At 33.5% G+C, this 144,179-nt stretch overlaps 13 protein-coding genes, 1 long non-coding RNA gene and 2 pseudogenes across 17 annotated transcripts; 10 read left to right on the plus strand and 6 right to left on the minus strand.

Moving 5' to 3' along the window:
- Window positions 1–147: 147 nt before the first annotated feature.
- LOC116133809 (40S ribosomal protein S24-1) lies at window positions 148–2,396 on the minus strand. Its single transcript, XM_031419490.1, has 5 exons — window positions 2,224–2,396; window positions 1,941–1,982; window positions 1,442–1,612; window positions 494–580; window positions 148–385 (listed from the first exon to the last, which is right to left on the minus strand). Exons 1-5 carry the CDS (start codon window positions 2,293–2,295, stop codon window positions 353–355), a joined length of 405 nt encoding a protein of 134 aa, XP_031275350.1. The 5' UTR covers window positions 2,296–2,396; the 3' UTR covers window positions 148–352.
- Window positions 2,397–8,116: 5,720 nt separating this feature from the next.
- On the plus strand, window positions 8,117–11,937 carry LOC116133872. The gene is made up of 6 exons (XM_031419547.1): window positions 8,117–8,804; window positions 9,703–9,805; window positions 10,349–10,404; window positions 10,797–10,961; window positions 11,364–11,477; window positions 11,556–11,937. Exons 1-6 carry the CDS (start codon window positions 8,157–8,159, stop codon window positions 11,646–11,648), a joined length of 1,179 nt encoding a protein of 392 aa, XP_031275407.1. The 5' UTR covers window positions 8,117–8,156; the 3' UTR covers window positions 11,649–11,937.
- A 3,223-nt stretch (window positions 11,938–15,160) lies between these two features.
- Window positions 15,161–18,853, minus strand: LOC116133871 (probable serine/threonine-protein kinase WNK9). Its single transcript, XM_031419546.1, is given in 7 exon segments — window positions 15,161–16,466; window positions 16,574–17,015; window positions 17,119–17,276; window positions 17,440–17,660; window positions 17,790–18,229; window positions 18,334–18,508; window positions 18,618–18,853. Coding segments are annotated over 6 exon segments (2,391 nt in total). The 5' UTR covers window positions 18,409–18,508; window positions 18,618–18,853; the 3' UTR covers window positions 15,161–15,411.
- Window positions 18,854–31,363: 12,510 nt separating this feature from the next.
- LOC116133843 lies at window positions 31,364–31,759 on the plus strand. The gene is made up of 2 exons (XM_031419524.1): window positions 31,364–31,509; window positions 31,624–31,759. The coding sequence occupies exons 1-2, from the start codon at window positions 31,364–31,366 to the stop codon at window positions 31,757–31,759; spliced, it is 282 nt and encodes a 93-aa protein (XP_031275384.1).
- Window positions 31,760–36,799: 5,040 nt separating this feature from the next.
- On the plus strand, window positions 36,800–37,825 carry LOC116133844. Its single transcript, XM_031419525.1, has one exon. It carries the CDS (start codon window positions 36,800–36,802, stop codon window positions 37,823–37,825), a length of 1,026 nt encoding a protein of 341 aa, XP_031275385.1.
- Window positions 37,826–39,654: 1,829 nt separating this feature from the next.
- LOC116133828 lies at window positions 39,655–45,003 on the minus strand. Of its 2 annotated transcripts, XM_031419514.1 has the most exons (8): window positions 44,838–45,003; window positions 44,616–44,755; window positions 43,743–43,849; window positions 43,473–43,538; window positions 42,459–42,541; window positions 41,190–41,236; window positions 40,355–40,433; window positions 39,655–40,248 (listed from the first exon to the last, which is right to left on the minus strand). In XM_031419514.1, the coding sequence occupies exons 1-8, from the start codon at window positions 44,886–44,888 to the stop codon at window positions 40,168–40,170; spliced, it is 654 nt and encodes a 217-aa protein (XP_031275374.1). In that variant the 5' UTR covers window positions 44,889–45,003; the 3' UTR covers window positions 39,655–40,167. The 2 variants fall into 2 exon arrangements, with proteins under 2 accessions (XP_031275374.1, XP_031275373.1); XM_031419513.1 differs by lacking the exons at window positions 40,355–40,433; window positions 41,190–41,236 and having other exon boundaries at window positions 39,660–40,248; window positions 44,838–44,988.
- Window positions 45,004–47,558: 2,555 nt separating this feature from the next.
- On the plus strand, window positions 47,559–48,707 carry LOC116133827 (DNA damage-repair/toleration protein DRT102-like). The gene has a single exon (XM_031419512.1). It carries the CDS (start codon window positions 47,652–47,654, stop codon window positions 48,561–48,563), a length of 912 nt encoding a protein of 303 aa, XP_031275372.1. The 5' UTR covers window positions 47,559–47,651; the 3' UTR covers window positions 48,564–48,707.
- A 6,474-nt stretch (window positions 48,708–55,181) lies between these two features.
- LOC116133814 (DNA damage-repair/toleration protein DRT102-like) lies at window positions 55,182–56,328 on the plus strand. Its single transcript, XM_031419496.1, has one exon. The coding sequence runs from the start codon at window positions 55,273–55,275 to the stop codon at window positions 56,182–56,184; it is 912 nt and encodes a 303-aa protein (XP_031275356.1). The 5' UTR covers window positions 55,182–55,272; the 3' UTR covers window positions 56,185–56,328.
- A 7,501-nt stretch (window positions 56,329–63,829) lies between these two features.
- Window positions 63,830–71,358, minus strand: LOC116133864 (zeta-carotene desaturase, chloroplastic/chromoplastic). The gene is made up of 14 exons (XM_031419539.1): window positions 70,842–71,358; window positions 70,172–70,296; window positions 69,746–69,880; window positions 69,470–69,542; window positions 69,281–69,354; window positions 68,175–68,279; window positions 67,718–67,962; window positions 67,519–67,606; window positions 67,264–67,306; window positions 67,006–67,162; window positions 66,728–66,856; window positions 66,509–66,581; window positions 64,271–64,435; window positions 63,830–64,176 (listed from the first exon to the last, which is right to left on the minus strand). The coding sequence occupies exons 1-14, from the start codon at window positions 70,969–70,971 to the stop codon at window positions 64,021–64,023; spliced, it is 1,698 nt and encodes a 565-aa protein (XP_031275399.1). The 5' UTR covers window positions 70,972–71,358; the 3' UTR covers window positions 63,830–64,020.
- Window positions 71,359–75,425: 4,067 nt separating this feature from the next.
- LOC116133800 lies at window positions 75,426–76,226 on the minus strand. Its single transcript, XR_004128610.1, has 2 exons — window positions 76,032–76,226; window positions 75,426–75,802 (listed from the first exon to the last, which is right to left on the minus strand). It is a non-coding gene; the product is annotated as an uncharacterized LOC116133800 (long non-coding RNA).
- A 1,011-nt stretch (window positions 76,227–77,237) lies between these two features.
- On the minus strand, window positions 77,238–78,889 carry LOC116133845 (syntaxin-52-like). The gene is made up of 6 exons (XM_031419526.1): window positions 78,661–78,889; window positions 78,293–78,394; window positions 77,955–78,019; window positions 77,581–77,636; window positions 77,462–77,491; window positions 77,238–77,363 (listed from the first exon to the last, which is right to left on the minus strand). Exons 1-6 carry the CDS (start codon window positions 78,879–78,881, stop codon window positions 77,238–77,240), a joined length of 600 nt encoding a protein of 199 aa, XP_031275386.1. The 5' UTR covers window positions 78,882–78,889.
- Window positions 78,890–87,600: 8,711 nt separating this feature from the next.
- LOC116133825 lies at window positions 87,601–89,290 on the plus strand. The gene is made up of 2 exons (XM_031419510.1): window positions 87,601–87,872; window positions 87,967–89,290. The coding sequence occupies exon 2, from the start codon at window positions 88,033–88,035 to the stop codon at window positions 88,939–88,941; it is 909 nt and encodes a 302-aa protein (XP_031275370.1). The 5' UTR covers window positions 87,601–87,872; window positions 87,967–88,032; the 3' UTR covers window positions 88,942–89,290.
- Window positions 89,291–94,528: 5,238 nt separating this feature from the next.
- On the plus strand, window positions 94,529–95,586 carry LOC116133846 (annotated as a pseudogene).
- A 4,384-nt stretch (window positions 95,587–99,970) lies between these two features.
- LOC116133798 lies at window positions 99,971–101,136 on the plus strand (annotated as a pseudogene).
- An 8,348-nt stretch (window positions 101,137–109,484) lies between these two features.
- Window positions 109,485–111,371, plus strand: LOC116133824 (protein phosphatase 1 regulatory subunit INH3-like). Of its 3 annotated transcripts, XM_031419508.1 has the most exons (3): window positions 109,494–109,597; window positions 109,708–109,772; window positions 110,743–111,371. In XM_031419508.1, the coding sequence occupies exon 3, from the start codon at window positions 110,762–110,764 to the stop codon at window positions 111,086–111,088; it is 327 nt and encodes a 108-aa protein (XP_031275368.1). In that variant the 5' UTR covers window positions 109,494–109,597; window positions 109,708–109,772; window positions 110,743–110,761; the 3' UTR covers window positions 111,089–111,371. The 3 variants fall into 3 exon arrangements, with proteins under 3 accessions (XP_031275367.1, XP_031275368.1, XP_031275369.1); XM_031419507.1 differs by lacking the exon at window positions 109,708–109,772 and having other exon boundaries at window positions 109,485–109,597; XM_031419509.1 differs by lacking the exon at window positions 109,708–109,772 and having other exon boundaries at window positions 109,507–109,597; window positions 110,724–111,371.
- Window positions 111,372–115,671: 4,300 nt separating this feature from the next.
- LOC116133847 (protein NDL1-like) lies at window positions 115,672–119,733 on the plus strand. The gene is made up of 11 exons (XM_031419527.1): window positions 115,672–115,690; window positions 115,880–115,973; window positions 116,219–116,315; window positions 116,425–116,508; window positions 117,581–117,638; window positions 117,719–117,801; window positions 118,070–118,117; window positions 118,233–118,280; window positions 118,442–118,497; window positions 118,642–118,777; window positions 119,167–119,733. Exons 1-11 carry the CDS (start codon window positions 115,672–115,674, stop codon window positions 119,404–119,406), a joined length of 963 nt encoding a protein of 320 aa, XP_031275387.1. The 3' UTR covers window positions 119,407–119,733.
- The last annotated feature ends 24,446 nt before the right edge of the window (window positions 119,734–144,179 follow it).

A 144,179-nucleotide genomic window follows, 5' to 3' on the forward strand; every position in this document is an offset into this window, starting at 1 on the left:
ATTATCCTCCATCATTCTACTCAATTAGTTTAAAGTTTAGCACAAAAAAGGAGGAATTTTTCATATCCCAGAACAAAATTTTATGGGACAGGAGAATAATATTATGCCCAAGTCAAGCCATGCAAACTTCAAATCACAAGTTAATAATAATTTTAAACAGGAATGTATTACTACTCAATTCTTCAAAAATGTCTTCAGAAGAGTTTTCAAAATCTGACAATATAAGTGAACATTAGAGGCACCAAAATCCACAACACCAATAGATTTCATTTCAAAAACTAAACAAAACTACTATTAAAGAAACTCCATTAATGAATACTGGCTTCATGACTAGCAAATATTCCCCAATAACTCACTTCTTCTTGCCACCTTCTGAGGCCTTGGTCTGCACAAAAAGCAATGGGATAAGAAACAAAGTCATCAAAAAGTTAACATTTATATTGCACGCCATCATCAATAAACAAACCATTGTCCATTGACACTAGGCTTTTACCTTCTTTACACCACGGATTTTCTTGGCCCTGTTCTTCCTTTCCTTCAATTGCTTCCTCGACTTCTCTACCTTGGTGTCAAGACCATTCTACATGGCAAAGGATTATAGGAACATATTAAAGCATTGCTCAAAATGACATAAGTGCAAAATATAGAAATTATCCAAAAAGGGAGGAAACTACATCCTGAACTTAATAGAATGAAAGATAATATTAGCCAGCTAAAAAAGGTGAAATCAAAAAGGGGAGAAGACAGAAGAGGTTAGGAACCATAGATGAAATAAATGCTGTCCAATTTGTGCATGTTAATGAGGCAATAAAATATGATATCCAAAATGTCTTAATGCTATTATGATGTAAGGACATTTTTATTTGTAAAAAAAAAAAAAAAAAATTTTTTTTTTTTTTTTAGAGTGATTGGGTTAAGAATAATCACCGACAAATCAGAAATTAACACAACTTAGCCGTGTCATCATATGTTAAAAGGCACTTGAAGGTGATTGCAAACCTAATACACATAAAATTCCAAGCAAATTATAAAATTTCTAAAATTCCGTGTAAATAGCCTTTCATTTGGGCCCTATGGATTTATCTTCAATTGATCAAAACGATATGACCATTTATCCTTCAAAAGGCCAGTCCTTTTATAGATCACTTTATAGAGTAATGATCTTTTTTCAAAGACAAAAAAGTAAAAGACGGTAAAACCCAAAACATCAGTCAAAAATGGAAGATTTTCAGCTTTAAAAAAATTTATATAAGCTAGCTATTAGAATTTTAACAATGTTGAAATATACAATAATGCAACACAAACATAATGAAACACCTTTGACTTCAATTAAACTAATGTAGGTCAGTTATCAGAATTTTAACTATGTTGAAGTATACAATTATACACACATAAATACAGTAATATATCAGCCAAAGTTTAAAAAAAAAAAAAAAATTACCCTGATAAGCCTGTACTTAGGCTCATACTTCTTCGCATTTTCAACAGAGTCGTAAATCAAACCGAATCCGGTAGATTTGCCACCTCCAAAATGAGTCCGGAACTTGAAGACAAAGATTGAGTTGGGGTCCTTAACATCGTACATTCTGGCCAACTTCTCCTTAAGCTCGGCCTAGTAAAAAGACCGAGATGCAAGGTAAACAACAAACATAGACCAATCAATCAATCAACATATCCATACACAAAACAGAATACTTCTCACTCAAAAATTAGAATCTATAGAATGAAAATCACAAATCTAATCAGTTGTGAAAAGAAAAGTATAACAGTTTAAACACCACACAGCTTCACAATTCTAACTAAAGCGGTTTGAATCTCAACAACACATTAAACTCGATTCTAGTTCTTAAATAATCATCCAGTCGACACAAAGAGCATACTAAAATAATGGAGAATCCTTGAAATCAGATGTCCAGAACTGTGATGAAATAAAGATTTACCTTTGAAACATTAGCCCTTCCTGGATGAAGAACATCAATGACCTGCATTTAACAAGGCAAACAACAAGAAACCTCAATTTTTCCACATTCATATATCACAAAAACACGATACGCCACCATTCACTATTAAAGGAACATACTTAAAAACAAACAAAAAGCTGGTAACTTAACACGAGTCAACACAAGATCTCTTCAACCCAGAAACAGCACACCTAAAGAAGCTGAACCATGTCTGATTTAAAAAAAAAAAAAAAAAAAAAAAAAGGTCAGGGGTAGAGCTTACAAATTGCTTCCTGGAAAGGAGGCGGTTTGTCATGAACTTCCTGGTACGAATGGTAACTGCCTTATCCGCCATGGCTGGTTCAAAATAATCTGCTAGATCCTAGCGAAAGATGGTGCAATAGAAGCGGTACCAGGCGCTGAAACGTAAGGAGCAGCTCTAGAAAGAGTGAAGCGAACAAAACCCTAGTTTTTATAGTAGTAGTGTTAGGGTTTCGTAATTTTGGTGCCCTAAAAAACATTTGGGTTGGGCTTTGCTAATTTTTTTGGTCTTTGGGCCTTAATGGGCCTGAAGTTCTAGGTATGGCAAGAGGAAAATTTCAGGCAAGTTTCCGAAGTTTGTGAGAATACCCAAATTAGGATATAATTGAGTTTATTTTTCAAATTTTATTAAATATAAATAAGATTTTGAACAATTAAGAAAATAATTAGTTGATTTATTAATTTATTTGTACACACACACACACACACACACACACACACACATATATATATATATATATATATATTTTTTTTTTTTTTTTTGGTAACCGAGGTGTCCAGACCAACTTACGCACACCTCAACTAATCCTTAAGGTCCATTAAATATTCTACAAATCCAATTAAATGAGTAAGACACAATTATACATTGAGGTACATGACCCCAAGGTTTCAACCCAAAAAGTCAAGGAAGGGAGTACACCTCCTTGACCACCACCAGGCACAATTTAAGAGTTATGTATTTTGAATTTATAGAAGATACATGTATTAACAAAGTCATAAGTTTACAACTTTATTTTCTATTAATTTATAACAGTCTTTCATTTTTATTTTTATTTTACTTTGTCATTTTTTTCACTATATATTTATAAATTATATTGAAATAGAAATTTATCAAACACTTCTTTTAAAATTTCGGAATATATCTAAAATTTATTTATAACATATTATACAAGACGTAATAGTTAATTTTACTTGTGTGGATACGAGCATTAGGATGTTCGAATCCAAATTTAAGAAATTGATGAATTTTCTAATTTATCAGCTAGCTTTGAGAATGATATTAAGAAAATGGATATATATATTTGTCAATTTAACACTATATTTTGGTTGTTATAATAAAAAATGTTTAAATTGTGGATTATAGTATAAAAATATTATTATTTTTTATTTATTTAAGAATTAGGTTAGGGCACATCTCTAGCTAAGTGTAGCTCAAATGTGTGTGTGTGTGATTTTTTTTTTTTTTTTTTTTGGGTGATTGGTGGTGTTTGGGCAGTTTGCGTGTACTCCAACTAATCTCTTGAAGCCTTGAAGTTAGAGGTGGGCAAGGGACTGGTCCCTTGCGGGCCCAGGCCTGGGCCCAGTCACTCATGGGCCTGGGACCGGTCCCAGGCCCATGAGAAAAACCAGGACCCGGACCAGGCCTTAGGCCTGGTCGAGACTGGGCCCATAGGACCGGTCCCATGGGCCTTGGATAATTTTATTTTCCTCCCTCAAATTTTTTATATTTTAGGGGTAAAATAAAATTTTATAGGGGGTTTTTAGTATTTTTTAGGGGTAAAATTTATAAATTTTATAAATTTTTTAGACCTGGAGGATTTTTTTTTTATAAATTTTATAAAATTTCATTTTAGCCCTCGTAATTTATATTTATTATAAAATTAATAGGGGTTTTATGTAATTTGGCAGGGACTACATTGAAAAAATACAAAAAAATTTGGGCCCGGGGACTTGGAGGAGGGCCCAGTGGAGGGCCCAGGCCCTCCTCCTTAGCGGGACCAGGCCTCCTAGGTTTGGTCCTCTTAAGGACCGGTCCTAGGACCGGGTTTTAGAGCTGGGCTTTTGGGACCGGCCCCAAATGCCCAGCTCTACTTGAAGTTAACAATTTGGGTGAATTCACTCAATGATCATCCCTATTAGCAACTCAGATAGATCAAATTTAAGATCTTTTGAGTAATATACTCAAAAGCACTAATTGACTATCGAACCACCTAGTGGTGGTTCGTGTAGCCCAAATTTATCTATAACAAATTAATAAATTTCCAATGTCTTAAAGGAATTTTATGATAAATACATTTTTTATTATCTAAAATGTATTTAATAATTCTAAAAGGTATTTAATAGTTNTTTTACTTTGTCATTTTTTTCACTATATATTTATAAATTATATTGAAATAGAAATTTATCAAACACTTCTTTTAAAATTTCGGAATATATCTAAAATTTATTTATAACATATTATACAAGACGTAATAGTTAATTTTACTTGTGTGGATACGAGCATTAGGATGTTCGAATCCAAATTTAAGAAATTGATGAATTTTCTAATTTATCAGCTAGCTTTGAGAATGATATTAAGAAAATGGATATATATATTTGTCAATTTAACACTATATTTTGGTTGTTATAATAAAAAATGTTTAAATTGTGGATTATAGTATAAAAATATTATTATTTTTTATTTATTTAAGAATTAGGTTAGGGCACATCTCTAGCTAAGTGTAGCTCAAATGTGTGTGTGTGTGATTTTTTTTTTTTTTTTTTTTGGGTGATTGGTGGTGTTTGGGCAGTTTGCGTGTACTCCAACTAATCTCTTGAAGCCTTGAAGTTAGAGGTGGGCAAGGGACTGGTCCCTTGCGGGCCCAGGCCTGGGCCCAGTCACTCATGGGCCTGGGACCGGTCCCAGGCCCATGAGAAAAACCAGGACCCGGACCAGGCCTTAGGCCTGGTCGAGACTGGGCCCATAGGACCGGTCCCATGGGCCTTGGATAATTTTATTTTCCTCCCTCAAATTTTTTATATTTTAGGGGTAAAATAAAATTTTATAGGGGGTTTTTAGTATTTTTTAGGGGTAAAATTTATAAATTTTATAAATTTTTTAGACCTGGAGGATTTTTTTTTTATAAATTTTATAAAATTTCATTTTAGCCCTCGTAATTTATATTTATTATAAAATTAATAGGGGTTTTATGTAATTTGGCAGGGACTACATTGAAAAAATACAAAAAAATTTGGGCCCGGGGACTTGGAGGAGGGCCCAGTGGAGGGCCCAGGCCCTCCTCCTTAGCGGGACCAGGCCTCCTAGGTTTGGTCCTCTTAAGGACCGGTCCTAGGACCGGGTTTTAGAGCTGGGCTTTTGGGACCGGCCCCAAATGCCCAGCTCTACTTGAAGTTAACAATTTGGGTGAATTCACTCAATGATCATCCCTATTAGCAACTCAGATAGATCAAATTTAAGATCTTTTGAGTAATATACTCAAAAGCACTAATTGACTATCGAACCACCTAGTGGTGGTTCGTGTAGCCCAAATTTATCTATAACAAATTAATAAATTTCCAATGTCTTAAAGGAATTTTATGATAAATACATTTTTTATTATCTAAAATGTATTTAATAATTCTAAAAGGTATTTAATAGTTTATGATAAATACATTTTAGATAATCACAATTATTTTTAACAATTATAAGAGATATTTAATAATGTAATGAAATGCTTTATATTTACCAATATCTCCAGCAGCCCAAAAATAAAAGTTACAAGAAAATATTTTACAAAATAGGCTGAATGACATTGTAAACCCCAATCTATCGTGAAAGGACAATTTTCCTTGTCTAGTTTTGGAAACACCCAGTATTATTCCCAAAGTTATCTCCCTCCATCTCATTTTCTATGTATCTAGCTTTGACCACTAAAATTTCAGTTTTACCCTCGTTTTCGTTATTAGAAGAATAAATAATTTCAAAATTAATTAATGAAAAAAATGGAAAATAGCAATTCATAACAAATCAATAAATCATCAAATATATAAAAAAAAAAAATCAATCCTAGAATATATCATCCAAAATCATAAATTTAATGATTTGATTGTGGGATTTGTGATTCTTAATGCTCTTGAGTTATAACGGTATGTATTTAGGAAATTAATTTGAAAAAGTTTTACTATTTATTGGTGTTTAGCTGAAAGATTTTAATTTATAAATTAAAATTTAGTGTGTTATATATGTGAGCTGAATTAACAAGACTATCCTTTGTCGTTTAAGTTTAACATTTGAATTTAAAAAAAAAAAAAAAAGGGCAACATGGTGCTTGAGAACAGAGGGGGGAAATGGTCTTTCACAATAGGGGTCAAAATTGATTCAACCTTACAAAATATGAGTTAAATAATTTTGGTCCTTAAGGTTTAAGCTAGGAAACCACACATGGGTGGTCGGGTAGGGCGATAGAGACTCTTGAGTGTATTGCTCAAGAAGTCTTGAGTTCGATTCCCTTCGGTTGCTAATAGAAGTGGCCATTAGTAGGGGTGTTCGATTCCAGATACCCTATATTTTTTGAAGAAATCGGAACCGATGATTCCTAAAATTTGGAACCGGAATCGGAACCGAGGATTCCTATTCCGGTTTCAGGTACCTGAGAAAATTGAAGTAAATAAAAAATCCAAATACAAACTGAAGTAAACAAAACATTCAAATACAAACTGAAGTAAACAAAAGAAATTCATAATTTGTTCCAGCATCCTTAATACACTAGTACTAACAAAAAATCCAAGACAATGCTCATAAAAAACTAGAAAAATGTTGTAAAAGAAGAGGCCCACTGATGACGCATAAACCCAAATGCCAAGCACAAATCTCAAACTTTACATGTAAGTACCGAGCACTCAATTTTTGAGAATTCATTCACAAATCCAATAAATACAAACAATTTTAACCCTCATCAAACGCTAAGAATATATTAAAGAACCAATTAATATAAACAGGTTTTTCTTCCTTTCACAAAAAATGGAACGAGGAAGTGCTATGTCCAATGATTTCATTTATTCCTTGAAATCTTTAATTTTTATTCTTTTACATGATAAAAAATGGAAAGTGAGAAACACAAAGTGGCATACCTTTCAAACCCAACGAAAAGAATGTCTGAGAAGAGTGTGGGATCCGGGATGGATTGGGACTAAAATGGTTTCTCCTAAAATCTTGAAGTTTTTATATATGCCAGCAAAATTACAAAACCCTCCACTTTTTAATGTTATTTCATATTAGTCTCAATTCTCGATTTCGGTTCCTGACTACAAGAATCGAAATCGGAACTGCACAGTGACGGCTCTAAATTTTTTGAACCAGAACCTACCCGTTGACAATCGGTTTCGGGACCGGTTCCGATTTCGATCGGTTCTTTTGAACACCTTTAACCATTGGAGGGTTTACTCGGTTGTTAACTTTAGGACTCTGAGGGATTAATCGAGATGCACGCAACTTGTCTAAATACCCCAAGTCAACCAAAAAAAAAAAACAAAAAGGTTTAAGCTAGGAACTTTAGGTCCAATAACTTTGATAATAATACTTAGATCCTTGTGAGGTAAGAGATATTAAAAATATTTTGTAAAGTCTAGAGTATCCCTTCTTTGTTAAATTGTTTATAATTATATATATATATATATATATATAATTAACATAATTGTTCTAAATTTTTAACAAAATTGTCAATTATAGCCCTCTATTTTTATTATTTTTTTTTATAATTTTGGTAATTTTTAATCTCATTCACATAAAACAAGATTGAGAACATTTTAGACTAATAAAAAATCTGATAAAATTGCTATCTGATAAGTACCTAAATGTTACTATCTGGTTATACTGGACTTTTTTGATATAGATAAAACATAAGGGACCGAATAAAACTCAATAAAAATATATTAATGGCGATTCCGGATAGCCATTCCGAATTCATCACGTGTCACGAAGTGAGTCATAAATGTATCGAGTACAATTCTATTTCAATTTGTGGTCAAAATTCCCTCCATTTCAATGTCATCCGGATTTCCCTCATCTCTTCATTCTTCAACATTCATAATATCTTTTTATGATTATTCCACAATTCAATTCAATTCCATTCAGTTCAATAAACCTTAACCTTTACCCCACCCTAACCCACAATTCTGTTCCTTCATTCTGCAACCATGGCGGCAACCACTTCTTTATTAGAGTTAAACCAATTAAAATGGACCCAATTACACCCCCATCCTCGGTTATTCCCTCAAAGAAACGCCAAATTTGGTCCCGCTTTCAACAATTTTCATACCCTTCAACGTTCCGCCAAGTCCGGCGCCGTTAAATGCTTCTTTACTCCCCCAAGGAAGCATCTTCCGGCCAATTCAAGCTTAAATTCAAAAGGGGTTTTTGACCCACTTGAGGTTATGAGCAAAACGGTTGTGAAAACTTTTAACGCGTTGAAGAAGCCCGCAATGGTTGCAGTTTTGGTTGGCCTTTTAATGGCGTTTGATCCTAATTCTTCATTGGCCGCGTCTGGTGGGAGAGTCGGGGGCTCGGCGTTCTCGTCGCGGTCTTCGTCATCGTCATCGAGGAGTTATTCGGCGGAGCCGAGAGTACCGTACTCGGCTCCTTATTATGCTCCGTCGCCGTTTGGTGGTGGTGGGGTTTATGTTGGGCCTGCGGTTGGCGTTGGAGTTGGAGTGGGCGGTGGGTCGAGTTTGTTCTATCTATTTATGGGTTTTGCAGCGTTTGTTTTGGTTTCGGGCTTTTTGTCTGATCGGTCTGAAGGGGATGTGTTGACTGCCACTGAGAAAACTAGTGTTATTAAGCTTCAGGTATGGGGATTGGATGATTTTTCTTATGTTTTCAATTTTAGATTGTTTTGGTTTCGGCCTAGAGGTGTTAGAAATTAATATTTTGAAACTTATGGGAAGGTTTTGGTGATTTTGAGGGAGGTATATGACAACTTTTTAAAATATTAGGGAGTTTGATTATGAAAAAAACCAATATGGACCATATCGTCTTCGGCATTTCAACCAAATGGGGAGCATTCGTTGAAATTTTCTGCTGTAGAAATTTTATAAGCGATTAATGTTAGTTACATGTTGAAATGTTGAGATTAGGTGCTTTGATGGTTAAGGTGGTATTTAGATTGGAATGGATGAGAATTCTCTATTTGGTAATAATAATATATTAGTTTGTTTAAAAATCAATGATTTGGTGGTATAATAACTTATTGTTGCGTTTGGCTGTTTTTCATATGGAATATTAGGTTGTTCCTGGAAAAAATTATTTTTTAGTTTTGTTGGTTTGGTAGATGATAAAATCCAGAGTATGTGTTGAAAGTGGAAAACTTTGTTTCTTATTGTGTTTCAAGGGATTTGTGTAGTGGTAATAGTGAATATGTGTAATTTAGGTCATGCTAGCATCTGATTAATGAGGAACATCAACTGCAGGTTATGACTCTGTAAGCAAGAATGTTAGAGATTGAGAGTTGGGTTAAATGAGAACTTTGAGAGGGCTTGAGAAGATGATAATTAAAATTAAAATTTTGTCTATAAGAGACTCTGAAATTTTATTGAATTTGTTGATTTTACAGTATCATTGTACTGAATTACTATCTTATTGCAATAAATACTATTCATTCAAAATGTTATTGGCTGAGCTGGGTCTTCCAGGCAATTTATATTTGTTGGTTTTAGAAGATCATTATCTTTTTTTTTTTTTTTTCAGGTTGGGTTGTTGGGCATGGGGCGGTCTCTTCAAAAGGATCTTAATCGAATTGCTAATACGGCAGATACATCAACCCCTGAAGGCCTGAGCTATGTATTGACAGGTAAGCCTCTACTCACTGTTTGGTTGTTAGCTTCAATTTTTTTTTCATGTTTTCTTTTGAAGAAGATACTGTTTCTCTTTACATAGACTAGTTAGCAACTGCCTAAGCTGTTGTCATACATTGAGTGAGATATTTCAGAGGGATTTTTAACGGTCATGTAAATCATTCTGGGATATCTTCCTATGGGCTTAGATTTGTCCTTGTTATGAAGTGAGATGCCGCAAGCTTTAGATTTACTACATGGTAAAGCTTAAAATAGTAAAGCCTCTGTTAATATGTTTTTTGTTTTCAGAAGGAATCTGACATGCTCTGAATGATTATAGGTAAGTTATTAGCATTACATTTGAATGTATTTTCTCACCAGTCATCATATCCAATGAGGCATACTTTTCTTGTCATGGAGATATGTATGGGATGCTGTACTTCATTATCGATGCATATTTCTCCTAATTTAATTTTATGGAAAATTTTCTTTATGCTGAGTATTATCTACTATAGTTTGGTTTAAATTTTTTTTTTTAAATATGTTCCTTTTTGTTGCAGAGACATCTCTATCTTTGCTTCGGCATCCTGATTATTGCATCTCTGGTTATTCATCTGTAAGTTTACTGCTATTTCTCTTAGTGACTCAATCAAAGCTAACAGTGAAGTCTGGTCTTTTGGTATTGCAAGGGTTGTGGTTAGTGTTTATTCACATATATGTGCGCATGTGTTTGATTGTGTATATATATGTTCATTGAGCACAAACACAAAGCTCTTGAATTATTATTATTTTCAGCTTATTTTATATTTCACTAGTCAAGCCAAATATCCAACATTATGTAAGTGTAACATGTGCATGCCCAAAACTTGTGATATATATGGTAACATTTGCATACCCAAAACTTGTAATATATCGGATATATATGTATGTATGGCTTGTGGTGAAACAGAGATGGCATATTTGTTCCTATCAAACTATACCCATTCAAATCTGTTTGTGTCTTTTCAGGTGGACGTGAAGCGAAGTGTAGAGGATGGGGAGAAACGCTTCAATCAACTTTCAATTGAAGAACGAGGGAAATTTGATGAAGAGACTCTTGTTAATGTTAATAACATCCGAAAGCAAAGTACAAGCAGCCAAAGAGCTGGTGGATTTAGCAATGAGTACATAGTGGTAAGGTTTCTTCTCTGGAATTACAATTAGTTCAGATGTGATGTTGAATATAGTCTTGCAAAAGTTCATCTGGAATTTAGGTTGATTTATTGAGATTGTACACATTTTGGCTGATTGGTGGTTTTACTTTCATATCATTGCACTAAGATCCTTTCAGCATCAAAAGTGGGTAACTTTCATTCAATAGGAAAATTCAACATAGCAACTTGTGTATAAATAATAATATCTGTTCTACTAAACCCAGAAGACTGTAATTTTTATTTTCTCACAAGTTTTTGACCTGATTAAGGTTTAGGGTCAAAAGACTATAAATTCAAAATTATTTTTGATAGAGTGGCTACTCAAGATAAACAGTAGCATAAGGACTAGAAATTTAACTCAACTCTTAATGTCCCGGATCAGATCACAATCCTGGTGGCTGCTGAAGGTGTGCATAAGCTGCCCAGCATCAATGGCAGTGGGGACTTAAAAGAAGCTTTGCAAAAGCTTGGTTCCCTTCCCCAGAGCAAAATAATGGTAAGAAATGCAGTTTGCGAATTATGCCATATAGATTTTGTTAATTTCATTCCTAAAATCTCTTTGATCATGGTGCAGGCAGTCGAAGTGTTATGGACCCCTCAGAATGAAAATGACACGCTGACGGAAAGGCAACTACTGGAGGATTACCCACTTTTGAGGCCTCTATAAGATATATACTGAATCCCTCAACCTCCCCTCAATAGGAGTGAATTGAACTGATTTTTGGATCCTGGTTCTTGTGTACAGAAAGTGTTTATAAATACATAAAGATGTAACTTGTTATATAATCGGTTAGGGATTGTTCGGCTGTGCTGAATCTGTAAAGTCATATAACAGAGACGGTATACAGTTACTTCAAAGCATCAAGTTTCTTTCGCTGTCTCTGTAACGACAATCCATAATTTCTGAGTTCTCTGAAGAATAAAACCGGCTGAAACTTTGAAGGTTATATTTTGTACATTTTTGGCATTGGTTCAAATGGAAGTATATTGAATTGCTGCTTCATTTTGTATGGCCAGTCTTGTGTTATACTATACATACACTCAATCAACTCCATTAGGGCAATGCATAGAGTAATTTCATAATGGGCAGGATTTATCAACTCCATTTTCGTTGTTTTTCATGAACAGGATCCAAATACAGAAATGAATGGGCAAAAAACTATTTTTCTCTGTTCAACCTATTATTTCAATAGTTTTAGTCTCATCAAATATAGCTATTTGTAGAAAAAAATTTGTTTCCAGTCTCCAGAATCAGCTTTTCTGTTCCAAATTTTCAATCTTCTTGTACCCTTGAAACTCAGGCTGCACAACAAATTGAATTGGGCAGTTCCATGAACAGTTTCAAGATAACCCGTTAAGTTTCTTTATTATTATTCAATCTAAGCTAAAGCTTCATCTTCTTATGTGCATATTTTGCTAGAGCTTTTCAAAATTCATATTGTCAATAAAATATTCAATTCAAAGATGCATTTGTATGTTGGTAATAAAGAAAAGTGATTTCTTTAATTAAAAAAAAAAAAAAACTATTGTCTTGAACCGTCTAGCACTGGCAGCTGAGTTGTTCCCTGATATTTTTTAGTGGTGAAGGTAAGAGGGATTCAGCTCTGCTAATGGGTGTGGATCAATTGGTTAAACTGGGTTAGGTTAGGTATGCCAGAGCCCACATATGACAAAAGGTTGACTTAACTTTTCCCTCAGTGTTGTCCATTTTCACTTAGTGGAATGATGCCTAACTTCCATAGAATTAGAAGCTTTTCTTTCATTTTTTTAGGTCTTGAATTCTTGGTTTAAATCTAGTTATTTAAGCCCGTGATTGGTCTTTAATAGGTTTTTTGTCAAGTTAACCCCAAAGAGTTAGCTTGACGAACAAGGAGGTTTGTTTCCTTCTTTGAGTCTTTTGGTTCAAACCTTGAGGCCACCAACCACAATAATATTGTGACTTACCTGATTTATTGAGCTTGTAGGGTGTTCAATGGACCTTGAAAATTAGTTAAGGTGTGCTCAAGCTGGCTCGAACATTCCGGTTACCAAAAATTAAAAAATTAAAAATAAAAGAAGTTTTTTTTTTTTTGTCAAGTCTTGGGAAAACTTTCAACCAAATTGGTGTTTTCAAAGACAAAATTCTAATAGGCTTCTTTAAAAGAGAGGATATTTTGAGGTATAGTCAAATGTCATGGCACTCTTTAAAGCAAAGTAGTTTTAAAGAAGAACAAGTCTCTATTTATGTGGGAAAATCAGAACTACTTTACATAAAGAAATAACTTGAATGGCCAAAATGTTTCCACTTCTCAAATGGTGGTGTGGATGCAATCAAAAACTGATGAAGAAAAGCCAACTTTATATCATTATCATTATCACATTATCAAATTTTTTTGAAAAGCAAAAACATGAAAAGTTGTCAATCATTTAAAAGTGGCCTCCCTCTCTCCCCCACCCCCCAAGTTCCCACAGCCACACAAATACAGAATTTTTTTTTATCTGTTATGCTTCCCCATGCACAAAAAAGCCTACCATTTACAAACAACGATATGAAATGAGCCACCTAACATTCACATAATAACACTTCTATTTTACTTCTTCTTGCTAAATTGACATCACCCACCAAGGTGCAACCATGTACATTTTCAATCTTATTTTCCTTAGTATCCATGTGCTTTGATGGGATAATCATCTATAGTTTCACCATTATTTTTTTATAACCGGAGTGTCTGGACCAGTTTACGCATATCTCAACTAATTTCTAGGGCCTGTTGAACACCCTACAAGCTCAATGTTCTAAGTAAATAGGCCACAAATATAGTAAGTGACCCCAAAGTGGTTTGAACCTAGATAGTTAATGAACGGAGCAAACCTTCTTAACAATCAGATCAATCCCTTGAGTTAGTTTCACCATGTTGGGTCTTGAATTCAAATTTTACGATTCCTATTATGGGACTAAAGGGATTTGAGAAATTAAAAAATCCCCCAACCTTATTTTAGGAATTTGAGTTTGAAACTGAAATCCCCATTAAACCTTACAATCCTTGAAAACTTAAAAACCATTATCATTTTTACCATGTAGGTGTCCATGAGTGTTTAGAAATAAATATTGTATGTTATAAATGTTATAAAAAGTTTTAGTCTAATATGATAAGGAAATCCTTGTTTTTAGTAGGGTAATCACTAGTTTATCTTTGATCTTTTTCTTAAGAAACCAAACAAATCTTTTGGTAAAGGGAGAAAATCAATCCTCTACAATAGTGGTGACATTGACCAATTAATCAGATTTTTATATTCTTGAAGAAAGCAACCAAATCTTTGGCATAGTTAAAATATAAAATCTTGTCCACTTTACTCTGCATAATTTAGCATTGAGTGAAAGAACTAGTCCCTTTTTCTTAATTACAAAATGAGACATGATGTGAGTTCAATTGACCATGAAAACCAAGCGCTGAAAAGAGTACAATATTTGTACAATCCAGTATTTGTAAGAAGGTGGGTGGCATTATTTTAATATTTTTTGGACACATTATTAGGGAAAAAGTCAAGAGTGAATGGAGTTTGGTGGACCATCTTCCATTAAAGGAACCCATCTTGAGCATGTGGAAAAGCCAGGTGGTGATTAGATCAGCTTCGATGGAGATGGAATATGATACTTTTTGGTGCTCTTAGAAATCTTCTCAATAATTTTGACAAAGTGTGGGGCATCCTAATGGTTGAGCCAATTTTTTTAGACAACTTCTCATTGGCCAGCTAGAACTAGCATATAACAAATAATGAAATAATTCAATTCTTCAGCAACTCCAACTCCAGTCTTCTGCAATCATCACTCTCTCTCAATTTCTGGCATAATGGGCATGGCCAGGCCAACAACTTAAAAAAAATGATCCATGGTCCCATATTCAATCAACTAATTCACACATACATGGATGCCCTACAAGCTTCAATGCTAGCATGTGTTTCTACTCATTGAAGTCATAATATGGTTCGAAAGATAAGCCTCAACCAACTCATTTAGTTCATAGTTGGAAGGGTATCTTGCAAAATAGCACACCATATTTGAAACCACCAAAATAGACTACCAAGAGAGACCAACAATCTAAAAAGACTGAAAACATGACCAAGATCATCATACTATGTCTCAAATCACTAAAAACGATGTGATTTAGTACGTTCAACATCATATTAGTAACATTCAATGATAAAGTAATACAAAACAGATGATTGATAAAATATTACCAGGTTAGCATGGGGATGTTATCAGACCCTACATCTCTATCACATTTGCCTTAAAAGTTAGATTGACTATGAATGAATTTTTTGAGAGAGTGTGCTAGGTAGAAACTTGAAGGTGAATATGTTATTACTTGGCCAAAAGGGTGGATTGATAATTACAAAGCCTCTATAAGTGTATTGAATGTTTAAAAGAATCAAAGAGTGCCTTACAGATTTTATAAATCAATAGCATCAACTGGGAGGGATGTTGTCCTGTGAAGAGAGAGTGGAAGCAAAGATCCAGTATGAAAATTGCTGGCATTGACCAATTTCTGCGCTCTAGAGGATTCCTCTATCGCCTCGCAATTTCGGGCCCTTTGGGTGTCCAAATTGGGGTGGCGGCTCTTATTGACAAGATCATGGCAAATTGAACTTAAATGTTGCAAGTGAACTCCATTTTTGGTTGTTTGTAAAGGGTTTGATAAGACATGTGACAAAATGCCATTACTTGTTTTGTTTTCTTTGTTGCTAAAACTTGAAGATTTTGATGCACCTCCCAATTGTTTATCTTTAAGTTCCCTCAATTTCATCTGATACTTTGCCTTAAGCCATCTCAATTCCTGCTGCATTTCCTTCTCATGGTTGTCTGATAGGTCACAATACACCGAAGGAACCACAGAGAAAGAACGAGAACTATCCAAGTGTCTAATTGACTTTCTTGCATTCATTTCAATATTTCTTTCTTCTTTCATGTCTTTCTCGTCCAAGGCTGCAAACAACTGATCGGATTTTTCATATTCTTCATCAGAATGGCTATGTCCAGACTCAACTGAACTAAGTTCTCGGCTTTCATGTTGACCCCAAATTTCCTGATAATGTAGGCAGTCTGATTGGGATGCACCTTCAGTCACATGATGCTCAGATTCTTCAGCTTCAAAGGTAATCTCTTCAAACCGGCCATGCATTGAAGCACATCCATTCCTACAACATTGAAGGAGTTGCAGGTTCTTGGCACCATGATTATTAGAAAGATAATCCATGAGGGAGCCAGTAGATGTCCGGTTGGAAGCACAATTAAGACAGAAATTTTGATCTGCAAATGGAGGTGTTTCTACTATTCCTGGCCCTGGCCTCCATTCAGGTACCAAGGAAGCAATCTCCCCATCAATAATGTCTGCTATTTTAGTCACATCTTGGTCAGTAATATCCAGCTCCGCAACCATTTCAGTTGCCACGCTCAATGCGGTATCTGTTTCAATGTCAAAAGGGAAATATATGTTCCGGATACGATCTGTAAAGAGACATAAATGAAGCACTATCTGTGAATATCCAGCAGAAAGGAAATATTAACAATCACAGAAATGAATTACAAGAGGAAAGGAAAAAAAGTTTCCTAACCTTCTTTATCCGCAATTCTGAGTCTTAAAAAGATACCATCATCATCTCTCCTTTTCCCCTTGATACTAATGTCAAGGTTAGCAGAATGATCGTCATCATCATGATACTCAAAAAGTTCAATTCCATTTGGTTCAACCTCAACTGGATGATGCCCCCACTCATTGTGGGTTTCATAACCATAATCATTCGAGTATCCATTACTGAAGGAATTGTTACCATGGTGGAGTTCAAGATAAGGATGCCTTAAAAGAGGGCCCACGTCGTTGGTTTCTCTCCCATAATGTAGCAAGCTCAAATCAGATTCACAATCATCAATTTGGAGAAAAGGGTCATTCAACAACTCCCTAGCAGAAAGCCTAAGGGACACAGTAGCCAGGCATTTCTCAACAAATTGTCGCACTTCCGGATCCTTCACTTTGTACAAAGCATCTGGTTTTTTACCCTGAAGAAATAAAGCATGTTAATGGAATCTAGTCTTTTCATCTAAAGGCATAAAGCTTATCACACCCAAAAAAGGGGAAAAAAAAAAAAAAGAATGCTCTTACAGAGACAACTTTCTTGTAAATTTGAGCAGGATGAGTGCATTCACTATATGGATATTCAAAGGTGACCATTTCCAAAATGCACATGCCAAATGAATATATGTCAACTAATTCATTATATGCCTCTTCATACACTTCTGGAGCCATGAACTCTGGTGTCCCTGAAGAAAGAAGAGCATCATATAGATTTGAACTTCAATCTATCAGAATGAATTTCCCTCTATTAATATAAGTATGATATTTCCTAAAACTGGATGACTAAAATAAGAGTTCTACAGAGATGATCAAGAAAGAGATTTCAGACTTGAGGTCAGTCAAACTTACCAACACAGTGAGCAGCATGAGACTTTCTAAGGATAGCAGCAAGGCCTAGATCTCCAATCTTCACTTCTCCTTGGTTCCCATTTACAAAAATATTGTCACACTTGAGATCTCTATGAATCACAGGAGGGTCATGGCTATGGAGATAGAAGAGCCCTTTCAAGATCTGCCGACACCAATGCTTCACTGCTCTAATGTTAACTCTCTTGTGCTTTAACCTATACCTGTCAAACCAGAAAGAGGAAGATACCCCAGAAAGAGAAATGAGCAATCTGATGAATGACCCAGGAGAAGAATTGACATTTAAACAAAAAATGAATCATACTATATAATGAGATTTTGTCAAATCTTACTGTCTTAAAGTCCCAGAAGTGAACATTTCAGTAACAAAGTTGATGTTTCTATTTGCAGTATCAACCCAAGAAGCGTAGAACTTCATAATGTTCTTGTGCTTCAATGTCTTGAGGAGATGAATTTCGCAGTAGAGTCTTTCAAGATCTTCAGGACTTTGCAGGAAATCATAAAGCTTGACCTGGTTCCAAGCAACTTCAATCCCTTCATACTCATCAAATGCTCTATAACTGCTTTCATCAAAACATCAACAAACACAAAATCAGTCACCAACCCATTTGTTCAAAGTTCAAATATTGCCCAAAATCAATATAAATCAGCTGAAAAAAAATGTACAAAAAACTTGATAAATCTCAAATGGGTATATAAACAAATCAAGGGAAGATAAAAACTTGGATTCATACACTATCTTAGAAGCTCCTTTGCCTAGAACTTCATTGTACTGCAACAACCAAAAGAGGAAAAAAAAAACATTTAAAAAATGAACCACCCAGAAATCAAACTTTAAAAAGAAAAAAGAGAGAAATAAAAAGTATGTGTATGTACTCTGCCATATCTTCCAGTTGGATCAACTTCAACAAACTCAGAAGAATCAGGCTGAAGATGTGTGAGACCATTCATTCTCTTAAAAAAAGGTGTAATCTATCTTTCCTAAATGTTCCCTCTTCACTACAAATAAGACTTCCTTTATGGGCTATATCTTTTTTCCTCCTCTGCTGGTCTGACACAAAGAGTGTTGAGAGAGAGATGGGGAGGAAGATGAATAATATTTATCAAAAATTAAAAAAAAACAAAAAATAAAAACACTACTTTTCTAACAAAAACAGAACCTTTATACAGCTTGAGAGAGCAATAGAGGAAGAAAGAGAGATGGGAAATTGAAGTAATCAAATTTTATTCAATGGTGATGAGAGAGTTGAACATTTTAACATTTGTGAACAAGAGAATGAAAGAAAGAGAGACATAATAAGGGAAGGGAATAGAGTCACCCAACCAACCAAAGAAGATGACAAACCAAATGGAAATTAGAGAGAGAGAGAGAGAGAGAACCTCCCCGTCTTCTCAATTGTTTTTTGTCATAAAACTGTAAAGTAAAAGCCTGCATAAATTTTGGAGTTAATTATCAGATTCAGAACTTCCTCAGGCTTCACTAATTCACCAGTACATAAATATTTTTTCTCTGCTAACTTCTGTTAAGGTTGTTTCATTACATTCCCACTAACATAAAAAACTGACAGTTTACCCCCACAGTTAGCCACTTTTACCTTCTATAATCATTTTTTGGTGTTAAAGTTAATTGAGGGAAAGGTATAAATAATATAAAAGAATAAAAAGAATTTAGAAAAAAAGATTATTTAAACCTATATATTTAAGAATTTATATTTTTTTAAAAAGAAAAAAAGTGTAAGATGATAGAGATTTTCAGGACTACCATTCTTATAACGTTAGAATCCAAAATCTTTTTCTTTAAAAAAATATTATTAAATTTTCAATCAACAAAAAAAAATATTTAAAATTTTTCCTTCTAGATATTTTAATTTTCAATCTTACGTTTCTCTCGATTATTTAACGCCAAATCCCTGATTGTGAGGATTAAGTGGCTAATCATGGGGTAATTGTCAAATTTTTATGTTGAATGAGGTATAATTAATAACTCTAACAGAACCTTAACGTAAGTTAAAGGAACGCGTTATTTGTGTTGACCTTATAATCTTTTTTATACACTTGTAAAATGTTGAACCCCAAGGGGGGTTTGTGTAATTAACTACAAATTTGAGAAAAATCAATTTGAAACATGGACCCCACTGATGCTCAAATCTGGACAAACTACTTCAAGGCTCTCCCTTTTATTTTCTTCATTTTACTTTAATCGGACCTTGAAATTTAATAATACTATTATGTTTCATTAAATCTCTTGAACAGATGATTTGATTTAAGAATTTATAAATTATTACCTCACATTTATAAAATTATATTATAAGCATAGTATTATCCTTATATATATATTATATATATAATATTATATATATAAAGAATTTGTATAAAATTTTACCTATAAAATAATGTGACATAACATAAATAATTAGATTATAATATAAAAAATTTAGTTAAATAGATACACATACATTAAATGATGTGATAATACAATAACAATGTCCTGTCTCTAAAACTTTATATAAACTTTAGGAGGAGTGTATATAATTACTGCCGGTAATACCATCTTATATTAATTACTTATATATTTGGTTTTTAAATAATATCTAAAATATTTTAAAATTAATAGTAATTATATTGGTTATTATTGGTAGTATCTGAATACCACAATTTTCTTAGGTATTTAAAACTATTTGATAATTTTAATTTTATTACAATTTTATCCTTAGCTTTAAAATTTTTGGACAATATCTCTTGTTTTAAAAACATTTTATAAAAATTCATCGACTATTTATCTTTATATAGAAAATTTTTAGGACATATATAACCCTTGAACTTGAAAACAATTACTCAGACTAGGTCGGATCTTGCCATACTACCGACTATCGTCGACAATGGCCCACGATTGTTCGGATCTGACTGATCATGGCTTTGATATAATATATATATATATAATAATGGTGGATGAGTAGTTTAAAGATATTTTTAAAAGGGAAAAAAGATTAAGAAATCTATCCAACTATTAACTTTTTTTTTTTCTTTTTTTTAATGAATATTTTTTACTATTTAAATTTGTCCTAAAGGTAGTTTTTTTTATGACTTAAAAAGACACTTTTTTTTTTTTTTTTCTATTTCAACTTAGAAATAGATATTTAAAAAAGCAGTCTTTAATACTTTTTTGAGATAGAAAAAGTGGTTGCCTAAGAAACAAGTTTTGAAGACAAAGAGACGTTTCTGTTGAAAATACTAAATTAAATTAAATAAATAAAATGAGTAATACATATTATTAATTATTTGAAGTCCATAATTTATGCAAATTAAAAAACTTGACACCTTTAGTCCTCATCATTTATTATATTGACATCCTAACTATAACTACATTTATTACTTTAGCATCATTCAATAACAAGTTTCTTGGAAATAACTAATTTTTTCTTTATTCTTTTTTTTTTTTTTTTAAACAAAAGTACTGATTTTTCTTAATAAGGTGTGGAATGAAACTCCCTCTAAGTGATCAAGTAGTTCGATAGATATTTTTCGGTGTATTACTCAAATGTCTTGAATTTGAGTCTTCCTTAATTATTAATAGAAGTAGTCAATGAGTTTTTACCTGATCAATGTTTCAAGGTCTCAAAAAATAGTTAAGGTGCATGTAAACTGGTCCAAACCCGGTTTAAAGAAAAGAAAGGTTGGGTATGTAATATTTAATCTTATAAATACATCACATTAAAGCATGCTACTATTTATATTTTTTGATAATTAATCTACTTCTAGAAGTGCTTTTAATATTATAAACCCTTTTCTTTTCTAATTATCAGAAGAAACCCAAACATGTGTATAAATTATGCATATCAAATATATAAGTTTTAGACGATTTATTCAATGTTATTAATGAGTCACCAAAAATAAATAATGTTTCAATATTAATAATAAAATTTGTGTTATAATAGTTTATATAAGAGACAAACATTCTCTAATGTACTCGTTTATTATTATATATTTTTTATCATAATAAAAGTAAAAAAAAAAAAAATCTGTCAATTTTTTTTTTTCTTTGATCTAATACTGTTTGGCAGATAGGGTTATAGGAATCTCGAAAAGCCTTTATTTGACCACTTTCTTACAAACCTATCTACCATTAACTCCTTTAATTGGCCTTAGATTAGGGGAATCATCATAATTATATTTGTTTTATATTATACTTAATAATAATAATATAAATTATTGCTAGTATGTGTTTTGATATAAACTAATTTTGATAGATAATCTAATTTTTTACGGTCTTTTAGCAACGAACATGATGTATCAATACGTTATATGTAAATTTTATAAAACACAATGCATGAAACTTTATGTGTATAACTTTATATCACATAAAATTATAAAGCAGAAGTGTAAAACTTTATGTATATAATTTACATTAATATAAATTTATAATACGTAAAATGTGAAACTTTATGTATATAATTTCACATATTATAGATTTTAAGTGACATGACCTTTATCATCCTAGATAGGCCGAGAGATTACCTAAATTAGATTTTTTTTTTTTAACTTTATATTTACCATATTAAAACCCAATTTTTTAGGGTTTTGTTACCATACACATGATATATCAAATTCAATACATCAAATATAAAAATTTTAAAGTATAATACGTGAAACTTTATGTATATGATTTTACATATTATAGTTTTATATTAATGACATGACCCTTTAATTCATAATAAGTGATCAAAAGGCTAATTTTAATTATTGTTTGATTTCATATATAGAGAATTCAATGTAGCCTAACTTTCGGATTATAGCTAAAATTTATTTTTCAAAACCCTCAACAAATGAATTAAAACCACCATTGTCTTTCTTCATTTTTATTTTATATATACAATCAAAATAATTTTTCAATATACAAAACTATTTACCATCACGCGTATTTATTAAATAAATTATATTTTTTATTTCAGAAATAAAATGGACAATTAATTTAAATCAATCAATGATCATGCGTAACTAAATTTATGAAAAGTGATATCATATCATCAATATATCCATGTATATAATAAATCTAACATATATGTTTTATTTATTTCATTTATTCTATATTTATAATTAAAAAATCTATTATTGGTTAAATTTGTGTATTTAGCAAGATTTCATTGAATACATTAAAATATTAAAAAATTATAATTGTATTTTTCTTTGATTTAATAGTGATAATGAATTAGAATTGACAACCAAAACCTAGAGGTAATTAATTATATCCCAAATCTCGATTAGATTTATGAAATTATGTAAAATAAATAATCTAGGAAACATCAAAAGAAAATTGTTAAAATATTGAGATATAAATAAAAAATTAAAAAAAAAAAAAAGCAAAACAGAATGTGTAATTACATAATTCCCTGCAAATAATGAGATTCTCGATGCAATTGACTAATTTCTAATTACAAAAGTCAAAAGGTAAAAAATAGAAAATTGGAAGATTTTTAAGTGGTAATATTAACATCGTAAATGATATAAATGTCCAAAAGAGCAACAAAATAGGTAGCTGGCCACGTGTCGAGTTGGGCGTTAGGGCACACTCATGGCTTCATGGATCTCTTTGTTCACATGTTCCTCCCATGCACAATAATTCCTCTAACTTTGTTTTGTCCTTTTCAAAACACAGAAGCACTTCTGTCTTGTGTTTGAAAAATGTAAAGTGAACCCGTCAACTTTCTCAAATAGTATGTGATTTTTTTTTTTTTTTTATTACATTTCCAAAGTAAATAAGTAGAAAATTAACTGTTTAAAGATGTTTACATTTTCCAATGAATTAATTTCAAGAAAATGGCATCGAAAAATCATTCTACAGGTGCAGGCATAACTGCATCAGAAACTTGACACACATTAACTATTATTGGATGAAAAAATAAAAGAAGGTTTTATCATCTCTTGAGTTCGAATACTAATGAGATGACCATTAAGCTCTTATCCGATCGATAATTTCAAGATCTTAAAGGATTAATTGAAGTACGGGTAAACTAGCTCGATATCTCGGTGATTAAAAAAATTTGATCACAATTGACATCGAAATCATAATATTGTACTGTCATTACATATTTTCAGTTATAATAATAAAAAAACGATTCAAAATAATAAAGGTTTTCGGATAGGTAAATAAACTAAACCTAACAATTTTAGATATCAATTTTATTTGTAAGGTTTTAACATCTCTAAAAAGTTTTATAATTTTAAATTAAGAAATATTATAAATCAATAATGTTATTGTTTCCTTTGGTGTGACTTATTAAACAGGGAAAAAGCATTTGTTAGACAGCAATGGTGAAGGGTTTGTTTGGTGGGGTATCTATTCTCTCATTTATCAAATTTTTGATAACGATATAAAACCAGCCAATCCTTATCTCTACATGGCTTTTGGGACTTATGATACGAGTTTTGTCTAAGGTCTTTTTTTTTTTTTTTTTTTAATCGAGGGTATCTAGGTTAGCTTATGTACATCTCAACTAATCTATAAGGACCCTGAAACTACTGGTCGGGTAAGAGCTCTAGTGGCCAACCCCCATTAACAACCATGGGGATCCAAACTCGACAAACCATATTAGATCTTCTTGTTACTCTTTTATGGTCAAGGGGACTCGAACTTAAAAGACTATGTTAAATCCTCCTCTCGGTAGACTATGCTAGAATGATGCTCTTTTTACTATCAATGAGACTCAAATTTAAGAGACTATGTTAGATTATTTTTTGCTCTTTTACCATCAGACTATCTAATGGTGTTATATAAAAGTCTTTCTAGAATATTTTGCTTCTAGAAAAAGTCTAGTTGGCTCAAATAGCATTGAAGTCTATTGGCTTCACTTTGGGAAAAATTTGTTTCGCAAAAGTGCTTTTCATTTTTCAATAGTTGAAAATAAACTTTGATTATAATGTTTGGTTGAGATAGAGATAGAGAAAAAAGCATGGCAAATTGGAAGTGCTTTCGAAGATATTCATGTTGATTGCATAGGAATCACTATCAATTACTTTTATAAGAAATGTTTTTAACCAAATCATTCCATTACAATATTCATTTAATTAATTTAGCAAGACAATTAAGACCCACTTTGGATGTCCTTTGAAATTATTACCTTATTATATGGGTCTTTGTAAAAAATAAGTTAAAAGAACATCATAATATATATATATTATTTAGAGTGCTTTTTGCTTTACAAAATCAACCCTTATTTTTCACTTTTATCAGATCACTTCTAAAATAGAAACCACGAGGGTCCAGATTCAATTACATAACAAAAGACGATTATTTTTAGTTTCTTGAAGAATAAATGAGATTTTTAGGGAAAGTTAATTATTTCTATCTTCTCAAACATTGTAAGGTGAAGTTATACAAAGGCCACCCAATCCACAAAAAATATATTTAATTTACACAAAAAAAAAATGTCATTTTCATTTCTAAAGATTCAGTTTTTGTTAACGTTCTCATTCATTGAATTTGACACTCAAGCCCCTAATACAATAAAAAAGTAACCTTTTTTTTTTTAATGTCTGTGAGTGTTTAGACCAGCTTATACGTACCTCAACTACCTCTCGAGGATCCTAGAACTATCAGCTAGATAAGAGCTTCAGTGGTTACCCCAATTAATAACCGAGGAGAGATTCAAACTCAAAACTTTTTGAGTAATATACACAAAAGTTCTTATCAAACTACTCGATCACCCAGAGATAAAAAAAAAAAAAAAAAAGGTAACTTTCTAAATTCATTTTCAAATTAGTTGTTGAATATTACATTTTGACCCCTACAAAAAAAAAACAAAATGTCCTGCCTCCGGCCTTATTCAGCATAGCTGTAGTTTTTAATTACATTAATGAATGAAACATTGAACAGAGTTGGTCAAAGACTTGTTGGGATTGATTAATCAAAAAGATAAATAAAGAGTAATTAAATGAATCAACATGTCGTAATTCCTTGTTTGACTGGTTGTCTTTTGATTCCGTAATCACCGTACAAAACGGTCAAAATAATACAGCAGGCATGATCCCAAAACGCACGCAGTGCCAAACAAGTACTTATAGGATGCTCCAAATTCATTCAATTAATTAATTAATTAATTAATTAACCACAAGTTATTGCTGTAATACTGGAGAATGGAGATCATAAAAAGATAGGCTGACAGTGATGACTAAATTAAATTAATTATATATTTATATTATAAGATGAAGAATAAGTCGAACACGTAAACGGTTATAAACATCGCCTGCTTAATTAATTTGTTTCACATTTTTGTAATATTAAACATTAAAATTTGATTATATTAAGAAGATTCACATGACTAATTAATATCGGAAAGAGTAACATTTTCTCATTTATAGATTTTTAAAATACTATTTTACTATTCAAATTTATATTTCGTTTCCAATTCTGACATCGTTACAACTTCACACCACCATTATTAACTTCATCAATCAACCACTCACCAAAACTCCTCAAACTCTATTCTCGTCGACCTTGTCAATTACCGGCAATCAAGTGATTAAGGTTTGCGTAACCGTCCCTTCCAATACCTCTGATCCTCTGGAAATCCACCTACCATATGACTGAAGGCCATATAACAACAATAACAAACAGTTTATTATAATCGATAAACGAAGTTTATATTTAAATAAAAAACAATGTGAAAGTCGCACCGAATACTTATATGCATATAGAAATGATTTAATAAAAGAGTGAAAGCAACACTCTTTTTTTTTTTGTTTCTCTAAAGTTTCAACATCAAAGAATAAATTTTTAGCGAATGAAATTATAGGCAGTGGACCGAAGTCTTCGATATATACATNCAATATTTATTTATAAACTAATCAATTACGAGTTTTCACGTTAAAATTATGAGAGAAAATTTATAAAATTATATTATAAATATAATATTACCGTTTAATATATATATATATATATATATATAGAATTTGTAAAAAAATTTACCTACAAAATAATGTGACATAACATAATATAATTAGATATAATAATATAAAAAATTTAGTTAAATAGATACACATACATTAAATGATGTGATAATACAATAACAATGTCCTGTCTCTAAAACTTTATATAAACTTTAGGAGGAGTGTATATAAGATTACTGACGGTAATACCATCTTATATTAATTACGTTATAATATTTGGTTTTTAAATAATATCTAATAATATTTTAAAATTAATAGTAATTATTATTGGTTATATTGGTAGTAATCTGAATACCACAATTTTCTTAGGTATTTTAAAACTATTTGATAATTTTAATTTTATTACAATTTTATCCTTAGCTATTAAAATTTTTGGACAATAATACTCTTGTTTTAAAAACAATTTATAAAAATATTCATCGACTATTTTATCTTTATATAGAAAATTTTTAGGACATATATATACCCTTGAACTTGAAAACAATTACTCAAGACTAGTGGTCGGATCTTGCCAATACTACCGACTATCGTCGACAATGGCCCACGATTGGTCGGATCTGACTGATCATGCGTTGATATATATATATATATATATATATAATGGTGGATGAGGTAGTTTAAAGATATTTTTGAAAGGGAAAAAAGGTTAAGGAAATCTATCCAACTATTAACTTTTTTTTTTCTTTTTTTTAATGAATATTTTTTACTATTTAAATTTGTCCTAAAAGGTAGTTTTTTTTATGACTTAAAAAGACACTTTTTTTTTTTTTTTTCTATTTCAACTTAGAAATAGATATTTAAAAAAGCAGTCTTTAATACTTTTTTGAGATAAGAAAAAGTGGTTGCCTAAGAAACAAGTTTTGAAGACAAAGAGACGTTTCTGTTGAAAATACTAAATTAAATTAAAGTAAATTAAAATGAGTAAATACATATTATTAATTATTTGAAGTCCATAATTAATGCAAATTAAAAAACTTGACACCTTTAGTCCTCATCNTAAATTTTTAGCGAATGAAATTATAGGCAGTGGACCGAAGTCTTCGATATATACATGATTAATAATGAAATTATTTAGTTGACTGTTTATTTCATTTTATGTTTACATCAATGGTGGACTTATGCAGTGGACTTTTGAAGCTTGATACCCACATTTTACAAATATTTTCTTCCAATTAAATTGAAATTTTAATTTCACAAGAAAAAATCATCAATTAGTTTGGCCATAACTCTTTCTCGTTCCTATTTACTCTTCTCATCAATCTTATTCTTTTAAAGAAATTTATTTATAATCCTGCTCCGATCGACTGATAGTTATCTAAACAAAATATAAGACCACGACATATAATTAATAACAATAATAATAATAATAATAATAATAAAAAACAGAAAACGAATAATTATAAATTAAACTTTAAACATGCCAAAGCCCGCTGGGGGCATGGTAGGGTATAGTGTTGAAGGGGTGAGAATGGATTAAAAAAACTATAACAAAATAAAGTTTCATAAGCTCTTGAATTCAAATCTCTCTAGACATTAATAGGGGTGACCATTAGGGCTTTTACCCAGTCGACAGTTCTAAGACCATGATAGATTAATTGAAGTACACATAAGCTGTTTCAGACACTCCGATGATAAAAAAAAAAGAGATTAAAAAAAACAAAAAAAGAAGACAAAAAGTCTAAAAATGGAGTTGAAGAATGAAATTGAATTTTTCCAAACTGATACACAGAGAAAGATAGTTTAAGAAGAAATGTTATTTGGAGCATGTGTAATGTTTGGGGGTTGGGATGCATTGATAGATTGGCCACATGGATTACACACTCTACCAATACAAGTAGGGATCCTATGCTCCTCTCTTCACCAAATTTTAGGTTTTTGTATCTCTACAAGTTCATTGAATTCCAAACTAAGATTATTTTAAGACTTCATAGTTATTATCCAAGAAATCGACTTGTTAGGTAAGAGTAGTTTCAATATTAATATTTAAATCTAATAGATCTTATCCAAAATGTATGAAATATGAATTTGATTTTAAAGTTTAATTTAATGAATCTAAAGAGAGATTGACCCAACATTAATATTTAAGTTTGATAGTCTTTATATGAAACATGTGAAATGTAATCAAATTTGATCGTACGACATTAATATTTAAGTCTAATAACCCCTACATAAAACACGTGAAATGTAATTGGATTAAAAGAGAGAATGACTTCAACATTAATATTTAAATCTAACCGTCTTGAATGAAACAAATGAAATATAATAAAATCGAACGAGAGATCAACGCTAATGTTAATATTTAAGTCTATTACTAACATTAATAATCAAGAAATTTATGATACGTAATATACAAGTGACTAACCTGGACTTTTAGTTTTAGCCCATAGTTTAACTACCACTAAACCAAACCCTTTACCGTACTTTTTTTATCTTTTGAAATGCCATGTTGGTCCATGTTACTAGGATCAAAATACACAGAATTAATTGATGATGTCCGCTAATAAACACAAGAAATATTACCAGGTTCGATGTAGGAGAGATTAACCTAACATTAATATTTAAATCTAATAGTTGTCACATGAAATAGAGGAAATGCAATCAGACTGGACGAGAGATCCGCCCCAACATTAATATTTAAATCTAAATAGCCCATGTGAAATTAAGTTTTTATTTTTATTTTTATTTTTTTCTATGATCGAGGTGTCTGGACCAACTTGTGCGCACCTCGACCAATTTTTAAGGTCCATTGAATATCCTACAAACTCAATGTTCCAAGATAAGTCATAAATGTGATAGGTTCGAACCTAGAAGTCAATTGAGTATCCTACAAATTCAATATTCTAAGATAAGTCACAAATATAGTTAATGACCCCAAGATGTTCGAACCCAGAGAATCAATAAAAAGAACAAATCTTTTTTACTGCTAAGCCAATTTATTGGAGTTAAATTATGTTATTTCATGAACCTCAAAAAAGTTGTTATTAACTCTGTATAATATCACAAAGTGACTTAGAGTTAAACCCTGAGCGTAGCCATTATGAGGATGTAGTTGAACATGTGTAAGATACAATAGTTGGTCGATAATTTGTAGGATAAAATTTGACAAACAACTACTACTAGGTGATCTGATAGTAAAAGAGTAAAATGAGATTTCATGAGTTCTTGAGTTTGAATTTTTATAGGCACTAATAAAGATGGTCACTAAAGCTCTTATCTGATAAATAATTATAAAATCTTAATAAATTAATTGAAGTATGTATAAACTAATACCGACATTATATGATTAGAAAAAAAAAAAAAAAATGGAGAAAATGAAAAGATGATGGATGTCCATTAATGAAGACTGGTAAAATCTAAAATGTAGGCATAAAAAGTGGGAGCCATTAGCATTAATAAATAAACAAGTAGTTGAAGTGGGTTATTTATTTGTCCGTGGCTCTCTTTGATCAAGATTGTGTTTTTATCTTTCAAGACAAAGGAAGCAGTAGTTACAAAAGTAGACACAGCAGGTGCTACTAGTGCTGGTACAGAGCAGGCCGAGTTTAAGCTATAGAATAGAAAAAATGGAGCACAGAACCCAATTACTGGCTTATGGATTAGGTGGACACTCTCCCGGTCATGGACGGCACTGTTTATTATTAGCTTCAACACTAAACTCGATTTCCATTGGACCAGTCCAACCCAATGCCGCTTTCTAAGCAAACACCAACAACAATAATAATATATTTAGATAGTACCCGTAAACAATAGACCATCAAATTAAGGGTTTGTTTGTTTTTTTGGTCTGAAGTCTGAATGAATATAATTTAGGTTTATTTGTTTTTAAAAAAAAGCCAAAAATACTTATTTGCACAATAAAACATCTAAATTAGTAACATTTTTATTTTGTCAATTATACCCTAATCAAATTTATATAATTGCATTTATTTTATTTTAATTTATTACATTATCTTTCAGTATTAGAATCATAATATGAAAAGTATTTAAAACTGACTTAAATAATAATCCAAAATTATATACACTTAACAGATATTTTATATTGTCATGGTTTATTTTTAATAATCAGATCCAAATGTCAATTCTTAATTAATTAGCTTCAACACATTTTCCTTATAAACCAAAATTGATAAAATCACAAGCTTTGTATAATATATACAAAATTAATGACAAACCAGAAAATAAGAAAATTCAAACAAGACACACAATTGTTCATCATTCACACATTCTTTGGCTTTAGCTTTTATAGTGTTTATTTATTAATTATTTTTTATATTATTTAACATCTTATTTTCATATTATGATAAATTATTGTTAATTTATATGATAAAGATATGCTGATAAATAAATCTCATAAATTTTCTCTCACAATTCCAACGTGGTAGCTGATTTTTGTTTTTATGATGAATTTTTGTGTCTGTTGACATCCCTTAGGAGTGTGGTGGGAGTGTCACGTTGGGTTTGTGAGATTCGTTTATCAGCGTAGTATTGCTCATTGTTTTTACAATATTCAAAAACAAAATATTGGAACCAAGAGGAGCCAAGACGAACCAAACCAAACAAAAAAACCTACCTCACAACATGCATAGGTTTAGGAACAGTGCTTAGCAAAACAACAGAAAATACAAGGAACTCAAAAAAAGAACCCAAAACAACTCAATCTTCATCCAAGGAACGGCTGACCCGGGAGCGGAAACAAAGGAGAAGGATTTGAAGACAGCCCTAGGGAGGCCCCATGAGTCCGCCAAACCTAATACTAAAGGAGGCCTTGAAGTTTTTAAAGGAATTAGTTGATTGACATGGTCACACCGTTCCAAATTTTAAACAAATTTCCCCACATTCCTTGGCTTTGTTGGGGATACTCCTATTTATAGTGCTAAAACTCATCTATATACACATAAAATCTCAAAAAATAGAACAAAACTTAACACAGAAACAACTCTCAAATCTCTTCATCAAGAAAAAAATGAATATTGTAGCTGTGCTTAATGGCTCCACGGTGACACAATTTGTCGATAATAAAGATGCTTTTGACAATTGTGTGGACGAATATTTCCAAGTGTTAGATGTTGGTCACAATGGCAAGCTTTCGCGCAATGTGTTTCGTCAAAGGTTTGGCAGATTTTTCACCCTGGAATACGAGTAGCCACCGCAAGAAATCGGACATGTTTACGATACCGTTTTCGAGAGATTTGATGAGAATGGCAATGGAAATATTGATCGCAGCCAGTTTGGAGCTCTAATGAGGGAGATTATGCTGGCCATGGCTCGTGGCATTGGTAATTCTCTTGTTCTAATGGCTCTTGAACAAGATAGTCTGCTTAGAAAGGCTGTTGAACATGAATCTGCCTCCAAAAAGTGACATGGGATTTGGCAGAAAATTTGGATAAATGTCTTGAAATCAAATACTAGTACTTTAGATTAGGGTAAAGTTAATTAATAGTTTTTATCTAAATTCATTATTAATGGAAAAAGTAATTAGGATAAGGCATTATGTAGTTTGCTAATTTCTTTCGTTATCTGATAATTATTAACAGTGTTATGAATATTAGATTTTAATTTCTTCTGTTCCTCCATGTCATGTCATGGCGTGAAGTTATTATTATTTTTTTTTTTTGGGTTGTATGCTAATTTATTGGCGTTAAACATACATGTAGTTTGAGGAATTAATTAATATTGTTCAGATCTGGAAAAGGGCAAAGAAAAATATAACCTCTAAGAAGTCGAAACTAATATTTTATATAGGCCGATCCTCCCACCCCGAAGTTTACCATAAAGACAATTTCGTATCCAAAAAGTTTGAAAACAACAATTACCTATCAACCGTTAATTCTGTCCGTTAACTTGGTAAATTTAAGTATAGATAAAAGGTAATTATGACATTTTACCCCTATATATAAACAACAACAAAAAAACCCTAACTCCTCCTATCCTTTTTTTCTTCATTTTAGCGGCACACGTTAGCAAGTAGTGCCACCGGCTTTTTGGCCACTTTTCCAGCCATTGTTCCACCCAAAACCACCTCCATTCACCCTCCTGACCCTTTCTCATTGAAACCCACCTAATCCTGACACCGATGCACCTATTAATCGCCAAAATCCGGCCACACCGTTCTTCCTCGTGACTACCCATATTTGAGGTTGGATTCGGATCGATATTTAATTGGAAATCCACCATTCCTTCTTCGAATCCTCCCCCCCACCCAAAAAAAAAAAAAAAAAAAATTTCCCAACCAACCTAGCAGGCTACCACTCTTTTGTTGATGATCTTGGGCTCTTTTGGAGTCCGATGTTGGAATTCTTGTTGTTGAAGTGTTGTTTGCTTGTGTGGTTGCTGGCGAACGGTGGAAGGAAAGGCTTGGGAACTTTGGGGGTTTTGGTCAGTGGAGGTTGGGGAATGCAGAATCGCACCCGACCGAATTCTTTGTAGATTGATTGGGTTTTTTTGGGGGGCTATTTTCCTTGCTGCTGGCCACCATTTCTTCTGACTACTTTCGGCTGCATGAAAAATTACCATCCTATCCTTCTTTAAACGAATTTTACTAACATATCTTAACAATATGATGAGAAACCGTCTAACAGATCTTAACTGTTGGTAGGTATTGTCATTTTCAAACTTTTTTGGTACGAAATGCCTTTAGGGCAAACTTTGGGTGGGAAATTCATTGAATGGCGTGATACTCTTGTGATATTTTTTATTTTTTTCATAAAGTAAATAAGTATGAGTTTGTAGTCCCTGAAACTTAATGTATAATCACTTATTTCTTAGGTTACCAAAAAAAAAAAAAAAACACAAAGTTGTTCTTAGTAAATGTAGAAACACTTAATTGATTGTTGTTGTGTAGAATTTGAGCAATCAAGCATAGTCTTAGGCAGAGAAACCGGGACTTGCCAGACAATTTAATGACAACTAAAACCCATTAACCCCCAGTGTGCTAAATACCACCCCAATATCTTGTTTGTCATACTCTAGTTTAGGCTTTATTTGTCCACACATGTTACTTGTCATTTCAAAAGAGTATAAATCCAATGAACCCTACATCATACTCTTTTTTTTTTTTTACGCTTCTTTATTCATGATTTTTTATACTAAAAAAATAAAATTTTATGATTGTCACCATTTACAGGATATTGTGAGTTAACTGATTTTTTGCCACTCAAATAATAATTTAATTACACTTTCTCATCCATAGACTTTTAAAATATCACTTTATTATCTAAATTTATATTCTGGTGGTAAACAGAGAGGATATTTGATCCAGACTGTTAGAGTTTTTTAAGAAAGGAGATCGATGAGTCTTTTGGTGGTAGAAAGTTAAATTTTGATGGTTGGGATTGATTGAAATTTTCTTTGAGAGGTGTGGTTATGTAAATCCTAATCGCTCAATTATCTTACGATCGACAAGGTCGACATGAGTAGAGTTTAAAAGATTTTGGTGAGTGAATCATTAACCGCGTAATTAGGTTAGCATTGGAGAAAAAAGAATTATATATATATAAACAAATTACCCAAAAGAATATATATATAAAATCAAAGTGGCTCTTTTTCTGAGGCAGATCATTGATATCCACAAATCTGATATAGATTGAGGCATATTCAGTTTTTAGGTAAAGATGCATTTATTCGGTGCACAAACAACTGTATATAGTATGCTTCAACACATACAACGAATTCGACTCACTCAAATCCATCCTCGCGTATAGTTAAATAAATTTATGAAAAGTATTGCAAACGTCCAAGAATTTTGGGAGGCAACAACTGAGATCGGTCGGTCTGAACTTTGGACTGTCCAACCACTAATTTTTTTTTTTTTTTATCAAGAGTATTCGGATAAGCTTACGCATACCTCAACTAATTCTATGAGACTTTGAAACTACCGATCGGATAAGAGCTCCAGTGGTTATCCCTATTAGCAATAAAGGAGGGACTTGAACTCAAGATCTCTTGAGTAATACACTTAAGAATCCCTATCAAACCACTTGGCTACCTAAAAATGGTTTTCAACCACCAATGTCACTCATATAGAAGATGATAATAATCCCATTAATATGCACTCACAGATTTATCAAGAATATTAAGGCTGAAAATGAAATGTCGTAACTAAACTTTAAACGCCAACTACTTGTAGTATTTAAACAAAAATAATTTGGCTGAACCCAATGATAATATAACTTCGAATTTTGATGCCAATTGTTAGTTTATATATATATATGCACACACAAAAATTATTTTATATAAAATGATGCAACATTACAATATAAAAAGTTCTTAAATAAATGTATAATAAATGAAAATCGAATAAAATTCTCTCTTTTGTTGTTGACTGGTAATCCCTTTAGCCATTGGGATTTGTTGTGGGAGAGACAACTATGAAGTTTACCCAAAAAAAAAATTTATATAAAATTTGTATAAATACTACTACAACATTCAAAATATTGGATCAATATTTTCGTCTTAACGTTATCTGAATAGTTATATCCTAATCCAAAATGTTTGTTTCTTCTTTGGTACATAAGTGAAGAGTAGAAAAAAAGAAAGTCCAACTAAAACATCAAGGAGAAGGAATTGAAAAAAAACACGAGAAATTCCAAAAGGATATCATGTGGTGGTTCCAATCAAGGCTGTGATTTTGGAGAAAATAGAAAAAAAAATAAAAGCAAAAACAAAAGAAGAAAACATGTTTTCAATAAGAGTCTAGTAGAAAAATAATATACGAAGGAGTTAAGTTTGACGGTTGTATTGACTTATTGATATAGCCAATGGTAATCCAACAACCCAAAAAAAGTAAACATATCTTATTAACCAATACATGATGGCTTAAAAAAATGAAGCAAAAACCTTAATTTAAAAATGGTGGGTTAGGTTTCTCACTGCTTTCCCCAAGGCCCCATCTCTCTCTCTCTTTCTCTTTCTCTTTCTCTTTTCAGATGGAAAACAAGAAATAAATAATGGGTTAGTCTTTGTAAAGTATTAAAAAAAAAAAAAAAAAAAGTCATGGGGTATGATCTCGAACTGTGACACACGCAAATTCTCAGGTGCAAAACAGCTCATCTGGTAGAGAGAAGGAAGAAGAAGCAAACTAAATAAAGGTAAAAAAATTAGAGAGAGAGAGAGAGAGAGGGCGCAAATTAAGGGGGGGCAACATGAACTGTAGGCTTAGCGTCTGAGCAATTGCAAACTGGTGGTGCTATCATTATCATTTTCATACCTTTTTCTCCTGTTTCATCATCATCATCATCATTCAAACCACACTGCTGTTATAAATCTTTTTTTTTTTTTTTTTAATGAAAAGGTGGATCAACTAGTTTACGCACATCCGACTAATCTTTCGAGTCTAAAAGTAACGATCGAGTAAACTTCCAGTGCCTACTCCTATTAAGGGTTGAGAGGATAAATTCAAAACCCTTAAATAATACACCTAAGAGTCAAATTGTGACTCGGCTATCGAGTGGTGGTTTCTCTTATAAATCTATATTATACTTAAGCAAAATTTAGGAAAACGTTTTTATGCGAAAGTTCATCACATTATTCACATGTTTTTGTAGTGAAAATCATGTTATATTAGTATTAGCTTTTTTTCCTCCAAAGTTTGTAATGAGAAAAAGGATACTATAGTAACTATACAACTAAGAAAATATGAACCATATTATTTTTCAATGGAGTCGTAGTTATATGAATTTTTTAAATTTTATATATAAAATGACGTGACATAAAATGATGAAAAGAGTAAAAATAAAAATAAAAATGTCAACTTATTAAATAAAAGGATGAATAATATGACAACTAATAAGTAATGTCATATTATGCTATATATTTAACTTTTTAGGCAAATTTTGTATGGCTTTTAATATTAGATGACGTTAATAAATTGTTAATTAATATTATTTAACGAAATATGCAATTTAACAATTACCACCATTAACCACTACTGGATAGTTTGATGATAAAATAGCAAAATGAGATTTTACGAGCTTTTGAGTTCGAGTCCCTTAGACATTAATAGAAGTGACCACTGAGGCTCTTATCTAGCTAACAGTCTCAAGACCCTGGAAGATTAGTGAGAGGTCTATTCAAGTTAGTTTGATTAACCCGAGATCTAACAATTATTGTCCGAATAGAATATATATTTAGAATATAAAATTTTAGTAGTGAGATATATTAAGGATGTGCTACACCATGATGTACACAAGCCTCTCAAAAAGAGAGACTGCCTCAATACAAAAACAAAAGCCTCCAAAATCCTCATTTACTCCCCATATCATCAAACCCTACCCCTCTTCTTTTTCTTTAACTAAATCCTTCAAAAACCAAAAGCCAAAAATGATCATCATCTCAAACCCATCTCTCTCTTAAACCATAATCTTCAGAATTCTCCATTTCTTTCAACAAGATTGAAAACACTATGATTCCAGCATGTTTCAGCCACCCCAACACAATCTCAAGCAACTCTCAAGTGCCTCAAAATCTCATCACATGTATTTACCAAACTCAGTTATGCAATTCTCCAACTTATCTCACTCTTACTTGGTCCAAAAACCTCTTCTCTCACTCCTTAACAATCTATGCCGCCGACTCTTTCTCCATCACCATTTCTCTCTACCCTTCAACCTTTTCCTTCTTCCGAAACCGACCCGGCTCCAAATCCATCTACTTAACCCACCATCATTACCAAAGAATCAAGCTTTACTGGGACTTCACTCACGCTGAATTCTCCCAGAACTCTGCCGAGCCTGACTCCTCCTTCTACATTGCCATTTCCTGCAATGAGAAACTAGAGTTCTTCCTCGGCGATCTCCAAGATGATATTACTAGAAGATCTGGGTTGATCATCACTCCCCAGCTTGCAGAACCGGCTCTTTTGTCTCGAAGAGAGCATGTTTTTGGGCGCAAGAGTTATATTTCTCGAGTTCATTTCTTGGGGACCAAACACGAAATTGGCGTAGAATGTAGCGGCGGAGTTCTCAAAGTTAAAGTTGATGGTCAAACGAGTCTTGTCATCAAAAGGTTAGTGTGGAAGTTCAGAGGGCATGAGAGAATTTATGTTGATGGCATTGAAGTAGACTTTTTTTGGGACGTTTTCAACTGGGTCAGTAGCAACAATGGCTCTGCTAATAGCGGCAACAGTAATGAAAGTAATAATGGAAACGGTGGAAATGGGCATGGTGTGTTTATTTTCCAAGTTGGTGAAGGTGGGGTGTGGCCGGAGATGGTAGGTCCAGAGAAGAGGTTGATGAAGAAGAACTTGTCATCTTTAGGGTCTTCCTCGATGCCCTCGGGTTCGTTGTCGCGGTCGCCATCGTGTTCCAGTGTGTTGCAGTGGGCGGAGGAGAGCAGTGACGGTGGTAGAAGTTCATGTTCTTCGTCAACCAGGTCATGTGGAAGCAATGGTGGGTTCTCATTGTTGTTGTATGCTTGGAGGAAGGACTGAATAAAGTAAACTTGAAAGTTTGGGTTCGAATTGTAATTTGTTTTGTGTTAATTAATTTGATGTGTTTATTCGTGATATATAAATTTGTTTGAATTGGAAAATTATGATTCTTTAATAACTTTTCATACATGATATGTTATATTCAAATGTAAATTACCCACTTCATTTTGTGCTACTATCTTTTTATTCTTCCTCTAAGCTTTTTTATATGTTGTATAATTATGATAAAATAAAAGAGAAAATAAAACTTATATATGACATAATTTTACTAACAATAAAGATTGGTTGACAACCTAATATTATAAATTTTTTCTCATAATCCCGTCATTCGCAATTGGGTAGGCGAGACTCATAACGAACAGGCAAGATCTATTTGTAAACTGACTAATTGCGAGCTACATCGTCAAGATTGTAAGAGAAAATTTGTGAGATTGAATTGTAAATGTAGTATTACCCATTTTCTAAATGAGCATTAAACGATAACACAATATATCGATAAAGAGTCAATATTTCATTAGATAAATTTCCATTCCAAATTGCAGCTTTGAATGATGTCTATAGCTGGAAGGAATTTGAAGTCATGAAAAAGGGGCAGACTGTTTCTGAATTCAAATGGAAAAGATAGCTGTAAAGAGAGGAAAAATCTGAAGCATTGAACAGTAAGAACTTCTGATTTGGAGCTAAAAATTTTGAAACAAAAAGTCAAGGCCTAGACTATCGACTTGAACAAATTTAGAGTTTATATATGTATAAATTTTTTGATCTTGACATTAATATAACCCCACATACATAAGTCTTCCCATTATAAATAAACAAAATTGGGTTGTTACAAAGGTATTATAATTATAATCAGTGAAAGAAAAACTTAACTAACCAATATGGCCAAAAAGTTGAGCTATAGCACATGAATATCAGGTAGAAGTTTAACAAAAAAGTTAAAAAAACGAAATTTCCACAACAAACCCATATAAACAGGTATTTTGTCCTACTAAAAAAGAGTAAACGAAATTTTCACACCCAAGGTTTGCCTTAATGACACTTTCCCACAAAAAAAGTTTCAAAATACCATTTTTCCACCCAACATGTTTATATTCCAACCAATCGCTGGCCAATTCTGGCATCTTTGGGATCCCATGCTACCACCATTCTCTTTTCTGATCATCACTTACCAAAACCTCTCAAGCCTTGCTCCTGCCAACCTCGTCAATTGTCAGCAATCGAGCGATTTGTGTAATGCATAGCCGCCTCTTCTAAGTCAGATTCCGATCAATCCCAACCTCCAAAATCCAACCTGCCACCACCAAAAGCCTCATTGACATCCTCTCTTCAAAAGCCCTAACAGACCGGACTGAGTTTTCTCTCTATTGGACGCCGAATCGGAAAGTGTATTCTAGATAGTAAACGAAATATAAACTTTGGGTGAGAAAGTAGTATTTTGAAACTTTCTGGGTGAAAAAGTCCATGAAAGCAAACCTTGGGTGGCAAAAGGTCATTTACCCTACTAAAAAACGAAGGAAAAGTTTGAAGATGGGAAGTTGAAAAGCCTAGTAGTGATTAGCCCCACAAATGCAAACAATTCTTTAAAAGTAAAAAAAATTCACTATCAAAACCATGCGCGCATGCACTGTTGAACCCACTAACTCACCTAGGATTCTCAAATAAACAATCACTTCAAATGAGTATTTGAAAAATCTAGATGGGTTATTAGTTGCTGCTTTGTAGACACAAAAGTTATGGACTTTCTGCGCCAGAACATGAGGAGCTCTCATTGCTACTTTACAAAGCACAAGTAATATTCTCATTTGTGCTTGATGGCAATGTTCCCTGAATCATCATCACACTTTGTGGCTTCCTGCCCTTTAAAAACATAGCAAGGATTTAGCAGTTAAGTGCTATAAGATTTGTGCTGTTTTGTTGTTTAACATTTAATAAAAAAACGTAAAATGTCAATATACTTTAACTCAACAATCCTAGAAATAGCTACAACCATTCTTTTTGACTGTGCTATAACTAGCCATAAAGTTAGCCAGAAAGCATGACCATACTTCTTCTAGGCATTAAACATAGCAAGAAAAGTCTAAGCCTCCAGAGAGGATTCTAATTGAGTAGATAAGATAAAGACTTGCCGAGTATCTATGAGCATTCTGTCTTTATGGAGCTAGAACGTCTTATCCTAGCTTCCAATGTATAGAAATATGATGTAGTGAGGAGAGCACCAACGCATCAAATTACAAGCAATATTGAGCTTTACATTAATTACCGTAGAAGCTTTATTCTCGTAGTCCTATCACAACAGACTCCGAAATTAGTTGGCATGGTAGTATCAGATCTTTGTGGACTAGTTAATTTCTATCACTAGGAGTGAATATCTGGGCAATTGCTTCTAGTGCAGAAACATTCCAACTCTCAGCATGCCGAATAATCTGACAAATGCACAATGGAAAGAAACTGTAAAGAGAAGCTCTCACAGCATAATATAAGAAGTTCAAATTACTAAACAGCAATAGCGAAAGAGATGGCCTTTCTTACTTTATGCTCATCATTTAATTCATAGACAGTGTTTCCATCAATAGAAATGAGAGGTCTCCAAGGAAGTTTCAGGTAGGTTCTGCAAATCAAGGGATACTTGCAGTTGATTAACTAATTGATCCAAAGGCAACAGCAAAAAGTTTCACATATTCCTTGATCAAAGATAAAGTTTCATTTATGGGATGATAAGTGCAGTAGAAATTAGAATATTCTTAATATTCTTACCCCTTCCCTACCTTCTCTCCTTCCAAAAATCACATACGCAAGAAAGAGAAATAGAGTAGGGACATGGCCTTGTTCCGTAGCAAGGTGTGTAATACATATTTTCTGCATCACCTTGCCACACTACAGGTTCGAATTTAGTCAATGGTGTTCAGGCCAAGTTTAGATAGACCTAATGCGTATCATAATGGAGTACCCAACTACTCATTGATATCCCCTCTATGGTGAACCAAGCCAAAGATATCAAGTGAACCAAGCCAAAGATGTCAAGTAGATACATCTCCTCAATATCTCTTTAAAAGTAAAATTTGAGGGAGACCAATATCCCAAAAAACCAGTTAGATAAGCGTGTGTAGAGAGAGAGAGAGTTGGCTAGTGTTATACAATATATTTTCACTGATTTGACAACCAAAGAATATCAATTGGTTAATATATACAAGGCAATCACACCACATTGGTGTTCCTCACTAATATTTCCCAAACCTCAACAGTGTGCAAGTGGTGGTTATATTACCTTAAGAAACAAGCAGCATCGTCAAATAATTCTAACAACTCTTTCAACACACAGTGGCAAAGAATATGACTTCAGATAAGATGGATTCAAGTTAAGCACCTCAGTTTCCATGTCGCCAGAACAAAATCATTATTAGAGTTGGCACCCTGCATACTTAGTCATATTAGTGGGCATAAGAAATGTTGCTGAATTCAATCAATATAGGTAATAATGCCATCTAATAATGGAATAAAAAAAGGAAGAAGAAGAAGAAAAAAAGAAGCTTTCAGTTGATAACCCATAACCAGGCTAACTCAACTTTAAATGTAAGGGGCTTACAGTTCTAGGTCCAACCTATAGATATTTGGCTCATGGAAGGCTTTATACCAAGGGAAAGCTCACACTGTTATGTTTTGATATCAATTCTATTTTTCAGACGGAATTTTCCACTGATAATTTGGGGCGAAAAAGCAAACAGCATTTACAAGAGGACACAGTTTGCTTCTTAAGCTGTCCTTCTAAAGACAGCTAAATGCGGTTACTCATAGCATAGAGCTTTTATATAGTAGGGATGAGTACGTCAAGGACTTAATTTGGCCCCTGAAGACAATCAAATCTTGGAGAACCTAAACCCTTATGCAGCCAGAGAAAAGACAGCGATTTGCCGCTCAAAAATCAAGCTTGCAAGTAAGCAGTCATAATTTCTCTACATTACATAATAAAAGATGCTGCATAAAGGATGGACCAAGCTTTTAACTATACAATTTTAATGGTTTTAGTGACCTTGGATCATGTTAATATTCTCCACTGTTCAAAAGAAAGCTACAGCTGTACGGCTAGACCATTGACTTAGGTCCTCAAAACGCTTTAAGATGTGTCTCCTAGATATAAAACAAGCACTGCATATGCCTATTACCACTTCCAAAGATGTTGTACATAAGCAGTCACATTAATAGCTTCAATCAAGAGATTTTGATCTCTTTATAATTTGCAGACAAGCTGCAGTGCTTATTATCATTATTTATTCATTTTTTTATTTTTAAAGTCATCTCCTCACAAAAGAGGAAAAGCTATTGAGGAAACCTCCATTGCAATCTATAGCAATTTTATGAATAGTAACCACTAAATATCAAGTATTATAATTTTCAACAGTGTAGAAACGGCATCAGAAACCGAGGTCTGCATTTGGCATATGTGCATACGATTTAATTCTCTGGGCTCTATAGCTAAGTTCCTTAAGCCCAGCTCTTCCATTTCCTTGTAGATGCCTCATAATTATATTATTATTTTATTGAAGAATCACCAAGAAAGTGCCTAGAATAATTCTACCCACAAGCTTAATTAGTTTCTTGTCAATTAAAACCACATTTCATTTGTAGAAACAATTACCTTCTCAATCTTTTGCAATCCAATTGAAGGAAATTCAAAGAAAGGAACAAGTAATTTCAGGTTGCGTGAATACAGCTCCGTACCTGAATAGCCAAAGACCACATCAATTAGCTGACTTTCTCACATTGAATTACATAAATTGGAATCTTTTGGTAAATGTCTGTAGATAAAAAGAAATAAGAAGGGAAGAGAAGGAAAGGACAGAGGTTTAAAATGTTTCCTAAACTTAACTTTGAAAGATGAAGGAGAGGATACATAAGATGAAACTGAGACAAAGACAATAAACTAATTCTATATGTTTTACATCAGCAACTCCTGATTCACACTATCTCTCTGAGAATGCGAGGAGAGCTGCTGAAAGGTTGTCCCTAAACCTAGTGTAGACAGCAAGACACAAGTTTCCTTTTGAGCAAGGCTTACAAAAAGGTATGAGAGACAACTATAAAAGATTGAAGCAGTTAACACGCCTAGATACAGTGATTGCATCAAAAGATCAACAATTCTGCATACATGCTTAACGAATTCAAATATGGAGCATCATGCAATCCTTCAACAGAAAAGAAATCCTAGAATGATACTTGCATGTTTGCCGTAAAATATTTATCAGAATAACTACTCCAGTTTCAAGCTGAAAACCATTAAGCCCGGATAGAACCACACAAAAGGGGCTTAAGTAGAGTAGAAGTAGTCAAAACCAGAAGAGTATTCAAAGATAAATAATGATATAAATATGAATGACCGAATGTAAAAAGGAAAGATGACAGCACAACAATAGCCCAAACATCAACAAAGAACGGAGCACTACTCTACAAAAAATCAGATGGAAAGAAAAATTGAGCTTAGTAACCCTCAGTTGAAGGTAAGAAACATAATACGAACTTAGTCATGTGTTCAAACAAAATGCTTTCAAAAACCTTATTTCATTTTTTTTAACATCCATAATGATAAATAAGGAAGCTCTATAAGACAGAAAAGAAAGGTTGTTACTATATATATATAACCAATAAATCATACCTTGAAATCTAATAGTCGGATCTTCAAATATACAATCTTCATCATATATTTCAGAAGTGAAAATCCCTTTCCATTGAATTAGAGAAATGTATTAGTTAATCTAGGAAAATATATATATACATATTCACACTAAACTTAAAGAACGGTCTTCCACTGACCTTCCTAACATGCATAAAGTTCTTTTATCTTCATCAGTACACTTAACCCAAGAAATAGATAATGAAACGAGTAACAAAAAGATTACTTACAAAATGAAACATTGTATTGTACCTGTAACAAAATAAGCATTCTCATAATCAGTCTTCAGTGTAGTTACTACATCATCAATACACGAAATTGAAATCTCCTCTTTTTGTCCATAATTCACCCTATCTGATCTGCAAAACTTAAAAGAAACAAGAGATGAGCATTATAAACTAATATTGTGTTTGTGCACTTCTTACTCCATTAAAAGCACTTTTAAATAGTTAAGGAAGTTTTAAAAGAATTTTTAGTGTTTAATTGGAATGATTTTCGTTAGAAAAGCATGTAACATTTTTGAGAAAGCATTTAAACAATCTTCTGAGTTGCACTTTTCAGACCAACAAAGCAGTTACGGAAATTTTTACATTATTTTTGGAGTTTAATTGAATGATTTTCATTAGAAAAGCATGAAATGTTTTCAAGAAAGCATTTAAACACTCTTCTGAAATGTACTTTTCAGACCAAAAAAGAACTTAAAGTGTTTTGAAAAATCACTTCATAGATATATTTTCAGAAATCAATTTTACTCAAGTATTAAGAAGTGCTTTTTTATAAAAGCACATGACTCAGCCAAACATATTCATAAAAAGTGCTTTTAACAAACTGAAAGTAAAATCGCTATCTATATAATAGCGTCTACTTAAAACATACATATTGCTGTTACAATTAAAAGAGATCGAACAAGCACTTAGATGCTATTTCTGAAAGTTCATCAAGCTTTCTGAAATTACACTTTTTCAAACACCTCTATCTAATGCTTTGCTACAATACAACACTCCCAACCCAATAGATAATTCATTAATTATACAAAATTATTAGAAAGAGTGCCACAATTTATTAACTTTCTATTGGGTTTCCAGCACTTTCTCGGCAGCCAAACAGAGAAATAACATGTCTTACCTGTCTTTGTCAAACGAGGAGAACAGCCTGAGGAGCTCAGTCACTCCACTTACTGCCAACTTCAAAAACTGCGGGGTTCTTGTTCTGTTATTGGGATCATTATCCGGCGTGGCTGAGCAGCATTTGACGCAATGAACTCTCTGCAAAATAAACGACAGTGATGGATTGAACAAATTAGAATTGAGAATTCAATACCATTGAAATGATAAAACATTTGATTACCTTGAGATGGAGGGTTGGATTGGGTTGAGCAAAGTAACAGATTCCCGCCATTTTCCAACTTCATCTGGGCGTACATTTTTCAGTTTTTCGTCGTCTATTTTTGATCTTATCTAAGAGGTGGAAAAAATGACCGGGTTAGCTACGTCTCAACCTGAAACCGATCCGGCCCTGTTTAAGGGTGGGTTGGGTTCTACCCGGCCCCGGTATCCCCCGTCGGATGGGTTGGGCCTTCATAGGCTAACCCGGCAGGTCATTTTTTTTTTTAAAAACTCGTTCAACCTGTCGTGTTGGTGGTTGTCAACAAGCAGGTCGGCGAAAAAAAATTAATTTTTTTTTCAAAAACCTATTTTACCCTTCAAATATAGTCGTTTTATAATAGTTTGAAAGGGCTTTTTCAATCTTTTTTTTTCTAGTCCCCTAAATTTATTAACATAAATACAATAAAATCAATAATCAAAGTAACGACATAGTAATTAGCAAATAAATGCATGCGAGGGAGAGTAGTTGAAGCCTTAACTAAACTATCACCAAAATAAAAATAAATATTAAATCAAATAATAAAATGACCAAAAGTAGAATCAATCCAACAAATAAAACATTAAAAGGGTGTTTGTCTGAGCTTATGAAAATTAGCTTATAAGCAACAAGTGCTTCTAATTTGAAATTTTAAACAATTACGTGTTTGGTTAAAGTATTTATAAGTGACTGATAAGTAGTTGACGTGTTTGGTAAAATGTGGCTTATAAGTACATTTTATTATAAAATGACTAAAAAGGGTACTACATTAAACAAGGGTATACTATGGAATTTTAAAATTAAACAAGGATAATGTGGTAATATACTTAGTCAAACTAGCTTATAAGTAAAATGTTTATAAGAAAAAAAAAAAAAAAAGTACCTCCCCCCCAACTTATTTTTTTTTTTGCTTATAAGCTCAAAAAAGTTATAAATAAACAGATCAGCTTAATTTTAGAGCTTTAGGCAAACACCCTCTAAATAAAAAAAAAAAGGTTTATGCTTTGATTATCTTTTGTCTCTTGGTGCTATAGTCAACACTTAGGGAGTATTTGTCTGAACTTATGAAAATTAGCTTATAAGCAACAAGTGCTTATAAGCTAATTTTAGTTTATAAACATTTGGTTTGGTTAAAGTACTTATAAATGACTGATAAGTAGTTGACGTGTTTGATAAAATGTGGCTTATAAGTATATTTTATTATAAAATGACTAAAAATGGTACTACTTAAATAAGGGTATACTATGAAATTTTAAAATTAAACAAGGACAATGTGGTAATCTACTTTGTCAAACTAACTTATAAACAAAGTGCTTATTAACAAAAATCCTTGAAAAGCTTGAGATTGACATGCCTTATATATATATACACTTTTATTGGATAAATTTGTAACCTAAAACTTAAACAAAATATATGATAACAAATTTATGTACGTGTTCAAGATTTGTCATTGCGTTCTACTTCGGTGAACGACATTATATAGCTGATTTAAAGTCTTTTAAAAAACACTTAATTATTAGACTTGTTCGGGTTGTTCTACCCTCTAACGACATTAATTAGTTGCTTTTGAAGTCACGAAATCTACGTGTGACTATTATACTCTTGATATTATTATATTAACTAGTTGATTTTAAAGTCTTTTAAAAAACTCGTAATTGTTAAACTTCATCAATTGTTCTATTTTCGACGGATGTTTAATTAGTTACTTGTAAAGTTAGGAAATCGATCCTTGATTGTTCTACTCTTGATGTTATCAATATTAATTCGTTGATATTGAAGTTACATAAAGAAAGATAAAATTAGAAATATTAATCCTAGATGTGAAAAAATTAGCAAAAAAAATATTTTTAATCTATAACGAAATCTTAAATTCTCTAAAAGAGGGAAAATAATTGAAGTGATTGAGAAAAGAATAATTTTTTTTTAAGTAAACCTTGAAATTATAAAGGGAAATGTTTTAATCTAAAACTTAATCAATGTGTGTGTTAAAAAATATCAATTCAATTAAATTAATTAAAAATATTAATTGAATTGAACTGATATTTGAAAAGTTAACTAAAAAAATGACATAAAAGAAAAATTAAAAAGTAATATTTTGCCGGTTCAACCTGCATAAAAACCCGTTGGATTAGGGTTGATGAGCTGAGCTGGGCTGGACTGACCCTTTTGAACAAAGAGGTGGGTTGGGTATTACTGGCAGGCTAGGTTAGGCTCGACCCATAATTTGCACTAACCCAATCGGTTCGGGACACTTTTCCACCTCTAATCTTATCCTTCGCCAACGCTTTCTTGTTTCTGCCACGTAAGTGTAGCCTCCTTCGTTTGGGGGGCATGATGCCATTTATACAAATAAAAGGGGTTATGATAATCTCACATGATATAGGATACCGTAGCAATCCCACATTATTATGAGGGTTTCAAAATAATTTCGCTTGTTATGGACCTTACGAAATATGGTACAACACCTCATAGAAGAAATTATCATATAAATCCCATGGTAGTCGTAAAGTATCACGTAAACCCTTATATATGAAAAATATAAATTTAACCTCCTATATCGGGCTATATAGGTAAATATTCTTAAAGTTCCTCATCAATCATCACTCATCAGCAGTAAAATATCATATCAACCCCCACCTGGCAATTGTATATTTGCAGTGTGACAAAATATCACATAGACTCTTATGTACAGGTGAAATATCAATATGAGTTATTTTTCCGTCTTGATTCATCCACAGTTACACTCAGGCACTGATCTAAATCATCCGCCACCCGACTTTCCTCTCTCTCTAATCCACCATGGCCGAACCCAACACCAACCCTCCCCGCCCTGTCAAGATCATCGCTGGCGCCGATCCATTCGGCACCGACTTAAAGGACGCTCTAGTATCCCACCTCCGCTCCATCAACATTGAAGTCGAAGACCTCGGCACCTCCTCCTACTACTCTATTGGCGCCGAGGTCGGCCGCCGCGTCTCCTCCTCATCCGCCGAAACTCGGGGCCTTGTCTCCTGTGGTACCGGCGTCGGCGTCGGCATGTTCGCTAACAAATACCCCGGAGTCTTCGCTGCCACTTGTCTCACACCTTCCGATGCTCAAAACGCTCGCTCCATCAACAACTCCAACGTTCTCGCCATCTCAGGTAAGTCCACCTCCAAAGACTCCGCCATTGAGATTCTCAATACGTGGCTTAACACCCCTTTTAAGGCGCCATGTCCCGCGTCAGAAAGCAAACCGTGGGACGACGAAGTTTTATGTTTTCTCGATAACTCTGTTGCTGAAATGAGTAAGATAGGAAAAGAAGATGAAGAGAAAGAAAGCTCTGGTTCTTGCAGCATTTGTTGTTTGGTTAAAAACAGGGAGCTGAATCCAATAGAGATGATTCCAGGAGGGTCAATGAAGATTGTGAGGGAGAGTCCAACCTCGGCTATAGTGAGGTTTAAGGCGGGGAGTGTGGAGCCGGCGCATCATCATACGTTTGGGCACGATTTGGTGGTGATGGAAGGGAGAAAAAGCGTGTGGAATATGAGTAAAGGGGAGAGGTTTGATTTGAGTGTTGGTGATTACTTGTTTACACCCGCTGGAGATGTGCATAGAGTCAAGTATTATGAAGATACTGAGTTTTTTATCAAATGGGATGGACATTGGGATATGTTCTTTGATGAGGATCTTGAGACTGCTAAGTCTGCTGTTGAGAAAGAAACTGTTTGATCTCTTTGTTTGCCTACCTGAGGTAATATGTTGTTTGTGAATTATGTGTGGATTGTGTTGGTGAGTATGATTTTGTAAGAGCTGTTATGTAAAAAGTTATCTTTTGAATAAGCATCTTAATTTTATTTGATGTTAGACATGGAATTTTGGCTTGGGTCCTCTTAGCTAGTTTTTTTTTTCAAATAATTTGGCAATGCTACTTATTGTTATGTGGTTGCTTATTGTGTTGTTCTTGCTGCTATTATTATTGACTTTGCAATGTCGTGAATTTGATCTTGTCATATAAAATTGACAAAATATCTTCTCTGTAGTTTTTGCTGCTCTAATACTATGGGCAGTCGTGTTTGTGCTTGCTGCTATTTTTTTGTATAATATGTTGCAGAGTGTTTAATTTGGTTGTTTATGGAACTGGTAGTCTGGTAGGTAGCACTGATTGTTGCAAAAACTGCCTTAAAAAATAGCTAAATTTGTGTATCTGTGCTCTCCAATTGAACATCAAAATCCACTCTTTTGCCCCAGAACTATGCTTTATGTGTATCTCCCTGCTCCTCTTCTGCAATGGCCCCGAGAAGCCTAATAAAATCTAAAATCCTTTTGCAGTCACACACTCACACCAACAAATTTCATCGTGGTTTAGAATGCCAAAAGAAACATACAAGCTTAATATCTTCTTCATTGCATATTTTTTGGTTTTTTGATTGCTCTGAAGCAGAAGTTCAATCAGCAAAAGTTGCCGCTCCCTTGGTTGTGTCCAATTTGTAGAAAACACGCTTTTCCCTCCTAGTTATTAAGCTATAGTTAGTTTTTAGCTTATGGGCAACTTGAGATTTGATATCATGTTTGAGTTCTTATCAACTGTAACACAAAGCAAAGAAATAATTTGAGAACGTTGCTTAGTAAACACTGGAGTCTTTCCAAAATAATATTGCTTGCATTTGTGTAGTAAACGAGAATTTTTTGGGGGATTATTTTCTAACCCTCTGACTGGATTTGTCATCCTATCCCCCTTAATCCCCCTTGCGTATCAAAATAACCTTAAACTCCCTGCACGTTTGTGAGATGTTACTGAAAATTGCTCCTGACCACACAGAGGCCTAAATACCTTATTTACCGAAAATTTAAATAAATATAAAACCACCCACTTTTTATTTATAAATACTTTTTTTATTATCCTAAAAACAACAAAAAAAGAAATAAAATAATTATAAAACAATTAAAACCTTTGACAAGCATCTCCTTCCTGCAAAACAGACACTTAGATCTGGAATGTTGGTGGGAATGGGTGTTAATCCCTGGGAAGAGCCGCTGCAAGGCAGGCCACCGCATGGCTTGCGCAAGGGGCTAAGGCCCTCTTGCACCTTTGCCTGGCACGCTGGCTTGTGCCTGGCAGGTGCTGCTCCTTGGCCTTGCAAGGGGTGGCACTCCTGGCCTGAACGCCTGGTTGCCTTGGCCTCGGCCTAGAGCGACGGTTATGGGTTGATTTTTTCCTTTTTTTTTTTTTTATTTACTTGGAAATGAATTAGTAGATTTTATTGATTTGACTGAAAGTTTGTTTGGTGGGTGATGAATTTGTATTGATTTTGCTTGAAAATGATTGATATATATTTATTGATTACACCTGTGGGGATGTGCGTAGAGTCAAGTATTATGAGAGACTGAGTTTTTTATCAAATGGGATGGACATTGGAATATGTTTTTGATGGGATTTTGAGACCGCTGAGTCTGCATCTGGGAAGGATACTGTTTGATCTCTCTTTGTTTACTATTTTCCTTTTGAGGTAATGTTTTGTGAATTATGTGTGGATTAATGTGTTGGTGAGTATGATTTGTAAGAGCTATTATGTAAAACTAATCTCTTGAATAAGTACGTTAATTTATTTGATGTTAGATATATGGAATTTTGGGTTATGTTTTGTAAGCTACTTTTTTTGTTTTTTTTTCAGATAATTCAGTTATTGATTGTGTTGTTCTTGCTGCTATTATTGGTTGTTTAATTATTGGATACCTTATTTTTGGTGGTGTTTCTTGTTATATTGAATTTTGCAATGTCTAGTATGTCACAGTTTGTGTATTTTTGCTGCTCTGTTATTGTCGGTTGGTGTTTGTGCCTGCTGCTTTATTTTGGTTGTTCATGGAGCTGGTAGGTAGCACGTATTATAATTGTTGCAAAAAGCTGCAGTTCAAGTTTAGCAATTTTTACTTGTATGACACTCAATGTGATCATGTCTATTCTTGCTCCCAATTGATCATCAAAATCCACTCATTTGGCCCAAACAATGCTTTGAAAAGCCTAATAAAATCTCTGGTCTAGAATGCCGAACGAAAACACATTCATGTTTTAATTGCTCTGAACAAAAGTTCAATCAGCAACATTGCTGCTCTCGTAGTTGTTCCCAATCTGTAGAAAACCCAAAGTTGTCTTCATAAAAACTTTTTCTCTCCTACTTATTAAGTTGTTAGTTTTAAACTTATGGGCAACTTAGATTTGATATCATGTTGATTCTTATCAACTATAATTAGGGTGAGCACATGTAGCGGGTAGAATCGAACCTGCGAGTAGAGTCTGGAATCAGAATCGGAACCGAAACTGGAAAAAAGAACCTGCATGGGTACTCGGCTTGGAGCCTGCAGCAGGTACCCGTGTTTAGAATCTGTTTTGGAACCTGCCTAAATTGAAATATCTGTGAAGAATCTATGTTAATTTCACATATAAAAAAAATTAAAATGAAAAGTTTAAGTTTTACATAACCTAGATTAATAAATATTAAATTACATTTATTACATATAAACTACACCATATAAAAAACTTTAATACATTATAATATACAGTAAAACCTCTTTATAGTGATACTCTATATAAGAATAAACTCTATATAGTCATAAAACATTTTATTTTCAATTTGGGATAGTTATAAATAAGAATAAACTCCACATTGTAATAAGTTATAATTTTTTTAATTCCCGTCTTAAGGAAAGTTGCCTCCACATAGTAATAATTACCTGTATATTGAAAAAAAAAAAAAATATGTTACCTTACATTAAAGATTTAAGATGAAATAAAATATTTATCTAAAGTTGTTTGGATGAATGATTTATGTTTTAGAATTGTTACCATATCTCTTAGCTTGCGAGTACATTACCAGCATGAACATTTTCTTGTTGAAACCAAAATATTTTTAGCTTCTCAAGCATGTTTAGAGCTTATTGGCACGAAACTTTTTGTATTTCCCTACTATCATTCTCATGATTATTTCCTTTCTCTTCTTATCTAATTGTAACAATGATTTCTTCTTCAGTTAAAATATACATTATACGTAACTTATTGCTCATTTGGATAATTAAGGAAGACATTAATATTCATTCGATTAGTATAGTAAAGTTGTCAAATCTGATCACTCCATTCTACTATGATTCTTTTGATTCTCCTTATCCACTTTATTTGTAACTTGCAATTAATCGACATCGGATGTCCTAATTTTGTAATGCTTAAAACAATTGACAATTGTTTATGACTTCACATTAATTTGACCATGCAGTAATTGCATTTACAATTCCATCAATGACACTTATCTTTATTGGTTCAAGACACAATCTTGTTTAAAAAATAAGTAATTGAAGTGCTGAATTGAAATCCTAATATTGTTAAAACATTAATTGAAATCCTAACACTGTACTATAAAAACATGAATTATAAAATAAGAAATTTGTGTAACTACACCTCTGTTAAGTTATAACCTCTTTATAGTAATAAAATTAGTTAGTCTCACCATTATGACTATATAGAGGTTTTACTGTATTAATATTAAAGTTTTGATTAATCAAGTGTATAATTAGAGTTAGGACCAATTAAAAGTATTTTAATGTTATTAAAAGAATTATTTTTAAATAAAATAATATATTTGATTGAATAATAATATAATATTTAGTTATTTATTTCAATTATCAAGTTCTAACTTCTAAGTATATCTTTAGTAAATTAATAATTAATTAATTATATATGATATATTGATAAACATTAATACATTACTAGTTAAATGATTACTTAATCAATTATAACATTATATTATAGTTAAATGATTATTTAATTAATTATAAGNTGGAATTACACTTTTTCAAACACCTCTATCTAATGCTTTGCTACAATACAACACTCCCAACCCAATAGATAATTCATTAATTATACAAAATTATTAGAAAGAGTGCCACAAGTTATAAAATTTTTATTAACTTTCTACTGGGTTTCCAGCACTTTCTCGGCAACCAAACAGAGAAATAACATGTCTTACCTGTCTTTGTCAAACGAGGAGAACAGCCTGAGGAGCTCAGTCACTCCACTTACTGCCAACTTCAAAAACTGCGGGGTTCTTGTTCTGTTATTGGGATCATTAGCAGGTGTGGCTGAGCAGCATTTGACGCAATGAACTCTCTGCAAAATAAACGACAGTGATGGATCGAACAAATTAGAATTGAGAATTCAATACCATTGAAATGATAAAGCATTTGATTACCTTGAGATGGAGGGTTGGATTGGGTTGAGCAAAGTAACAGATTCCCGCCATTTTCCAACTTCCTCTGGGCGTACATTTTTCAGTTATTCGTCGTCTGTTTTTTATCTTATCTAGAGGTGGAAAAAAGGTCAGGTGGGTCAACCCTAACCCGCAACGTTTCAACCTGAAACTGATCCAATCGTGTTTAAGGGTGGATTGGGTTCTACCCGACCCGGATATCTCTAATGGGCAGGGTTGGGCTTTCATAGGCCAACCCGGTGACCCAACAGGTCATTTTGAAAAAAAAAAACACTCATCCAACCCATCGAGTTGGCGGTTGTCAACTCGTGGATCAACCCAACATATTGGCAAAAAAAAAAAAATTAATTTTTTTTTTCAAAAACCTACTTTACCCTCCAAATATTGTCGTTTTATAATAGTTAGAGGGTTTTTTTAGTTATTTTCTTTTCTAATATGCCAAATTTACTAATATAAACACAATAGAATCAATAATCAAACGACATAGTAATTAACAAATAAATGCAGGCGAGGGAGAGTAGTTGAAGCCTTAACTAAATTATCACCAAAATAAAAATAAATATTAAATCATATAATAAAATGACCAAAAATATAATCAATCCAACAAATAAAACATTAAATAAAAAAAGTTTCTACCTTGATTCTCTTTTGTCTCTTGGTGCTATTAGTATAGTCAACACTTGATTAGCAAAACTCCTTCAAAAGCTTAAGATTGACATGCTTATACTAAATTAATATATATATATATATATATACTTTTATTGGGTAAATTTTTAACCTAGAACTTAAACAAAATATATGATAACAAATTTATGTACGTGTTCAAGATTTTTCATTACGTTCTACTTCAGTAAACGACGTTATATAGTTGATTTTAAAGTCTTTTAAAAAAACACTTAATTATTAGACTTGTTCGGGTTGTTCTACCCTCTACCGACATTAATTAGTTACTTTTGAAGTCACGAAATCTACGTGTGAGACTATTATACTCTCGATATTATTATATTAATTAGTTGATTTTAAAGTCTTTTAAAAAACATGTAATCATTAAACTTCGTCAGATTATTCTATTTTCGACGGATGTTTAATTAGTTATTTGTAAAGTTAGGAAATCTATCTTTGATTGTTCTACTCTTGATGTTATCAACATTAATTTGTTGATATTAAAGTCATGGAAAGAAAGATAAAATTAGAAATATTAATCTTAGATGTGAAAAAATTAGCAAAAAAAATATTTTTAACCTATAACTAAATCTTAAATTCTCTAAAAGAGGGAAAAGAATTGAAGTGAAATGAGAAAAGAATAATTTTTTTTTTTTTTAGTAAACCTTGAAATTATAAGGGAAATATTTTAATCTAAAACTTAAACAATGTGTGTTGAAAAATATTAATTCAATTAAATTAATTAAAAAAATTAATTGAATTGAATCGATATTTGAAAAGTTAATTAAAAAAAATGACACAAAAGAAAAATAAAAAAATAATCTTTTGCCGTTCCGACCTGCACAAAAACCCGTCGGGTTAGGGTTGACAAGCCAGGTTGGGCCAACCCTTTTGAACAAAGAGGCGGGCCTAACCCGGCCAGTAAGGTTAGGCTCGACCCATAATTTGCACTAACCCAATCGGTTCGGGCCACTTTTCCACCTCTAATCTTATCCTTCGCCAACGCTTTCTTGTTTCTGCCACGTAAGTGTAGCCTCCTTCGTTTGGGGGGCATGATGCCATTTATACAAATAAAAGGGGTTATGATAATCTCACATGATATAGGATACCGTAGCAATCCCACATTATTATGAGGGTTTCAAAATAATTTCGCTTGTTATGGACCTTACGAAATATGGTACAACACCTCATAGAAGAAATTATCATATAAATCCCATGGTAGTCGTAAAGTATCACGTAAACCCTTATATATGAAAAATATAAATTTAACCTCCTATATCGGGCTATATAGGTAAATATTCTTAAAGTTCCTCATCAATCATCACTCATCAGCAGTAAAATATCATATCAACCCCCACCTGGCAATTGTATATTTGCAGTGTGACAAAATATCACATAGACTCTTATGTACAGGTGAAATATCAATATGAGTTATTTTTCCGTCTTGATTCATCCACAGTTACACTCAGGCACTGATCTAAATCATCCGCCACCCGACTTTCCTCTCTCTCTAATCCACCATGGCCGAACCCAACACCAACCCTCCCCGCCCTGTCAAGATCATCGCTGGCGCCGATCCATTCGGCACCGACTTAAAGGACGCTCTAGTATCCCACCTCCGCTCCATCAACATTGAAGTCGAAGACCTCGGCACCTCCTCCTACTACTCTATTGGCGCCGAGGTCGGCCGCCGCGTCTCCTCCTCATCCGCCGAAACTCGGGGCCTTGTCTCCTGTGGTACCGGCGTCGGCGTCGGCATGTTCGCTAACAAATACCCCGGAGTCTTCGCTGCCACTTGTCTCACACCTTCCGATGCTCAAAACGCTCGCTCCATCAACAACTCCAACGTTCTCGCCATCTCAGGTAAGTCCACCTCCAAAGACTCCGCCATTGAGATTCTCAATACGTGGCTTAACACCCCTTTTAAGGCGCCATGTCCCGCGTCAGAAAGCAAACCGTGGGACGACGAAGTTTTATGTTTTCTCGATAACTCTGTAGCTGAAATGAGTAAGATAGGAAAAGAAGATGAAGAGAAAGAAAGCTCTGGTTCTTGCAGCATTTGTTGTTTGGTTAAAAACAGGGAGCTGAATCCAATAGAGATGATTCCAGGAGGGTCAATGAAGATTGTGAGGGAGAGTCCAACCTCGGCTATAGTGAGGTTTAAGGCGGGGAGTGTGGAGCCGGCGCATCATCATACATTTGGGCACGATTTGGTGGTGATGGAAGGTAGAAAAAGCGTGTGGAATATGAGTAAAGGGGAGAGGTTTGATTTGAGTGTTGGTGATTACTTGTTTACACCCGCTGGAGATGTGCATAGAGTCAAGTATTATGAAGATACTGAGTTTTTTATCAAATGGGATGGGCATTGGGATATGTTCTTTGATGAGGATCTTGAGACTGCAAAGTCTGCTATTGAGAAAGAAACTGTTTGATCTCTTTGTTTGCCTATCTGAGGTAATATGTTGTTTGTGAATTATGTGTGGATTGTGTTGGTGAGTATGATTTTGTAAGAGCTGTTATGTAAAAAGTTATCTTTTGAATAAGCATCTTAATTTTATTTGATGTTAGACATGGAATTTTGGCTTGGGTCCTCTTAGCTAGTTTTTTTTTTCAAATAATTTGGCAATGCTACTTATTGTTATGTGGTTGCTTATTGTGTTGTTCTTGCTGCTATTATTATTGACTTTGCAATGTCGTGAATTTGATCTTGTCATATAAAATTGACAAAATATCTTCTCTGTAGTTTTTGCTGCTCTAATACTATGGGCAGTCGTGTTTGTGCTTGCTGCTATTTTTTTGTATAATATGTTGCAGAGTGTTTAATTTGGTTGTTTATGGAACTGGTAGTCTGGTAGGTAGCACTGATTGTTGCAAAAACTGCCTTAAAAAATAGCTAAATTTGTGTATCTGTGCTCTCCAATTGAACATCAAAATCCACTCTTTTGCCCCAGAACTATGCTTTATATGTATCTCCCTGCTCCTCTTCTGCAATGGCCCTGAGAAGCCTAATAAAATCTAAAATCCTTTTGCAGTCACACACTCACACCAACAAATTTCATCGTGGTTTAGAATGCCAAAAGAAACATACAAGCTTAATATCTTCTTCATTGCATATTTTTTGGTTTTTTGATTGCTGTGAAGCAGAAGTTCAATCAGCAAAAGTTGCCGCTCCCTTGGTTGTGTCCAATTCCCTGCTAGTTATTAAGCTATAGTTGGTTTTTAGCTTATGGGCAACTTGAGATTTGATATCATGTTTGAGTTCTTATCAATTATAACACAAAGCAAAGAAATAGTTTGAGAACGTTGCTTAGTAAACACTGGAGTCTTTCCAAAATAATATTGCTTGCATTTGTGTAGTAAACGAGAATTTTTTAGGGGATTATTTCTAACCCCCTGAGGTTTGTCACATATAAGTAAACCCCCTTGCGTATCAAAAATAACCTTAACTCCCTGCCGTTTGTGAGATGTTACTGAAAATTGCTCCTGACACACAGAAGGCCTAAATACCTTATTTACCGAAAATTATAATAAAATAATAAAAACTCACCCACTTTTTATTTATAAATACTTTTTTTATTATCCTAAAAAACAACAAAAAAGAAAATAAAATAAATTAATAAAACAATTAAAACCTTTGACAAGCATCTCCTTCCTGCAAAACAGACACTTAAGATCTGGAATGTTGGTGGGAGAATGGGGTTAATCCCTGGGAAGAGCCGCTGCAAGGCAAGGCCACCGCATGGCTTGCGCAAGGGGCTAAGGCGCTGCATCTTGCACCTTTGGCTGGGTCAGGTGCTGCTCCTTGGCCTTGCCAGGGGTGGCACTCCTGGCCTGAACGCCTGGTTGCCTTGGCCTCAGCCTGACGCAGCGATGGTTATGGGTTGATTTTTCCTTTTTTTTTTTGGGTCATTTACTTGGAAATGAATTAATAGATTTTATTGATTTAACTGCACGTGGTTGTTGGTGGATATGAATTTGTATTGATTTTGCTTGAAATGAATTGATATAATTATTTATTGATTACACCTGGTGGATGTGCGTAGAGTCAAGTATTATGAAGAGATACTGAGTTTTTTATCAATGGGATGGACATTGGAATATGTTCTTTGATGGGATTTTGAGACGCTGAGTCTGCATCTGGAAGGATACTGTTGATCTCTCTTGTTTACTATTTTCCATTTGAGGTAATGTGTTTGTGAATTATGTTTGGATTATTGTTGTTGGTGAGTATGATTTGTAAGAGCTATTATGTAAAAACTAATCTCTTGAATAAGTACGTTATTTATTTGATGTTAGATATTAATTTTGGGTTATGTTTTGTAAGCTACTTTTTTTGTTTTTTTTTAGATAATTCGTTATTGATGTGTTGTTCTTGCTGCTATTATGTTGTTTATTATTGATACCTTAAATTTTTGGTGGTTGTCTTTGTTATATGAATTTTGCAATGTCTATATGTCCGTTTGGTTACGTTTTTGCTGCTCGTTATTGTCGTTGTTGTGGTTTGGCCTGCTGCATTATTTGGTTGTTCATGGAGCTGGTAGGTAGCACGTATTATTGTGTGCAAAACTGCAGTTCAGTTTGCATTTTTACTTGATAGACACTCAATGTGATCATGTCTATTCTGCGTCCACATGGTCATCAAAATCCACTCATTGTGCCCAAAACAATGCTTTGAAAGCAATAAAATCTCTGGGTCTAGAATGCCGAACGAAAAACACTTCATTTTTAATTTGCTCTGAAGCAAAAGTTCAGCAGCAAACATTGCTGCTCTCGTTTGTTCCCAACTGGGAAAAACACCAAAGTTGTCTTCATAAAAAACTTTTTCTCTCCTACTTATTAAGTTGTAGTTTAATTATGGGCAACTTGGATTTGTATCATGTTTGAGTTCTTATCAACTATATTGGGGTGACAACATGTACGGGTAGAATCGGAACCTGCGAGTAGAGTCGAATCAGAATCGGAACCGAAACGTGGAAAAAGAACCTGCAGTGGGTCTCCTGTTGGACTCTGCAGCAGGTACCCCTGGTTTAGAATCGTTTTGGAACCTGGCTAAATGAATATCTGTGAAGAATCGATGTAATTTCACATAAAAAAAAATTAAAATGGAAAGTTTAAGCTTTTACAATAACCTAATTAAATAAATATAATTCATTTATTACAATAACTACACCTATAAAAACTTTAATACATTATATACGTACACCTCTTTATAGTGATACCTATTAAGAAATAACTCTATATAGTCCTAAACATTTTATTTTCAATTTGGGATAGTTATAAATAAGATAAACTCCACATTGTAATAATTATAATTTTTTTTAATTCCCGCTTAGAAAGTTGCCTCCACATAGTAATAATTACCTGTATATTGAAAAAAAAAAAAAATATGTTACCTTACATTAAAGATTTAAGATGAAATAAAATTTATCTAATTTGTTTGGATGAAGTGATTTTGTGTAGAATTGTGCCATATCTCTTAGCTTGCGAGTACATTACCAGCATGAACATTTTCTTGTTGAAACCAAAATATTTTTGCTTCTCAAGCTGTTTAGAGCTATTGGCACAAACTTTTTGTATTTCCCTACTACATTCTCATGATATTTCCTTTCTCTTCTATCTAATGTGCACATGCTGTCTTCTTCAGTTAAAATATCATTTACGTACTTATTGCTCATTTGATAATTAAGGAAACATAATATTTCATTCGATTAGTATAGTAAAGTTGTCAAATCTGAAACCTCCATTCTACTATGATTCTTTTTGATTCTCCTTATCCACTTTATTTGTACTGCAATTAATCGACATCGGATGTTCCTAATTTTGTAATGCTTAAAACATTGACAATTTTATGACTTCACATTATTTGACCATGCAGTAATTGCATTTACAATTCCATCAATGACACTTATCTTTATTGGTTCAAGCCACAATCTTGTTTAAAATGTAATTGAATGCTGAATTGAAATCCTATATTGTTAAAACATTAATTGAAATCCTAACACTGTACATAAAAATGAATATAAAATAAGAAATTTGTGTAACTACACTCTGTTAATGTTATAACCTCTTTTATAATAAAATTAGTTAGTCCTCACCATTAATGACTATATAGAGGTTTTCTTTATTAAATTAAAGTTTGTTAATCAAGTGTATAATTGGATTTAGGACCAATTAAACGTATTTTAATGTGTATTACAAAGAATATTTTAAATAAAATAATATTTGATTGAATATCATATATTTTAGTTATTTATTTCAATTATCAAGTTCTAACTTCTAAGTATATCTTTAGTAAATTAATAATTAATTAATTATATATGATATATTGATAAACATTAATACATTACTAGTTAAATGATTACTTAATCAATTATAACATTATATTATAGTTAAATGATTATTTAATTAATTATAAGTTTATATTTTAGTACATCACTTAATTAAATAAATAAAAATTTTAATTAATTATAACATTACATTATAGATTTATAATATAATTACTTAATTAATTATAACATTACATTATAAACAAATGGTTACTTAATTAAATGATTAGAAATTTAATTAATTATAATATTACATTAAATATTTATAGTATGATTATTTAATTCATTATAACATTACATTATAATATGATCACATAATTAATTATAACATTGCATAATTAAATAATTACTTAATTAATTATGAGATTATGAGATTATATTGTAAATATTAATAATTTACTACATATGTACAATACTTAATTAAATGATTAGAAATTTAATTAATTATAACATTACGTTATAAACAAATGATTACTTAATTAAATGATTATTTAATTAATTATAACATTATATTAGAAACATTAATCCAATACTTAATTAAATGATTAGAAATTTAATTAACTAAAATATTACATTATAGGTAATTACTTAATTAATTATAATATAATATTATATTATAATCACTTAATTAATTATAACATTACATTGTTAAATGATTACTTAATTAATTATAAATTTATAAAATTTCATTATAAACATTAGTAATTTACTATATTAGTACATTATTTAATTAAATAATTAAATAATTAATTAATTAAATATTACAGATTTATAATATGATTACTAAATTAATTATAATATTCTATTATAAACATTAGTACATTACTTAATTAAATGATTAGAAATTTAATTAATTATAATATTAAATTATAGATTTACAGTATGATTGTTCAATTAATTTAATTAATTGTTTGTGTTTTGGTTTTGATTGAGGAATTTCAAGTGAATTGTGATGAATTGATTGAATTCAAGTATTGCCTAGAGATTAGAGGATTTATGATTCACATTGAACACAAATGAATGAGTAATCAAAATTTCTTAGGGGTGTATTTGTAAACTTTTAAGGTATATTTGTCATTTTTTAAACTAATCGGGGGGGTAATTAATTTTTTTATAGGGTAACCGAGAAAGGAACCAGAATCGGCATTTTACATTCCAGTTCCTTGAATTTAAGAACTTGCACTGTGTGGTTTCGATTCTGATTCTCCCGAAAAATACAAAGTACCCGAAGCCGCTCACCCCTAACTATAACCCCCTTGTGGATGGATGACAAACTCTTTAGTCACTGGGGTTAGTTATACCCAGGGGCAATAACTTAGTTATACTCAAGGGGTCTTGTGTTCTTCCATTGGGCTTGTAGGGTTTGAGTTGCAGGAAAGATACCTACCTACCACATTTGTGCAATTGCATTAATTCATTGAGCAAGACGTCTATCACATTTGTGCAATTATCTTTAGTCTATTGGGTTTATAAGATGTTTTGTGTGTGGCCCTGGGGATTAGGCAAGCCCAATGTAGGCTTGGATACCTCATATTCCTAAAAAAAAAAAAAAAAAAAAAAAAAAAATTAACTAGACTGATAAAAGACTAAAAGAACGATATAGAGATTCAAGTCACTGGCAGTTCATATCATGCACCCTTCATTCTTTTTCTTATATGGGTTGAATTTTCTATCAATGCTTTTTACATTTCTTTTTGACATACTATCCACACGCCATCTATTTGGCATGATAGATATCCATACAAAACAAATGTCGTTGTATATACTGGCATAATCCAAAGATGCAGTTCATACATTTTACCTATTATTCTTTTATGTTGATTTTTATTATAACAGTCAACTTTGTATGATATTGGAGGTAATTAAAATAAAAAAATAAAAATAAAACTCCGATGCCAAACTATTATAGGATTTGTTCAATGATGGAGTAAAAAATCGTTAGCCCTTGATTTCATGAGCGAAGCTCCGTATCCAGAATGACTTTCGACTGTGATAGGTGGTGCAAAAGAAAACGGGTAATTATAGAGTTTAGACTTCACTGATGTGAATAAAACGTGTACAAAGTTTTTTCTTCTCTCTCAGGCGGACACAACCATGGGATGTAAACGGCTAATGAATGTTCAACTTAATTTAATAGTTAAATACTTAAATTTTCGTATTTAAAATATTAAATATAAGAAATATGATTGTATCTATAAGGAACTATGATTTGTTCCTGGGATTCAATGTCAGTTAAATAGCTNTTTTATGTTGATTTTTATTATAACAGTCAACTTTGTATGATATTGGAGGTAATTAAAATAAAAAAATAAAAATAAAACTCCGATGCCAAACTATTATAGGATTTGTTCAATGATGGAGTAAAAAATCGTTAGCCCTTGATTTCATGAGCGAAGCTCCGTATCCAGAATGACTTTCGACTGTGATAGGTGGTGCAAAAGAAAACGGGTAATTATAGAGTTTAGACTTCACTGATGTGAATAAAACGTGTACAAAGTTTTTTCTTCTCTCTCAGGCGGACACAACCATGGGATGTAAACGGCTAATGAATGTTCAACTTAATTTAATAGTTAAATACTTAAATTTTCGTATTTAAAATATTAAATATAAGAAATATGACTGTATCTATAAGGAACTATGATTTGTTCCTGGGATTCAATGTCAGTTAAATAGCTTCTTCTGCAAACCTTTCCCGGCGTTGCATATGAAGTGCTGAGGCTTGTTATTTGAACTTTGCAATGCTATGATGTTAGCTATGTCATAGTTTGCTATTTCTGTGCAGTTTTTCCTGCTCTGTTGTCGTCAGATTTGTTTGCGCTTGCTGCTATTGTTTTGAATGATATGCTGCAGACAATTTCATTTTGTTGCTCGTGGAGCTGGTTGGTAATACTAACTTTTGCAAAAAGCTGCACTTAAAATTCTCCAAAATGATATTGATATTAGATTCACTGGCCACCACTTAATTTAGATCAGTTTTAACTTAACTGTATGAGATTTCAGTGTGATCATGTGTATTTTTACTCTCCAGAACTATCATCAAAATCCTCTCATTTGCCCCAGAACTATACATTATTGTATCTCCATCCATGCTCCTCTTCTCCAATTGCATTTACACAGGAATTTTCTTTTTTTGGTTTATTTATTTCTGTTTTTTAGGGTCCAATCCAGCAAAATGTTCGCATTTTGCAGCAAATACAATACTTCCTTTCATGATTCCCACAAAGACAAAATTCCCAGAAGAGTTCTTTTTTCTGCAATTTACGTTTTTATTTGCATACAGCATGCATGATCACAAGAACGTGAGAACTATTCATGGTCATAGCTGCATTCTGGTGGTTGCTTGAATATTATGTATATCTTTTAGCGGTTCAATTATACATGACATAAATTTTGAATGATATCTCTATACATAGATGACACACTTTACTTATTAAATAAACTATATCTATATACATTGAGATTAAAATCAATGCCTATATACTTACTTAAAGATACTGGAGTAAACTAAAATAAAAATGATTTTATGATACTGTTCATTTCTAATTTCAATTCCTGTTTCTTAACCATCTTTACGTAAAATATTCAAATGCTACTTTATTGTTCATTTATGTATTTTCTTATAATATTCAAACATTGAGAAAGAAACTTCTGATCTTTCTTAATCTGTTCCTGAATTATATATTTATGTTTTACGTAATTAATTAAGGTAGTTAGTTTTACTTTTAGATCCAAAAGTATATGTTCTTCATGAATATGTGCATGCTAAATTCATTCTATAAGCATGCTCACTAAATGTGGCTGTAATACATCTGAAACTTTCGTTTATTTTCAGAAAAATGTCATTCATTTTATATTACCTTAATCCAAATTACATACATCAACTAGCTTCCTGTATTTGAGGTGGTTTGCACCATAAACGCTTTCAATAATGAATTTGATGTATCAAACAAGACTTAGCTCATCCGATACGATTTGTTCTTGAGATTCAATGCCAGTCAGCTTCTTCCGCAAAGTCACTAATTCTTCCCCGGCATTGCATATAAAGGCTGACGCTTGTCTGCCTGACAAAGTTGCTCCTTCCATACTATCTATGTAATCCTGTGAAAGTGAAACCATTTGAAACTCTTTATCACTTCCAATTTGATAAATCGTAATAAAACCCAAGGAACATATTTTAGAAAGTATGTATCACCTGTTTAGTATACGAGCCAGCAAGGAAGAAGTTCTTCACAGGTGTCTTTTGATCAGGTCTGAATGGATCTTTACCAGGCCCCTCACGGTATAAAGATTGACCAATTTTGACAACAGATGACCATATAAGTTCTAAACCTTGGGATGATGGAAATAATGTTAAAACCTGATAAAATTATCAATCCATGAATATGTCAGCTGGAGCAGAAAGTTGCATAATTATCTTCAGACTAAAATAGCTCAAAGCAGTGTAACAAGTAAATGAGAATGATTGAAGTACACAAACATAAAGGACTTAAGTACTGATGACTGCAAAATATGCAAAGAAGAATACTCTAATAACTATGACAAGAAATGAAGGTACCCCTTAGAAGCTACCGACCTGCTTTGCTACTCTCTCTATGATTTTATCGTTGGTTAAGGGCATGTAAGGGTCGCCTGGTGTCAAAACACACCTGAAAAGTAAAATAATTTTTGTAACGGAATACAAAATGCAGAAATACATGTAAAATTAGACACTTGACAAAATGATAGAAAATATGGATAACATGCACTCAATATATTTTAGTAATCATGACCATAATCAGAACTTTTTCCTTACTGGAGTATGGATCCTTGTCCCTCAATGTAGTAGTCTTCTGGAGATGTAAGTGCTAAGTCTGCAAAGCAAGAGAAATCTGCATCTGGAGTATAAAGAAGGTTATCTAGCCCTGCAGCTTGCCTCAGCTGCCTAACAGTGTAAAAATAGGATTCATGAGGAAATGGACAACGCTTAAATTCATTAATATCAAGAATTGAAGCCAAATCAAGATTTTCGAAGGCCGAAAAGAAAATATTGTGGTTACATGCTGGTAACCTCAATATAGAATAGAGAATCACCTTGAACGTTCTAAATCCTGCAGCTCAGTAACCCAGCCATTGTATCTAAGTTGCACTGTGACAACAGGCACTCCAACTAATTCATAAATATTATCAAAAAATTTCATTTCCCTCCACGAGGATGGAAGTAATCTTTTAATTCCAGGGACATCACATGCTGCCATCAAATGTAAAGTAGAATAATTAGAAATCATTCACTTACACTGAAAAGGGGAAAAAGATATGAGAGACATAAATGAGGAGGATTTAACCACTAACCTGCAACATATGCATCAGCTTTTACAGTTTTCTTGTTAGTGGCCTGAAATGAAATGAAAAGTTTCAAGACATAAGCCTTGAGGAAGAAACTCGAAATCCATGGACACCTCTCTATAGATTATCTAAGCAATGATTAACAAACTTTGTGCTTGCTTGATAAGCTCAATCTTAGGAAACACTAGATACAAGATGCATAAATCATTGCTCAGCTTTTACCATCAAACTAGCAACTAGAGAACAAGAGAAGCAAATTACTTTAGATATGGAAAGTCCTTTGACATATATTTGTCCATCAGCAGATTTATCATAAAGTACTTCTCTGCATCCCCATCTAAGATGGAACCTGTTCAAGCACAAGAAGATTCCAAGGGAGAAAGGAAAAACAAATCAATTGATCATAGGAGATAACAAATGGTAAACCACCAAATGTGCGAACCTTTACTTACAAACATACCTGCCCCCTTTATCTGTGATATACTTTCTAATGGGACCACTCAAGTAAACATCTGGAGAACCCTTAAGCATGCGCAGTAGGGAAGCTTCAGTCTTAGTGGCAAACAACGAGAATATAGTGAGCATACAGCGAGCACTGATGTTATCACAGTCAATAAATCCAAGGGCATAAGCAACAGGATCCCACATTCTCTGGATACTCGTGCGTGTGCCACCTTTGGACAAAAACCAATCAGAGAAGCTTATCTGTAAGAAGTAAATGAAATTTTTTAAGTAAATGCAATAACAAAAGAGCTTTGCTNTTCACAGGTGTCCTTTGATCAGGTCTGAATGGATCTTTACCAGGCCCCTCACGGTATAAAGATTGACCAATTTTGACAACAGATGACCATATAAGTTCTAAACCTTGGGATGATGGAAATAATGTTAAAACCTGATAAAAATAGCAATCCATGAATATGTCAGCTGGAGCAGAAAGTTGCATAATTATCTTCAGACTAAAATAGCTCAAAGCAGTGTAACAAGTAAATGAGAATGATTGAAGTACACAAACATAAAGGACTTAAGTACTGATGACTGCAAAATATGCAAAGAAGAATACTCTAATAACTATGACAAGAAATGAAGGTACCCCTTAGAAGCTACCGACCTGCTTTGCTACTCTCTCTATGATTTTATCGTTGGTTAAGGGCATGTAAGGGTCGCCTGGTGTCAAAACACACCTGAAAAGTAAAATAATTTTTGTAACGGAATACAAAATGCAGAAATACATGTAAAATTAGACACTTGACAAAATGATAGAAAATATGGATAACATGCACTCAATATATTTTAGTAATCATGACCATAATCAGAACTTTTTCCTTACTGGAGTAAGGATCCTTGTCCCTCAATGTAGTAGTCTTCTGGAGATGTAAGTGCTAAGTCTGCAAAGCAAGAGAAATCTGCATCTGGAGTATAAAGAAGGTTATCTAGCCCTGCAGCTTGCCTCAGCTGCCTAACAGTGTAAAAATAGGATTCATGAGGAAATGGGCAACGCTTAAATTCATTAATATCAAGAATTGAAACCAAATCAAGATTTTCGAAGGCCGAAAAGAAAATATTGTGGTTACAAGCTGGTAACGTCACTATAGAATAGAGAATCACCTTGATCGTTCTAAATCCTGCAGCTCAGTAACCCAGCCATTGTATCTAAGTTGCACTGTGACAACAGGCACTCCAACTAATTCATAAATATTATCAAAAAATTTCATCTCCCTCCACGAGGATGGAAGTAATCTTTTAATTCCAGGGACATCACATGCTGCCATCAAATGTAAAGTAGAATAATTAGAAATCATTCACTTACACTGAAAAGGGGAAAAAGATATGAGAGACATAAATGAGGAGGATTTAACCACTAACCTGCAACATATGCATCAGCTTTTACAGTTTTCTTGTTAGTGGCCTGAAATGAAATGAAAAGTTTCAAGACATAAGCCTTGAGGAAGAAACTCGAAATCCATGGACACCTCTCTATAGATTATCTAAGCAATGATTAACAAACTTTGTGCTTGCTTGATAAGCTCAATCTTAGGAAACACTAGATACAAGATGCATAAATCATTGCTCAGCTTTTACCATCAAACTAGCAACTAGAGAACAAGAGAAGCAAATTACTTTAGATATGGAAAGTCCTTTGACATATATTTGTCCATCAGCAGATTTATCATAAAGTACTTCTCTGCATCCCCATCTAAGATGGAACCTGTTCAAGCACAAGAAGATTCCAAGGGAGAAAGGAAAAACAAATCAATTGATCATAGGAGATAACAAATGGTAAACCACCAAATGTGCGAACCTTTACTTACAAACATACCTGCCCCCTTTATCTGTGATATACTTTCTAATGGGACCACTCAAGTAAACATCTGGAGAACCCTTAAGCATGCGCAGTAGGGAAGCTTCAGTCTTAGTGGCAAACAACGAGAATATAGTGAGCATACAGCGAGCACTGATGTTATCACAGTCAATAAATCCAAGGGCATAAGCAACAGGATCCCACATTCTCTGGATACTCGTGCGTGTGCCACCTTTGGACAAAAACCAATCAGAGAAGCTTATCTGTAAGAAGTAAATGAAATTTTTTAAGTAAATGCAATAACAAAAGAGCTTTTCTCCAAAAACAAAGTTGTATTAAGTACAGGCCAAACAAGACATGAAATCATGTTATTGAAAGGTGGAATTAACAAGAAGAGCTAACAGTTCTCTCAAGAAAAAAAAAAATAAAAAAGCTACTCTTTGAGAAGACAACAGGAATTAAAATACATTCTTACACTATCCAAATCTCGTATGTCCTTCATTGCTCCATCTGGACTTATAAGCGCCTTCACAACTGGACTTAGAGCAAGAGCCAGAGCGTTTCTTGCTTTATCATAAGTCTGCACTTGAACAATGAATGAGAGAAAATACATTATAAGAGAATCCCAATGGAGACTGAAGCTTAGGAATGAAGTCATTCAGCTTATCGAATGAAATCATAAGGGGGAAAGAACTATTGTTCTATTTTCCATTTGCATTTTACATGAAGCAAAAATTATGTCTGTGAGCAGCGTAAAATACAGTGTACGTAAAAAATAAGAAAGCATGTCTTGCAATGACATTAGATGGTGAAGCAGAAATAGAATCAATAACAATGGAAGATGTGCCGACTGAGACAATAGAGGCAGTGAAAGAGTCATACGGAGGATGGCAGACATAATGAAGATAATAGTAACAGCATTCTTAAGGTGATGCTAGAAACAGGAAAGTGGCCATCGTGCTACTAATAGATATATCAGGCAAAAATATTAGAAATATAAAAGTTAAATGCACTATACGCCATATAGGTGTAGTGTTCAGAAATTTATTCCTGACTTTTGCGAAAAACAGAAACTCTTAGGGAGCAATTCAAATTCTAGAAATGAGCGTGGCATGCCTATTATACTTCCATTGCTTATGAGAGAGAGGAAAAAAAAAAAAAAAACCTGCAGTTAGACTCTTTCACTCCATCAGCCTCACCTTGGTGATAGGAAACACATTATATAAATACGAAAAATGTGAAACTTCAAATTATAGAATAAAAGTCTCAGGATCATTTCTCATTAAAGAATGTGCACCTATATTTCCTTATAGAGATAGATTGAATTACATCATCAAATGAAGAACTAAGATGAGAGTAAATAAGGCAAATAGGTCACTGGTGTCAAAGGAAGACAAAGGTGCACACTACACAGCATGATAAACTCAACAAGTATATATAGTGGGCACCAGTACGCAAAATGCAGATGCCCAGTATTTAATTATTGTTGAAGGAATACGGCTTTATTATAGCAGCGGACTACCAGAATGCGAAAGGAAATATATGCACAAATCTGAATGGAACATAAATCACAAACACTACCTTAAGCTGATTTGTGGTCAAAAATGCATTAATCCCGTGTAATGGAGCCCCCACCGGAAACCGAAAATCAAGTTCTGCAGTTGAAAGTCAAACTTCTAAACAATGGACCCAAGGTCGAATTATTAATATAAAAGACACTAGATAAACCAATTTGAGAAGGTGACATCTTAATCAAGCATCAAATCATACCACCAATTTCACCGCCCTTGTTCACAAATGTGTGAGTATGATCCTTCACAAGTAGATTTTTATCTGCACCCACCTATAGAGATACAAGAAAAATTATGTCTTACAAGGAATACATAATTAAATCCAAACAGATATACAGAATACCGATCCCAATTACAGCAAGAATCCAGATCCTCTAATTGGCCTCTGTATTTCTCAATTAGGAGATACTAGTTCGTAAAGATACAAGAACCATAATCATTCAAATGTAATATAACCACAACTATTCGAGCTCACCTTTTTCATCAAACGGAAAAGATTATTGTAGCATCCAAAGAAAACATGCAGTCCCATTTCAATATGGTTTCCACGTTTATCAACAAAAGATCCCACTTTACCGCCAATGAAAGACCTTGATTCATATATATCCACCTGGAGAAAGCCATAAACCATTTCATTTTAACAAAAATCAGCAAAAGACATGAAACCAAAGGAAATGGATTTTGTGAATATAAACAATTATTGCTCTAATAAAAATGACAACAGCATAAAATGCTCCTGCTATGTACTTCAAAATATCAATTTTATAAACCCCCATTACTTTAAAATATGAATTGAGCAAGAATGCAAATGGTTGAATCATAAAGCAAGATGTTCTTTTAAACATTTACTCTAGAGATGAATGTAAACATCAAGAAGATCCAAAAGGAGGATGAGCAAAACCTCGTGGCCTTGATCCAGCAATTCCACAGCTGTAGACATGCCTGCAAGCCCAGCTCCAATTATTGCCACTTTAAGCTTCGGTCCCCGGTAATGTTCAGGTTCAGGTGGAAATAAACCCTTTGGAGCTGCCAAGTATACAACCAATTATGTACAGTGATCAGAAAAGTATAATGTCCCATAATTTAACTATGAAGCGTTTCTGATCTTTAGTAAATACAAAACACCACCTGCAGCCGCCATTATTTCTTCTGGTTTGTGCAGAACTGCAAATGTAATTTACTGAACTAATTGAACAAAATTTTTACACTTCTCACTATTTCTATTAGTTCTAGGACTAGGAAGTTTTTAGATATATAATTCAGTTACGTAGGATAAATCTTCAAGCAAATATTCTCCTCCACTATTTGGATATGCACTAGAAGTGAGGTACGCCCCTAATTAACCCTCCAAAGCCACATTTCTAATTTTTCCTATACAATAACAAAAATCAATAAACAACTCGCCCTCCAATTCAATTTTAACTCAACCAAAAGAACAGCAAATTCGCCACGAATTTGGTCAGAAGTTAAACACTAAAAGTCCCACAAAACAACATAAAACGAATACCCAGCAACCAAAAAAGGCAAAAGATCAAAACTTGATAACAACTAACCAAATAAAAAAAACTCACCATTAACACTCATATCAGAAACATCAGTGTCCAAAGATGAACGGACACAGAGCCTTGAACCCTTCACCTGAGCTGCAGACCATCTAACCCCGGAAACTGAAGTAGTAGGAAAGAGAACTGAAGAACCCATAACTCGAAAGAACAAAATCAAAGATTCCCAATTGAAGTTCCAGAGCAGTATATTCAACAAATACTTATAAAATCTAAAATCTCCAAGAAAAGGGTATCTAAAGAGTTGGAGATGCCAAGGAAGAGAGTTTTGTCAGGTAACAGAAGTAAGAGATTCTCTTAGTGGGAATTAGAAAGTGCGGTTGGCAAGTGCTTTTGTTTTGTTTTTGGTATAGTGTAAGAGACTGTAAGACTATGGCACAGGCACAATAACGATAATGGACCAACTAAAATTTGATAAATTATTAATTAAATGAGAGTTTGAATGAAATGGGTGGATTACTGTTGAATTATTCTGAGGATTTTGGGTTGGCATTGAAGAATGTTTAACTATCCTTATCTACTTCTATTGCGTGCTTAAGGTAGGAGAAGGACCACGATGGTTTTTTTTTTTTTTTTTTTTTTTTTCATTGTTTAAGTCCGACCATCGGTCTTGCTAACTGTGGCTTTTGTTTTTTCCTCTTAAGATTTCAACTACATACCGGAAAATGCTCGGTTGTGATTAATGTTTCCTTCTAATGTCATCAAATTTTGTTTCTAAACAAATGCTTCTCATCGTTGCCACTCCTGGTATATATTGACTAAAAAGGTACTGTTATAAACTTATAATGTGATATCTTATATCACGAATGAGGGGGAGATTTAATTCATAATGATTGTGTGTTTTAGATGAAGAATGTTTACATGAAGACTAAAAGTAATTCTGCAAATTCAGTCAAAGCAATTAAAATCTACTTACTTAGACATAGAATCTATGTTTTAAAACCTGGCCGGTTTAACCGACCCAGGGCCTTAGCCAGGTCAATTCAATATTTCAATAGTTCATAATCTGAATAAGCAAACCCTAGAGAGGAGGGCGGCGATCAACAGCAAAAGATGGCAAGTTTGTTGGTTTTTGGGGAGAAATGTCGACAAGTTGAAAGGTGGCGACGAAGATGATTTCTGTTAGTGAAATGATCGGAAAAGGCAAAAGTCGCACGATCAAAACAAAGGGTTGTTGTCGGCAATTGCGGGCGAATATAGGGGGTGAGATGGTTTTGGTTAGGAGGCTGAGGGGAGTGTTGTCAATGCCGAAAGAATGTCCTATTTGGCCTAGGTTGTCAACGCGGCAGTGGTGTTTTTTTGCTGCTAAATGGCTCAAATGATGAGTAGATTTGCATTTAGTGTGTCGTTGCCACCAACCATTTGACCGTGCGATTTGCATTTATGATATGTTCGCTAGATTTCAAACCTATTGAAACTGATGTGTATTTTTTAGGGGTTTGTTTGCTAGATTTCAACCTCTTAACATGTAACGTCACGGTTTGACCTATTGGTCAAACCATCAACCCGAGACCCACTACTTTGTTAGGTTTTACCCTGAGTCAGTTATTAAACACCTACGTAGAATAGATGACACAATTAGTATCAACAGCTCACCAACTGTGTATCAAAGTGACAACTTTCAGTAATAACGACATGAACAACAAAAAACACGTTTTAGGATGAAAGACACTTACATGAAACGCAAAAAAATCAGTATCAAACACAAACTTATCACCCAATGATCCAAAGGGATGACTTCACTATGGTTAGTGACATGAGCAACTAGGAGTGAAAACAACTTACAAAAATTTGTGAAAGCACTGGACTCTAAAATCCAAACTTAAAATAGGAAATAAATAAATAAAGGCAATCCCTGGTGACCAGCTTTTGTGTTGCTAAGTACTAGTCACCGATGGCTTGCCTTTAATTCACATTTTTCTTCATTTTATTTTTGAAAATTCATTTTTAATTTTGACTTATTCATTCGTGGCATAAGACTAGTCACCGATGGTCTTGCCTTTAATTCACATTTCTTCATTTTATTTTTGAAAATTCATTTTTAATTTTGACTTATTCATTCGTGGCCGAACGACATGCACCTACCCATAGTTTTTCCATAACGATAATTTGATACCCAAAAGGTTTGAAAATGACAATTACCCACTTTCTGTCTATCTCTGTTAATAAAATCTGTTTAAGAGGCAATATAGTAATTTTATACCCATTAACTTTAATAATATATCAATAATCCCTATAGTTTTTTATTTCATTTTTCTCCTCTTTCTCATCTTCTTCTTCATCTCTCCTTCTCTTCTTTCTTTTCCTCCGTCTTTCCCTCCTCCCTCTTCTCTTTTTTTTTACTTTTCTTCTCCATCTTTTCCCTTCTCTTTTCTTCCCTTCTCTCCAGTTCTCCCTCTTTTCCCTCCTCCCCTTCTCTTTTTTTTCCTTTTCTTTCTCCCTCTTTTCCCTTCTCTTCTCTTTCCTTTCTTCTCCATCTTTCCCTCCTCTCGTTCTTTTTTTTCCTTGTCTTCTCTGTCTTTTCCCTCTTCCCCTTCTCTGTTTTAACTTTTCTTCTCCCTCTTTTCCCTTTGGTCGCTAGGCAGAAACCCGTCTTTTCCTCCAGTTTTTAAATTTTTTCAAATTTTATAATTTTTTATAGTTTGGGTTGGAAGTGTCTGAAACTTGGGGGTTGTGGCGGTGGTGATGGTTGTATTTGGTTCTTTTTCTCTTCAGTTTTTAATTTAATTTTTTCAAATTTATAACTTTTTAACAGTGGGCTGGAAGTGTTGAAAGTGGTGGTTGTGGTGGTGGTGGATGGGTGTATTGGTGGTCTGGTGGCGAGTTGGAGCTGGTGGAGGTCCTGACCGAGAAGAAAGGAAGAAAATAGAAGGAGGAGGGAAAAGACGGAGAGAAAGAAAGAAAGAGAAGGGAAAGAGGGGAAGAAAGGAAAAAGAGAAGGGGAGGGAAAGACGAAACTGGAAAGAAAGGAAAGAGAAGAAGGGAAAAGAGGGATAAGAAAAAGTGAAAAAGAGAAGGGGAGGAGGGTGAAAAGAGTCAAAAGACGGAGAAAAAGAAAGAAAGAGAAGGGAGAGAGAAGAAAGATAGAAGAGAAGAGAAAATGAAATAAAAAATATGATAAAAAAAGTTTAGGGATTTATTGATGAATTTAAAATTAATAGATATAAATCACTATATTACCCTTCCTAAACAGATTTTATTAACAGAGTTGGACAGAAAGTGGGTAATTGTCATTTTTAAACCTTTTGGTACCAACTTGTTGTTATCGCAAACTATGGGTAGGTAGATGTCGTTCGGCCTTCATTAGTTGATCTTTAACACTTTTTTTTTTTTTTTTTTTAAATCATCGGGAGTATTCAGATCAACTTACGTAATCTCAACTAATCCTCCAAAATCTACAACGTCTGCCGGATAAGAACCCAGTGGATAGTGATCATCCTTAGTAATGTTAGGAGAGACTCAAATTCAGGAGCTTATAGAACCTTATTTTACTCTTTTACCATCAAATCACCCGGTCATCGTTTACCTTTAAGTTTGATGACTTAAATGGAACTTATTCATTCATTTCTATTGTGGCCAACTTTGTTAATTAAATATTACAATTTGTTCATTCAAAATCAATTTCCTGATCAACCCCCAAGTACAAAAACTGTTAAAATAATAATTTAAACAAAACAGGGCGATTAAAGGAGTATGTTTTAATAATTGAAATGATTATATATAATTAGGAAAAGAGAATATTTAAATAAATAAACATTATTCTATCAAACTAATTTTGTCAAGCTTGTTCCCATAGGTCATGTAAAGCTAAAAACGAGTTGGGCCCAAAAGGCCCACTATGGAAGCCCAAATTGTGTTAGCTCAACTCTAAAAGTTCAACTTCTACTGCTCTCTAAATTTTCATATTATTTTTTCTTTATGGTCATGACCAAAACAACCCAAAAAAAAAAAAAAAAAAAAAATTGTATTCTACATTAAACTTCCATAGACAATTCACTTTTAAAAGATGAATTTTTTTTTTTTTTCGCGTTTTCAAAGGACAAATTTGATATTTTTTATATTATATATGAGTCAAATCAAGATATCTGAATTCATATATTTTGTCTCACATCCCTCTTTTATTAGATTTTTTTGTTTATCATTAAAAGTGTCTGAACTAGCTTGCACGTCCCTCAACTAATCTTCCACAGTCTTGGAACTGTCGGCCGGATAAAAACCTTAGTAGTCACCCCTATTAGTGCTTGAGAGATTCAAATTCAAGAACTCATGAAACCTCATTTTGCTCTTTTACCACTAGACCACCTAGTGGCGGTTCTTTTATTAGATTAATCGCTTGGATTTTGAGTAAAACTTGAAAATTTATTTGGTAAAGCTCTGAATGTTTTGTTGCTTAATCTAGAATTGAAGATTGACCACCATCACTATCAAATTGAAGCCTAAAAAATGTTTTGAAGAAGACACAATCACATTCAAAGGTAAGTTCTCCCATCAATTTTAAATCAACCTAAGAATATTTGTTAGTCAACTACAACCAACTACAAAGAAACAGACAACCCAGCTTACTACAAAATTTAAAGCAAAGGCAATTCTAGAAGAGAGATTCATAATCTTTTAACATTGTAGCTACAATTACAAATTACAAGAGAGAGAGGAACTAGCCAATATTATATATTATGTACATAATTGGCAAATTTCTCATCTCCTAACCACCTATCATTCTCGAAAAGTTTATATTACATCATCACCGGATAACGTTATTAAATTGATACATTAAACAGTATTATTCAACATATATATGTATATGTAATGATCAAACAATTGTTACTGATCCGATAATGTCGTGAATATCTTGCCTTAAGGTTGTAATGACATGGAGGATGTATTGGACTCCACCAGAATGGACCAGAGGACATGCACATCTTCACATTGGCAAGACTTCACATCTTCATACAAAATGTATATCCCTCTATCTGAAAATCACAGAAAAGAAAACCGATTTGCTTAAAAGTGAGAAAGGAAGAAGATGAAAGAAGTTGTGATTGCATTGTATATATTGGTAATAAAATCAGCATTCAAAGTGCTGCAAAAAATGCAGAATTTTTGTATACAAAATGTATGTGATATGTAATGTGTAAACAAGTAGCAAGAAACCAGAAGACAAGAATGCAGGCATTAAAGGATGAAGAGTGAGATTAATACTCTTTCTCTGAGGCGAATGCTTGCGAAACCAGAGCTTCTTCCATGGAGAGAGGAGGGATTGCAGCCACCTCATTTGGAGATATGAGAGTAGTACATGTTGTTAGGTGAATGAATGGAAAAATATAGAGAGGGGGAATTCATAAAGAGAGAGAAAAAATTGTTGGTTTGCTTAGACAATGGTGAATTATAATTTACTATTTCTGGCACCATTCCAATTCTCTTTTCAGGCTAAAGGTCTCATAAACTATTTTTGTTTTTGGTGCCATGTCTTTTCGACAAGAGGGACTTAACACTCCCCATTCAAAAACAAAACCTCTACGTACTGTTATGACTGATATTTTTCACTCTCAATTTCCTCTTTTACGCCTCAAGCCACAGGACCCTGAACAATTGTATAATTGTATCATTGGAGGGTCAGTATCAGTAATTCATTACAGCATTTTATGGCCAAAAGATGAACAACAGCAACATTATATCTTTTAGCTTTGTGGTCCATCTCTTCTGAGTACAATGTCAATTGAAGGGTGTAAGGGTCCCAAGAGTTGAGTTTGGTTTTGTTGGTTTTGAAATGTGAAGTTCCAATCTTACTATATGGCCAAAAGTTAAATTTATACCGATCAGGAAACTAGAAATTTGGTTCATAATTATGTCCTCCAACTTCACTGCTGAGGTGATATTTTCTCCCACTGTAAAAATTAACATTTTACTCAACACTGGTTTGCCTTTTATTCACCATGTGATTTCAGGCTTTCAGTTCACATGCAATGCAAGAGCATATGACAAAAGAAAAAAATTATTGGAAGTTTTTGCTTGTTTTAGGAAGACATCAGTTGAAAACTTTTTGAAGTCATTTCCTGTAGTCAAATTGCTTCTACTTGTGTATTCAGTCTGGGGAAAGATTAACAGTAGAACTTCTTCAAAACATTTAAATTACAATGGTTACAATTATCACTTTTTGCAAAATTGGATGATATTGATAACATGTAGTAAGGGATTTCTAAGAGGCTTCGGAATAATGTATAATGACTTCACGATCGAATCTCAACTCGTAATGATGATACAATGTTTCCTACTTATAATTAATTTCTAATTGAAGTAACTGTTGGAAGATAGATAAAAGAATTCTGGGTCTTTTTCTGATATGCCAAATGCTGAAGAATAGCTCTTCCCAGATCTTGAAATTAAACAATAGGCTGACTATGCTGCTTACAGAACTGCACAGAGGATAACCAAGACAAATAGAAATGCAACTGCTCCAAGAATTGAGCAAATAATCCCGCAGACCTTGCAAAACAAAGGCATTGAATCAATGAAAGAACTGCAATGTGTGATCTGGTCATTCACACAAAACAAAAATGAATGTTATTTAGAATAGTCAAGAAATGGCAGCTGCAGTGATAAAATAGTCCACTTAAAATCAAACTGCATACCTGCATATCGCTCTGGGGTGAATCATCCGACTGCACAAGGCAGATACGTTAGTGAAATGGTCAAATGCCTAATATGCTGAATTCCAAGTTCGATATCATAAGCAGTAATATAAACTTACAACAAGAGGTTTGAGCAGCTCTGGTTCATTTTCGGCGAAAGAGGACTTATTTTGATCTGCGTCACATAACCAAAATTAAAATTCAGCTCCTAATAGCATTCAATGAGGCATTTCCAAGTGACAATATGGGTGTCTATGGATGTTACAAGAAGTTAAAAATTACTAATTGTTTATGATCATGCAACATAACATGAATAGGTGCTCAATCAAGATTTATGTCCTCTTATTAACGCATTTCTAACTCTCTCCATTGTTCTCACGCATTAGTTTGAATAAGCTTTAAGTATTAACCAGAAAGTCTCCAATCCTGAAGCAGGATACCAGTTCTATACTATAAAATTTTGATATGCTATCACAAAAATTTAGAGTTGTACCATGGTCATAACTGCCATCTTTTTTGTTGGTTTCTTTGGTATCTGCAACTGGTAAGCCCTCTGACCTGCATACAAGAATACTAAGTTTTCTAAAAGCAATCAAAGTTCACATACCAGAACAATATTGGGAAAGTAGAATATAGTTGCAAGAAAGGCATTAATCTTGTCTCTTTTCTATTTGAATCATAATATCAAATAATTATTACTAATCATACTGAATCTAAGTAATTGGCATAAATCATGAGTTCCTTGATCACCAAATTTCCACCCCTTGAATCGAATAATACAATTTCTCATTCCAATTACTGTAACAAAAGATGAATGCATTGCACAGAAACCTGTTTGAGGATGGCATTGCATAGAGACAGAGGGCTAGAGACTTTGTCCTCAATTGAATATCTGATAGCATCTTCCATCGATATTCCAAATCTTCATTGGTTCTGCAAAGCACTGCAGCTGTAGATTACACATCCAATAACCAATACAAATACAAAACACTCCAATTTCTGATTCATGTAATACCCTTTTAAACCACTATCTAAATGACAGATTAAAATGCATAAAACAATAACCTTTTGATCACATAAACTAGCACAATCATCAATAGCCAATCAAGGCCAAAGCTAAAGTAACACAATTTTATATGCAGCAATATTCAACAAATCAATTGAAAGCAAGAGCAAGATGGGAGAGATAAGGAACATACAAGATGGGTTTAGAAGGTGGGTTGTGAAGGAGTGATTCGAGGCGGTCAAGCTTCACTCCAACTTCAAAAAGCTTGGATCGAGCAATGTCATCTCTAAGCCTCAGTTGGTTTTCTTCTTGTTTTAAGCTCTTGTTCTTGACTCTTGTTTCTATATCTTCCACCAACTTTACTGCCTCTTGAGCTTCTCTTACCCATGCATCTATGGCCAAATTCTTAGACATCTCTCTCCCTCAAGCTATCACACACTCTCTTTTTCTTGCTTGGAAGTATTCAGAACTCAGCAACAGAAAACGACCGTTTTTTAGAACCGGTTTGGTGCATTAGTCTGCATTAATTTTATATATCATTTGGACAAATATCATGATTACCCCTAAAGTTTTCAAAAATGTAAGGTCAATGATGAGCTTTCAACCTCTCCTCATAGTTTAAAAATTTATCATTAACACCCCTCAACCCTATTGTTATTACATTGAAATTGCTAATAGTCAATAGTAATAGAGGACTAAAAATCTATCCTCATAATTTCAAAACTTAAAATTTAACTTATCTGCTTCATTTAAAAGTATCAAAATTACCCTTGACAAAATTATCAACAAACAATAATATTTTGCTTACAACCGAGTCATACTACTAGACAAAAATTGCACAAAATTTATGTAAAATGATTACTCTGTCCTTTGTTTTTTATTTAGTTGTATAACTCAATTGTAAATATAGTATTATTTATCAACAAAACCCTTGATAAAGGGCATTTAATATTTTCTGAAAATAGTGGATGAGTTTCATACTAATCCCTCTAAACCTGTCATTGATCTCATGAATATTGATAGGACATGACCGAATGCTTATATAAGTAGTTAATTTTTTTCAATAGAACTAAAGGGTATAGGGTAATGTGGTCTTTTCTCTTCCAAAGGTAGAGTAGTAACTAGTAAGGTAGTTTTTGATGAGGTTTTAAAACATTAAAGGTAGTGTTTGATAAAATATACAATAGTGGGTTCTTGTTAGTTTTGCAAACATTAAGGGTAAATATTGATATTTTGCCTATGGCTTCGTTTGGTTCACAATTGGGTGTTTTTGGGAAAAGTTTTCTGAAAAAAGTTAAAAAAAAGTTAAATTAGACGGGTATTACGATGTAGAATTTATAAATTAATAAAATACCCCCTATATTTGTTTATTTACAAAACACCCCCTATAATAAAATCTTAAAAGTTAACAAAAACACCCCCAACCCAATGTCAAATACGGACAACCAGCCACCACCGCCGGAGGGTNATAAATTAATGTGATTTTGTGGCGTGATATTTAATGTTGATGTTCCAGCTAAGTGCTTCCTAAAAGACAAATTGTGGGTCAGATTTTCACACGAGGAAGAGGAACAATTTGACATTGGTAATGTTTTAATTCTAATTAATTAAAGAGATAAGATAATGATAATGATGGATCAAATTATCATACCATTTTACTAATCATACGTACATAAGATCTATGATAAAAGATAGAGTAAATGACTTTTTCCCACCCAAGCTTTGCCTTACTGACACTTTTCTACTCAAAAAGTTTCCAAATACCACTTTCCCACTCAAAAGTTAATATTTTGTTATTGCCTAAAACCAATTCTGGTCGATTTCAACAGCGAAAATTCTCTCCGTCACTACCATTTGAACCTTCAGTCTCCTCTTTACAAAATTTTTCTCACTCCGACACTTGATTTCTCGTCGATTGTCAGTCACTGTAAAACTAGAGTTTTTTGTTCTTAACTAATTTTCGGCTGTTCTAACAACGAATATTCAATCGATCACCACCATTTGATCCACCGGTCTTAACTCTACAAAACCCCTTTTACCTTGACTCTTGGTAACTCGTCAAATGTTGGTTGAGAAAGTGAAGTGTATTTTGAGTATTAACAGAATATAAACTTTGGGTGAAAAAATAGTATTTTGAAACTTTTTGAGTGAGAAAATGTCATTAAGGAAAACCTTGGATGGAATAAGTCATGTACTCTAGAAGATATTGACACTTAGTATACAAATAACATTCAATTGGGCTGGGTTGCTACAAGGCCTTGACTAAGCCCAATTAAGTCCAAAACTTTCATTCCAAAATCCAAACTTGCAATGAAGATCAATTAAAGTAAGAGGTATTGAAAAGTATAAAAATCTTTGTAAATTTCAAAGAAAGAATGTTGTTGAAAGGGATGTAAATTATAAATTAGAGGAAAGATATGGATATTCTTACAATAAGTTTTTTAAACAAAATTGAATTGTTAAATTAATTAAGATTTTTTTTTTTTTTTTTTAAATTTATAAAAGTAAATCCAAGGAGTTTGAAATGATGAAGAATATCAAGAACAAGTAAAAACAAGAAACAAAGTTAAGGATTCAAGAGGAATATCTTGATCTACTCAAAACTCTAAATTACTTTCTCTGTTCTTCATTTGTTTTTATTATTGGCTTTTTTATTTTTTTTTTAAATTTTTTTTTTTTTTTTTTCTCTGATATAAATGTATTTTCTTTTTTTGGCTTTTTTATTTTTTTTTTAAATGATTCAAACTTTCAAATTAATTTTTTTTGCATCATTTAATTGCAAAATATTTACATGGGACAAATCTTACCACGTCACATGGTTGACGTGGTCCGACCATCCAANCAAAAATCAAAGTTTTTGGGTATTTTACTGTTTAACTTTTTTGGGAATGCTAAAAGTAGTATTCTGAAAATTAAAACAAACGAAGCCTATGACACGTGAATTAATGACGCGTGAGAATGTGGATTGATTATAAATTAATGTGATTTTGTGGCGTGATATTTAATGTTGATGTTCCAGCTAAGTGCTTCCTAAAAGACAAATTGTGGGTCAGATTTTCACATGAGGAAGAGGAACAATTTGACATTGGTAATGTTTTAATTCTAATTAATTAAAGAGATAAGATAATGATAATGATAATTATGTATCAAATTATCATACCATTTTACTAATGATATGTATATAAGATCTATGATAGAAGATAGAGTAAACGGTTTTTCCCCACCTAAGGTTTGCCTTACTAACACTTTTCTATTTAAAAAGTTTCCAAATACCACTTTCCCATTCAAAGTTAATATTTCGTTATTATCCAAAACCAATTCTGATCGATTTCAACAACGAAAATTCTCCCCATCACTACCATTTGAACCTCCAGTCTCTTCTTTACAAAATTTTTCTCACTCTGATACTTGATTTCTCGTCGATTGCCAGTCACTACAAAGCTAGAGTTTATTGTTCTTAGCTGATTTTCAGCTGATTCTGACAACGAATATTCAATCGATCACCATCATTTGATCTACCGGTCTTAACTCTACAAAACCCCTCTTACCTTGGCTCCTGGTAACTTGCCAAATGTTGGTTGAGAAAGTGAAGTGTATTTTCAGTATTAACGGAATATAAACTTTGAGTGAAAAAATGGTATTTTAAAACTTTTTGGGTGAGAAAGTGTCATTAAGGAAAACCTTGGATGGAATAAGTCATTTACTCTAGAAGATATTGACAATTAGTATACAAATAACATTCAATTGGGCTGGGTTGCCACAAGGCCTTGACTAAGCCCAATTTAAACCAAAGTCCAAAATTTTCAATCCAAACTTTCAGTGAAGATCAATTAAGAGGTATTGAAAAGTATAAAAATCTTTGTAAATTTCGAAGAAAGAATGTTGTTGAAAGGGATGTAACATATGATTGATTCCACAATTACTACTACTACCTCATGTATAATATTTTATATTTGTAACGCATGCTCCTATAATTTGCATAAAAAAAAATAAAGATTTTTTAAAGAAGAAAAACGATTTACTAACCCGAAGAGGTTGACCTAACTATTAGGGGTGTTCAAAAAAATGTAAAAACCGAACCGAACCGAAAAACCGGTTAATCGAAAAAACGGTTCAATTACGGTTAGAAAAATTCAAAAAACCAGATTTTCGGTTCGGGAAAAAATAAAAAGCGGTTAACCGAAACCGGTTTTTTGAATCAGTTATATATATATATATTAAATAAAAATAAAAATAAAATATTATATATTAAATAAAATAATAATAATAATATAATATAGTATCTATTAAATAAAAAAATAATAATATTTTTAACGTATTGTTAGTAGTGGTAAATGGATATGTATGAATTTTTATTTTTAATTTAGATATTATTGTTTATTTACAATTTAATTTGGAAAAAAAAGTTTTAAAAAAAAAAAAAAAAAAAAAAAAACCGGTTCAAACCAGTTTTTCAGTTAACCGAAAAACTGGTTTTCCTCCAAACCGGTTCGATTGCAGTTATTTTTCCAACCTAAAAACTGTTCGGTTAAAAAAAGCGGTTAACCGCTTTGAACACCCCTATTGACGTTAAGGAGGTTTACTCATTTCCTTAAGTTCTTAGTTCAAACCTTGGGACCACCTATCACGTTGTGACTTATTTGATTTTTGGGCTTGTAGATTAGTTTGGGTACTCGCAAGTTAGCCCGGACACCTCTCTTTTGAGTTGTAAAGTGTTTAATGGATCATAAGATTAGTAAAGTGTGTGTAAACTAACTCAATATCTCGTTTAAAAAAAAAAAAAAAAAAAAAAAAAAAGCTTTACTATTGCTGTTAAAATTTTAGATAGGGATTGACCTCATATTAAAATACTTCAAAATTGTAGTCATTATAAATTAGAAGAAAAAATGGATATTCTTACAAATATTTTTTAAACAAAATTGAATTGTTAATTAATTAAGATTTATTTTATAAAAGTAAATCAAGAGTTTGAAATGATGAAGATATCAAGAACAAGTATAAAAGAAACAAAGTTAATGTCAAAGGAATATCTTGATCTACCAACCTAAATACTTTCTCTTTCTTCATTTGTTTTTATTATGGCTTTTTTTTTTTTTTTAATGATTCAAACTTTCAAATTAAATTTTTGCCATCATTTATTGCAAAATATTTACATGGGACAATCTTACCACGTCACGTGGTTGACGTGGTCCGACCATCTAATGACATAGTGATATGATTGTCATATATGCAAATTTTTTATTTCATTCATTATCACATACTTGATCAATAATTACTCTCTATCATCATGGGTAACTACCACCATATAGGTGATTATGAAAAACTAAACTCTATATTTCATTTTGTTATGGCAGTCTCAGTACTCACGTATTAACGTTATAAGTTTTTCCATTTAATAACCTTTCACTTAAAGTACCATATTTACTATTTACTATTTTTTTTTTTTTTTTAATATAGTAAAGCAAAAAAGATTACAAGTTATAGGTGAAATGGGAACAAAAAGATGATAGACACTCATACAAAATATGGCATGGCATCTTCTTCTTTTTTACTTTCTCTTCATTCATGCCTACACAATTATTTTACCTAAATTCTTACATTTTTGTCTACTTCATTACCAAGTTTTTGGAGTATTTCTCTTCAAGCATTGTAAAGTGTTCAAATAAATATCTTAGAAGGCAATTTGCTATAACATAAATTATTAACCATTTTAAGTATAGTTAGTGTATTTTTACTGGGAATTAGATCATTATCGATCATGACGTATTGTCCTACCAAACTCATTTGTTAGGGCTCAAATTTATTTCCTACCCATCTCATTTAGTGGTGCTTGGAGTGCATCCTCCCGACTCGAACTTTAGATATCATCTACCCACATGAGTCGAGAGCACTCGTTCAACCTTGGATATCAATTTCAAAATCATCAGTTATATATATGTTATGTCTCATTCATATGAACAACTTATTATTATGTTAAAAGTGTTTTTAGTTAATTAACAAAGTCAAATTTTTTTTCCCTTAAAAAGAAAAATTTAAAAACTATGGTTTTACATAATAAGTGTAAGTCCATAATAATAAATTAAGAAACTAATAAGGTTATAATTTTCTTCACTTTTGTTTGATGATTATGATTATGTTGGTCCAATAATGGTTGGTTGCATCTTGTATAAGCCAACTCTTTCCAATTATATAAACAACAATTTCAAATACATAAAATAATCAAAACAAGGTTGAGTAATTATTATGGCCATGGTGCTCATGATAGTTACATTTTTTTTTCTCCGATTTACTTTTTTTTTTTCTTTTTTCTTTTTATGACCAGGGTATCCAAGCTAGCTTGAACGTATCTCGGTTAATCTCTGGAGTCCATTGAACACCCTATAAGTCTAATATTCCCAAATAAGTCATAAATGTGATAAGTGACCCTAAAGTAATTCGAACTTAGGAAGTCAATGAAGGGACTAAATTTCTTAACCGCTAGGCCAAACCCTAGAGTTTGATTTTGTCCAATTTTCTAACCAATCAATGGACTTGATTGCTGAATTGAACTACATGCCCATATATCATCAATGAAATTCAACCCAAAATTTTATATCTTTTTTATTTTTCTTTAGTAAATGTCTTTTGAATATCATTGTTGTTGTATCACATTGTTTTTTTTTTTTTTTAAATTAATTATTAATTAAGAATATTAAATGGTTGTTGTAAAAATATAAAATAAAACCGAGGGAGACACATCAACTAAGGGAATAAAGGTTCAGATCCAGATTAGCAAATCACACAATAAACGTTACATTAAAAATAAAGAGATGAACTATTTTTTTCGTCGATCCTAATATGATAATCCGATTAAGATACAATAAAATGAGATCTTTGAATTAATTATATACTTTCTAAAATTCTATATCTAGATTCTTTAAAGTTTACTTCTATTTTCTTTCACTTTCTCACACTTTTTCTTTTTTAAATTTCTTAGCAACCAAACACCTTGCAAGTCATTTTAGAAGAAAATCAAATAAAGATCAAATTGAATCTAGTGATGTGACTGGTCCAATATTCTGGTATTTACTTTTATTTTGTTATCATCATAGGAATATTTAGATTAGATTTATTTATTTATTTTATTAGATTTTTTTGAATTTTTAATTAAATTAATATCTTAAAATATTAATGGGCTTTAAAGGCCCAAAAGAAGTTGAAGGAAGAGAAAATGAGCCCAATGAAGGGTGTAACGGATGCCAACCGAGAACCGACCAAAGAGGCAAGGACAAATACACGTGAATACCACGTCTTATTCTCCACAAAGTAGCGATTATTTTCTTTCCTCACCTGCCATCCCGCGCGTGTAAACACGATTCAAGAACATTTTCTAATTTCTGTTTTATTTCAAACTAATCGTATGAGATTTACCGACTGGTAAATTTCAAAACTAAGAATAATTTTATATTAGAATTTTTAGATTTTTTTTAATATGTTTAACTCCTTTATTGTGTTTCATACTAAAAAAATGTAATTTTAAAATAATGAATACAATATTTTATCATAATATAACCAACCTAAATAACCTTTAAGTGATAAGGTGTGACGATAAAAATTCTTAAGTGTATTATTAAAGAAATATTAAGTTTGATTTTCTTTGGTTACTAATAGAGATAACCACTAGAGTGTTTATATGATACTTAACTTCAAGGTCTCGAGAGTTTAGTCAAAATACAAACAAATTGGCGGGACGTCTTTATAATAATAACAACAACAAAACAAAAAAAAACCACCCACATCACAAAAGTTTCAAATTACACATTATCATTTTTTTTTTTTTTAGTGATCGGGGTGTCTGGCCAACTTACATGCTCCTCAACTGATCCTTTAGAGTTCTGAAGTTGACGACCTAGTAAATCCTTCAATGGTTATCTTTATTAGGACTGTGCGGATTCAAATTTAAGAGCTCATAAAACCTTATTTTGCTCTTTTATTGTTAAACCATCCAACGGTTCAAATTATCCATTATTTAGATTTATAAGATCCTAGATGATTATTATTATTATTATTATTATTATTATTTAACACCAGAAAAAAAGGGGAAAAATGGAAGCGTGTATTGCACGCAGAAGGGGAGGGGGTGGAAGAAAACAGAAAGCAACAAAAAGTGAAAGGAAAAGAATTTAAGTAATGAAAGAGTTAATTTAGAATCAAAGATTTTATTAGAAAGAGAGATATGATTAGATTAGGCTGTCATTTGTACACTTGTACCCTTCACATTCATCCCATATCTTTACATCTTAAATTATACCTTGTACAATTATTATTTAAATATAATCCAAAACCCTTAAAAAATAATTTTTTTGTAATAATTTTTTATGAAAATTAAAAAAAAAAACAAATGGGTTTGATTTTTCTTTATTTATACAAGAACATTCTCAAATATAAACTATTTCTAGATAAGCGAATGATTCGATGAGGATTTTTAAATGTATTATTTAAGAAGTCTTGAGTTTAAGTTTTCATTGATTGTTAAAAGAGGTAGTTACTAAAGCTTTTACCCGATTGATAATTTTAGAGTCTTAAGAAATTAGTTGAGATGTATATATACTGACCCGAACACCGAACACCTTCAGTGTTGAAAAAAAAAAAAAAAAAAATCTGTAAATAAATATCACCTAAAATTCATTATATTATTAAAAGGGACATCGTGCAAGCCTTTACTTGTTAAGTGGACCCCTCTTAAGAAGAAAAAGAAACCGTTTTTTATTTTTATTTTATTTATTTATTTAAATAATTATGGGTTTTGTTCAATCACTCGCTCTCGCTCCCTCAATACATGTAACATTCTCTTCCTTTAAATACATGCAAAAATCAACCATTAATTCTTCACGAATTTTTCATTTTAATTATCGTCCATTCATATCCATTTCAAGAACTTTCATTAATCCTTCTATTTCCATTTCCAGCTTCTTCAGTTTCACTTCTCATGTGGGTATGTCAGCTAAAGCAAAGAGAGACAATGAAAGATGCTTTTTTTTGTTTTCCTTTTCTTTTCTCAGTGTGGAGTAATCTTCATTAGCCAGCCTTTACAGCAATACCTAGTTGCTGTATTTATCCTTCACTTTTTAATTTAGAGATTTTTTTTTTTTTTTCGGTTGACAGTGAAACAAGTAGTCTGCTTTTTGTCTGCTTCTCTCATGAGTTTTCATTACTTTATCTTACTACATACATTCCCCAGTTTTGTCTTCAGTTTGTTTCTGTTTGTGTCTCTCATGTTTTTTTCTTTTTCTTTTATGGGTTCTTTTATTTTTTTTTAAGAAATGCACGACTGAAACTTTATGCCCAGATCAAATCTAAGTCTTGTTAAGCAGATTTTGTAGCATTTCTGAGATGGGGTTTTCTTGGTTTTGAGGATTAGTAGAGGTAAGAGCTCTTTTTCTCTTTTTATTATTTATTTATTTATTTATTTTATCTCTGTTTTTCCATTTCTGAGTTAGTTTTAATTCTGGTGATTTAGGCTACAGAAACCGTTTGTTAAAAGACCAGAGATAGAGTTTGTACGAGTGAATTTGAAGTTTCTTTTATGAAAAAAATGAAAGATTTTCCATCTTGTTTTGGGGAAAATGGGGTACAGGTTGCTGATTCTTCATCATCGAATAATGCTAAAAATGCACAGAATTTGGTTACTCGAGTCTATCAATCTCGTTTTCGAGGTCGGCCTTGCTTGATTACTATTGCATGGAGTAAGAATTTGATGGGTCAAGGGTTAAGTGTAGGAATTTATGATGCTGCAAACCAATGTCTGTGTAAGGTTGATATTAAGCCTTGGTTGTTCTCTAAAAGAAAAGGGTCTAAGAGCTTAGAAGCTTATACTTGTGTAATTGATATATATTGGGACCTTTCTTCTGCGAAATTCGGATCCGGGCCAGAACCATTGGAGGGATTTTATGTAGGTGTTGTTGTTGACAGGCAAATGGTTTTGCTTCTTGGGGATATGAGAAAAGAAGCTTTCAAGAAGACTGGTGCCATCCCTGCTCCTTCTAATGCTATTTTTGTGGCTAAAAGAGAGCATGTTTTCGGCAAGAAAGTATTTAGTACCAAGGCACAGTTTTGTGATAATGGGCAAATTCATGATCTTGTGATTGAATGTGACACAAATGGCGTTAATGATCCTTGCCTTATGGTGCGTGTAGATGGGAAGACGGTCATGCAGGTGAAGCGGCTGCGGTGGAAGTTCAGAGGAAATAATACTATTTTAGTTGATGGGTTGGCGGTAGAAGTGTTCTGGGATGTTTACAGTTGGCTCTTTGGTGCATCACTTGGAAATGCTGTTTTCATGTTCAAGACAACCCTTTCAGCCGAGGAGTTGTGGGCTAGCGGACCTCTTTCTGATCCAAACACATTGCCTTGGTCTTTCTCACAGAGGTTCCTCGATTCCAAGTCACAAGGTCTTGGTTTTTCGCTGATTTTGTATGCTTGGAAGAATGAATAGAGGCATATGGGAAATTTTCTTTGAAAGCTAACAAAAACTTTTAGTGAGTGGTATTCTACATATATGTTATTTATTTTACATTTAAATTGATTTAAAATGGGTCCATCTGTATTTTTTCTCACGCTTTTTCCTCTTCAGTAACCGGAGGTCCGGAGCAATTGAATGGATTTAAGACCATTTTATTGTTTTAGTCAGATAGATGTACATTCTAAATACAGTGGTTGTTAATTTCCTTCTCTGTGTTCTCCATGAAAAGATTTCATATACTTGTTCCATACCATTTATTTTCTCTACTCTAGCTTCTTTTGTACAAATCTTGAGCATGGGGTTATCTGTTATATCCTTAAAATCTCCAGTTATATTGTTTTGCTTTCTTAAACTAGCAATATGTCTGCGTTGATTTTGGGTCTCCTATTTTTGTGCTTATGAATTTATATTCCATTTAACATGGATTCTTTTCCTTGATGATAAAAGTTATTGATTATCTGCTAGAGGTATCCTCTGCTTTGTAAAAACTCAGAAAGTACTGATGTTGTTTAGTTTGAATTTTGTTTTATTTCTCTTGATGGTGAAGTGCTTTCCTTATGTAAGTAATGTACAAATAGAGCCAAACTGATTGTTGTGGAGGAAAAACCGGGTATGGATGGATGTAGGAGCCTTGGAAGGTGATGCATCTTCATGTTGTTTGAATCTTATTATCAATAGAGTTGTACAAGCCCAAATGCTGGGGTTATTGAAGAAATTTGAGTTTTGAGTTTGCAGAATATGTTAGTGAGAGCATGGTGACTCTGGGTTCTTCAAATGTGCATTGTGCTACCAATGACATCATATAATTTACATACAACAGGTATTTCCCATCACCTAGCCCTCTTCTAGAATGATATAATTCTCACTCTGCATATGAATTTCCTCTATCTCTGGATTAATCTTGAGTTTGGTACCCCTACTAGTATTGCACACATCACCAAGGACATCTTTCTACTGTTGCTTGTTCCTTGTTCACTTATGCAAAGCCATTAGGAACCTTCAGTAATGCTGCTGTTGTGATTTTTCCACTTTTATCGTTGTTCTTCCAAGCAGTTCTTGCTTCTGATATCCAAATTTTATAAGGAACAACCAACCGAAGGTCCCCTTTGTTTCCACCTCAAAGTGTATGCAATGTCTTAAGCCTTTATAACTTTTTAGTCTAAAGGACTCACCTGCTCTGTAAAGCTTGGTTATGAATGTTTTATTCGATCTAAAATTTGATAGTTTGAACTCTAGCTTCAAATTTCGTATTACCTTCACCTATATTTTCCGAAGTGGAAAACTCATCTTTGATATCTTATATTGTGTACTCTTTCTTGGCTGTCAGAAGCATGAATCCGTTCCATCTTTCATTCGATTTATTTTTTCAAGTTTAATTCATGAGCTCACTTTGGGGTGCATTTACACAATTAGAAGCAAATGTACTATCCAGTTCTACTGCGGCCATGAATAGATTGTTTAAGATTCTCTGGCTTGTCTTTTCTCAACTTCAAAGTCTTTGTATCATATAGCAAAAATATTGAATTATGTAATTGAACTTATTCCAGATACTGGGGTGTTTTTTTCAACATTTAAAGATAGCCATTTATTTATATTCTTATTCTGAGAATTTTTTACAAATTATAGCTGGAAAGATGTTTGCTCGAGTTTGTAACCACTAACCAAGAGATTCCACAATAGGTTTGACTGGTTTCTGGAATTTTTGCTTTTGTAATTGGAGAGTTGCACGAAAACATGTCTTTATTTTTTGGCGAATCCTTTCTTAACCCTTAAGACTTATTAAATGAAATATATACATGGAGTGAGCATAAAGCACAATTATTTTAAGTTTAATGAATAAGGCCGTTGAGATTCAGATTCAAATATGACTCTGAAGCCATTTCATGTTTGAAACTAATGAAAATAAAAATAAAATCAAAGCCAAATTCACCTAATGACATCAACTCTATAATAACCCCTGCAAAGTGTCATCAAATAAAAAAATATTAGTAAATTAAAAAATAATCATACCTAAACCTTTGCTTGACTTTCTTCAAGCTTCTTTTATCTCATTCTTCTTGAGGCTAAACCTTTCTTAGCTTGACTTTTTCACCCTTCTTTAATCCTTTTTTTTTTTTTGTTATAATTGAGGGTGTCTTAGACTTTTGCACACTCCTCAACTAATCTCTTGAAACCTTTAATTTAACGAGGTATACCCTCTAGTGCCCCCTATTAACAATTAAGGGGAATCGAATTCAAGACCTCTTGTGTAATACATTTAAGAGTTTATATCACCTCACCCAAACATTCTTGCTTCCGTTTCGTCCACTGCTGCTCACGCAGGTGCTTCCCCCTAAGGTGGAACGCTCCCCTACCGATGCATTTTTACATCCCACAACTTCGGTAGATCGCTCAACCCCATTTATCTTCGGCAATCCCCAAGCAACTTAATGAGGGTGACTACGTTTTGCCTGAGCGCGACTACTTTTAGCACGAGCTCAGTCACGGCCACTAAGCCTCGCATCACATTAGAAGCAATAGATAGCCATTGTTTCAATGTGGCAACAGGTTTCAGAGATGACTTTCGGATATTGCCTATTGAGACTGAGTGTTGGAGTAGGAGGTTGAATCCAAAACTTCTTATCCTTTTGCGAAATTTTGGACCAATCATAAATTTGGGGGCATAATAGTAAACTTACAACATGTTCCAGGGCATGCACTCTGTTTTCTCACTTCCTCCTTCCACCTGGATGGGCGCGTAGCTATTTCACCCTTGAAAAACGATCTCTTCTTCCAACTCTTAACTTGGAAAATATTTATCTCTAACTTGTCAAATCCTGAAAGCGTCCCACACACCATAGTAAGAATGCAATAGGAAGAGATCTCCATCAGAGTTGACAAGGCGAGTAGAAATAGGAAAGTAATGTGGTCTATACTGTGGAGAAGATGGTGATATTTTCCATTCCTCTAATCCCACGTTGAAGGTCTCAATAGCCAAACGAGTAAAACAACAGTATAAAACTCCATCGTGTCTGATATTCCACATCCTTGATTTTCAATCCATACCCACCATCAATCAAAACTTGATCCACTTTTTGAATCAAGGACTATTGTTTCAGCAAGAATTTAATAATTAGGGGTTGTCATATTCGGAGGGAAGGAGCCAACCATGCATATTTTGAATCAAGGACTATTGTTTCAGCAAGAATTTCACTGTCATAGAGGAAACAAAACGAGGAATTGTAGGCCACTAGCCATGGCAATTTATCTGCATAATCGGCAACTTGATTATTTGTAACTTCTCGCCAATTCTTGCATACTGTTATGTCTGGAAAAGTAGGGTTGACACAGAAGCCTTGTCAGCATGAGTGGTTAGAGCTTAAGAAAGTTCTACAACCGCTCAGATGCGGCCACATCGCGTGATGACGTGAGCGACATGCTCCTGTCAGTGTAGTAGGTATATGCCAGGTTGACAAATGGTTGGAAACGATCCACGTGTCCAATCCCTGCACAAGTCGAGGAAATCACGCGGGTAGGTGAGCAATGTGATACAGAGATGGATTTGCACGACATCTACCCCACTCGCAGATTTAGTAATCATTATCTTAATTCATCCTACTATAAATAGAGGAATTCTCTCCCATTTGTGGGATTGGCTAATTTCACTCTAGAAAAGCTTACTCTCTCTCTCTCTCTCTCTTGTATTCTCAAAGCTAAAACTCAGCTCGTTAATCGCAACCTGATTTTACTCATTAATACAATATCAGTGGACCTTGGATTCGTCTTGTGAGCATCCGAACCACTTTAAACGTGGTTATTCTCTCTTTATTCAATTAAACACTTCCATAATCACGTGTGACTTCTGAGCCCGCTCAACATTTCTCACGTGCGAATAGTTGATGTCAAAATCAAGTATCAACACATACAACCCGAAAATGTATCTGATCCGCATAATAAAGACGATCAATGATTAAGCTTATTATATCATCAATCATATTCGACCATGATTGCATCTTTGCAACCTTTAACAATACCTGCACCATTTTTTTTTTCTTACGACAGGAGTGTCTTGGCCAACTTACACGCACTTCAACTAGTCCACCGAAACCTTGGAACCATTTGCCGGGTAAGAGTTCCAGTGGTTATCCTTATTAACAACTAATGAGAGATTCGAATGCATGATCTCTTGAGTAATACACTTAAGAGTCCCTATCGAATTATTTGGTCACCTAGAAGTAGTTACCTGCACCTCTGTCGACTGTGAACCCTTAGACTAGTTAATGCTATATTAATGTGGATGAATGATGTGTCCAAAAAAAGTTGTACCACGCCAATTTGTATTATAAGAGCTATGTAATAGCACTCAGCTTTATATAGGAACAGAAATCATATAATCCAATCTTTCATTCTAAATCAAGATTTTTAACATAAAATTGCAATATATTGAATGCAGCTGAGGAAATAGGAGGCTGAACCGAAAACTTCTTCAACCATGTGACATTCCATTGAGAATCCCAGTAATAAATTTGTGAAATTTGTGGGCATAAATGGCTGACTTTCAACATTTCCTTTAATGTTTTGTAATAATTTTATGAAAATAAAAATAAAAAAAAATAAGGGTTTAATTTATTTATTTTTAAAGAAAATATTTTAATTTATTTACAAGAACATTCTCAAATATAAATTATTTCGGGGTGATTGAATGGTATGATGAAGATTTTGGATGTATTACTTAAACTGTCTTGAGTTAGTTTCATTAGTTGCTAAAGAGGTAGTATTAAGTTTTATCTGATTAATAGTTTTAAAGTTCTAAAAGATTAGTTAAGGTGTATATATACTAATCGAACAACTCCCGTCGTAAAAAAAAAAAAAAAAAAAAAAAAAATCTGTAAATAAATATCACCTAAAATTCGTTATATATTAAAAGAGGACATCGTGCAAGCTTTACTTGTTAAGTGGACCCCCTTAAGAAAAAAAGAAACCGTTTTTATTTTATTTTATTTATTTATTTAAATAATTATGGGTTTTGTTCATTCACTCGCTCTCGCTCCCTCAATACATGTAACATTTCCTTCCTTAAATACATGCAAAAATCAACCATTAATTCTTCACGAATTTTCATTTTAAATCGTTTCATTCATTCCATTTCAAGAATTCATTAATCCTTCCATTCCATTTCAGCTTCTCAGTTTCATTCTCATGTGGGTATGTCAGCTAAAGCAAAGAGAGACAATGAAGATGCTTTTTTTTTCTCCTTTCTTTCTCAGTGTGGAGTAATTCCTAACCAGCCTTTACAGCAATACCTAGTTGCTGTATTTATCCTCACTTTTATTTAGAGATTTTTTTTTTTTTTTTTCGGTTGACAGTGAAACAAGTAGTCGCTTTTGTTGCTTCTCTCATGAGTTTTCATTACTTTATCTACTACATACATTCCCCAGTTTTGTCTTCAGTTGTTTCTGTTTGTGTCTCTCATGTTTTTTCTTTCTTTATGGGTTCTTTTATTTTTTTTAGAAATGCACGACTGAAACTTTATGCCCAGATCAAATCTAGTCTTGTTAAGCAGATTTGTAGCATTTCTGAGATGGGGTTTTCTTGGTTGGGATTAGTAGAGGTAAGAGCTTCTTTCTTCTTTTTATTTATTTATTATTTATTTTATCTCTGTTTTCCCATTTCTGAGTTAGTTTTAATTCTGGTGATTTAGGTACAGAAACGTTTGTTAAAAGACCAGAGATAGAGTTGTCAGAGTGAATTTGAAGTTTTTATGAAAAAAATGAAAGATTTCCATTTGTTTTGGGGAAAATGGGGTACAGGTTGCTGATTCTTCATCATCGATAATGCTAAAATGCACAGAATTTGGTTACTCGAGTCTATCAATCTCGTTTCGAGGTCGGCCTTGCTTGATTACTATTGCATGGAGTAAGAATTTGATGGGTCAAGGGTTAAGTGTAGGAATTTATGATGCTGCAAACCAATGTCTGTGTAAGGTTGATATAAGCCTTGGTTGTTCTCTAAAAGAAAAGGGTCTAAGAGCTTAGAGCTATACTTGTGTAATTGATATATATGGGACCTTTCTTCTGCGAAATTCGGACCGGGCCAGAACCATTGGAGGGATTTTATGTAGGTGTTGTTGTTGACAGGGCAAATGGTTTTGCTTCTGGTGGATAGAGAAAAGAAGCTTTCAAGAAGACTGGTGCCTCTGCCCTTCTAATGCTATTTTGTGGCTAAAAGAGAGCATGTTTTCGGCAAGAAAGTATTTAGTACCAAGGCACAGTTTTGTGATAATGGGAAATTCATGATCTGTGTTGAATGTGACACAAATGGCGTTAATGATCCTTGCTTATGGTGCGTGTAGATGGGAAGACGGTCATGCAGGTGAAGCGGCTGCGGTGGAAGTTCAGAGGAATAATAATATTTTAGTTGATGGGTTGGCGGTAGAAGTGTTCTGGGATGTTTACAGTTGGCTCTTTGGTGCATCACTTGGAAATGCTGTTTCATGTTCAAGACAACCTTCAGCCGAGGAGTTGTGGGCTAGGACCTCTTTTGATCCAAACCATTGCCTTGGTCTTTCTCAAAGAGGTTCCTGATTCCAAGTCACAAGGTCTTGGTTTTCGCTGATTGTATGCTTGGAAGAATGAATAGGCATATGGAAATTTTCTTTGAAAGCAACAGAAACTTTTAATGAGTGGTATTCTACAATATGTTATTATTTTACATTTAAATTGATTTAAAATGGGTCCACTGTATTTTTTCTCACGCTTTTTCCTCTTCAGTAACCGGAGGTCCGGAGCAATTGAATGGATTTAAGACCATTTATTGTTTTAGTCAGATATGTACATTCTAAATACAGTGGTTGTTAATTTCTTCTCTGTGTTCTCCATGAAAGATTTCATATACTTGTTCCATACCATTTATTTTCTCTACTCTAGCTTCTTTTGTACAAATCTTGAGCATGGGGTTATCTGTTTATCCTTAAAATCTCAGTTATATTTGTTGTCTTAAACTAGCAATATGTCTGCGTTGATTGGGTCTCCTATTTTGTGCTTATGAATTTATATTCCATTTAACAGGATTCTTTTCCTGATGATAAAAGTTATTGATTATCTGCTAGAGGTATCCTCTGCTTTGTAAACTCGAATACTGATGTTGTTTAGTTTGATTTTGTTTATTTCTCTTGATGGTGAAGTGCTTTCCTTATGTAAGTAATGTACAAATAGAGGCAAATTGATTGTTGTGGAGGAAAACGGGTATGGAGGATGTAGGAGCTTGGAAGGGTGATGCATCTTCATGTTGTTGAATCTTATTATCAATAGAGTTGTAAAGCCCAAATGCTGGGGTTATTGAAGAAATTTGAGTTTTGAGTTGCAGAATATGTTAGTGAGAGCATGGTGGCTCTGGGTTCTTCAAATGTGCATTGTGCTACCAATGACATCAATACTTACATACAACAGGTATTTCCATCACCTAGCCCTCTTCTAGAATGATATAATTCTAACTCTGCCTATGCATTTCCTCTATCATTGGATTAATCTTGAGTTTGGTACGCCTACTTGTATTGCACACATCACCAAGGACATCTTTCTACTGTTGCTTGTTCCTTTCACTTATACAAAGCCATTAGGAACCTTCAGTAAGCTGCTGTTGTGATTTTTCCACTTTTATCATGTTTCTTCCAAGCAGTTTTGCTTTGATATCCAAATTTTATAGGAACAACCAACTGAAGGTCCCCTTTGTTTCCACCTCCAAGTGTATGCAATGTCTTAAGCCTTCATAACTTTTTAGTCTAAAGGACTCACCTGCTCTGCAAAGCTTGGTTATGAATGTTTTATTCGATCTAAAATTTGATGTTGAATCTAGCTCTAAATTTCGTATTACCTTCACCTATATTTTCCGAAGAGGAAAACTCATCTTTGATATTATACTGTCTACTCTTTCTTGGCTGTCAGAAGCATGAATCCGTTCCATCTTTCATTCGATTATTTTTTCAAGTTTAATCATGAGCTCACTTTGGGGTGCATTACACAATTAGAAGCAAATGTACTATCCAGTTCTACTGCGGCATGAATAGATTGTTTAAGATTCTCTGGCTTGTCTTTTCTCAAGTCAAAGTCTTTGTATCATATAGCAAATATTGAATTATGTAATTGAACTTATTCCAGATACTGGGGTGTTTTTTTCAACATTTAAAGATAGCCTTTCTTTATATTCTTATTCTGAGATTTTTTACAAAATAGCTGGAAGATGTTTGCTTGAGTTTGTAGCACTAACCAAGAGATCCACAATAGGTTTGACTGGTTTCTGGAATTTTGCTTTGTAATTGGAGAGTTGCATAGAAACATGTCTTTTTTTTTTTTTTTTTTTCTTAAGACTTATTAAATGAAATTATACATGGAGTGAGCATAAAGCACAATTATTTTAAGTTTAATGAATAAGGCCGTTGAGATTCAGATTCAAATATGACTCTGAAGCCATTTCATGTTTGAAACTAATGAAATAAAAATAAAATCAAAGCCAAATTCACCTAATGACATAACTCTTAATAACCCCTGCAAAGTGTCATCAAATAAAAAAATATAGTAAATTAAAAAATAATCATACCTAAACCTTGCTTGACTTCTTCAGCTTCTTTTATCTCATTCGATTAAGATACAATAAAATGAGATCTTTGAATTAATTATATACTTTCTAAAATTCTATATCTAGATTCTTTAAAGTTTACTTCTATTTTCTTACACTTTCTCACACTTTTTCTTTTTTAAATTTCTTAGCAACCAAACACCTTGCAAGTCATTTTAGAAGAAAATCAAATAAAGATCAAATTGAATCTAGTGATGTGACTGGTCCAATATTCTGGTATTTACTTTTATTTTGCTATCATCATAGGAATATTTAGATTAGATTTATTTATTTATTTTATTAGATTTTTTTGAATTTTTAATTAAATTAATATGTTAAAATATTAATGGGCTTTAAAGGCCCAAAAGAAGTTGAAGGAAGAGAATATGAGCCCAATGAAGGGTGTAACGGATGCCAACCGAGAACCGACCAAAGAGGCAAGGACAAATACACGTGAATACCACGTCTTATTCTCCACAAAGTAGCAATTATTTTCTTTCCTCACCTGCCATCCCGCGCGTGTAAACACGATTCAAGAACATTTTCTAATTTCTGTTTTATTTCACACTAATCGTATGAGATTTACCGACTGGTAAATTTCAAAACTAAGAATAATTTTAAATTAAAATTTTTAGAATTTTTTTAATATGTTTCATACTAAAAAATTGTAATTTTAAAACAATGAATACAATATCTTATTATAGTATAACCAACCTAAATCACCCTTAAGTGGTAAGGTATGGTGATGAGAACTCTTGGGTGTATTATTAAAGAGATATTGAGTTTAATTTTCTTTGGTTACTAATAGAGGTAATCACTAGAGTATTTACATAATACTTAACTTTAGGGTCTCGAAAATTAGTCAAAATGTAAACAAATTGACGGGACACCCTTATCAAAACAACAGAAAAAAAAAAAAAAAAAAAAACCACCCACATCACAAAAGTTTCAAATTACACATTATTATTATTATTTTAGTGATCGGGGTGTCTGGACCAACTTGTGTGCACTTCAACTGATCCCTTAGAGTTATGAAGTTGACAACCTAATAAACCTTTCAATGACTACCCTTATTAGGACTGTGATGATTCAAATTTAAGAACTCATAAAATCTCATTTTGCTCTTTTATCACTAAACCACCGAGTGGTTCAAATTACCCATTATTTAGATTTATAAGATCCTATATTATTATTATTATTATTATTTAACCCCTGGAAAAAGGGAAAAAATGGAAGCGTGTTTTGCACGCGGAGAGGGGGTGGAAGAAAACAGAACGGAACAAAAAGTGAAAGGAAAAGAATTTTATTAATAAAAGAGTTAATTTAGAATCAAAGATTTTATTAGAAAGAGAGATATGATTAGATTAGGCTGTCACTTGTACACTTGTACCCTTCCCATATCTTTACATCTTTAATTATACCTTGTACAATTATTATTTAAATATAATCCAAAACCCCTAAAAAATAATTTTTTTGTAATAATATTTATGAAAATAAAAAATAAAAAAATAATGGGTTTAATTTTTATTATTTTTAAAGAAAAATATTTTAATTTATTTATACAAAACATTCTCAAATATAAATTATTTCGGGGTGATTGAATGGTATGATGAAGATTTTGGATGTATTACTTAAACTGTCTTGAGTTTAAGTTTTAGTTGCTAATAGAGGTAGTCATTAAAGTTTTATTGATTAATAGTTTTAAAGTTCTAAAAGATTAGTTAAGGTGATATACTAATCCGAACATCTCCCGTCGTAAAAAAAAAAAAAAAAAAAAAATCTGTAAATAAATACACTAAAATTCGTTATATTATTAAAAGAGGACATCGTGCAAGCCTTTACTTGTTAAGTGGACCCCTTAAGAAGAAAAAGAAACCGTTTTTATTTTTATTTTATTTATTTATTTAAATAATTATGGGTTTTGTTCATTCACTCGCTCTCGCTCCCTCAATACATGTAACATTCTCTCCTTAAATACATGCAAAAATCAACCATTAATTTTCACGAATTTTTCATTTTAATTATGTCCATTCATATCCATTTCAAGAACTTTCATTAATCCTTCCATTTCCATTTCCAGCTTCTTCAGTTTCACTTCTCATGTGGGTATGTCAGCTAAAGCAAAGAGAGACAATGAAAGATGCTTTTTTTTTTCTCCTCCTTTTCTCAGTGTGGAGTAATCTCATTAACCAGCCTTTACAGCAATACCTAGTTGCTGTATTTATCCTTCACTTTTTAATTTAGAGATTTTTTTTTTTTTTTTTCGGTTGACAGTGAAACAAGTAGTCTGCTTTTGTCTGCTTCTCTCATGAGTTTTCATTACTTTATCTACTACATACATTCCCCAGTTTTGTCTTCAGTTTGTTCTGTTTGTGTCTCTCATGTTTTTTTCTTTTTCTTTTATGGTTCTTTTATTTTTTTTTAAGAAATGCACGACTGAAACTTTATGCCCAGATCAAATCTAAGTCTTGTTAAGCAGATTTTGTAGCATTTCTGAGATGGGGTTTTCTTGGTTTTGAGGATTAGTAGAGGTAAGAGCCTTTTCTCTTTTTATATTATTTATTTATTTATTTATCTCTGTTTTCCCATTTCTGAGTTAGTTTTAATTCTGGTGATTTAGGCTACAGAAACCGTTTGTTAAAAGACCAGAGATAGAGTTTGTACGAGTGAATTTGAAGTTTCTTTTATGAAAAAAATGAAAGATTTTCCATCTTGTTTTGGGGAAAATGGGGTACAGGTTGCTGATTCTTCATATCGAATAATGCTAAAAATGCACAGAATTTGGTTACTCGAGTCTATCAATCTCGTTTTCGAGGTCGGCCTTGCTTGATTACTATTGCATGGAGTAAGAATTTGATGGGTCAAGGGTTAAGTGTAGGAATTTATGATGCTGCAAACCAATGTCTGTGTAAGGTTGATATTAAGCCTTGGTTGTTCTCTAAAGAAAAGGGTTAAGAGCTTAGAAGCTTATACTGTGTAATTGATATATATGGGACCTTTCTTCTGCGAAATTCGGATCCGGGCCAGAACCATTGGAGGGATTTTATGTAGGTGTTGTTGTTGACAGGCAAATGTTTTGCTTCTTGGGGATATGAGAAAAGAAGCTTTCAGAAGACTGGTGCCATCCCTGTCCTTCTAATGCTATTTTTGTGGCTAAAAGAGCATGTTTTCGGCAAGAAAGTATTTAGTACCAAGGCACAGTTTTGTGATAATGGGCAAATTCATGATCTTGTGATTGAATGTGACACAATGGCGTTAATGATCCTTGCTTATGGTGCGTGTAGATGGGAAGACGGTCATGCAGGTGAAGCGGCTGCGGTGGAAGTTCAGAGGAAATATAATATTTAGTTGATGGGTTGGCGGTAGAAGTGTTCTGGGTTTACAGTTGCTCTTTGGTGCATCACTTGGAAATGCTGTTTTCATGTTCAAGACAACCCTTTCAGCCGAGGAGTTGTGGGCTAGCGGACCTCTTTCTGATCCAAACACATTGCCTTGGTCTTCTCACAGAGGTTCCTCGATTCCAAGTCACAAGGTCTTGGTTTTTCGCTGATTTTGTATGCTTGGAAGAATGAATAGAGGCATATGGAAATTTTCTTTGAAAGCTAACAGAAACTTTTAATGAGTGGTATTCTACATATATGTTATTTTATTTTACATTTAAATTGATTTAAATGGGTCCATCGTATTTTTTCTCACGCTTTTTCCTCTTCAGTAACCGGAGGTCCGGAGCAATGAATGGATTTAAGACCATTTTATTGTTTTAGTCAGATAGATGTACATTCTAAATACAGTGGTTGTTAATTTCCTTCTCTGTGTTCTCCATGAAAAGATTTCATATACTTGTCCATACCATTTATTTTCTCTACTCTAGCTTCTTTGTACAAATCTTGAGCATGGGGTTATCTGTTATATCCTTAAAATCTCAGTTATATTGTTTTGCTTTCTTAAACTAGCAATATGTCTGCGTTGATTTTGGTCTCCTATTTTGTGCTTATGAATTTATATTCCATTTAACATGGATTCTTCCTTGATGATAAAAGTTATTGATTATCTGCTAGAGGTATCCTCTGCTTTGTAAAAACTCAGAAAGTATGATGTTGTTTAGTTTGAATTTTGTTTTATTTCTCTTGATGGTGAAGTGCTTTCCTTATGTAAGTAATGTACAAATAGAGGCAAATTGATTGTTGTGGAGGAAAAACCGGGTATGGATGGATTAGGAGCCTTGGAAGGTGATGCATCTTATGTTGTTTGAATCTTATTATCAATAGAGTTGTACAAGCCCAAATGCTGGGGTTATTGAAGAAATTGAGTTTTGAGTTTGCAGAATATGTTAGTGAGAGCATGGTGGCTCGGGTTCTTCAAATGGCATTGTGCTACCAATGACATCATATACTTTACATACAAACAGTATTTCCCATCACCTAGCCCTCTTCTAGAATGATATAATTCTAACTCTGCATATGCATTTCCTCTATCATTGGATTAACTTGAGTTTGGTACGCTACTTGTATTGCACACATCACCAAGGACATCTTTCTACTGTTGCTTGTTCTTTTTTACTTATACAAAGCCATTAGGAACCTTCAGTAATGCTGCTGTTGTGATTTTTCCACTTTTATCATTGTTCTTCCAAGCAGTTCTTGCTTCTGATATCCAAATTTTATAAGGAACAACCAACTGAAGGTCCCCTTTGTTTCCACCTCCAAGTGTATGCAATGTCTTAGCCTTCATAACTTTTTAGTCTAAAGGGCTCACCTGCTCTGCAAAGCTTGGTTTTGAAGTTTTATTCGATCTAAAATTTGATAGTTTGAACTCTAGCTTCAAATTTCGTATTACTTCAACTCATTTTCCGAAGAGGAAAAACTCATCTTTGTATCTTATACTGTCTACTCTTTCTTGGCTGTCAGAAGCATGAATCGTTCCATCTTTCATTCGATTTATTTTAAGTTATTCATGAGCTCACTTTGGGGTGCATTTACACAATAGAAGCAAATGTACTATCACTTCTACTGCGGCCATGAATAGATTGTTTAAGATTCTCTGGCTTGTCTTTTCTCAAGTTCAAAGTCTTGTATCATATAGACAAAATATTGAATTATGTAATTGAACTTATTCCAGATACTGGGGTGTTTTTTTCAACATTTAAAGATAGCCTTTATTATATTCATTCTGAGATTTTTTACAAATTATAGCTGGAAAGATGTTTGCTTGAGTTTGAAGCACTAACCAAGAGATTCACAATAGGTTGAACTGGTTTCTGGAATTTTTGCTTTTGTAATTGGAGAGTTGCATAGAAACATGTCTTTTTTTTTTTTTTTTTTTCTTAAGACTTATTAAATGAAAATAAAATGGAGTGAGCATAAAGCACAATTATTTTAAGTTTAATGAATAAGGCCGTTGAGATTCAGATTCAAATATGACTCTGAAGCCATTTCATGTTTGAAAACTAATGAAAATAAAAATAAAATCAAAGCCAAATTCACCTAATGACATCAACTCTATAATAACCCCTGCAAAGTGTCATCAATAAAAAAATATTAGTAAATTAAAAAATAATCATACCTAAACCTTTGCTTGACTTTCTTCAAGCTTCTTTTATCTCATCTTCTTGAGGCTAAACCTTTCTTAGCTTGACTTTTTCACCCTTCTTTAATCCTTTTTTTTTTTTTTGTTATAATTGAGGGTGTCTTAGACTTTGCACACTCCTCAACTAATCTCTTGAAACCTTTAATTTAACGAGGTATACCCTCTAGTGCCCCTATTAACAATTAAGGGGAATCGAATTCAAGACCTCTTGTGTAATACATTTAAGAGTTATATCACCTCACCCAAACATTCTTGCTTCCGTTCGTCCACTGCTGCCACGCAGGTGCTTCCCCCTAAGGTGGAACGCTCCCCTACCGATGCATTTTTACATCCCACAACTTCGGTAGATCGCTCAACCCCATTTATCTTCGCAATCCCCAAGCAACTTAATGAGGGTGACTACGTTTTGCCTGAGCGTGACTACTTTTAGCACGAGCTCAATCACGGCCACTAAGCCTCGCATCACATTAGAAGCAATAGATAGCCATGTTTCAATGGGCAACAGGTTTCAGAGATGACTTTCGGATATTGCCTATTGAGACGAGTGTTGGAGTAGGAGGTTGAATCCAAAACTTCTTATCCTTTTGCGAAATTTTGGACCAATCATAAATTTGGGGGCATAATAGTAACTTACAACATGTTCCAGGGCATGCACTCTGTTTTCTCACTTCCTCCTTCCACCTGGATGGGCGCGTAGCTATTTCACCTTGAAAAACGATCTCTTTTCCAACTCTTAACTTGGAAAATATTTATCTCTAACTTGTCAAATCCTGAAAGCATCCCACACACCATAATAAGAATGCAATAGGAAGAGATCTCATCAGAGTTGACAAGGCGAGTAGAAATAGGAAAGAAGTGGTCTATACCGTGGAGAAGATGGTGATATTTTCCATTCCTCTAATCCCACGTTGAAACGGTCTCAATAGCCAAACGAGTAAAACAACAGTATAAAACTCCATCGTGTCTGATATTCCACATCCTTGATTTTCAATCCATACCCACATCAATCAAAACTTGATCCACTTTTGAATCAGGACTTGTTTCAGCAAGAATTTAATAATAGGGGTTGTCATGTTCGGAGGGAAGGAGCCAACCATGCATATTTTGAATCAAGGACTATTGTTTCAGCAAGAGTTTCACTGTCATAGAGAAACAAAACGAGGAATTGTAGGCCACTAGCCATGGCAATTTATCTGCATAATCGGCAACTTGATTATTTGTAACTTCTCGCCAATTCTTGCATACTGTTATGTCTGGAAAAGTAGGGTTGACACAGAAGCCTTGTCAGCATGAGTGGTTAGAGCTTAAGAAAGTTCTACAACCGCTCAGATGCGGCAATCGCGTGATGACGTGAGCGACATGCTCCTGTCAGTGTAGTAGGTATATGCCAGGTTGACAAATGGTTGGAAACGATCCACGTGTCCAATCCCTGCACAAGTCGAGGAAATCACGCGGGTAGGGTGAGCAATGTGATACAGAGATGGATTGCAAGACATCTACCCACTCGCAGATTTAGTAATCATTATCTTAATTCATCTACTATAAATAGAGGAATTCCTCCCATTTGTGGGATTGGCTAATTTCACTCTAGAAAAGCTTACTCTCTCTCTCTTTCTCTTGATTCTCAAAGCTAAAACTAGCTCGTTAATCGCAACCTGATTTTACTCATTAATACAATATCAGTGGACCTTGGATTCGTCTTGTGAGCATCCGAACCACTTTAAACGTGGTTATTCTCTCTTTATTCAATTAAACACTTCCATAATCACTTGACTTCTGAGCCCGCTCACATTTCTCACGTGCGAATAGTTGATGTCAAAATCAAGTATCAACACATACAACCCGAAAATGTATCTGATCCGCATATAAAAGACGATCAATGATTAAGCTTATATATCATCAATCATTTCGACCATGATTGCATCTTTGCAACCTTTAACAATACCTGCACCATTTTTTTTTTCTTACGACAGAGTGTCTTGGCCAACTTACACGCACTTCAACTAGTCCACCGAAACCTTGGAACCATTGCGGGTAAGAGTTCCAGTGGTTATCCTTATTAACAACTAATGAGAGATTCGAATGCATGATCTTTGTAATACACTTAAGAGTCCCTATCGATTATTTGGTCACCTAGAAGTAGTTACCTGCACCTCTGTCGACTGTGAACCCTTAGCTAGTTAATGCTATATTAAGTGGATGAATGATGTGTCCAAAAAAGTTGTACCACGCCAATTTGTATTATAAGAGCTATGTAATAGCACTCAGCTTTATATAGGAACAGAAATCTATAATCCAATCTTTCATTCTAAATCAAGATTTTTAACATAAAATTGCAATATATTGAATGCAGCTGAGGAAATAGGAGGCTGAACCGAAAACTTCTTCAACCATGTGAAATTCCATTGAGAATCCAGTAATAAATTTGTGAAATTTGTGGGCATAAATGGCTGACTTTCAACATTTCCCTCGTCATATATTGCACATGTGATGTGTTTTCCAATTCACTTCCTTCTTCACTTGGATGGCCCAAAGTTCTGACCCGAGAAGTCCAATGACGGATCCAAGATTTTTGTCGAGGGGGGCTTTTGTGCCTCCATCATTGTTTGAAATAATTAGTAAGAACTTTAAAAAATCACAAAATCTAAGCAAATAAAATAATACAATATTAAAAACCTCAGAGAAAAGAATACAATAACGTAATACTTTCCTACATGAATAAAAATGAGAAGCAAAATATTGAGTAAATGTGTTAAGTAAACCTTGAACAAAACTTTTTTAATTTAATTTTTTCTTTTGGCTTCAAAGATTATACTATTAATTAATAACTTATTGATAAAACGTAGATAGTAACTTAAATTTCTTTAATTATTTTGGGTACCAGAATGATGACATTTAAAATGTAGGAAAGTGGGGTGTGAAGGATAAAAAATAACGTCCTTTAAAATATAATTAAGGTTTTAATTTGGGAAAGCAAATTCATTCTTAGACACAAAATACAAAATAAACTCACAAGATCCATATTTTTTCCTCTCAAATTAGAATAAAAAACCTCCACCAAAAACAAAAAAAAAAAAAAAAAGAAAAAAAGAAGACACCATAATTCAACCCTAAAATAAAATAAATTGAAACGAGCAATACACATACCTAAAACTGATAAAACAGAAAACAAAGCTAATTGTGATACCTTGAGTAGTGAAAGCTTCAACAATTTCAATCTTCAAAAGTTTTAAGATTGAATAGCATGAGGAAGAGAAAAAGATAATGATGGAGTAAAAAATTTTGAGGATAAAATCATAAAAAGCAGGTAGAGCCGTGAAGAAGAAGAGTGGAGAGAGTATTAAATTTTTAATTAATCTTTGGAATCCTAAAATTATCGGTTGGATAAGAGGTCTAATGGCTAACCCTATTAATAATTGAAAAAAGACTCGAATTTAAAACCTCTTAACTAATACACTCAAGAGTTCCCATCGAATTACTCGACCACTCAGGGGTTAGTTATCTTCAGGAATATTCGACCATGACTGCATCTTCAACACTTTCTAGTAAAATCTGACTATCATTATATGACGCAGCAGGAATTTCAATTCCTGAACGGCCGAGCCAAACAGTTCAAAGGAATGTTATATTATGCAGCTAAATAATATTATCTAGAAGAAATAAGGAAATAAATTTGATTTAAATAAAAAAGTTTAAAATATTTTTAATTAATTAGAAAATAACTTTAATTTTTTTTTTAATTTAAAGCAGTAATTAAATCAAATAAATTATTTTTCCTAGATTACAATAGATCACTCAACCCAATCAAACCCAGATTTCATAATTAATTAATAAATATTAAGGGGGCGTTTGGTTCGGGTGTATCTGTCATTACTGGGGGTAAGTGATCTTATATTATTTGATTACCATATTTGGTTGTCAAGTAATATAAGATACCGATAATCTTTAAATACTAATAGTAATTACTATTGGTAATATTGGAGGTAATCTGATTACCTCCATTTTCTTAGGTTTTTTAAGATTACCAGGGTTATCTTTTTTTGTTATAATTTTATCCCTTATTATTAAAAATTTTGGACAATAATGCCTCTATTTTAAAAGAAATTTACAATAATATCTAATTTCAATTTTACCCTTGTTTAATTAAAATTTTGGACAATAATGTCCTTATGTTTAAAACAATTTACAGACCACCACTGCTACCCAACCACCACCGCCGACAGTGGGCCAACCACCACCGACCGCAGCTGAGAAGTCGTCGAAATCCCTAAAAAAGAACCAGATTCGGTAGGAGGCTCTGGGAGGCTTCGGTGTGGCCGTTTTCGGCCAATATCAGGCCAGATCTGGTCTTTAATGGCCAAATCCATCGATCTGGCCTGATATGGTTTTCGACCATCAGAATAGCCAGAAACGGCCATATCAAAGCCTCTTAGTCACTGTGAGCTACGCACGGGGACTTTCGGAGACTTCCGGTGATGGTTTGCAGTGGCGGCAGGAGGTGGGGGTGATTTCGTCATAAAATAAAGTTTTATATAAACGGGGGTGTCTTAGCTAAATCTGAAATATTGGGGGTTAAAAGAAATTATTTAAAAATTAATAATAAAAATAATATTATATTAATATTTTAAAAAGGGACAATTTAGTAATTTAAATAACATACCCACCAATTTATTCCTCATAACCAAACATATTAATATAACATACCCATCAACTAACCAAACACATTTTCCTAAAGATTCCCAATAATCTTCCAAGGTAATCTATCTTTCCAGTAATCCAACATTCTCAGTAATCTAACATTCCTGAACCAAACGCCCCCTAATAGTTTTAATGATACCCTTTTATAGAGTAAATGACATGTTCCCACCCAAGGTTCGATGAAATGGCAAGTTTCCACACCTAATTCCATAAATTCCGGATTCCCACTCTTAAATTAACAAAATATCATTTAATATAATAGTCAAAGGGTAAAATGGTCATTTCAACTATATTAAATCTGAAATGAAATTGAAAACTTTAAAATAACCCTTTACATCTCAAATTTCTCTCACAAGCACCCAAATTCACAAAAACCTACAAGAAACTCTACGAGATGTCACAGTGATTGGGGAGCTAACTTGGTTGGGAATGTTAGCGCTTTTGAAGAGGAGAGGCTGGTGAGTCTATAGGTGGTGAAAGATTGGATTTTGGTGGTCGGGTTTAGTCGGAAATGGAGGGTCGATTTCGTGAGACACAAATCGGTCGAGAAATGTGAGCAGGGGTGGGGTATGAGGGGTTTTGGTGTGTGAGGCAAGGGGAAGAGGATGGTGAAAAAACAGGTGTTCGTGACCTCTTTGACCACCCTTAGATTGGCCGGAATCCTTCATCGATGACCTTCCCCATCACCACCATTTTTCTCCCCATTGTCCCCTCACCAAGACCCGTCTCATTCCACACCCCGTTACCCTATCATTCGTCGTTTTCCTTCTTGTAATAAGCTCCGAGGCGAGTGCAACTTGCTTGGAGAGGGTTGTGTAGTTGGGAAATTGGTGGGGGAGTTTGTAGATTAGGTGGAGGGCAGGTTGGCTGTGGGAAAGGTTGGAGATGATGAACAGTCACAGTCACTGGCAACCATGAAATTAAACACAACAGTAGTAAAAAAGATCACACCAATCAATAAGAAGCTGCAATCAGTGGAAAAGGTTGCGAGCTACACCAAATCGATGCAAAAATGTGAATGTGGTGTAAAAAAAAGAAGGGGGGGAAGGGGGGCGTGGCGAATGAAAATCGACGAGCAACCACAGTCCAGGGAAGTATGAGTTTTGAAGAGGAGAAACTGGTGATGCTAATGGTGGTAATAGCGGGGATTTTTTACGTAAGAAACGATTGGAATTCGGTCCTAAAAACAAGGAAATTGTGCGAAGTTGTAGCAGGTGGCCGACAACAATCGGCGAGCAACAACGATGGGCAATGATGATATGGATTTTGTTTAGGGGGAAGTGGTGAGTCGAATGATGATGTGCGGTGGGAATTTGGCATGGGAAATCATTCGGAATCAGCCCCGAAAGATTGCAAATCGTGGTGGAGGCGGAGGCAGAGGCAAAGAGGTGGAAAGATTTGAGATATGGAGGTTAAAAAGGCAATTTACTAATTTGGGGCTAAAAATTGCTAACAACATTGGTTTAAGGGTGGAAATCTGAAATTTATGAAACTAGGGGCGGAAACTTGAAATTTCACAAAACCTTGGGCGGGAACGGGTCATTTACTCTTTTTTAAATTTAAACTTGAAACCGAAATTAGTGCTCGAGGATACAAAAACCTAGCCCAACCGGCCCAGTCCAACAAAGGCCCATCTTTATCCCTCTTTGACGCTAGAATTGTGTTCTTTGTTCCTATTGACATCTCTCTGTATTACGGCTGACCTTAATTACCTCACCCGTCGCTCGCCCACCTTTAACCTGATCAACCTCTGGTAAGTTTTCATTGATTTTTTTATTTAATGTTTGATTTCTTTCGTTTCCCTATGCTTTGATCGATTTCTCCTCTAATTTTATGTTAAATTTTGTTTTTTTTTTTCCGAAGCATAATTGGAAAAAATTGTTGCGCGAACGAATTGCAGTCTTTGACCTTTTTTTTAAGGCAATATGGTATGTGAGTGATGATTAAATCGGGATAGTTTATGATCTTTCATGGGATTAGAAGGAATTAAAATCAGTTGTATTGTTTTCATTTTTTTTTTTTTTTTTTTTTTAGGTTTTTGACATTATTGAAATCTGGTTGTGACTACATTTACAAGCTAAGTTTACCTATGACTTTGGCTCGCAAGAAGGTTAACTATGAATGAATTTTGAAGTTTAGAGAGTTAGAATGGTTTAAGTAACGTTGTTGTAATCTTTCCCCAGTGACATTAACCTAAATAAGAACTTCTCTTTGTGATTATGGCATTTTTGGGAGTGCATTTGTAGATAACATATCGAGTAAAAATGTTTTCTGTGAAATGTACTTTTGAAAGCGGTTCCGTGCTCTTCAAATCTAAAGGAGATCAAGAAAAAACATCTATCAAGTGTTTATGTAAACTGTACTTTGCTTTGTTTTTTCTAACCCGCGGAATCATTTCTGTCTATTTTGATACATACTACAGGTTTTAGAAATAGAAGTGTTTTTTACCTTTTTTTGTTTGACAATAATGGAAGTACACTCAAGTTCACTATTAGTCTCATTCCTATTTAATGGTGCTGCATTTAGCCTCATATTCTGTATATTCAGTTGATCTAGGTTTACAAATTGGAATTTAATCCAAAATAGGTGCTTAGTGCCATGTCACTCAGAATTTTCTTTCTTATTTTTTGCAGTTGTTCTCTAGTAATAGATATGCTGTATTTGTTAAAAATGCATGATATAATCGCCTTTGTTGGTGAGAATTATCATAATTAGTGATAATTGAGCAAAACTAATGGAAAAGTGTGACGTTAGGCAGCTGATCACAGCAGTTTCATATATATGGATTCTGCAATACATATTTGAACATTCTGTTGTGTTATCAATATCATCCTAGTATCTATTTTGTGAGGGAGAAGAATTGACTTTGATCTATTAAGCCTAATTTTAACGTCGTAGGATAAAAAATAGAAGACCGATGAGTGCAACCAGTACAAGACCTTCTGCCTCTGTTACAAACACTGTCACTGTAGAAAATGCAGAGAGCAGTCAATCTCAAACTCTGGTCCTGCGGCTGAATCGAAGGAAGAAGAAGGTGTCATGGAAAGATGGAACTGTAGACAACGAATTCATGCAAAAGAAGAGTTCCAAGAAGTGCTGCATTTTCCACAAAGAGAAGCCGTTTGACGAAGATACCAGTGATGATGAGGAGCATGACCATAATCACCATCATCATCATAAGCATGACCATAATCATCATGACCATAATTCCAAGGATGCTGGTGGAAGCTCAACCTCTGTATGATTGATTGATTCGACGACGCAATCCATGTTAGTGGACACTGCCAGGTATTGTCCTTGTGTAAAGTTTGGATAACAGGAAGAATTTTATTGATAGGAAAATGATTGGAATATTGATATTCTATTAAAAGCTGAAACTGGGTATCTATGAAATTTTTTCTTTTTCATATTATTGAAATTCAAGCATAATTTGTCAACTGTGTTTTCTTTCTTTTGTCCAAGGAGATAGATGACAGACTTTTGTATCCTGGATTTGATCATATTAGTAAAGGTTTATTGGATGTACATTTCCTAATTTCATTATCAGTCCAGTATGAGATCATAACATCCTTTCTAGGTTTACATACAATTACATTGATCGTTATGTTAGATGCATGCAATTCCAAGTTAATCCGAGATAAAAAGGATTTCAATTCTTATTTTCCTTGCGCATTCGAGTACTAGGTGACCTTGACAAGATGGTACTTGTGATATTTGGCTTGTGTTGCTGTTTATTTGAGTTTAATGAATGTTTGAATCTTTCACTTATTTGATAGGATGGTTGAGAGATTATCTATGGTTTAACTCGAGGTTTTTACATGGACACCCTTAAATTTAGTGAGAGAAACAAGAAGATTCACAGGTTTCATAATGGAATACTTACCCCCTTATAATTGACAAATATTTTGTTAAAAGCGAATTCGGACAAAGGACCTGTATACATTGACTAATATACCCTTATTTTATCTTTTTCCTTACAACAAAAAGAAGCTAATATTTGATCTTTGTCATATGATCAGATTATTAATAAATTTTGACAATTTGATAAGATATTTGCGAAATAAAAAACTTGCTTTTTTGCATTGTGTGTGATGTGTATTACTTTTTACAAACATCATTCAATTACAAAGGTGTAAGTGTTTCATTCTGAAACTTTTGGGTCTCCATAGTTCACTCACCAAACTGCCAATGGTTAATAATTATTTGGCAGGAATTGATAATGTTTTTTTATAAAATTAAAAGATTGTTATTTATACATAGGATTAGGGATAATGATAGAAAACCCCCATGTGTTTCAACTAGAATTCCTCACTCTTTTCAGAAATAGGAACATAACCCCCATTTGGGTTACCATCCGTTCATAAAAATCTGTGAAATTATGAAATGACATTTTTGCCCTTCAATAGAATGCTAAACTTATTATTTTTTTGGTCAATTTTCTTTTTCACTCAAATAAACTGATTTTTTTTTTTTCAATTTTCTTTTTTATTCAAATAAAATTTCTTAATATATATTTTAGTTTAAGATAAATTGTTTTCATATTTTTAATCCACTTTCTGTTTCATCTGATTACTTTATCTCATTCCAATCCGAATTTTACACTCCAAACAAATTTATTATTCTACCTTTAATCTAAATCTACAAAACTCAATAAAAAATACATTATAAAACATAATTAATTACAACCCTTCAATCTCCAAATTCATGGAATCTAATTTCTTAAGAAAAATTGATAACAAATTGAAGAAATAAAAAAATTGAAGCTTCATAGTGGTGGCCAACCACTAGATCAAAAAACAGATAAGGAAGAGAAGAAAAGAAGGAAAGAGAAAGAGGATGAAGGATGAGAACGATGGAAGAGAGAAAAAGAAAAAAAAAAAAAGCGAAGGAATAAGGAGAATAAACTTATTTAGGGTTTTTTTTTTTATAAAATCTGAAAGTCAATAATACCCTTTATAACATTGAAAAACTACAAATATACCTTATTATATGTTAAAGTTAACTGACAGATTCAACGGAATGGGGTTATGCTCCTATTCTAACAAGAGAGGGGGCTCATTCATTTATTCAAACACATAGGGTTTTCTATTATTATCCCTTTATAAAGATTGAAATTTCGGGTCTGTTTGATAGATTATTTAAAAAATATTATTCTTAAAAACTATTTTAAGTTAAGCTGAGTTGAATTTGATTAAATCGAATAGTATATGATTCTAAGAATGTGTTTGGTATAATAACTAAAAATTATATTAGAATTGAATAAAATACTAAAAAGTTGTTTGGTATATTTTTTGAAAACATTTTTTGAAAATATTTATATTATTTTTTTAACTCTTTACATTTGTTAATTTAGCTAAACACCCCTTACAATAAAACATTAAAAATTGACAAAAATACTCTCATCCATCCAAGCTACTGCTAGCCCCTAACCACCATTGCCGAACGACAATCGACAATCATCAAAACGGTGCATGATCGGTTAGATTTGGCTGGCTGTACGTCGATCTGAAAAAAAGGGTCAGATCTATGGTCAAAATCTGACCGTCGTTAATGGCCAAAATCTGACTATCATAAACAGTTAGATAGATCTGCCCATTAATGTCAGATCTAGTCGTTTTCGACCAGATCGGCATACAACTTGTTAGATTTAGTCTATTATGTGTCATTTTAGCGGCGGACATTGGTGGTCTTGGGTGGATAATTTTCAGATTGGAAAAAGTGAAATATAATTATTTTTAATTGAATAGAGTTGAAAAAATATTTTGAGTTTAACATAATATAATAATAGAAAACAAATCATCCCTTTCTCCATTTTCAATAAAAATTGATTAATTTTTATAATAATGATATGAATAAGTAAACAAACACATATTTTACTTTTAAAGCAAATAGAGCAACAAAAAAAAAAAAAAATTCAATAGGCGAAAATTCCGGAAATTAAATTTACCCATCATGATTAATATTTGGTAAAAGAAAGAAAGGAAAAAAAAAAAAAATTTGCCAGCGAATCAACAATCATTTTGGTTGCAGTACAGCTACTAAATTCCTAATTCTAGGCATGTGCATTAATTAGGTAGCGCGCGTCGTATACGTGGCCGACAAAGTCAGGTGTGCTAACTTCCTACTCAAGAGTTTAAATTCCCCTTATAAAGAAACGAAGATGTACGGGCCTAAGTTAGGCCATTGACTAGTGACATTGTCTGTTTCTGTTCACGCGAATTTAAATTGCACAGTGTCGTACATTATACAGCTGTCAGCCACCTGGATGCCTCCAAAAACACAACACGAGGTAATCATTCTATCATAGTGTGCCAGCTCATCGCTAGCCACGCTTAGGTTCCATTGGATCCTGTCATAAATATTCTGATGACCATTTTGTTGCTCCATTTTATTATTATGTTATAATTTTTAATGTAATCATAATACTTTATTTTATTAATTTATGTTTTATTCCAATTTTTTCTATTTTCAAATTAACTATTTACTTTGTCATAGTTTACAGATGAAGAGGTTTTTGGTATACTTATAAACCATTTTTATTATGTTCAACATTCGTATTGTTATTTGTTTATCATAATTTGTATATCAAACATACATCAATTTCGAGGAATCAGGAGCATGTGTGTAGTTTGATAACAACAAGTCACTAAAATGACTAATAATAAAAAACAAGAAAATTTTCATTGGTTTGACGGTATGAAATCAAATCAACTATATCATGTCATTATTATTGTGGGTGTTAAGGTTAAGAGGTTACAAATGAAAGATCGTGAGACTAATGGGGTACATGCTCTCAAACTTATTCTCTTTGAAAAAATCAATGTGTTTATCTCTTGAATTTTACTAATGCATAAATCAATCCCCTTGAAACTAGATTGTAGGCTTCTTTTATACCATCTCATTTGACAGTGGTTGAAAGTGAGTTTACAAAGTTACTTATTCGCATAATCCCCCTAACTAGGATCTGGTATAGCAATTTTATGTTTGTGACAGACTAGATATGCTTGACAGCTAATTTATACTTATGACAGTAATCACCTTATGAAAGAGGCAAACTCAACAGGAACAACTCATAGGATCTTGGTCGTCAGGATTATGTAGTTCAGGACATACCACACAAATCTTACCATCCGGGAATTGGGCATATCATCATTAAAATTGGTGATATAAATGATGGTTTATCTTAATATATGCTTTAGAGATGTTAAGAATACTAAATACAATATATATATATAGACTTCTATTCTAGTTTTCTTTTAAAGCATACATAATATCAGTTGCCCATTTTATTATTGATAATCATAATAATGATTATTGATTAAAGAAAAAGTTATTTTCCACATATTAACTAATTTTAATTATACGAATATTGGTAAACCGTTCATGAAAATATTTTGCTGGAAAAAGGTCAAAATAAAATAGAAGGAAAAAAAATTTCAAGGCCCATTGCGCTGTGTAGCTGTAGCATCTTTCTTGAAGTATCCGGTGGCATACAGCTGTCCGATACTTCACTGATCATTTTAGCCCCTATTGATACGGCACCGCTTTAAACGATCACAAACCTCACGTCTAACCCAAAAATGCCCTCCCTGAACTGACACTTTTTCAACCTTAACGGTCACTTACTTCGCTTAAAACAAGCAACAAGACAAATACTCAATCCGTTGACTAGCCCAAAACCGTCATTTCCTAGCAGCCAAATCGAAGCTCTTGGGGGCATTTTGGTCTCAGTTAAACAAAGAAAGCCACAAACCACAAGAGGAAGAAGAACAAGAACAAAGCAAGAAATCAACTGACTGAGCTTGCCTGCATCAGATCGAGTGAATCATGGCCGAGTCAGTGACTCGTGTCCATAGACATTGACATGGTACCTTTAGGAGGGAAGGTGAACAAGCTTAAATTAACTATCAAAGAATATACCTTTTTTTTTTTTTTTTTGCCCTTTTTACTCTTTAAGAATTGTTCACAGATTTGATTAAGTGTTTTTCATTTCTTTGTGTTTGCTTAAATGTATTTCAAATGTGTGTTTGTGCAGGAATGTTGGTTAAAACAAGTAAAGGATCAGTGTCTGTGTTGTATGTGGTGTCAAGAGAAGCCTGCTTTGGTAACTACCCAGGTTGCTCTCAACTGTACGTTTCATTTTTTTTTTCTTTTCATTTAATGGTGCCAGTTAAATTCTTGATAAGGGTTTTAAAAGGTTTGATTTGCTGTTCTTTGTTTGAAAGTTAGGGGGAAGTGGTTAAATCAGTTGAGATTGATTGAGATTTGGGTGTTGAGGGTTCTTTGTTTTTTAGGGTTGATGGTTTTTCGTTGTATAATAAAATCGAAATGAATTAATTTTGTTTTTTTTTTTGTTTCTTTTGGGGTTTTACAGACATGTTTTGTTTCCAAGGTCTGTTCTTTTGCCCGATGCAGCTTCTTTGTGGCTTCATAACTTCTGCATTTATCACATTGATGCCCCTGGGCATGAGGTCTGTCTTTGGGGATAGTGTTTGTTTGGCTATTTAATTATGGTTTTTTTTTTTGGGTGATATTAATGAATTTTTTTATCACCATTGTTTAAGAGTTCTGTGCAGTTAGGAGCTCATGAGATTTTCTTCAGATGTTCCACTGCTTAGTGTAGATGACTTAGCTGAGCAGTTGCAGAGGTGCTCGATTTTTTGGGTATGCAATCTTGTTCTTTTACCTGCATTTTTTGTATTATTGTCTTGTAATTGTCTTAAACTGAAATATTGGGGTTTCATTTTGCTAAGAGAAACCCTAGAAGACTTGGATTTTTCTTTGATAGTGAAAACTCAAGGAGAAAAACGAGTAGCTGCATGTCTTGTTAAGACGTGAATAGATATGATCAGCTTATTGATATAGTCAATGAGAATAAATCTTGATAATGTGAATGACTTACCTTGGTGATTATATAGTGGACAATTAGAAGTATTGATGTACTTGCAATGCAAAGACTTCTGTGAGAATTTTAAAGAACAGGCAACCAAATGGAGTAGATAATATTTTGAATATAGATAACAGTATGTGGAGGCAATCAGTTAAGCCGATGTTGACATGATATAACAAGGTTGTGCTTAATCTTATCTTCATTTCGTTTCTTGTACAAATTATTAAATGTCAGGGTCCCTGTCTTGAATCCAATACTTTTGAGATTCCCTTCAAGTGTTCCTTGCCAACCAACACATTTCCTTCATAGCAGAATAGTAGTAATCCTCCCCTCACTATGAAGTGAGTTCTACAGAAGATTTAACTCCCCTGGCACGTTCATACTCCTTGCAGTCTTTTTTACTGTTCAAGGAGATTAGACAATGACTTTCTGGAGATGCAAAGGGTATTCAGAAAACTTTGCAAAATGCTCTTTTAAATTATCCTATTTAGGATTGAGTATCATGCTGGTGTGAGGATCTGTAAGGGGTCCTGGAGTCTCAAGCCAGTGTACCCAGCCTCATCATGCCATATGGTGGGTGTTTAGGTGTGTGTGCTTAAGGTTTCTAAATGGTTATTTATTTCTGATTTCTATATTTTTTAGCTTGCCTACTTAATTAGAGAATCCATGCCATCTATTTTTCCTTTGCATCGTACTAGTGTAAAGATCTTGATATTTGTCCCTACCCACTGTGTTAAGCAAATTTCTCTTCCGACAGCTGACACTTGCATTATTCTTTCCTGTTCATTACCCATACTCTTACTTAAAGCTCATTTTTTTTTTTTTTTTTTTTTTTTTGGAATTCAGACTGAAAAGGTACTGTGCCTGGGAGTGACTGCTGGTGCTTACCCTTACACTCTTTGCAGTATGTTCATAAAGTTGACTATCTTTTTGTGTTCTGAAATTTTTCTTCATGATGGATTTATGTATTTTACAATTTGGCAGATGAAATAAAGAGCGGGTGCTTGATTAATACTTGTCTCCCCTTTTGCAAAGCACCTTCTTGGGCAGAGTGTCTTTACCATAAGGTTCTCATCTCCACTTATTAAATCATAGCATTTGTGATTGAGAAAATTAATGGGTCAGCACTCACCAGTTAATTATTATATCATAAAACTGACACGCTTCTGTATAAAAATGGATATTGAGAGAGCAACTTCAGCAATTCAAGGTTTATGTGTATAGATGGGAATAAATATGCCCATTTGACCAAGAAAAAAAAAATGCATCATCCATGATGGTTGCAGTTAAAAGATAAAAATTAAATTTTATTAGGTTGTTTTAATTCTTCTTCAGGTGTTAATGAACTTGTTGTACTTCTATGGAATGTGTGGAGTGTTGAAGGTGCCTTCCTCAGCGAACTCAGTAAGGTACATTGGATCGCCTTATATAGAGTGGTATAATGTATCTGACTGGCCATATGATCTAATAACTTAACAACTTTTCTGATAGGATTTAGGAGTGTGAACATGGTGAAGAATCAGACATAATTCAAGCTTGCCGACGGGTAAGCATAAACCCAGTTCCTATCAGTGTAATAGTCCAATCACTGGGTCTTTTCCAATATTTATGTGTTGGCAAGGCAAACACCATATTGGTTTTTACTGTATGTTAAAACAAGACATTCAAATTGAATGGATTTTGATACTTTCTGTAATGTGTATACAGGTTTTGGATCAAGGCCAAAGTTTAAATGTCATGCGCTTTCTTCAAGCAATTAATGAGTAAGTTTTCGTTACTTCAATGCATATAGTTTCGCCATTTCAACTCATACTTATATCTGTCCTACAGGGATGTTGTGCAAGGGATAAAAAACTGTGTATTTTGTTACAATGCTGTCATAAATTGATTTCTGAATTTAATGATAGGAGGCATGACCTTACAGACGGCTTGCAGAATCTGCAGTGCAAAATGCTTATTTTTGTGGGTGAAAGTAGTCCATTCCATGCTGAATCCGTGTTTATGAGTGCCGCAATGGGAAAAAAAAGCTGTGCTCTAGTCGAGGTAGAATGCTATTCACATTGTTGATTCATTTCTTGTTTCTATTTTATTTATAAAAGTAAATTGTCCATGTAAGTGCAATTCTGATCAGTAATTGTTTGACTATATAAATAGGTTAAGTTTTCAATAATTTATCATTAATGCAGAGTCACTTGAAGTCACAGACGTTGCAGAATATGAAATTAGCATGCACAAGGAAATAAATGGGTGCAGATTTTCTGAAATTAAATTTTAAAAGAAACTTTCTTTTCATGTATTTTACTTTTACAGACATTTCTAGAAATAGGCCAGTAAGGTTGATTAAGTGGAGGAAACTCTGTAAGTTACCAAAGGAAAAAAAAGAAAGAAAAGTAGGAAGTTTGTGTTGATGTTCTTGTTTGTGTCTTTGACAGGTTCAGGCATGCGGCTCATTGGTAACAGAAGAATACCCATTAGCCATGTTGATTCCAATCGAGTTCTTTCTAATGGGGTTCGGATACTATAGACAACCACACTTTGCTTCTTCATCAAGCAATGGCTCAAACCCTACTAGCCCGTCAAACCACTCTTGCATAGCACCGGAACTTCTTTCTCCCGAAAGTCTAGGTATCAAGCTAAAACCGATCAAAACGCGCGCAGATATTGAAATTTGATGCTATACAGTACGAGTTTCCATCACACAGAGTGATCTCATTAACTTGCCTTGTCCAATCAGAGGAAGAAGGATAGCTTATTCTTTCATTGTGTTTGTAGATGTATTAATTCTTTGTTAAAATAGTGGCGATGAAGGTATTATATTAGCCTAGATACAATATATATAGTATATATATATATCATAGTCGGAACACCATTCTTTAGAGAGGGAGGATTATTCTTTTTCTGTAACCGATGTCCAAGTTGTACACATTACCACAACACTGTAACTTTTAATTTTTCCAGTACAGCTTATTGAGTAATTGAGAGAGAACATTATTTTCTTACTCGTTGATGTTGTTATTGATAAATATATTTTTCTATATTTTAAATCAAAATTTGGCAAAACAATTTTGGTTCTATCTTCTTGTCCCCTAATGAGATTAAAAGTAGAAGAAACAATATTTATAGAATCCAGCTTCTCTTTTGGAAAAGAGTTAATTAAATCTTTTAACAATTCATTATCATGATCCAATCATTTAACATCAAAGGAATATTTTATTGGAATCGCTAGGCTAGTATAAATGTTATACGAATGAGTGAGTACATTTGAGCAATGTTTTAATAACAAACCCGAGGTGAAGCCTGGTAGAGTGGCCGGGTCTCGGGTTGAACTGGTAATGTTTGAAATAAAACCCATCTCACCTGTCTTCTGTTCACTCTGCCAATCCCGGCAACTTGTTTTGGTTGATTGATTTTTTCCTTTTCCGGTTGATTCACTCACCGAAAATCACTTCCTTCACCACCTTTGAACTCATCGACCCTTCCTCTCCAAAAGCTCCAATATAATTGTCATCGAATGCTCGTTAATTGCCGTCCATAATTCTAGGGTTTAGGGTGAATAGTTGAAAATTATAACCCGTCTGGCAAAGGCCTCGAGTCTCGGTTCAACCGGCCAGGCCGGGCCGAGTATCAAAGCACTGCATTTAAGTTAAAATTCTCAGCCCTTCAAATAAAAATAAATCAGTATAAACGAAGATATAAATGTTAAAAAATCAATAAATCAATATAAGAAAAAATAAAAAAGTTAAAAATCAATTGTCATGGAAGCAAAATTATATTTCAAAGAACAAAAGAACATAAATTGATTAAAAGAATCAATGAATTTTACATTCGGAAGGCCTTGTTAACAAAGAGACATTAAAGTAAAATTAAAAAAACTCCGTCTCTCCTGCATGGGATTGAACGTGAGCATAAGCTTGGACCCCCAATTGAAATTTTGGGTTTACAGATTCTCTTCCACCTTGCCGTGCATACCTTAAACCTTTCTCTTCATGCTTCCCCGACACTTTTCTGTCTCTCTTCTTGAAAATACTCTTTCCCTTCACATTCATGTCTTTGAATATGAGATTAAAAACATCAGTAATGAAACATATATCTCTCCCCGTCTTAGCTTCTTGATCACCATCCAAGTTTGCTCCGTCTTAGCCCTGCCATCTGCCGTAAGCTTCCACGTTATCAAAAGTCTCTTCCCTTCACCAGTAGGGAATAACCTTATTATTATTGCACTGATCTTGTCCTAAAATTTTACTCGCTGTTTCAGAGTTTTTGTTGATCTTCTTGCTGAGTTTACTTCCGAGTATAATAATTGGGTCGCAAGGAAGTGGAAGGGTTTGAGTACTGGTTGAAGGAGCAGGAGTGCTATTTGAATGTCATTTTTACTATCTGTACGAAGTAATAAGGTAGGAAATGAATGAAAAAATGAATACAAAGCCTTTATACGTACACAAAGTTCACTTTGCTGATATCACATATATGTCCCTGATAGACCACCGTCTACAAGTTGAAGGGGCGTAAAGGGCTCTAACGACACTAACGGCAGAGAGGTGGTAAAGGAGAGTTAGTTATGGGAATCTCCACGTGGCAGAGTATAGGGATTGATTAGAGTGGGGATATTTTAGTAACATATTTAGTATATATGGTTAAGAATAGTCTTGGGGAAGGGTCAAGTATTTTTCTTTTATCAATGGAGGCACCTAACTCCTCCCAACTGCCAGAAATTATCTGGTTATTGTGTTACTTTGTTGTTTTGATCTGATTTGCACTTCATTTCTTACTTAAATACAATATCAATTAACATAAGAATTGTGGATTCTCTTGTTATTTGTTATTTGTGTGTTTGTTGCTTGGAATTGGTTCATTTTACCAGGTGTTCCTATCAAATTGGTATCAGCCAAAATGGAGAATAGAATGGGAGGTATGGAAAAGATGACACTACAACATTATATACATATAGCTACGAAAATTAGCTACAGAAAGGAAAACTGTAGCAAATACATATTTACAGCTACCAAAGTCAATATTTGTAGCTAATTTAGATAATTTTAGTGATAAGATTTCCTCCCTCGAAACTAATATTCATTTTTTGCTTTAACTTATTAAAATTAGGGGTGTGGAAATTTGGTTAATCAAACTGGATGAGGTGTTTTTTGAATCGAACCAGTTTTTCGATTCAAGCAATATGCCAAACCGAAACCGGACCAGATTACCCCATAAACCAGTTTCTAACTAAATTGATAATTCGGTTTGGAAACCGGTTAACCGATTATTCAAACTTACCCAAAAAATCAAATCCAACCTGTAGAAAGCAATTTCACCAGAAAATAAAAAAAAAAAAAAAAAAACCACAACCAAGAAACAAATTATAATCATTCACTTCTTCAAGTAACATATACTAAAAATATAAATCGATCATTAAAGTATTAAACATAATATCACGCACTTCAAAATTCTCACCCCACACACCCCAAAATCAAAACTTTCAAAAAAGTTCAAACCCACCACCAAAACGAATCAAAAGATTCAAAACCAACAAAATACACAAAAATTAAAAGAATCGCATATGTGAACTTGAAGATGCTTTTGCTTGTGATTTCTAGTCGTGTGTCGTCGTGGTTTCGTGCTAGTTGAAGACTGAAAATGGCGACCAGTTCGTTATCGCCATAAAATGCAAATCTGCGGAGGTAAAGGCACAGTAAAATGAAAAGAAAATTAACTGATTAAGGGATTAATGTAAAAAATAAAAGTGAGAAAACAAACCCTAGAAATTTGAAAAGGAAGGAGAGAATCGGAGAGAAGTGAAGGGAATCACCGAATTGGAGAGAATATGGAGTGGAGTTTGTTGCGTTGACACTTTGACAGTGAGTAAAAATAAATGTTTGAAATCAGAGAGAGGGAAAATTTTGTGGAAAGAGGGAACGAAAAGGAGGAAATTTTTAAGTTTAGGGATTTGGGTATTTATATATGCAAAACCGGTTTCGGTTAACCACTTTAAATTAACCTTTGAACCGTTAACTGAACCGGTTTTTGGATTTATTCAATTTTGCAAACCGGAACCGAACCGATTACTCTAGATAACCGGTTTTGATCCAGTTTCTCGATTCAGTTCAGTTCAGTTTGGTTTTTTTTTTTTTTTTTTTCAGCCATAATTAAAATCGTGACAATAACTAGTCATTTACTACAATTTATTAGCTATGGTAAAACATTGTAGCTAATTAATGTATTTAGTTATGAACATTTTATTTACATGGCATAGAGTATCATTATTAGCTACGAGTTTAACTATATAGCTATTATTTGTGCATTGGCTATAAAATATTGAAATTTGTAGCTAATTAAGGTATCTAGCTATACAAATTTTATTTTCATGGTAGTAACAATATTATAGTATCATTATTAGTTACTTGTTTTAATATATAGCTAATATGTGTGCATTAGCTATAAATTATTTGAATTTGTAGCAAATAAAGAATGTGAAAATTAATTTGTTATAATCCTTATAGTATGCATCTATAAATATTATAATTTATCCTATGAGTAATTATATTTTTATTACTTATGAATTAAATAGTTATAATCAAATATAATATAAATCAAACTGCTAAGGTCAATAGTAAATTGAACCTTCAACAAATAGTTAACTTAAAAGAACTCGTCACGGACCTAGGAGTGTGGGCTTTTGTAAAATAAAATTGTATTTTAAAAGATCTTTGAGATTTTTGTCTTTTCTATGATGACTTAAAACTAACACTTTATGAAATATAGGTGATTTTAGGTATGAGATATGAGAAATTATAAAAATTGGTTATGTTACATATTTGTATATATGGACTTGTATGTATGTTTTAGATGATGATGATGATAGCTTTAATAAACTATTTAAATTATTTATACGTTTGATAAAAAAATGTTTGGTTGTATGGAAGATCAGGTTTATATAAAACTTGGTGCATATATCAAAATAACTAAAACCACCATTAATATATTTATCAAAACCTGCCTCACTTCATAAAGTATTAATATGCAAAGCAAATTAATTGAACTGTATAACCATAAAACTTCATAAGACTGAAAGCATAGTTTGTAAAATAAAGGAATTGAACTCAAGTTGAACAATCATTTAAAATATAAAAACTGCATCAAAAATCTCTAAGCTTTCAAACAAACATCATATGAAAGATTAAAAAATATGTAACAATCAATCTAATAGTCTATATGAGCAAATCTTCATCATCAATGTCACTATCATCAATGTCTTAGCATCTCTCTCTTCATCAATACTATGACCATCATCAACAATTGCACTACTAGAAGCACATATCTCATTTCTCTTCCAATTGATTTAGTCACCATCATCTTTAAACATATTTGAAATTTGAGGATCTATTTCAGAGCTGTCTTGTTGGAAAGCTTCTTCATCAATTGATGATTTTTCACCGCATGGTAGGTCATAAAAGCTATTTGGACGACCTTTTAAAATAACAAGCCAATTAGGATTGGAACCATCATTAACATAGAATACTTGTTGTGCTTGAGATGCAAGCACAAATGGTTCATCCGTATATAATATTCGAGTTGTATTAACACTAACAAAACCATACTTATCATTCTTCACACCTCTTCCAATCCCATGAACATCCCACCAATCACATTTAAATAGCACAATTCGTTTTTCATTCATGTATTGAAGTTCAATTATTTCATTAAGAACTCCATAATAATCTATATTTTTATCCTCCACCATTCCTTTTACCAAAACACCACTATTTTGCTTTACCCTTTTTCCTTCAAGTTGCTTAGTGTGAAACCTAAAACCATTTATGATATAGATTGAAAACCTTTGTATACCATAAAAAGGACCACGAGACAAAGATAATAGATCTTCATTTACACATGTACTCCCTTCTTTATACGATTGTACAACCTATTAAAAAGAAGACAAGGAGAAAGAGTAAGAATTAAATATCAAAATGCGCAAAAATAAAATTTCACAAATGAAAACCTTACTTGATGATGAAACCATTCATGAAAATCTTCTTGATACGTGTCTTGCTCATGTTCACTGCAAACAATTTGAAAAAAATAAAGTAAGAACCAACAATGAAAAAATAGTATATATATATAAATTAAGCAGCAAATAAATAAATTAACAAGGAAACTATCATACTGTAAAAAAGGTTGTACTTCTTCACAATTTTTCAACACATAAAGATGGGCTTGCTTCTAGGGGTGAGCGGTTCCTAGTACCTTGCGTTTTTTGGGGGAACCAGAACCGAAACCTGCAGGTTCCTAGGAAAAGGAATTCTTTGATTCTTGGAACTAGAACCCGAAAAGCAGGTTACGGTTCCGGTTTCTTACCTGGGTACCCTATAAAAAATCAGTTACCCCCCTGCTGGTTTAAAAATGACAAACTCACCTTAAAATTTTACAAATACACCCCTGACAAATTAAGAAAACCTTAAAATTATAAATATATATATTTTACAAAGTATAGTTATGGAATTAATTTTGGGAACTAAATTTTAATAAACTTTATTATCCAAAAATACAAAAATTATATAATATTATAATTACTAGAGTGAAAATAAAGTTAAATTAACACTAACTGTGAATTTGTAACAAAAGAATAAAATTAATTATTAATATTAATATGATTTATGAAACTTTAATTAAATAATTAGTATGACTCTAACTTTAAGTTTGTTTAATGATTTCTTAATATATCGTGACTCATGAGGCATGAGTTGTCATATTATAATTTGCTAATCATTTAATTAAGTAATGTAATAATTTAGTAAATTACTAATATTTATAATGTAATGTTATAATTAATTAAGTAATCATACTATAAATCTATAATGTAATGTTGTAATTAATTAATTTTCTTAATAATTTAATTAGATAATATATTAATGGAGTAAATTATTAATATTTATAATGTAATGTTATAATTAATTAATTATTATAATGTAATGTTATAATTAATTAAATTTCTAATCATTTAATTAAATAATGTATTAATGTAGTAAATTACTAATGTTTATAATGTAATACTATAATTAATTAATAATTAGATAATCATTTAACTAGTAATGTACTAATGTTTATCAATTTATCATATATAATTAATTAATTACTAATTTACTATAGATATACTTAGAATTTGATAATTGAAGTAAATAACTAACTATTATTCAATCAAATATATTATTTTATTCAAAAATAATATTTTTAATAACATTAAAAAACTTTTAATTGGATCCTAATTCCAATTATAATTTATACACTTAATTAATTAAAACTTTAATATTATAATATATTAAAGTTTTTTATATGGTAAAGTATATATGTATAATTAATTGTATATATATTTGATTAGGTTATTGTTATTGTTACACTATACTTTTTTATATAACATTTCATCCCATTTGGCCATTTTAAATTTTTTATATGTAATATTAAGAAAGACCCCCAATTCTTTACTGATATTTCCTTTAAATCTAAGTTCCAATACAGGTTCCTACTCAGGTGCCTGTACTTGATTCCAAGACTGGTGCGGGTACCCATTTCAGTTCCCCTTTTTGGTTTTGGTTTTGATTCTGATTCTTACACATATAGGAACCAGAACCGGAATTAGACCCGCACAGTAACCGTTCAAAAAAATTGGAACTGAAACCTATCCGTACAGTGTCAGTTCCGGGTAGGTTCCAATTCCGACCAGTTCTACTCTCTACCCTTGCTCACCCATTGTTTCCATTCATTATATTCAATCAACCTACACTTATCCCTTATTCAAGGACATCCACATTGATGAAATATAGGTAACCTTTTGTCTGAATCAACATTACTACCTTCAAAATTTCTTGCCAACTTATCAAGGTTAGTTTCAATACAATTTAAATATCTAGAGCAAGATATTAGACTTCTTCCACAATGTACCCTTCTGCAATAGAACCTTCTAGTCGACTTTTATTAGGAACATAATGCTTCAATTTTCCTAAGAATGTATACAAGTGTTTCTTCAACTAATTAATAACTTACTATAACCACACATTAATTAAAAAAAAAAATTAGATATATGAAATAATGAAAACAAAATATTACCTCTCGATAGGATACATCCATCGATATTGTACAGGTCCTGCAATTTTTGCTTCAGTTGCAAGGTGAACAGTTAAGTGCACCATAACATCAAAAAATGCTGGTGGAAAGATTCTTTCTAATTTGCACAAGGTTATCACAATTTGAGATTCAAGGCGCTCCAATGCTTCATTTTTCAACACTTTTGAGCATAACTCTCTAAAAAACAGGCTCAACTCAGTTATAGCATCATACACATTATTAGGTACAATTCCACACATTGCCACAAGAAGAAGTTGTTCTAAATGACTATGGGAATCATGGCTCTTGAGACCATTTATCTTGCGCTCTTTAACACTTACACATCATGAGATGTTAGATGAATATCCATTAGGAGCCTTTACACTTTTTAAAAACTTGCATATTTTAGTCTTTTCCTCTGAAGATAAAGTAACATGCTGCTAAATAAAACCACTTCCCATCCTTTTGAGTTTGATGCAAATCCTTCCTTATACCCATTTCCTTCAAATCACGACGAACATTCAAGTTGTCTTTGGTTTTCCCCTCAATATCTAACTATGTCCCTACGATATTTTCACATATATTTTTTTTCAATGTGCATGACATCCAAATTGTGTTGTAATAAGTTCTTTTTCCAATATGACAATTTAAAAAAATGTTTTTCTTCCTCCAATTTAGGCTGTTTTGATTTTTATCATTTATCTACTTCTTTTTAGCCTTACCAAATATAAAAGTTGAAGCATTTGCAATTGGTTCGACACATCATCTCCAGACATCTTCTTGGGAACAGACCTTTTCTCCAATTTTCCATCAAAGGAAGACTTGTTCTCTCGCCATTTATGATTCATAGGTAAAAATTGACGAGCCCCCATGTAAGAAAACTTACGACCATATTTAAGTCGAGTAGATGGGGTCTCCTCATTGCATGAAGGACAAGCAATTGCTCCTTTAGTACTCCGCCCTAACAATTAGCATATGTAGGAAAATTATTAATTGCCCATAAAAGTGCAGCACGCATGCGGCAAAAAAATTCCTTTTTTGAAGCATCAAAAGTCTCAACTCCATAATGCCATAATTCCTATAACTCATTTATTAAAGGTTGCAAGTACACACCAATGTCATTCCCAAGAGCTTTAGGCCTAAGTATTAACAATGATAGCAAATAATAGGGTTGCTTCATACACATCCAAGGAGGTAAATTATATACATTTCGAACTATTGGCCAAGTGCTATACAAAACACTCATATTAATAAAAGGGTTGATTCCATCAGATGCAAGCCCAAGTCTAACATTATGAGGCTCTCTAGAAAATCTTGGATGTAAAATATCAAAAGATTTCCATGCATCAGAGTCAGTTGGATATCATAGAATGCCATCTTGGGGACACTCCTCATGATGCCATCTCATATATGAAGCTGTTTTTTATTACATAAATAGTCTTTGTAATATTTGTTTTAGTGGAAAATAGCGTAAGACTTTTCTAGGAATCTTCTTGCCATTCTTTTTAGGATTAATCACATTCTTCTCAACTAATTTCCATCTAGACTCACCACAAGTCAAACAATTGCATTGTGCTTCTAGAAAATAACACAATCATTCTCACAAGCATCTATTTTTTCATAGTGAAGACCTAGATCTCTTGTAAGCTTTCTTGTGTCATAAAAAGATTTTGGTAAATTTTCACCATGAGGAAGTGCCTTTTTAAGCAATTGCATTATGCAATCAACTGCTTTATTAGTTACGCCATAAAGACATTTAATCTGAAATAATTCCGCAATGAATGACAACTTTGAGAACTCCTCACAACCAGGATAAAGTTGTTATTGGGCATCTTCTAATAGGTTAAGAAATTTAAGAGCTTCTTTATTTGGAACCAATGGTGAAGCATCAAGTTCAACATTATTAGGATTGTTAGTCTCGATAGTGTCTTGCACACAAATGTCTTCCATTATAGCATCCCTTAGGTTAGGTATCATCCCAATTATATCATCTTTTTCCTTTGCTTTTAAGTCATTGGTGACATGTTTCTCTTTAGCGATTAATTCACCATGATATTACCAACGAGTATATCCTTTGATGATTCCATGCATTAATAAGTGATCGTGTACTTCATCTTTTCTTTTCTGCAAAACATTGTTAAACTTCGTACAAGGCATGGGATCACCCCACCTAAGTTTGTGTGACTAAAAGAAAAATCAAGAAATTTTTTAACTCCTGTCATATACTCATTACACAATCTATCTATACATTGCATCCATTGTTTGTCCATTGTAATCTTGTTTAAGTATTAATATATAATAATTAAAAAATGAAATAACTACTTTATCCAAATAAACTAAATGAAAAATAATTAGTGTGAAACACATACATTAATTTCAGGTAATCCACTCAAATCTAGGTTCCACAAAGAGGATTATCAACATATATAGTATATATTGTTTTGTTTATATATGGGTGCTAGTATGTCCGTATATAACTGAATGTTTGATTGATAGAAAAGATAATATGTACTTGAAAGAGAAGAGACTTCTGTTTTGTTATGGATAAAATTACTTTGTAACCAGGTATCTAAGCCGACCAATTTTAATATCCTACACCACCAAAATTTAATCGTTACTGCCTACTACTACCCCTTTTATGTTAAAGCATTAACTAACCACCAACATTTCTCACAAGATCCTAACCAAGAATTGCACATAGATAATCCAGGAAAACATCAAGAAAGTCTACATCACCAAGTAACCAAAAACAAAACAAACACAAATGTATTGTGTTGACTCATATGCTTGCGAATCCTCACAATGTCAAGTAGAATCAAGTTAAAGCATCAGATACGTTAATGCATAAAATAAAAAATAAGAAAACAATTTACAGGGATTAAATTGATCTTTTTTATTCCTTTATCAAAGATAAATACACTCAAATTTTCATTAAAGATATTCCACAAACAGATGGTGAGCTTTCTTAAAAAAAAAAAGAAAAAAAAAGAAAAAAAAAAAACAAGATGTTAATAAACTTTCATTTTGTCTAATCTAATCAATTTCGTTTTGTCTAAACACGGGATTGTTCAGAAGTCACAAAATATGTTCCCCAGGAAACAAACAGACCCTATTGAAAACAAACACACAAATCATATCTTCACACAAACAAACTAATAATCACTGAATAAACAATGCCGTTTTCCTACAACCAAACATCGATAAAAAACTAACAAACATCAGATACTGACCAAAGTGAACATAGTTGCAACACACACAAAGAGCCAGAATCATAAAAACAAAATTTTGAAAAACAAAACAAAACAAAACGACGTAAAGATAATGAAAAAAAATGTAGAGATTGTTATTAACTAACCTTTTTTCTTGAAATCAATAATTTAGATAAGTGAAACATCGACGCAATTCAATTCAATTTCCCTAATTGAGGGCTCAAGAAACGAATTCAAACTCAACCTGATCGTCGCAAGTGTGAGTGAAAACCAAGGCCTTTGGGGAATTAAAAAAAATAGAAAAGAAAGAGATAATAAGAATAGAACAACAACCTAGATGGGAACGGTGAAGGAAGAATCGAGAAGTCTCAAGGAATATTTACTAGAACTACGGGAGTTGATGAGATTAAAGGATGAGAAAGAAGAAAGTCAGAGCCGTGAAAAGAAAAAGATAGATATGGTTGAAAACTCCAACAGTGATGAAAGTGGGTTTCTAGATCGATTTAAAGGAGGAGAGAATGGAAAAGAAAACAAGAAGGTTAAGAGATGACAGCTACCTGTTTTCAATGGCGAAGACCCATAGGATGAACTTTTTGAGCTGAACGTTACTTCCAAATCAATTGATTTGAAGAGAAGGAGAAGGTAGAAGCTACTATTGTGTGTATGGAAGGGCAAGCTTTGAATTGGTATCAATGGGTGGATTCGAGTTCACCAATCCTATCATGAGGGATGTTTAAGTCGACGCTGATCGATCACTTCTGACCATCTTTCAAGGGTTCAACTTATGAAGCACTATTTTCACTGAAACAAGAAGGAATGATTATGATAGGAGTGGATCTAGCACTTGTTGAGGGTGGGCCATGAATTTAAAAAAAAAAAATACTACTATGTACAATTTTTGGATTTTGGCCCACCCGAACAGAAATATTAATGGACAAAAATATTAATGTATAATTAATCTAATAGAAATTTTTGGATTCGCTACTGGGATACAGCATATAGGGAACAATTTGAAGCACATGTTGCGCCCTTGTGTGAGGTAGGAGATGACCTCCTAATGAGCATTTTCTTAAATGGGTTGAAGGAAGAAGTAAGGACAGATTTGCTCCTAACCTAACCCAAATCACTTTTTGGGTTAATGGATGAAGCCTACAGGGTTGAGGAGAGAAATTGGGTCTTGGAAAGCAATAGAGCCCAAGTGGGGAAAATGGATACCTGCACCCAGGTCAACCCAAATCTAGAAAACTCACACCCAAATTGGTGGGTAAACAATTCACGATCTTCAGACTTAGGGCACAACTCTTCGTCCCCAAATAAATATTTTGATCATAGAGAGAGATTGGTTGGCGATGATGGCGACTAGTTATTGGGGTGGTAATTTCCGATGACTTTCAGATTTAAAGATATAGTACAAATGCACAAAAGGGTTATGCTATTAGTGCGATGAGAAGTTTAGGCCGAATCATAAATGAAAAAACAAATCTTTCCAAGTGTTGCTGGTCATGGATGACGACACACTGGAACAAACGAAACCAGAGGCTGACATCGACGAAGAACCCAACTGTGAAGATAACCCCTTAGCTCTTTCTATGAATTCGATTATGGGGATCACATCGGACAAGACCCTGAAACTCACTGAAACTCAAATGTCAATTTTTTTTATGAAAGTGTGATTGTGTTGGTTGATAGTGGAGCATCCCACAATTTCATCTCACATGATTTAGTACATAAGCTGGGAATGAAGGTGGATAAGGCTACATCCTTCAAAGTAATGGTGGGAAATGGATTTACAGTATGGGGTGAGGGTATTTGAAGAGGAATGCGATTGGAGTTGCAAGGGGTCGAAATCCAACAAGATTTCTTCCCTTTTGATCTTGGTGGGGCAAATGTGGTATTGGGGTTTACTTGGCTAAGTACGTTGGGAGATGTTTGTTCAAATTGGAAGAAATTAACTATGGAATTTGATTGTGAGGGAAAAAGGGTAGTGTTGCAAGGTGACCCATCCTGGGTAAGGTCCTTACAGACTACGGGGGCAAGATATTTATGGAATTTTGTTCCATATGGCTAAAAGAGGAGTAAGTGATAGAGTAGTTAGAACCAAGTGTGGCAAGGGTGATTGAAGAATACAACCAACTGTTTGACCAAACCACCTGGCTTCCCCCCTATAGAACCCATGATCATGCCATAGAACTACAAACATGATCTAAACCCCCAAACATAAGGCCCTAGAAGTATCGCTATTTCCAAAAACATGAGATTGAGAAGTTGGTAGGAGAGATGTTGGTCGCAGGGATAATTCAGCCTAGTACCAGTCCATATGCAAGTCCTATCCTGTTAGTTAAGAAGAAAGATAGAAGTTAGCTTTTTTGTGTGGATTATAAAGCCCTGAACAACCTCGCCATACTTGATAAGTTCCCAATCCTCACAACTAAGGAATTATTAGATGAATTGGTAGGAGCTACTATATTTTCTAAGTTGGATCTAGAGTCTAGATACCACCAGATTAGGGTGAAAGAGAGGATATTCCAAAAATAGCTTTTAGAACTCACGAGGGTCACTGTGAGTTCCTAGTCATGCCCTTTGGCCTTACCAATGCACCGTCAACCTTCCAGGCCTTAATGAATTCCATTTTCAAACCTGCCTTGAGGAAATTCATCTTGCTTTTCTTTGCTGACAACCTTATACATAGCCCAGACCTTAGCACCCACCTACAACACTTAGGACATGCCTTCCAAATTTTGAGGGACAATGAGTTGGTAGTTAATAAAAAGAAATGCTTGTTTGCCCAACGAAAGTTGGAGCATTTGGGACTAGGGGTGTAGATGAGCTAAGTATCTGGACACTCGAGCTCAGTTTGTGATGAACAATGTTGAGTTTAAGTTCAAGTTGAGCTCGTTCGAGCTTGAATACTTGGGCTCGAGCTTGAGCTCGCGAGTATGGGTGGGTACTCGAACTCGTGCTTGAGCTCGAGCTTCGAGTTTATTATGAGAAGGAGGTTGTTTGTCATTTTAAAAAATTGACAATAAAAGAAAGTTACAAAAAATGTAATTTGGCCCTTCGAGCGCAATGAGGCTTGCGAGCCTATTGAGCTGAACTTCGCTTGGATCGAGCTTGGCTCAACCCTCTAAACAAGCCACTTGAGCTCGAGCTCGACTCGATTGACTTCGAATCGAGTTCAAGCTTTTCACGAGCTGAGCTCGAGTAGCTCGCAAACTACTCGACTCGCTTCTCATTCCTATTTGGGACATTTTATATTTGGAAATGAGGTGGAGGCCGATCCACAGAAGATTGAGTCCATGACCTCATGGCCAACTTCGAAGATTGTAAAGAGTTTAAGGGGGTTTCTTGGCTTAACAGGGTACTACAGGAGGTTTGTGTAAGGATTTGATTCCATAGCACAACCCCTTACTCAGCCACTTAAGAAAGATTCTTTCAGTTGGAATGAGGAAGCCTAAAAGGCTTTTGAGAAACTCAAGACAGTAATGACTACTGTCCCTATTTTGGCTATCCTTAATTTTACCCTCCTTTTTAAAATACAGACTGATGCATCTAGCTTAGTCATTGGAGCTGTTCTGGTGCAAAACTCAAGGCCAATTACCTTCCTCAACAAAATTTTCTCCCCACAGTCCAAGCAAAGCCTGTGTATGAGAAGGAACTCATGGCTATAGTTTTTGCAGTTCATAAATAGAGCCATTATCTTCTCAGCAACAAATTCATCATCAAGACTGATTAATGCAGTCTACAATTCTTAACAGATCAGAGAGTTAAGACCCCAAAACAACACAAATGGATCTCCAAACTTATGAGATTCACTTTTGACATTCATTATTATCCTAATACTTCCAACCGAGTGGCAGATTCCCTATCTAGAAGGGAAGAAGGGGTTGATTTAGCTGCTATTTCAGTGGTCTATTTTTCAGATTATGAAGACCTTGCTTCAAAGACACAACAAGATCCCAAACTCCACGTCATCATCCAAGACCTTCTCTTTGACTCCACCAATAGACGACATTACAAAAATTGCAAGGGTTGCCTTCTTTATAAGAATAGGTTGGTTCTAAGTTTATTCTGAGATTACTGGACAAATTCCACTACAGTCCCAATGGAGAACATTCAAGGTTTTTAGGACATACAAGAAAGTGTCTACTGTTGTTTTTAGGGAAGGGATTCGAAGGGATGTCTAAGAGTTCGTCGAAGCTTGCACCACATGCCAACTAAACAAACACTCCTCTTTAAAATCAATTGGTCTTCTTCAGCCTCTGCTCGTTCCAATTCAGGTCTTTGAGGATATTTACATGGATTTTGTTAGAGGTTTACCGAGATCAAAAGGAGTTGACACTATACTAGTGGTGTTTGATAGACTCAACAAGTACAGTCACTTTATCACCTTTGGACACCCTTACAATGCTAAGGAAGTTGATGCCATCTTCATAAAGGAAATAGTGAAACTTCATGGGTTTTCCCAATCTATTGTTTTAGATAGAGATAAGGTCTTCATGTGCCAATTTTGGTAGGAACTCTTCAAAGCAGTCAGGACTACATTGAAATTCAGTTTTGCATACCACCCCCCAACAGATGGCCAAACCAAAGTAGTTAACCGATGCATAGAAGCTTGTCTGTGCTATTTTGTAGTTCCAAACCCCGACAGTGGCCCCATTGGCTCCCTTGGGCTAAATTTTAGTATAACACTACGTACCATAGTTCAACTCAGATGACTCCTTTCAAAGCTTGTATGGGAAGGACCAGAGGTGTTCATAATCGGCTAACCGCTTTTTTGAACAGAACTGATTTTTTTATTTAGGAATTTTTCTGAACCAAAACCGAACCGATTATGGGGAAAACCTGCTTTTAACCAATTTTCCCTTTAATAATAAAACTGTAGAATTTATTTTTCCAAGCCACCAAATCTGCTAACGAGATACATAAGTCCTAACACCTAGCACTCAACCAACCCTTTACCCAAAGAAAATCATCCAAGCTAAAACCAAAGAGAAATGCCCACCCACTGGAAATCACCAAACCTATAACCACCATAAGAACCCCTACCACAGAGACCCCCACAATAAGACCAACAACAACCTCCCCTGTCCAACTGCAACCAACATGAAAGAAAAAAACACAACAGAACAGCATGCAAAAAATCAAACAAAAAAGACCAACAATTTCATAAAACAACAACAACGATAACAAAAAGAGTAAATCCTAGTTGATATAGACATATTTTCAAGCTCTTATATCCCTTAACCTCCCCTGTGGAAAATAGCAAATGCTTTGTGATCAGTGAAGAATCTGGAGAGGAAGAAGATGAGAGACTAAGCTAAAGAGGAGGACGAAGCTGAAGAATGTACAATAGGGAAGGAACGACGAACTGCACGCCTTTGTTTGTGCTATTGGAGAAGGAAGAAGGGAAGAAGAGAGAATGAAATAGAAGTGGGGATTTACTTTAGGGTTTAGTGTTTTTAATTTTAATTTTATTATTTAATTTTATATTTTATTAGTTTATAATAAACCAGTTTTGGTTAACCGGTCCCTTTAATTCAGTAAACTAGTAATTGAACCAGAAATTCAGTTTTTGAATTTATTTGAATCGAAACCGAATCGGCTTTTTGGATAACCAAAAAATCAGTCCAGTTATTGGTTCAGTTTGATTTTTGCATTTTTTTGAACACCCTTGGGAGGGACCTTCCCATCCTCTTGGAGTTTACTGATTGTCCTTCATCAATAGAAGACGTAAACCGACAAACAATAAAATGAAATGCTATTCTGAATGAGCTCAAACATAACCTAGCCATAGCTCAAGGCCACATGAAAGAAAATGCATATCTCCATAGGAGGGATATCGGTTTTCAACTTGGGGACTTTGTCTATTTGAAGCTTCAACCTACAAATTCAAGACTTTAGCCAAAAAGTTGAATGAAAAGCTCAGTCCATGATTTTATGGACCTTTCTCTGTCATGGAACAGATTGGCCAAGTGGCTTATAAACTTGATCTTCCCCCTACTGCTCGAATACACCCAGTTTTCCATGTATCCTAACTCAAGCGTAGTTTGCACAATTCTGTTCCAACTCAACCTCTTTCAGCATTCCTTAATGAAGACCTGGAACAGCTTGTTCAACTAGCTATCATTTTGTTAGTGTGTACCCTTCTTGATGGCTCTAAATAGGTTCTCATTCAATGGAAGGACTTACCTTTCTTTAAAGCTACATGGTAGCTGTATGATGTAATCAACACACAATTTCCTCACTTTCACCTCGAGGACAAGGTGGTTCTAAAAAGGGGGGGGGGGGGGTATTGATAGACCACCTATTACTACGATTTAAAGTTGAAGGGGCATAAAGGGTACTAAGGGCAGAGAGGTGGTAAAGGAGAGTTAGTTATGGTAATCTCCACATGCCAGAGTATAGGGATTGATTAGAGTGGGGACATACAATTTAGTAGATATTTAGTATATATAGTTAAGAATAGTCTTGGGGTAGGGTCAAGTATTTTTTTTTCAAGGGTTTATCAATGGAGGCACCTAGCTCCTTGAACTACTAGGAATTATCTAGTTACTATGTTACTTTGCTGTTTTGATTTGATTTGCACTTCATTTCTTACCTAAATACAATAATGATTAACATATATAAGAATTGTAGATTTCCTTGTTATTTGTTATTTATGTGTTTGTTGCTTAGAATTGGTTCATTTTACCAGGTGTTCCTATCAGTCTCGAAAACATAGATCAATAAAAAGTAAATGACATATGTAACATACATAAGAATTGTGGATTCTCTTGTTATCTGTCATTTGTGTGTTTGTTGCTTGGAATTGGTTCGTTTTACTAGGTAACAAGGTGTTCCTATCAGTCCCGAAAACATAGATCAATAAAAAAGTAAATGACATATGTAAATAGCTATTGACAGAACAATAATCACAAATCTTGGACAATTCTATATATAGAAACAAATTGGAAAGTGATGGATACCTAGTCACTAAGTGGTATAACAGAAAGGGTAAAAAGGGAAATGGGAGGCATGACAAGACAAGATAGATGGCAAGATAGTTGGCAAGGAAGCAAATGGCACAATGAAGGCTCAACAGATGGCAACTATTGTCAGAGTTTGTAAAGAGGAAGGAATCTTGAGTGAGAATAAAAGGAGAGCAGTAGCGTAGGATAGAGTATGGAAAATTAGTAGAGAGTTGTATAGGAGGAATTGACCCTTGAAGTTCAATATTATGCTGGGTCTATTTTCATTTCTTGTTGGATATCTCCATTTCTTGATGTTACAAACTTATTTCCCATTAATATAGCTTCATTCCAGTTTATTCCAGTTAGAGTAGTGCTTGTGATTGAATGCTTGTTTTTACTTTTATTATTTGTGATTAAACGTGAGTCTGGAAGGCTGGTTCCTATCAACTTGGTATCAGAGCTCGGCGATTGCGTGGCATGGTTGGTACAAGGATGGAGAGTAGGTTAGACAATGTAGAAAAGGATGTTGCTAGAGTGTCAGAAACAGTAAACTCGATAAGGGAAATCTTGATGGATATGCAAAATTGGATGTGAAAAAAAAGAAGAAAAAGAGGAAAAGCAAAGAAAGAACTTATTTGGAAATTCGAGAATGGCAGGGAAGGCCAAAACAATCTAGAGCGACCTAAGGAAACTGGAGGAAACCACGGTGGTAGACAAGCTGAGCACGAGCTTCACAGGGAAGGTGGGGAACATAATGAACACGAGGTTCATCGGGACATAGAGAATCATGGTAGAGAAAGATGGTACCAAAACAAAGAGGCTTGGGGTCGCTACAAACAGGGTGACCGAAAACTGGAGTTGCCCATCTTTTCCGGTGAAGACCTACATGGTTGGATCTTTTGCGTGGAGCACTATTTCTCCATCAATCAGATCAACAACGAGTTGAAGGTGTCTGTGACAACTTTATGCATGGAAGGGGAAGCTCTCCACTGGTATTAGTGGATGGAGACACGAATGGTGTTGACTACCTAGCCGGAGTTCAAGATTTCTTTGTTCCAGTGCTTTGGAGGAACTCAGGAGGTGAGTCCGCAGAAGCTTCTGATGTCGACAAAACAAAGTAGCATTGTGATGGATTACCATCGCCGATTTGAAGAAATTGCAGCGTTAACGTCGAGGGAGCATGAGGAGGTGTTGATAGCAGCCTTCTTGAATGGGTTAAGGCTTGAGATTCAGGCTGAATTAAAACTCTAGCATCCCAATTTGTTAGCCCAACCCAACTCACTCACTCAAGCCACCTATTTAGCCCAAAGGGTGAAAGAAAGAAACCAGGCCATTGAGAGGCCAAGCTTGGGCCAGGCTGTAATATCCCACTTGAGGTACGTATTTAAGAGTTGTTGTATTAGTTAAAAGTTTATTGTTTTAACTTAAATTGAGTTTGTATGTGGAGTTGGTTGAATTGTTGCCTTGAAAATTTGGTTAAGTTTTGGTGAAGTTGGAAATTCAAACTTCGCCGGGGCGAAGAAGAAACTTCACCGCGGCGAGGAGGAGAAGTGGCATTACGGGTAGGTTCTGCCCTATTTCGCCGAGGCGACGAAAAATGTTTTGCCGCGGCGAAGAGCCTAAAATAAAGATTCTTGAGTTTTCTAGAGAATTCTTCTTTTGGGACACAATGACCATTCTACCCCTAATTAGTAGGAAAAGTGGGGAGTAAAATAAAAGGAAATTTAGTAGAGATTGTGTTTGAATGGGGGTGTGTTTGTAAAGAATCAAAGGATATAGATGGAATTTCCAAGAAAGGACAAGGGCAAAATGGGAAATGAAGCTTTTAATATGAACTAAAAAGAGTAAAGTGTAGAGAAAGCCCTTATTCATCTTCATTCCACCGCCTCTTCCATTGCCCATATTCTCTCAATTTCTCCACCCAATTTTCCAAGAGTTCTAAGGGATTTAAGAGGGGTTTTGAGTAAAGATTTCATCTAAAGCTTCCTAAGGTAAGAATTCATGCTTTAGATGTGAGTTTTCTTGTATTTATAGTGAGGTCTTAATGTGTTGTTGCTGCCCTTGTGGTTGTTTTGAGTTGTAGAGAAGAGACAAGTCCACAAAGGGAAGGAAAAGTGCTAAGGAAGCCATCTTTGCACAAGGTAAGTAAATCCAACCAAGTTGAGTTATGACTAAGCTTTGAGTAGAGACTTATTTTAATTATGTATGTACATGGTATACCTACTGAAAATTGAGATGAGATGTGTGCTTAGTCTTAGTAGTTGGGATTGATTAAATATGAGAAGTGTTGTTGATATGTGTATTGAGAATGGAGTTTGAGATGAAGTTTGAGAGATGTTGTGTAATCCTTTTTGGGAGTGCTTTTCTTGACAGGGATTATGAGTAATTGAGGGAGTTTTTCCCCAATTTGGATGGCTAGAAAAATGAAGTTTAGTAGTAATTTTCGTAGGGTGTTTATATGCACATGAGATGTTTGAGGAAATGCCTAAGTGAAATCTGCCCTGTCACTGCCGTAACTTTCTGAGTAATTTTTGAGTATCTTACGGTTCGAACTGGGCTGAGACCAAAACAGAGAAGTTGTAGCCCTGTTTCTAAGCTTTGAAACGAGACCAGAACCGTAGTAATCCGAGGTGTATAGCATAAGTTATGGCCGTTTTAGTGTGACTGGTGCAGAATGACTGTTTTGAGGAAATCTTGTAGTTGGCATTTCATTAGTGCATTAGGGAGCATGAGATAGCTCTACACCTTTGTTTATACACTTGAGAAGTAGCTTGAGATTTAGTATAGAATGTGAGTATAAGTTCTTTAAGAGTTAAGAGAATAGAGTAGGTTGTGCGATGGGGAACCCGTGAGTAATGGGTAGAGTATTCCCGCATGTACGCCGCATTGAGAGCGCGGCATGAGTATCAGATAGAGAAGTGGTGTAGCCCGTGAGAGTGCATGCGGATGAGGGCTATACCCGAGTACCCGAGAGAGAGAGATTATACACTCACATGGCCAAGGGTTCCGAATCCATGCATAACCGAGTCCGATCGGCTAGAGTGAATAGAGGTCACGTAGAGCGGGAGTGAGTCCCGGCCGTGCCCCCGGTGAGATGGGGTCGTGATTTATGAAAGAGTTATGAGAAAAGAGTTTCTAAGAGAAAGAGAAAGAGGAAAAGAAAGACGTACCCAAAGAGATATTGAACGGGGAGTTGTAAGGAAAGAATTAGAGAAAGAGAGTTACGGGGCTAGTATGAGTAGAGGATTTACTTACTGAGCATTATTTTAGTGCTCACCCCGTTGTTTTCCCATGTTTTGCAGGACCTAGGTGAGGACACTGTCGGATGGATGTCGGCGTGCGAGGCAGAGTGGCTACACTGTCCCTGATGTTTTGATGACTTTTTTGTATACGTTACATACATTTTGTGTAAAAATGTGTATGTTTGTAAAGAGTATGTATATATGTTTAATAAAAGAAACTTTGGGCCCAATTTCTTTATGTTATTTTATATGTATTTCATTATAGTCTTTTGAGTAGTAGTGGCTATTACACAGGCCAACAAGGGAAATGGGCCACTCTAAATATTGGGCCACACACTTACACAACTTTATCCCGACCCAACGAAATTAAACCAAACCCAAACCCAAACCCATTTGAATCAACCAACTCCACGACTCCAAACCCACCTAACACTCGACGAAATCCAATCGAAACCCAACATAGCCCTGACTCCTCAACCTTTATTAATTTCCAGCCAATTTTTTTTCTGGCGAGACTACCCCTATAAGAAAATGACAAAAAGTGAGATCCAAAGAAAGAGGGAGAAGGGCCTATGTTTTTGGTGTGACGCCAAGTATTCACCAAGCCATCGATGTAGGGACAGAGTGTTTCAGGTGCTGTTGGTTAATGAAGATGACCCAGAGGCGAACAAAATTTTCATTGCTAAAGGCGCGGCTAACGATGAAGCCTCCAACATAGTTGAACTTTCCATCAGTTCGGTAGTTAGGATAAGTGGGCCAAAGACAATAAAGTTAAAAGGAAAAATAGGCGACAGAGAGGTTATTGTACTAATTGATAGTGGAGCCTCTCATTAGAGGTGTTCAAAAGAACCGTTCAGAATCGGAACCATTGGGTACCCAGTGTTTGGTTCTGGTTCCTACCTAGAACTGATTGTCAACAGGTAGGTTCTGGTTCCAAAAATCTGGAACCGACACTGTACGGTTCCAGTTTCGGTTCCTACAGTCAAGAACTAGAACCGAAACCGAGAATCGGGACTGAAATGAAATTATTAAAGAGGGGGGTTCTTGTAATTTACCTGCCATTTATAAAAAGTTCAGATTAGGGCAAAAAATTTCATTGTTTCTTACTTTCTTTTGTCTATGTCACTCTCTCTCTGTTCATTTTCTCTCTATTCATTCACACACACAGCCGCTCAGCCTCACATCACACTAAAGCACTAAAGCATGATCTTTGGAATCTAGAAGAAGACACTAAAGCATTCCAATTTCTTAAGGTAATTTCCATTTCTTTCTTTTAATTTTATTTTTGAATTTTATTTCTTTCTTCAGTTTCAGTAATATGCAGATGCAATGTGTTCAATATAATGCTCAACATAAAGTTTTTATATGGATTTTGGTTATTTATTTATGTGTTATGGATAAAAGTGATTGCAATGGACTTGAATCTATATATGTGAAGAAGATAGACTTGAATCTACAATTTATATATGTGAATCTACAATGTATCTTTATGCTATGTTAAAAATGTGTTTCTGTTTCAGTTTTGCTTGGATGTTTTATGAAAAGAAAACATAAGAATGTGTTCCAGTACTGAATAAACCATATCTAGTTTCACATCTTGCTTTGCACATAAGGCGCTAACCACAAGGAACCTTTACTCCTAAGTAGTTAAGCCATAAGAATGTGTTCCAGTACTGCAGTCCAAGAAAATGACATTTTGGTGAAAACATCCAAGCACTAACTATTCTTCCTAGGGAAGCATGTATTGCTCTTCCTTTCCAATTCCTTATTAAAAGATATGTTTCAGACATTTTTATTGTTTTTTTTTTTTTTTTTGGTAATTATCATGTACCCCACCCCACCCTTGCCCATGCAAATACTCAAATTAAATGCTCCCTTTTCAGGTTTATAAGGGAGATCATTATTACTTTCTAGCATTCTATGATTCCAAGACAACTTGCTCCTTATGTTGCAGTTGTCTTCAATAACAGATGTTTCTTCCTTAATTACAGTTCAACCAAATTTACCATAAACTTGGAACATTCACAACCTACGAATCTGCTTTCCATCTAAATTATTAAATTAGCAAATCTTTGTTTTCGCTTCTGCTTCTATTTCTTCTTATCCTAAGTACTGGAAACTATTTCTTGGACTTGGAGGAGTACTCTTTTTCAAAGTGATATAGATTTGAACAATATATTTCATTCCCTGATGGTTAAAATGATAAAATTTGAACTCATCTTGTCCAAACAATGGGGTTGACTATACACCCCCAGGCCTAAACCTCCATTCTTAACTGATAATGCCACTTCTCAATTTTGTCTGTCTTAAACTTTAGGTTGTGCAGGAATTCAACTGTCCTGATGGTATGATTGAAAAGGATATTGATGCAGCTGGAGATAGTAAGTGTTGTTAATGATATTCTAGAGACAATTCAATCTTAGCTCTAATGAATCTGAACTATTCTCATATCATGAATTCACAAATTTTAAATGTAAGATAATCTCTTGTAAACTAAATTTGAATTGGATTTTGAATACATGATAACAAATTCGAAGTCTGAACATTTTATAAAACAAAAGATAACAGTGTTGGTTTATTGTATAATGATTAAGGGGTTTTGAGAATATCATGCATGAATGTTGAATGGTGTTGATAATCTTAGGTTGTGTTAAACTGGTGTATCGGCTGAATTACTACCAATATTGATATATATATTGAAGAGTGTTTGTTTGATTGTTCTATGCTGCTTATTGTGTTTCTCTGAAATTGTTATCTATGTTGGTTGTGGAAGTCTGGAATTTGTGTTTTGCTTATTGAAATTATTGTATTCAATATTTTGAACTTACTAATTGATTTTCTTGTATTTATTTTGTAGAAATTAATGCACAGGAGGCAAGCAATTTAGAGCATGGAGCATGAGATATTTTCAGTTTTTCATATTTGGATGTAGTTAATTGTTATGTTACTTATTTTATATGTTATGTAATTTCATCGTTTTAGTTTTGGAGTTTATAATTTTGAATTTTTTATTTTCAATGGATTATTGTAATATTTTAATTTTGAATTTGTGATTTTCAATTGATTATTTTAATTTTGGAGTTTGAAATTTGAAATTTATAATTTTAATTTTGTTAACAAGTGCCAGGTGGGGGGTATTTGTAAGTTTTTAAGAGTTTTTTTTGTCATTTTAAAGACTTTAGGGGGGGAGTAATAAATTTTACAAGGTACCCATAACCGGAACCGTTGTTACAGGTTCTGGTTCTGGGTATCTAGGAACTGGAACCAACATTTTACAGGGTACCCAGAACCGAAACTGTTGTTACAAGTTCTGGTTCTGGGTATCTAGGAACCGGAACCATTGGTTCCGATTTCGGTTCCAAAATTCAAGGAACCGTCGGCTTTGATTCCAGTTTCGGTTCCTTCCAAAAAGGTAGGGTACCCAGAACCGAACACCCCTACCTCTCATAACTTTATCAACAACGAGATTGTTGAAGAATTAAAAATTCCAGTAGTACAGACAAGGGCCTTCAGAGTCAGAGTTAGAGATGGGTATAACGTGAGGTTTGCTTGGAATTGCAAGATATCACTCTAGTTAGTTTAGAATTTCTTCCCTTTTGATATGAGCAGTGTCAATGTTATTTTGGGGATCGCGTGGCTGGAAACATTAGGAGAAACCACAACCAATTGGAAGAGATCAGTCATGAAGTTTAACATGTTCAGAGAAATGGTGACTCTTATCGGGGATCCGTCACTATGTAAAACAATGGTATCATTAAAAAGGATGCTTAAGACATTGGGGATTGAGGGGCAAAGATGTTTGGTTGAATTCGGAAATCTATAGTTGCAAGAAGAAGGCAAGGCAAAGGAAGATAGTCGTATTATATAACTGTTGCACGATCATAATGCCTTGTTTGAACCTTTACCAAGGCTTCCACCTACCAAGGCCCATGATCAGACCCTCAGACTTGAA

Source organism: Pistacia vera, unplaced genomic scaffold (genome assembly GCF_008641045.1).
Source record: "Pistacia vera cultivar Batoury unplaced genomic scaffold, PisVer_v2 Contig276, whole genome shotgun sequence".
Lineage (NCBI taxonomy): Eukaryota > Viridiplantae > Streptophyta > Magnoliopsida > Sapindales > Anacardiaceae > Pistacia > Pistacia vera.

Excerpts from the sequence above, each read along its gene's own strand:
- LOC116133828 (XM_031419514.1), bottom strand. The coding sequence starts at position 44,888 with ATGGCGGGAATCTGTTACTTTGCTCAACCCAATCCAACCCTCCATCTC. Across the intron at positions 42,542-43,472 it reads TCCGACTATTAGATTTCAAG|GTACGGAGCTGTATTCACGC; the intron begins GTATGATTTATT and ends TTGGCTATTCAG. Across the intron at positions 41,237-42,458 it reads GATTGCAAAAGATTGAGAAG|GGTGCCAACTCTAATAATGA; the intron begins GTAATTGTTTCT and ends CTAAGTATGCAG.
- LOC116133843 (XM_031419524.1), top strand. The coding sequence starts at position 31,364 with ATGAATATTGTAGCTGTGCTTAATGGCTCCACGGTGACACAATTTGTC. Across the intron at positions 31,510-31,623 it reads CGCAATGTGTTTCGTCAAAG|CCAGTTTGGAGCTCTAATGA; the intron begins GTTTGGCAGATT and ends TATTGATCGCAG.
- LOC116133844 (XM_031419525.1), top strand. The coding sequence starts at position 36,800 with ATGATTCCAGCATGTTTCAGCCACCCCAACACAATCTCAAGCAACTCT.
- LOC116133814 (XM_031419496.1), top strand. The coding sequence starts at position 55,273 with ATGGCCGAACCCAACACCAACCCTCCCCGCCCTGTCAAGATCATCGCT.
- LOC116133845 (XM_031419526.1), bottom strand. The coding sequence starts at position 78,881 with ATGTCTAAGAATTTGGCCATAGATGCATGGGTAAGAGAAGCTCAAGAG. Across the intron at positions 78,020-78,292 it reads GCAATGCCATCCTCAAACAG|GTCAGAGGGCTTACCAGTTG; the intron begins GTTTCTGTGCAA and ends TCTTGTATGCAG. Across the intron at positions 77,492-77,580 it reads AGCTGCTCAAACCTCTTGTT|TCGGATGATTCACCCCAGAG; the intron begins GTAAGTTTATAT and ends TGCCTTGTGCAG.
- LOC116133872 (XM_031419547.1), top strand. The coding sequence starts at position 8,157 with ATGGCGGCAACCACTTCTTTATTAGAGTTAAACCAATTAAAATGGACC. Across the intron at positions 8,805-9,702 it reads CTAGTGTTATTAAGCTTCAG|GTTGGGTTGTTGGGCATGGG; the intron begins GTATGGGGATTG and ends TTTTTTTTTCAG. Across the intron at positions 9,806-10,348 it reads CCTGAGCTATGTATTGACAG|AGACATCTCTATCTTTGCTT; the intron begins GTAAGCCTCTAC and ends TTTTTGTTGCAG.
- LOC116133847 (XM_031419527.1), top strand. Across the intron at positions 118,281-118,441 it reads TAATTCAAGCTTGCCGACGG|GTTTTGGATCAAGGCCAAAG; the intron begins GTAAGCATAAAC and ends ATGTGTATACAG. Across the intron at positions 118,498-118,641 it reads TTTCTTCAAGCAATTAATGA|GAGGCATGACCTTACAGACG; the intron begins GTAAGTTTTCGT and ends ATTTAATGATAG.
- LOC116133824 (XM_031419507.1), top strand. The coding sequence starts at position 110,762 with ATGAGTGCAACCAGTACAAGACCTTCTGCCTCTGTTACAAACACTGTC.
- LOC116133809 (XM_031419490.1), bottom strand. The coding sequence starts at position 2,295 with ATGGCGGATAAGGCAGTTACCATTCGTACCAGGAAGTTCATGACAAAC. Across the intron at positions 1,613-1,940 it reads GAAGGGCTAATGTTTCAAAG|GCCGAGCTTAAGGAGAAGTT; the intron begins GTAAATCTTTAT and ends TCTTTTTACTAG. Across the intron at positions 386-493 it reads AAATCCGTGGTGTAAAGAAG|ACCAAGGCCTCAGAAGGTGG; the intron begins GTAAAAGCCTAG and ends CTTTTTGTGCAG.
- LOC116133864 (XM_031419539.1), bottom strand. The coding sequence starts at position 70,971 with ATGGGTTCTTCAGTTCTCTTTCCTACTACTTCAGTTTCCGGGGTTAGA. Across the intron at positions 69,881-70,171 it reads TGCTGGATCAAGGCCACGAG|GTGGATATATATGAATCAAG; the intron begins GTTTTGCTCATC and ends GGCTTTCTCCAG. Across the intron at positions 69,355-69,469 it reads CAAGGGCGGTGAAATTGGTG|AACTTGATTTTCGGTTTCCG; the intron begins GTATGATTTGAT and ends TTTCAACTGCAG.
- LOC116133827 (XM_031419512.1), top strand. The coding sequence starts at position 47,652 with ATGGCCGAACCCAACACCAACCCTCCCCGCCCTGTCAAGATCATCGCT.
- LOC116133825 (XM_031419510.1), top strand. The coding sequence starts at position 88,033 with ATGAAAAAAATGAAAGATTTTCCATCTTGTTTTGGGGAAAATGGGGTA.